Source organism: Rhodamnia argentea, chromosome 4 (genome assembly GCF_020921035.1).
Source record: "Rhodamnia argentea isolate NSW1041297 chromosome 4, ASM2092103v1, whole genome shotgun sequence".
Classification (NCBI taxonomy): domain Eukaryota; kingdom Viridiplantae; phylum Streptophyta; class Magnoliopsida; order Myrtales; family Myrtaceae; genus Rhodamnia; species Rhodamnia argentea.
In genome coordinates this window covers 28,046,326-28,190,504 of record NC_063153.1, presented here as the reverse complement: position 1 = coordinate 28,190,504, position 144,179 = coordinate 28,046,326, and the positions used below count along the sequence as shown (strand labels likewise).

Genomic DNA, 144,179 nt, shown 5'->3' with positions numbered 1-144,179 from the left:
TCAAATTGGACCCATTGTCCGTGATAATTGCTCGAGGAGACCCGTAGCGAGAGATTATATCTCTCTTAATAAATCTTGCTACGCTCTTTGCGGTGACGTTAGCGTAAGAATTGGCTTCGATCCATTTGGTGAAATAATCAATCGCCACGAGAATAAAGCGATGACCATTTGAAGCAGCGGGGTTTATTGGCCCAATCATATCTATCCCCCACATAGAGAAAGGCCAAGCTTCGGACATTTGATGAAGTTCATTTGGAGGAGCATTAATCTTATCTCCATACATCTGGCATTGATGACATGATCGTACATGTTGACCGCAATCTGACTCCATGGTCATCCAATAATAACCGAGTCGCATGATCTTTCTTGCAAGGAGATGACCATTCATGTGAGGCCCACATACTCCTTCGTGAATCTCTTTCATGAGTATGTTTGCTTCCTTGGCATCTACACACCCGAGCAATACCGAATCAAATGACCTTTTATATAGAGTTTGCCCGCTCACAAAGAATTTGGTAGCCATCTTGGCTATATATTTTTTATCTCCAACCTGACTCCCTTCAGGAAATTCTCCTTTCAGAAGATAATTTTTGATATCGTGATACCATGGTTCACCATCAAATTCTTCTTCTATCAGCATGCAGAAAGTCGGCCGGGCGATCACATCAATTCTCAAAGGCTTTATATCCAACCGTTCGTCACCTGCGACATAGAGGCTAATGTTGCCAAGGCGTCCGCAAACCGATTTTGCGTTACGGGCAAGTATTCGAAAGATATTTCTTGGAATTCAAAAGCAAGCTCTTCCAGAAACTCATGGTACGGGATGAGCTTGGAATCCTTCGTTCTCCATTCTCCTTGAGTTTGAAGAATAATCGGCATAGAATCGCCATACACCTGTAATTTCTGCACCTTCATGGAAATGGCTAACCGTAAGCCCAGGATGCATGCTTCATACTCGGACACATTATTGGTACATGGAAATACCAATTTTGCCGTAACAGGATAATGTTGACCCTCCGGGGATATCAAGATTGCCCGGTACCCGCTCCCGATAGGTTAACCGCACCATCGAAATACATAGTCCATTTGTCTTCTATTAACGCCAGGACTTGATCATTAACTTCTGCTTTATCCCGAATTGGCTCTGACCGAGAGCTTTACGCCAGCAAATCTACTATAACGCGTCCCTTAACAGATTTCTGAGGTGAACTTCTTATGTCAAACTCTGACAACATCACCTGCCACTTGGCCGGTTCCCAACCAATGTTGGTTTTTCCAATGAGATACTTAATCGGGTCATTCTCTGTCACCAATTGGATGTGATAATGCGAGTGTACTGTCTCAATCTGCGAAGTACCCAAACCGTTGCAACACAGGTTCTTTCAACAGGAGAATAATTCATTTCTGAGGTGGTGAACTTTTTGCTCGGGTAGTAAATGGCTCTCTCTTTTCCATCTTTAGGATTGGTTTGTGCCAACAATGCCCCTAGCGACTCTTGATGGATCGTCAAATATAAGGTCAGCGGGTACTCTGGAATAGGTGGTACCAGCATCGGTGGGGAAATCAAATACTGTTTGATCTTTTCCAATGCCCGATGACATTCGGCATCCCGGACCACTTTGGCGCCTTTCTTCAGAAGTTGGCATATAAACCTGGCGATGTAGTTCAATTTTCCCAAAAGGCTTCTCACTTGCTTAACTGTCGAGGGAGCGGCTATGTCGAGGATTGCTTTTATTTTGGACGGGTCCACCTCAATGCCCCTGTTACTGACCATGAAACCGAGGAATTTTCCAGATCTTGCCCCAAATATGCATTTGTTGGGGTTTAACCTCGCCTTATACTTTCTCGGGCGATCAAACAATTTTCTCAATATTTGAACGTGATCTTCTCCGGGTCTGGATTTGGCGATCATGTCGTCAACATATACCTCGATCTCTTTATGTATCATATCATGAAACAAGGTCACCATAGCCTTCTGATATGTCGCCCCGGCATTTCTTAGTCCAAAAGGCATAACCTTGTAACAAAAGTTTCCCCAAGGGGTGGTGAATGAGGTCTTAACCTTGTCTTCCTTCTTCATCGCATATCGATTGTATCCAGAGAACCCGTCCATAAACGAAAACAATTCAAACCCCGCCGTACTATCAACCGTTACGTCGATGAGTGGTAGAGGAAAGTCATCTTTCGGGCTCGCTTTATTCAAACCCCGATAATCTACACACACTCGAATTCTCCCATCCTTCTTCATGACAGGGACAATGTTAGCAATCCAGTCTGCGTAAGGAATGGCTTCAATAAAGCCAACTTTAAGAAGTTTCATCACTTCCTCTTTAATCTTGTCTGAGAGCTCGGGTTTCATCGTTCTGCATGATTGCTTCACTGGTTTGCATCCTGGATTAATGAGTAATGCATGTTCCACAATGTTCGGATCCAATCCTAGCATATCTGCATATGACCATGCAAAGATATCTTGATATTCTTTGAGCAATTCGATAATCCTGGACGCGTCCGCCCGCGATAAATGTCCTCCGATTTTCACTTCCTTGACATTTTCAGATTCTCCAATGTTAACAACAATTGGCTCTTCTTCGGTGGGAGGCTTAGATTCTTCAAAATTAACCCAATCCCTCCGGATAGCTATCCGACCCTCGTCTTCTTCTTCTATATCGAAAGAATAATCCCCCCGATGATCGGAGTTGCATAACAACCTAGCATGCATGTTTGGGATGATATGCCTGAAATGTCATGAAAATGGTCGGTATATGCAAATCATAATGGATGATTTTATGGAAAAATCCTTTTTTGTTTGTGAAAGACATTTTAAAATTAGAAAATCTAGAAAATGGAACTAGTCCTCATATCCTCGGACATCCTTGTTCCAAAAGGATTATTTTGGAAATCGGGAAGCATATGGCAAATCAGGCTTCAAGCTTCGATTCACGAAGACGAGCGTCATCATTAGACCGATTTGTTATTCCACATGTCCTTAATGAAACATGAAAAGCTTTATTGGATGTAAAAATGACCGCATTACAAAGTGTGCTATTTGGACCAACGGTCGGAGGTCCAATGGCATTTTCCTTTTACATTCAAAGTAAAAAGCACTAAATCAAAATGCGGAAAAGGAATACAAAGAGAAATGCAATAAAGTAAACACAAATGCTAGTAATAAAGGAAAAACTGCAGAGAAGATCTCTTTACTCAAGAACATCTTCATTTGCCTCGAGCCATTCGACTATCACATTCACAAGTGTTGTCTTCGAGGAATGGATTGGTCGTCTGTCTCACGTCGCGAGGGACGCCATCTCGTCCGCCGCCCATTTGGAATCCTTAGAGAAAAATTGGTTCAACCGATTGTCGAACATTTTAGCTTTGCCTTTCCGGGTGGGAGAGCCGATAAAAGAATCATCTCGGCCTCCTCGGCGTCCTCGGCTTCCATGGCTTTTGCCTTTGCCTCGGCCTCGGCCTCCATGGTAATTTTTCGAGTGGCAGGGCTGCCGCTATCGACTCAAAACCCAATCCAGCTTACGTGCTCATTGGACTCGAGTTGTAAAGGAGTGCGGATCCCTTGGCCAAATTTCCCTAGGCCATCTCCCTAAGATATCCATAAGCCAACAGCATTTTTTGCGGGTAAAGCAGCGAATTCGAAAAGATTAGGAACTCTTAGCTTGGTCTCGCCTGGTGTATGGACCACGGCTACTAGTTCCAAAGAATGATAACTTGCCTCTTCTTTGGCCTCGGGCTCTATGTAGGGTATGGCACTGTTCTGATAAGACCGGAGATCCACCTCACCGTGGATGGTAACAATCTTCCCATCTACTATGAATCGCACCTTTTGATGTAAGCTCGAAGGAACAGCCCCAGCTACATGAATCCATGGCCTTCCCAATAAAAACCCAAAAGCACTCGGAAGGTCCATCACCTGGAAATCAATAGAAAACTTGGTCGGGCCTATGACGACGTCCAACTCGATTTCCCCAACCACTGTTTTCCTCATTCCATCAAAAGCCTCGACAGTTGCTTTGGAAGTGCGAATCATCTCCTCTTTTATGCCCAAATTCCTTAACGTGGCCGGAGGGCAAATATTAAAAGCGGATCCATTGTCTATCAAAACATGAGCTACTAGCTTCCTATGACACTTGTGCGCAATGTACAATGCCTTGTTATGCACTCGCCCTTCCATGGGAAAGTCTTCATCCGAGAAGCTTATTTGATCCTTCAACAAGATCGCCCCAACAAAATTCTCCAATTGAGTCTCATCAATCGTCTCGGGAACGTGCACCTCATTCAACACCTTCATGAGTGCTTGTTTATGTTTCTCTGAATTAATGAACAGATCAAGCAAAGAGATCCGGGCCGGCATTTTCCTCAACTGCTCTATCACTTCAAACTCGCTCGTCTTGACGATGGACAAGAGCTTCTCAGCGTCATCCTTAGTCATCTCTTTCTTTTCAGGTTCAGCTTCACGTGGGGCATAAAATCTACCCGATCTCATCACAGCATCTATTTCTCCGGTTCCATAATTCCAATGGACCGCTTTGGGATTATACGACTCTACAGGTGGAACTTTAATCACCACCGGCGTCGCTTTTCCCAGTTTGACCTCCGGTTCATCATCAGCCTCGTCGTCAGAAAAGCAAATCACTACCGGCTTGACCAGGCGCTCGTCTTTACCGTCGCAGCCATCAACTTTATCCAAGATAATCACAATGGAAGCTACAGTCCCAATCATCCCAATCAGATCATCTAGATCTTCTGAATTATATCCGCATTCGAGCTCTTGGTAGAATACATCATGCTTCCGAACTATCGACGAGACTTCTTGACTTAAGGCAACCTCACTGTCTCTTTTGCTTGAGGATTCAGCTTCTGCATCTTGAAATTTTTCAGTCAATAAGCTCCTTTCAACCTCTTGGCCCACTTGCACCGGATGAGCAAAAGAGCGGAAAGTTGATGGAGGACTTTGCTCGAAAACTTCACGAGAGAGGGGTCCCGGAAAATATCCCCCCAATTCCTCTTCAACCATGGGAGTATAAACTCGCGAAGTTCGCATCCACTCTCTACATGCATCAAATCCCAGTTCTTCATCATCCTCATGGGTCAAATCAGCCTTAGTAAAAATTACTTCGAGACGAGCGAGTTTCCGTGAAGCAAATGATTCGGTTGCTTGATCGGCCACGGGGGTGATTCCAACTGAAGCCAAAGAGCTCAGAAGTTCTTTTGTTTCCGTCAACAATGCACTCAGATCCCCGAATTGGCAAATCAATTTCATCACCTTCAGACTTTGTTCATAGCTCCGAGTCCGGGGTTCTACAGCATCTATCTCATACGTCGTTCACGACCGATCCAACACCGCCAGTTGTTGAGCAAAATTTTTTAATTCATGAGAGAAATCAGCCCCGTATTCCATCATGTGAGACAACAACTCCATAACCTCGGTATTGTTCATCGCCCCTGAATCTTTCGGATGAGGTACGACTTTGACAAGATCATCGATTACGTCCTGCTCAATAATTTCATCCATACCTCCCCATCCATCTGGTACGATATCCTCAACCTTTATGAAAAAGCTAGGAGGAGCAGAGTATTTAACTTTGAAATTGTACTTCCCCGAATCTTCGCCCAAATTGTCCACAATTTCGCCCTTTTCTTGCGCCTTCAATACGAATCTTTGATTGTCCACACGAGTCTTTTCGGCTTCCAACTCATCTTCATCAATCTTAGACTCAGGATTCGTAATCAATTCAATATCACCCATCAAGCTTTCATGAGGAACCCTCCAAGAATTGCCTTGCTCGGTTTCCATCACGAACCGATCTCGATCCAAACTCACGAGAGCCAGCACTCCTTCAAATGTCTCGTCGGTGACATCCGCAACTATCCCGAGGTTCATCAATTTGGCGATACATAACATTTTCCGTTCGATCGACATTTCCCCTTCATTTGGATAAGACGAAGCAATTGCCAAAATGCCGCACAATTTGCTCATGGTCACCTTGAGCTCTAGGTGATTCTCTTCTTCTCCGTCAAAAATCATCCCTACCACCCGATGATCGTGGAGCGGATTCTGCTGTACATTAGGCGCCGTCTTGTCGAATTCCACCAGGTGGTTGTCAATAAGGGCTTGTACCTTGAGCTTTAGGATGTAGCAGTTGTCGACATTGTGTCCTCTCTCCCCCATATGATAGACACACGATCGGCTTTCATCATATCCGGGATATTTCATCGGATTTGGCCTTGGCGGTTCCTTCGCAACTAAACGCTCCTCCAACAGCATCGGAAGCAACTTGGATAATGGCCTAGGAAGGGGCGTGAACTGCTTAGGAGGTGGCTTCTTCCTCGGTTCTTGCACCTTTTGCGTCGACCATGACGACCCTCCCCGTGTCGGGTTAGAATTCGAGAACTGTTTGGGCTTCGGTGGATTCGCTACAAAGGCAATGTCAACTCCCGCCCCTCCTTCTTTTCTCAACGCATACTGGCGTCTTGCCGGCGCTTCCGGAGCTTTTCTTTCTCTCATGGCCCATTCCGGTCTTTTCGCAACTTTTATCAGATGAACAAATGTCTGACATCCCGACGTGTTCAACCCGTCAAAGTATTCGTATGGGAGTGCCTTTAGAAACAGGTCCACCAATTCATCTTCCAGGGATAGACGGTTTAACTTGCGTCGCCAAGGCTCGCCACCTCTAGGCATACGTGCGAATCTGCTCATTCTTTCCCTTCACGCTTCTAAGCAAGTCTTCTCGGGTAGGGGCGGTAGCGGTGTTAAATTTGTATTGATGCAAAAAATCTTCAGCTAAATCCTCCCAACCATCATAATCTTCCAAGTCTAACTCGATAAACCAGGCCAAAGCAGCGCCTGCCAAGCTTTCTTGAAATGTGTTCATTAAGAGAGGGACATAATCCGAATAATGCGCCATCTTGCGCAGATAATATTTCAAATGAGCACGGGGACAGCCCGTCCCGTTGTACTTTCCGACGAACTCCGGTTCCTTGTAATCCGGCGGCACCTCAATTTTCGCAAAAGGGGAGATCTTATCAAATCTCGCTAACTCATAGCCTTGACCGCTTAGGCACTCTTCGATCTTGGCCAACCTCTTAGCCCCTTCTTCCGTTTTAACGGCAGATTTTCCTCTCTCCTCTTTCTCCAGGTTAATAACTACAAGCGACGCTTTGGGTTGTGGATTAACCCGAGGAGCTTGAGTGACTTGAGAAACGGGATGGGCGCCTTCATGTTCCCCCTTGTCAACAGCGTTAGATGGTGATGGATGAGCGGGATTGTTCGGATCCGGTATCGCCGGCTGTCTTGCATGAGAAGCTTCCAAAGAAAGCTTTCATCTCCGTTATCATAGAAACCAGCGAGTTCACTTGTGTCTCGAGCACACCAACCCTCGGGCTCGTTCTTCTTGCTCCATTCCCGGTTCTCAAACGAGTTCTAATACGGTCTCTTGGTTGTTCCGTGATTAAAAATCACATGTTTTGAAGAACGACAATACAGTAAGAATACCGAAAGGAAGCAATAACAAAGTACCGAATCCTTTTAATTGCATGTTTTCTTTCGATTAATGAGAGAAAGGGCTACCCCATGAGCCCTATTCTCATATAAGTAGCTCTTTTCCTCATTCTCCGAGGGAAATCATGTAATTAAAAGAAACGTAATCCATGGCAATAGTTTTGATGCATCATAAAAAGAAACATCTCAACATGTATATATAAGAAAATCAACCGAGTTCATTACAATCGAAACCTCAAATAGTGTTTGAAAGTTAAAATGACATAATGTTTCGATATCCTAAACTTGATGGAGTGATTCTATCCAAGTCCGGGACGTTTGGGATCTAGGGTGTCCCGAATATCCCAAGAGAGGTCAAGTTCCCCCATCCGAAACTCTCCATCTTCATGATAAATCGGCGATCTCATATCTTCGGGTACATAGGGCTCCACTCCGGGTATATGAGGAACGATGTACTCCGGGACGTATGGCTCGACAAAGCTACGTCTGACTGTCTTGAAATGGCAAATGTACTCGGGTGACGCCCGGTGAAGGTTCATCTCGTCGGTCATATCTTCCGGCCACTCTATATCCCCAGTCTGGGATTTCTTCAGGGAATCCTTAATGTACTCAACTTTGGCCTCGAACGGCTCTTTATCTTTGCTTTTGAGAACCTCCTTCGGCATGTCAAAAGAGAAGACTCTCGGTGCGGGCGGTGTCGGCATCTTCTGTAAAGCTCCAAACTGTCCGATGACCCTCATCGGATAATACGCAGTAGCTCCGGTAAAGCCCAAGAAAGGAACTAGATCTCCATCACCACAAGTGAGTCGAGCCTTATGTATCCTTGGCCATTTAAGCCGCCATCGGAGTTGTTCCGGTTTTAAGGTTCTAAGGAATTCTCTCCAATCCTTAAAGTTAAGGTTAGGGACTCGTGTATGAGTTTGGACAAAGGTTCTAAAGGGGTTGGTGTGAGGACTAATCTCAATGAAACCCATACGGAGGTTGAATTGTTTGATGTGAGAAGTGAACCACATATATAGAAATCCACTAGAAGCCCTAAAGATTTTCTTATTCCTAGCTCGGAAACGGTTTAGGGACATGAAGGTTTCTGCTAAAATCAAGTTGGAGTAATCCCACCCACAACAGACCTGTCTAACTACCACGACCATAATTGGATCAAAAGTGGTGGTGGAAATAGGAAATAATACGAAGCTAAAGAATGCTAAGATAAAGACCCTACCCGACTTAGTCCCTTTATCTGCGGGAAGGTTTGAGAACCTATTTATGAGAAAAGCAAGGGAAACACGCCCACAATTACTCTTGGCATTCGGGGTTATCTCGTAAAGGTTAGTATCTAGGAATTCAGCTAAGGAACTAAGGGATTCATATCCTATCGGGGGTTGGACAAGGCGAGGTGTAAATTCTACTCCGATGGCGACACTATACTCCTCCAGAGTAGGAGTGAGCTCGAGTCCTTCCATATTGAATGTGGCGGTGATCGGATCCCAAAATTGCGCCATAGCTTGGATGAAAGCGGGAGGGCATTCGATCTTCATCAAGTCCAGCAGATATCCCAGCAGTGTCTTGACGTACGTCCGATTGGCTTCACCCATACTATCCCACCAAGCTAGGAGCTCATCTCGAGGGATCTTGAATACTTGGATATCATTCTTCCCCATCAAGTCTAGAATATTCAAATGATGTTGAAAAATCAATTGCCTTGATTACTTTAAAATGCATGGATGCCAATGTCATGAAACATGCATGATGCGATCTAATTACATATTTCGATTAGTGAAATAGAAATTAGATCATCTCATCTAGGTTAAAGACCCAATATGAGATCTAATTTAAATTTCAAATAAGCAAATTATGCAATTGATCATGATCGTCTCGGTGATTAAGAGAAATAACAAAGTCACATTCCATTGATCAAAACAACAAATCGAACAAAATAGGGAAAATATACTAAAGTAGATTCCTAATACATGGATATCTAGCGGAGAAAAAGTAGTAGAGATAAGAGGAAATCCCATGAAAAGGGAATCCTATACATGTAGACTAAAACATGAAAATGGTAAAAGATCAATGGAATGTGAAACCTAAGCTTCGAACTCCTCGAGATCACCATGTTCTACTTGTCCTCATCCGATTTCTCATCGGGGTAATCTTCGTTGTCTTGGGCAGATTCTTCAGTTGAGACCTCCTCGGATGAGTAGTCCATCGGAGGTTCTTCCTCGAGCAATCCCTCACTAAACCGCTCTTCCGGATAGGGTTCTTTTATCGGTACCTCTTCTTTAATTGGTTCTTCCTTGAGATTCTTTTCCCCTAGGGGTTCTTCCTCCGAGTCTTCTCTTGAAAAGGCGTCGATGATGGTCTTTCCTCCCTCGGTGAATTCTTCATGGTGGCGTAGTTCCTCCGGCCATTCTTTCGTCCATGTCATTGTCGCTTCAGGGGACTCCTCGGCCATTTTGAGTTTAGGCTTCTTGAGCACGATATGGTTTGGCTTGGTTTTGATAGCGGGACGCTTCCCCTTCTCCCACGGAGCCAGCATGGGTCGGTTCACTTTGGTCTGACGTTCGGCCTTTCGACGAGCATACGCTTCTCTAGCCAATTGGTTGCGACGCTGTCTTCGTAACTCCATAAATTCCTCATGACGACTATCCATTTCGCGCTTGAATTGCAAGTCCCTCACATAGTACTCGGTATGGCAATCTTCGGCATATCCTAACTTCTTCCCCGTCGGTTCACGTCCATGCACGAACCTGGTGAAGTGCGGGCCTGTATTCGGTCCGGGCCACACGACCTTCCTCCGATGGATGAATGGCTCCAGCTCAGTAGAACTTCGGAGAAACAGCGGCATCCTAATCTACCATTGTTATTTTTCTTAATCACCCGGACGATTTATAAGCATATGTCGTGCTCATGAATGCGAATGATATGCAATATATGAACAAATTATGATGAAACAGCATAAAGAAATACATCATAAAATAAAGTGCCTTACCAACCGATACGAAAGGGAATGCATGATTTTCCCTGCACATTTTCGGTTTTAGGTATACCAACCATCCACAGACATGCGCATGAGACAAGTGAGGGGTATACTCTAAAAATCAGCAAATCGGGTATGGAACCTATGGCTAAAGGCTCCCACGATCCAAATATGACAAATTCGCCCTCGAGTGTACCTACCCGAGAGGGTTGGAACTTGCCAATCAAGATCATGAGCGGGAACGAATACGAAAGTCTCAAGTGCCATCGAACACAAGATCCTTTCGCACCCCTTCCCTATCTAAGGTAACCTATGGGTGGTTGCAATCGGGGTTTAACCGCCAGTGTGTGCAATGTGTCGTGATCGCCAAAATGCAATTTCATGCACAACAGTTTATATCAAAACACCGCTTCTATAAACACATCCACAAACATACATTCCTTACACCAACCCGCAAGAAACAATGTCAACAATCACTCCACCCCTTATTTCTCCCATCTGCAAAAACATCTAACACATGTGTTAGCGTACGTACCTCACCTTCAAGCGCATCTGCATAAAACAGGTTAGAAAATCAATCAACTTTTTAATCGGCTCAAGTCCTCTTAACGGTTTCGTAACAAATCCCCGGTGGAGTCGCCGGTCTGTCGCGAACTTCCTCGAATCGGGATGTGAGGAAGAGGGCTAATGGGTTGCCCTTCCGGCCCGGTTGCGTGTGGACCTTCGGACGCGGGCCCCTCCCAAGGCCCATTACCCAAATCGCGACGGAAGATGAAATCGGGATCGACCTTTCGGTGCGGTCTAGTGGCATGTGCTACGTGTGCATGCCTTGGAGTCGCCACCAATCGTTTCGTGGAAGGTACGATTGGAAACCCTATCGAATAGTTGGGAGTTTCTATTCGATTCTGCGAGAACCAGAGAAGTGGGTTCGGGGACTTAGTTACGCCGACTATCAGAATCGAAGTCCTTTCGGTACCTAAGTTGATTGAATTTTCTAATCTCGAATTTCATGCAGATGAGTGGGGTACGAATCCTAAATCTAGGAGTTCATGCGGATGGGAGTGACTATCCTAGCAATCACAATCAATCGAAGTAAATGCGCAAATCAAGGAATCCATAACGTGCGGATAAATCGCATCAAATCGGCGTGGCATTCCTAGTATAGCCCTATTGGCTTAGAGAAGGGACATTCAAAGCATAGGAGAGGATCGGGAGTGATTTGGAAGCGATTCGCCCATGAGGGGCAAAATCGTAATTTCGAGAAAATTTGGAGACGATTTGCCAAAAAAGGGCAAAATCGTCATTTCGGAGGAGATTCGGAGTGAGAAATGTTGAAAATAGGATTGGCTACCTAAACTGACCCATTTCCTAATTTCCGACATTTTTTTGAAATTTTCTGGAATTTTCTAGAGACAAATTACCCCTAAAGGGTAAAATTGTCAATTTTGAAAAGATCGGGAGAAGAAATCTCAAAAATAGGATTGGCCAGTTGATTGTGGCCATTCCTCAATTTTTGAGAATTTTTGGAATTTTTGGGAATTTTCTACAATTTTTCCTAATTTTTTTGGATTTTTTAATGATTTTTTGATTTTTGATTTTGAAAATTTTTTTTTTTTTCGGACTGGGTCAACCCGGTCAACGGACCGAGTCAACCCGGTCCACGGACGGATCAGCCCGGTCCGAACCCAGGCCCGGACCGGCTTCCCCAAAAACGGCGCCGTTCGAATAGTTGGCGCCCAAAATTTCGAAAATTCCCGCTTGAAAGAAAATCGACGCTCATGATTTCGCCACGTGGCGCGACGTCGACAAATGGATCACGCGACCGGAATCAACGGCTCAGATTAAAGAGAGACTCGATCTCCACCGTACATTCTAAACACCAAGATCAACGGCCCGGATCGAATGGTAAGATTAAATCTCAACCGTTCGATCTAATCATTTTTTATTTTCTGAAAATGATTTTTTTTTTTTATAATTCGAAAATTCGAAAATTTGATCCAACGATCGGAGTGGTGACGCGTGGCCAAACCCGGGCCACGCGATCACAAAATATTTTTTATTTTTTCGAAAAATGGAATATACTTGAAAAACGATTTTTATTTTTCAAAAATCCGAGATCTAGACACGTGGCGTATGGAGAGCCGTCGGATCATTTCATTTCCGTTATAACAAAAATGCCGACGTGGCTGCCACATGGCTGCCACGTCGTTGACACGTAGACGTTGACTCGGTCAACTTTCGTTGACCAACCAACGTCGTCACCGGAGAAGACGACCGGCGCCGGCGGATCTCACCGGCGCCTCGTCGGAAATCAATTCCGACGTGCAAATCCTCCCCGAACTTCGCGATTTCAACGTCAAACGATTTCTCAGCCGTTCCCGATTAACATATTCCGGTTTCGAAACCAAACGCCTAACTTACCGAACACCCGCAACTACTAGTTTCCGGCCAAAAAAATGCAGATTCCGGCGAGCTTGAAAAAAGTGTAGAACGTCCGTCAACTTGGCTATTTTCAATGTGAACTGATTCCTTATCCCTACTACATCAATATAGCTCCTATTTTTCGCACCAAAGGCGTACTCTAACAAACTTAGTTCCGCATATCCAGTGCATCCAGAATCGTTTCCCGACGAAACCTTACCCTAGCCTTTTCTAACTCATTTCGGATCATCTACTTGACTACGCCTTATCAACAATGGACGAAGAAACTTACCCGGTTACCAGAAACGAGTTGGAAACTTCTTCCACGGATCTCGCGAACTAAGAATGGGTTCGGGAACGCAGGGATGCGGACTCGGTTTTCATGTGAGGAAAATGCAAAGAGAGCAATAGCACATGATTAGAATGAGTTCCACAGTCATCTAGGCTTAAGATCGCGTAGAAAACGGGATCCATTGGAGCTATATCGTGAAGGACAAGTTTACGGATGTGCGACGGAGCTCACCTGTCTCAACGATCGCCGAAGAAGTTCGCCGGAATCGGTACGCTCCCGAGGTCCAGATGAAACTCCCGAAGGCGATGGTGTAGTTTGGCGTCGTTCAAATCGCCTCCTCAAATTGGAACCGCGAGCTCCTTGGTTATCCAAAAAAACAGTAGCTTTCCTCCCCCCCTCTTTCTTCCGTAATGGCGTCCTCCCCTTTTTTCCTTTTTCTCTCGAATGCCCCCTCTCCTCCTTTTTTGCGAGCACGAGTTTTTGTTTTTGTTCACTCGTCTCTAACCGTCGGACATTCTAGAGGCTTCTCGAAGCTTCGTCGCTGGATAACAAACTCAAAAACCGGATCCCCTCTCTCCCGTGCGCCTGTGACCTCTTGGAGAAGACGATGAATAGTGCCGGGTCACCGGGTCGGATCCGCCCGACCCTAAGCAGACCCGGTTCGTGCAAAAGGCAAAATTGAGGTAGTAATTAGCACTTTTTCGTAAAATTGATGCCAAAATTCATTTTCCCAACATGGATTCCCTTTGGAAATGTGGTTTCTATGAAAACTACTCTACGAATTGAGTGAAAACCCCAAATGTTGGTTAGGATCCGAAAATGATTTTTTCAAAATTGGAACCCTTAATGAAAGAATTAGCATCAATTGAGCCTACCATTAGATTCAAGAGGTCAAAAACTATAGGATAGGCGTCTTGGGGTTCCATGGGTGCCTCTTAGTGAGATTTAATTTTGAATTTGGCCTTCTAGGGACTAAAATGAAAGAATTTTATGTGCAATTAAGTCCCCTAATGCCAAAATTGAGCAAATTAAGGCGCAATTGGACCAGAAAGTGAAATGGAATACTAGAGAATCATGTCACAACCTTAATAATGAAGAAAGAAAAATAAAATGACCCCAAATGGTATTTTTATGTCTAATTTGTGAGGTGCATTTGTGAAGGAACACACAAATCCGAAATGGAATTTTCAAACTTCAAGAGGTCAAAATAAAAAGGAAATTAAAAGAAAAATACTGACTATTTTTCTGTATTTTTGTGACCTCGAATGGTATTTTTCTGGATTTTTTTGGGTATTTTCCTATTTTCTGAAAAACATCAAAAATTGCGAAAAATATGAAAAATTATTTTTTGTTCAAAAATGGTTCCTTGAGCTTGGCCAAGGCTACCAAAGTTGATTTTACAATTTTCTAATTTTTTGTGAATTTTTTTAAGAATTTTCAAAAGTAAATCGAAAAAAAAGATGATTAAAAATCGGGTGTCAACAATGCTGCACCTACTACCGATATCGATTTAACCCGGGAAGAACTTCAAGCATTTCGACATCTACCGAAAGCTTTTACTGCTGCTGCCTCCTCCACAGTTGCCAATTTGTCTTCTCCTTTTGCTTCAAACCTAGCCACTTCGGGTATCTTATTTGGGGGGTTTAATACATTTATTGTTTCCAGCCCATGGATGATTGATACAGGGGCTACATATCACATGACAGGTTCTTCTAGTCTCTTTCATCAATATACCCCTACTTCTGGTAGAGACAAAGTTCGCGTAGCTTATGGAACCCTCTCTTCCATTGCCCCGAAAAAGGGGTTATCAATTGTTCCTCCAATCTTTCCTTGTCTTCTGTTTTACATATTCCACCATTCTCTACTAATCTCATTTCTATCAGTAGTCTTACTCAAGACTTAAACCGTAAAGTTACATTTTTTCCTTCTTATTGTGTTTTCTAGAATCCGGTAACGAAGAAGGAGATTGGAAAAAGTAGATTGGATGGTGGTCTTTATTTGCTCGAGGGTAGTGGGTTTCTACTTCAACTTTGTCTTCTACGCCTCATCAAGTTAATTCGGCATTGATAGATCTTCATCGGTAGCATTGCAGATTAGGTCACCCCTTTTAGGAACTTTAGAAAAAGTTTTTTCTAATCTCGTTTTAACTTGTAATAAAGATCAGTTTTTTTGTAAAGCCTGTGTTCTGGCTAAACAAACTCGTTCAACATATTCATCTTCAAATAATAGATATCGTTTCCCTTTTCATGTGATTCATACCGACGTATGGGGTCTTTCCCCGCATATTTCTATTTTCAGTCATCGATGGTTTGTCACTTTTATTGATTGTTATTCTCGTACAACTTGGATTTATTTGTTGAAATATAAGAGTGATGTTTTTCACTGTTTTCAAAATTTTCACAAAATGGTCTAGACTCAGTTCAATGCCACTTTGAAAATTCTTCGCAATAATAATGGCACTAAATACACTTAGGGTCGGTTTCAACGGTATCTCTCCGATCATGGCATTATTCAATAGACTAGTTGTGTTGATACCCCCGCACAAAATGGTGTTGCCGAAAAAAAGAACCAACATTTGCTAGAGATTGCTAGGTCTCTTATGTTTCCCCGTCATGTCCCAACTCAGTATTAGAGTGATGCTATCTTAACCACCGCCTATTTAATAAATCAGATGCCCACAAGAATTCTTGATTTTCGTACACCTATTGATGTTTTGTAGGGATCATCAACTTTTATTCTTACTCCAAAAATTTTTGGTTGTGTTTGTCATGTTCTTAACACCTCCTCTAAGAGTAAGTTGGAACCTCGTGGTCTCCGCTACATTTTCTTGGGTATTCAGCTACTCAAAAGGGTTATAAGTGTTATCATCCTCCTAGGCGCACCATCATATCTATGGATGTGGTTTTTCACAAGTCTAATTCCTATTATTCAGCTCCACCTCTTTAGGGAGAGTGTCTTAGTATAGAGGTGTTCCCTACTCTGGATGTTCCTATCGATATTACTTACCATTCTTCTCCGATAGTCTTTGATGGTTCTCCTCCTTCCCAAGAGTGTTCTCCTTCCGAAGAGAACAATGCAACACGAGGATAATACAAGAACACGCGGAGATAGCAAAGCAACCACTTCAGGGGGGTCTACTCCTACTCTTTTTAGGCAAACTATATATAATAGCAAGACATTGAAAACATATTGTCGTAGGGAGCCCACTACCAACAAGCAAGTTAAGACCACTAACACATTGCCGGTTCAATCATCATCTCCGGATCCGGAATCTACTACTCCCGGTATGGTTTCTTCTTCCGATCTTCCTATTGCACTTCGAAAGGGTCCTAGAACTTGTACTCAATACCCTATATCCCAATTTGTCTCATATGACTCTTTGTCTAGTTCTTATCGTACTTTTGTGTCTTCTATATCTTCTATTTCTATTCCACGAAATTGGCAAGAAGCTTTTGCAGATAAGAAGTGGAAGGCAGCAATGGGGGGGATATATGCTTTAAAGAAAAATGACACATGGGATCTTGTTGTTCTTCCTCCCGGGAAACAACCGGTAGGATGTAAATGGGTGTTTGTAGTCAAACAAAAGATGGATCGTGCTGTGGATAGATATAAAGTACGGTTAGTGGCAAAGGGATTTATTCAGACTTTTGGGATTGACTATCAAGAAACCTTTGCTCCAATTGCCAAGTTGAATACTGTTCGAGTACTTCTTTTGTGTGCTATTAACCGGGGACAAGATCTTCAGCAGTTAGATGTGAAGAATGTCTTTCTTCATGGAGAGTTAGAAGAGGAGGTGTATATGGAGATTCCTGCAGGTTTTTCTTATGACAAAACTCAAGGTAAAGTGTGCAAGCTGAAACATACACTTTATGGTTTAAAGCAGTCACCTCGAGCCTAGTTTGGCGGGTTCCAGAGAGCTATGGTCTCTGTTGGGTATAAACAGAGCAATGCCGATCACACTTTGTTTGTGAATTTAAGTGCTAAAATTACTATTCTCTTTGTCTATGTAGATGACACTGTTGTCACAGGGAATGATAGTGATGAGATTAGTCGGTTGAAGAAGTTTCTCGAATAAGAGTTCGAGATAAAAGATCTTGGAAAGCTGCAATACTTTCTTGGGATGGAAGTTGTTCGACTTCAAAGGGTATATTTCTATCCCAAAGAAAGTATGCCCTTGATCTTTGACGAGAGGTTGGGTTATTGGGATGTCACCCCTCCGATACGCCTATTGAGGCCAATACTTGTCTTCAAGAAAAAGATGGTGATCAAGTGGATAAGGGTCATTATCAACGGTTAGTGGGCAAGTTGATTTATTTGTCCCACACCCGACCCGATATTGCTTTTGTTGTGAGCCCGATGAGTCGGTTTATGCATGATCCACACTCTACTCATATGAATGTTGTTCTCCGGATCCTTCGGTATTTGAAATCTGCTCCTAGGAAAGGGATTCTTTTATCTTCTCATGATAGCTTGAAGGTTGAAGCTTATACAGATGTTGATTGAGCTGGATCTCTAGACCAGAAGTCTATTTTTGGGTATTGTACTTTCTTAGGGGGAAATCTTGTGACTTGGCGTAGCAAAAAGCGTAATGTGATTACTCGGTCTAGTGCTGAAATAGAGTTTTGTGCGATGGCACAAGGTGTTTGTGAGTTGTTATGGCTTAAAGGATTACTTGAAGATCTTGGTGTATCCATACATCTTCCCATGATGCTATATTGTGGTAACAAGGCCGCCATTAGTATTGCTCACAATCCCGTACAACATGACTGTACAAAACATATGGAGATTAATAGACATTTTATCAAGAAGTTGAAAAGTGGATTAATTTGTATGCCATTTGTGCAGTCCGGTGATCAACTTGCTGATGTGTTCACTAAAGGACTATGGAGTAAATCGTTTCATCCTGTTTTAGTCAACTTGGGCATGTGTAATATTTATGCTCCAACTTGAGGGGGAGTGTTGAGAATATTTGGCCCATGAGGGCATATTTGTCTATTTTCTTTATTATTTTCTGAATAGTAACAATAAGGGCAATATTGTAATTCTTGATCTTTTACCTTTATTATAAATAGATAGCTTGGGGTTACATTGACCTAACAAAGCATTCGGTTCAATTTTTTCTCTCAACACATTGAGACAGGTATGTTGGGATCAAAGCCTCTTAATTCACCCATGGAATAAGGGGTGAAACTAGTTGCTAAGGGAGGAGAGCTTTTTGATAATCCGTAGATATAGAAGATTGGCAGGCAAACCGAATTATATCACAATTACTCGACCGGACATTGCCTTTTCAATTAGTGTGGTAAGCCGGATTCTGTCTTCACCTCGTACATCTCACTAGGATGTAGAAATTCGAATTTTAAGGTACTTGAAGAAGACTCCAAGGAAAGGAATTGTCTACCAAAACCATGATCATAGTAGAGTTGAAGGATTTTCTAATGCCGATTGAGCAGGTTCTCCGGATGATAGGAGATCAACCACTGGCTATTGTACATTGGTTGGAGGGAATATGGTGTCATGGAAGAGTAAGAAATGTTGTCGTTGCTCATTCCAAAGACCGAGTCGAATATAGAGCTATAGCACAAGTGACATGTGAGTTAGTGTGGATTTAGCAGTTATTGATTGAGTTAGGCTTGAAAGCTTCGGTTTCTATGCCCATGTGGTGTGATAATAAGGCTGCAGTGCATAAAGTTTCCAACCCCATGTTTCATGAAAGAACAAAACATATTAAGAGCAAAGTTGAATAATTCTTCCCAGTCACGATAGAACTAGTGAACGACTTGCAAACTTTTTTACTAACCTTTGTGTTATGGGAGGATAGAATATATTTGTAACAAGCTGGGCGTGATTAATATCTATACTCCAGCTTGAGGGGGAGTGTTAGAAATATAGAGAGTAAAGTGGTCTTTGTCACTCTTAGGGTTTATTGGGTTTTCCATGTATTAGTACCACTTTACTGAATAATATCATATTAACGTTTCCCTTCCGTAAGGTGTAAGGAGACTCCATGAACATAAAACACAATCAACCCTAATAGTCAAGCGATATGAGAAAATACCATTGTGAGATTTTGTGGAACCACTGTCTACAGTTCTAAAAGCTTAAGCTTTTACATGAAAGCACGGTTTTATATTTATATATTCTAGCACTCCACCTCACGCTTGGCAGTCCTTTTAGAACAATTGGTAGTGGTCCCACAAAATTTACGACCATAACAAAAACAAATTGGTTTCTACCTATTTAACAATGGAATGAGTTTATTACCTTCATCCAGGGAGAACCAATGTTCATTAGGTAAATGTCTGTCTTCCTAGACACAGAGAAAAGACAAAATCCATCAGTTTGGAGCCAGAGAAATCTTCTGAGGAAACTTCTAATAAACTAATTTTAAGGAACAGCAGATAGAGCCGGTACATTGCTTTCAAGCACAGTTACTGAAAGATGCAAATACTGTCTTTCTTTGTTACTAAGACGCAACTGCCTGGGATGTGTTCTCCCATCTCTAACAGCATTTATACATAAAGAACTCCATCTGCAAATAATAGAAGACCAATAGTACATGACTTATTTCAAACATAAAGCAGCTTGGGATGGCAGAATCAAGAAAAGAAGAACTTCCTAGAGCCTAGACAGAGAACGCACGGGGACTTTTAAAGTTAGCAAATATTCTAGCTTCAATTCCCTAAGTAGAATGCCATATCGATAATCTACTAATGACAAAGTCCAAAAAGCATTCAGGTTTAGCAACTTGTCATGCCACAAACACGATTTTTCTCTGAGAAAATCAAAATGTCAATTTGGAAGTTCCCAGTCTTCAGAAATGCCATCGGCATCATGACCTGACAGGCAGCAGTCCTGGAGAAAAGACATCAGTCCACGCACATGGCACCCTACTTATGTCTGTAATCAGAAAGATAAATATGGACAGCCACTGGACTGGGTGATCACATGGGGACAGAACAAAGGACATGGGTAAAGTTCACATGTCTGCATCTAATAAGAACAATGTCTCTTGCTTTCTCTTTCTTCACAGGCTGATTAAAGCATCTCTTTCTTGCATAGGGTAACAAAGATGCAGTCTCCATGGTGCTAAAGTGGTGATTATGAGGCCCCAATTGTTGACTGGAGGGACTAAAATGCTGCTGTGGAACATAGAGAGAGTTACATGGCCTAGGTCAAATTAAGGAATCTTATCGATGCATAACATATTTGAAGTGTGAATCCTAAGGGCAACACATTGTAGCCCAAATATAAGGCGAATCAGACAAAATATCTGAAGTTTGTGGAGGCACTCCAGACCAGATGAACCTAAATAGGTCCAGATAAAATCTAGAATATAGCTTTTATTAATATAGGCAAAGATAAGCTCCATACGAAGGGGGTGCAAACCAACTACAAAAGGAGCTCAAGAACCAAAAGATGCTCAATTATAGACCTACATAACATTTAAATCCATAAGTAAGTTTCCACTGCACCAAAAGCATAACAGTTTTGAACCAATTTTGAACATTAGCAAAAGGCAGGACGCCTCTCCTTCAAACGCCTTCTCGTTCCGATCTTTACACATCAACCAAAAAACAGAAAGAGGAACTGAAGAAATGGAGGCCCTGCCAACCCCATAATATTGATGGCTGGTAAACATTTTAGAATAGGGATGGGCAGTCCTTCAGATTTTTTATTATTTTTAAGTTTACCCTTACTTTTTTCTCTTGTACATATTTCTAAGGACATAGTTAACATTCCTTATTAGATCTGTTGGTTCCCAAATTATTTCTCCATCACAATCAATCAGAGGAATTTCATGCCCACTCAACTTTGGTTCATTCCCCTTCCATTTCATTTCTTCCTCCATTCCGTTTCTACACTATTCCACTCCACTTACAAAAACATCCTATTGTGCTAATTAGACATTTCACAAAACTTTGCATAAGTCGCAATAGAGTGAAGGAGCAAACCCGTAAGTCTTGTCGAATAAGAAGCCCTTGTAGCAGACTTCAACTCTTATCTTATCACGCAACTCCCATGTGACAGGTATCCTGATTTCTTCGTCCCAACTAGGAGATTGTGTCTTCTGTGTGCTGCTCCTGAATAAACAATTACCCAGTCTAACTTTTACATACCAGTCAACTGACAGTGCAAAAAATACAAGAATCAACTTCAAGTACTAAAAGGTCAAAAAGGAAAAGTGGAGTCATGACATGAACAAACCAAGAAACCATGGTGGTTTTAACCCAGAGGTTGTAATTGCTCCAACTTTAACACAAGCATCAGGCTCCTCTGCATTCAAGGAGAAGCAACTTTCTGTGTTTTCAAGCAAAGGAAACAATCAGTACTTTAGCCCCAGTTGAATGCACAAAGCTGTAGAAACATAGTTAGCATCTCAGTACTTGCAATGCGACTACAAATAGACAAAAGAATCAAGATTCCCCTACATTCAGACACTCTCATTGCCTTGCTGTAGAAGTATGAGATAACTATCAACAACTCACCTCATATAGCAAGTAGTCAGGGGAAAAAAAAAACTTAATTACCCACAAATGAGGGAAGAAATCAAATGTCAGAACTGTAAAAACAAGTTGGTGGTCCTACTTGCACAAAGTTAATGGGAAAAATACTTTCACACCATTACCACTTACCATCCTCTACTATCGATAAATAACACTTTGCATCTTGAGTTTCGCCATTAGACATCACTTTGCACTTCACATGCCTTATTTACGGAAATGTCATCTGCCCCCACCAAATCCTAAACTCCCTGTACCCACTCAAAACCAACTAATATCATAACCACCAAAACTCTAAGCTCAGCTGCCCCACCAGCCACCACCAAAACCGTCACGCTGTCGCCAAGCTCACCTCACCCGCCTCATAACTCAGTGCCACCACCCTTGCTCGTCACGAGTATCTATGTCTCTCAAACAGCCTCGATCGAGGTCACATCACAGCAGTCCCAACCTTGATCTGAAGCCACCGGCCTCCTTCAGCTCATGAAAGCCTCAGAGCTAGGTCACTGGCCTTGTTGCAGCCATTAACAACCTCGATCGACGTCAATCTGTGGCTGCTCACGACATCTGGCCAAGGTTGCCCATTGGTGGCTCATGACCTCAGAGTGAGCCCCCAAGCCGTTCCAGTCTGGACGCATGAGACAGATGGATGGACATTGCAGAGGAGAGAGAGATTTTTCTTTTTTCTTTTTCTTTTTTTGGTTTGGATTTTGTTTTTTTTTTTTTTTTTTTTTTTTTTTGGGGGGAGAGGGGAGAAGGGGAGGGGAATTGGTGGCATGAACTGGGGCGAACAGCAGCAACGGTGGCGGGTCGACTGCAGTGGCAAATGGTAATTGCCGGTGGAGAGGCGATTGTTTTCTGGGTGACTAACCATATTTGAGTTTACATGCTTTCACTGCACATTACCTGGGCATGTTGAAGCATATTTCTCCATATCGAACATTAGAGCGCTGGGCTGCAACAATTTTAAGAAAACCAGATTTCAACAATTCAAGACGGACATCTTTCACAAGCACATGAAATGCTGATTGCCAGTCACTTAAGAAACAGTGAAACGCCAGATTCCAATACATAGATAAACCATGCAAATTAATGCAATGCAAGTGGCTAAGAACCTCACCCATACAAGCATCTTCTTCAATGCAATGGACAGAAGCTTATCCTGAGAAAGTAACAATTGAATAAGATCCTGATAAAAACAGAGAGTGACCGACTACATAAGCAAGGGAATAATAAAGCTTTTACCAGCCACACAACAATGACAGGAGGTTCCATAACATCAAGCCCAAAAGTAAAGAGAGGTTTTACAGCCATGCTGAAATGCGGTGGCTCGACAAAGCATACTTGAACGCGGCGTACAAAAGGCCAGTGATTGAGAAAATTCACCATGATTAAGACCTACCAAATAAAAGAATATCCTTATTCTAACTGCAAATCAAAGCAAAATATCTTGTGAGTAATAATATTAAAACTTTGAACGGTACCACTCTGCCAAGTTACTATCTGCATTTATAGACCCACACCATTTTCTTCCAGGACATGAATTATCTTCCATACAAAACGAACAATGACAGGATACATAGAAGCAATAAGAAGCAAACTGATCGAGGAATTACTGCCTGAAATTTACAATGAGATCATCTATAATTTATGTACCTTCCCATCAACGTACAAATTTTTCATATCCAGCTTCACCCACATTCCTCGTCCCAATCTATCCCGCAGTTTGATAGCAAGTATGGAGCGCATATGATCAACTGCACAAAAATTTATCCCCACCTCTATAACCTGCATGTTACATTCAAGAACCTGTCAGCACTTGGCAAAAGCATGAAAAACCCAGAAAATGCATGACATCCCAGCAATTAAGATGCATACCCAGCCCTCATTCTCATGTGAATTACGGAAAACATGGACTTCAGTAAACGTAGGTGGATTACTTCCCAGGCACAGGCACTGAACCAGGGCTTTCTTCTGCTTTTACCAAACACAAAAACAGTAACTCATGACAAAAAATTGGTGGCCTCAGGACCACTCACGTACTTTCCCTAAATACTCAAGTAAGTATGTGAATACTTATTTTGTGCACATTTTGGAACTCAATCATATTATTCAACCCCATTAACTTCAACCAGCTTAATCACCATATTATAGAACTTGCCCTTGACCTTAAGTCGCATCCCTCAATCCCACAATAAACTATACACTCTTCTCCACTTCACCATCCTGCATGTACCTTATGAATACTTCAAACATAGTCGAAAAATGCTCCTATATACTTAGTTTCTATTTATTACGCTTCCTGCGTCCACACTTGTTCCTTTGCTTAAATTGCCCTCCATTTATTTCTTTTTCCAAGGGTAAAATGGAAACCCTCACATCACAAAGTTTCCCTCTAAAATTTCAGCCCAGATAGCTGTTTGAGCCATGCCCAGATGTCATTTACAAGTATTTAATTACTGGGAAAAAATCAAAAGCAAGTTAATGAATACTCTCAGTGGGCTCCCATTGTGAATGGAGAGAAAAAGACTTGAACCTTAATGTAACCCTAATGCTAGTGGAAATTCATATCTTGTGTCTCCATGCCAGGTTATGCTTCGGGTTTAGCTCAGTGTCACTACGCTCATTTCATGGAGATTTGACTAGATAAAAGCATCAACAATACTTATCCCTATATTGGTCCTGCTACGGAAAACATTAACGCTAAAGTTTCCTTGGACAGGCATTACAGAGCAAAAAAACATGACTTTAGACCAGCTGCAATTTTTTGATATTCAGCTGAGACGTATTGCATGGAAAAGTATGAGGACACTGAAATTTTGTTTCCTCAATGCCAGAGTGAGGTCACGTTGGATATTTGTCCAAAGGGATGAATAAAAACTTCAGGATACAAAAGCAAGATTCTCCCATTACAGACAACTAATCACATCAAACACATGTTAGTACAAATATGTATGCACGTTGATCAAATGGAAATTTGTGAGGAAACAACCAGCATCAGACAAAAATTTCAAAGAGGGACAGAATGATTGTTCGATGACAGTTAACTTATGGAGAGGAAAGTGCAAGACAACCCTGAGGATAAAGTTCAGATATGGCTAGTGTTAGGATAAAGGTAGAATAGTCATTTGATGTTGAGAGGCTTTTATATATCGTTGTAGTCCTTTGTTAATGAAATCATTATCGTCCTTCTCTGAAACTAAACAGCTAGAATCAATCATACCAAAGTTGATTCTTTATGTTTCTCCAGGATCCAATCAACGGTTGGTTGGAAAATCTTCTTTGATGCATATTCTTCCATGCATACAGGCCACAGCTTTTCTATCACATAGTTTAACAACCGCAGAATTTCTGAATCTGCAAGAACCTATATGATAAAAACATAGGCAATACATTCAGTTCATGTTGAATATAGAGTTACTAAGATTTTCGTATTAACAAACTAGTGTTGTAATCCTGCAAAGAAAATCTGCACTTTCACGATAACCAAGACCCTAGTAACTCTATCCATAGAAATACTACAGCTGCTCAGCCAGGGTGATAGAAAATGCCACAACTAGATTAAGTGTACCCACGCTGGCAAAATGGTGATTTATCTCCTTAAAATTACTTTGTTGGCAAAAGCATTAAAAATTCAGAATCTTTGGGGGTAAACATAATGAATAGACGCCAATGGGGCGCTGAACGAGTTGGTTGAGCTTCATAGGCCTTAGATAGTTAAACTGATGAGGTCCCAAGTTCGACTTCCAACGACCACGCCTTGGGCACTTACCCGGTGGCATTGGCATACCCCCACCACCCCGAGGAATAGTCCATTACACGTGAAAAACCTCAGTTATCAATAAAAAAAAAATGAACAGACTGAACTAAGTCAGCATCTCCCCTATCTTACTGAGGTTGTGGGAAATAAGTGATGCAACCGAGTGAGCAATACCCCTATGTTCTATAGATGACTAAGTTGTAGTACTCTTTTATTACCCACCGGACTGACCAAAATCTCCATCAACTTAACTGAGATATGGCTGCAAAAGAAATGCCAGTCATTGTTAATTTCTAAGTTGATCGAAACCAAAGAGAGGAGAAACATACCCGATAAAGATGCAAAAAGAAGATGAAGTAGACATCCGAACGGCAAAAGTTTAATGCAGAGAGAAACCAGAGCAAGAACAGCGGGACAAACACACGATGTTCTCTTTGTTTCCCAATCTCCTGAAAATGATAATGACTCAAACTTTCACTAGTCTCTAGCAGAAACCGTACATGTTCAGGCTATGCGTCATCAGGCGGGACTTGGTACTTAACTAAATACACAAAAACAAAGATGCTTTGGGATGAACTTCAAGGAAGTAAATGATTAAAATAACCTGCCCTGTACGCGCAACTGAGCAACTCTCAGTTGATTCAATCATTATTTTTCAAGGGCAATGCAGGTGCAGAATCATCAGTTCAGAAATCTTATCCTGGAGGCATAATTATGAATGGAGAAGCAAAATTGTAGAAACTTATACCCTTTCTTCTGACTGTTTCTGATTTGCCAACTCCATTTTCTTCTGAAAGGCCTTCACATAATCACGATGGATTTTTTTCATCCGAAAATACAAAGGGAACCAACCAACTAGGTAAGAGGCAACAGTATTTTTCCCCAAAAGAACCAAATAAACCAAACACAACCAAAGAAAGAGTAAAGCAAGCAAATACCCAGGTGAGGTAAAGGAGAGACATGAAGTAGGGAATTGGGTCTCTACTGTTGAATGCAGAGTAGAGACGAAGCAGAAGCAACACAATGCCCACATGGGGCATTATCGAAACCTCTGTGATGTTCATCTGCTTGCTCTACCACTCCTTCGGGCGGACGATCGTAACAGCACTTGGAACTTCAAAGTGGAAAGCCTTGCAACGAGAACCTGCGATGCCCCCTCACACAAACGTCGAACATTCAAGGATCACTGGGCTATCACCTTGAGAAGTTTCCGACGCACTCTCGATCATCACTCGTCAGCAGTGTTTCCTACACTCGCTCGGTCGCAGACATCATTCCACATTAAGGTTGACGCAAGCAGACGGTGGCCTTTATGCCAGGCCATGTATCTCGGTTCCCTGTGCTCTTTTCCTTCTTGAATTTTTTATATAAAATTCAGTCCTTGAACCTTCAAAAGTTCACTTAAAAAAAAAATAAAAAAAAGATGTCGTCTTCTCATTTAGATCATAACACCGTTAGCTAAAGGGACCAAAATTACTGCTAAGTTGACGTTAAATTTGTCATGTTGGTGTTCCCGTGATTTAAATGTGGTTTTCACAAAGGGACCGAAATTACTGCTAAGAGAAAGGAAACAAAATTTACTTAATTGGAAAACCATTATTTTGGGGGAAATTCCCAAAAAAAAAAAAGTCCCGAAATGTTCTCGTTTTCTCAAATAAGGATATGAAATAGAACTTGCTTCAAACAAGAGTTTGAAGTGCTCAAATTATTCCAATGAAGGGCCTGATCGAAGGGCATTTTTGTCCTTTAATTTTTGAATTTTTTCTTTTTATATATTTTTTTACCATTTCTTTGTTTTCTTTTTTCTTTTAAACTTTTCTTTGCTTTTCTTTTTTTCTTTTTTTCTCTCCTCCCGGGTCATCACCGGTTTGAGGTCGCCCTTGGCTAGGCCGACATTGGGCTACCCTTAACCCATTCGACATCAAGCGAGGGCGACCATTACCATGTTGGCCGAGGGAAGCCCTTATTTAGATTGGGCACTCGCTGGCATAGACAGAGGGAAGCCCTCATTGGCACAAGGACTTCCCTTGTCGGCATTGGGCAAGGGTAGCTCGCCGAATCTGGCGAGCACGGGCGCTGCCCTCGCCTGACTCCGGCAAGGGCAACCCTCGCCCGACTCCGGCAAGGGCAACCCTCGCCCTCGCTTGGGCTAGCACCGTTGCCCTTGCCTAGCTCCAACTCAAGTGAGGCCAGTGATGGCATAGGAAGGGAAGGGAAGGGAAGGGAAGGGAAGGGAGAAAAAAGACAAACAGAAAAAGAAAAGCCAAAAAAAGAAGAAAAGAAATAAATAAGAAACGGAAAAGGAAAAATTCAAAAAATAAAGGATAAAAATGCCTTTTGACTAAGCCTTTCTTTGAAACTATTTGAGTACTTCATATCCTTATTTGAAATAAGATCCATTTCAGACTTTTTTTTTAAATTTCCCCTTATTTTGGCCTAGTAAATAGTGATGTAGCAGTCCACTTTGACGTTGCAATACTCCCAATGGAAAGACTACGGCGAGTGCATTTTTGAAAGTTAAGGGCTAGGTTGAAAAATAAAAAATTTAAGGACCACATTGAGCATTGACCAAAAAAACAAAAAACTCAAGGACCACCTATGTCATTACCCCAATTTATAACATAACAAACCGTGAGCGATTTTTTAATGGCTTGTCTCGTGTGCTCACTTCTTGGTTGTTAACATCTCGGTGGAGCATTGGGATAGGCTCGCCAATCTCGGACATTTGGATGCGAGTGGTTTAGGGCAATTATGACTTAAACTAAATTTTCTGCAACAAGCGTGGGAACGTTTGGAGAGGATCGCTAGCATTGATCGCCTCTCCCCATCCATTTTAATTGGAAAAAAATACCAACCCAAAGACGGGGAAATTGACAATCGAATCAGCAGGACAATTCTTATCCGCTTCCGAGTTGTTGTAACCCAATTTGCAGTTGTTTTTTTCTTTTTATATTAAGTTGATCTTCTATGCAATCAAATTATGTAATTAACAAGAGGTTTTGAAAAATGAACTCAACCGTAGGGACCATAGAACTACACAAACCCAAAAGCCCAGATGGAATGCAATCCATATGGACAAATAAATGCAAGTTATTAGGGGACGCATGGCAACACTTCTGCTCTAGAAATCAACTTTTAGTCATAAGTTAATTTTTCTATTTCTGCTTTCAAGCAGAAGTTGATCAATTTGGAGAGTAGTTAATTTTTTTTACTTTTTTAAGTTTATTTTTGGATTAAAAAAAGTTGCTCCAAAAGTATAAGCAAAAAAAAAAAAAGGTTCCAAAAATGAAATCTCGTGATCAAATAATTTCAGCTCTAGAAGCACTTCTAGAGTTTTTGGAGCAGATATTTTACCCCATAAGTATTATCATGCACTTCCTAAATTATTATGTGGTTTTATATATAAATTAAAAGTAGGAAACACTTAACAAAAATAAGTACAAAATTGTAAGGAAGGAAGACCTATTCATTCATTTACTATCTTTATTTTGCAATCAATTAGTTAGTAGATCACCTATTTTTTTACCTCATCGAAACTAGGAGCTTGTAATGTGCAATCTTTTCGTTTGTTATTTGAGCTTCCGAAAAATTCTTCGGTATAAGCACCAATAAAGTGGCCCAAGCTATTAACTTATGAAAATATTCTCAAGTTACAAAAGTGCCCGTAATAGGGGAAGATTTTACTGACCATAAACACCTTCACATATAAATAAGAAAAATTCAATCTTCAATATGTAAAGTATGGTAATATTTGAGGTTATCGTGTTAACTTGCTCTACTAGTTCTTAAATTGTCGGGAATCGATTACAGAATGCGATGTACGAATGAAGTATAGGTAAGCAAATATTGAATGGAATTTGTCGAAATGCGATGTGAGGGAACATTACAATAAATGTAATAATGTCCGTAAGTGTACAAGTATTGGACCCTTTATAATCCTCCATTTAGTAAAGCAACGATTATCATGCCCTTACACTACACATCAAAATGGAGTTGTTGAGAGGAAGCATAGGCATAATAAAGAGTTGGAACTTTCACTAATGTTTCAAAATGAAGTGCCAAAGCACTTGTGGAATGAAGCTTTAGTAAGATCATGATCTTCCCCTATTAACTTATGAAAATATTCTCAAGTTACAAAAGTGCCCGTAATAGGGGAAGATTTTACTGACCATAAACACCTTCACATATAAATAAGAAAAATTCAATCTTCAATATGTAAAGTATGGTAATATTTGAGGTTATCGTGTTAACTTGCTCTACTAGTTCTTAAATTGTCGGGAATCGATTATCGAATGCGATGTACGAATGAAGTATAGGTAAGCAAATATTGAATGGAATTTGTCGAAATGCGATGTGAGGGAACATTACAATAAATGTAATAATGTCCGTAAGTGTACAAGTATTGGACCCTTTATAATCCTCCATTTAGTAAAGCAACGATTATCATGCCCTTACACTACACATCAAAATGGAGTTGTTGAGAGGAAGCATAGGCATAATAAAGAGTTGGAACTTTCACTAATGTTTCAAAATGAAGTGCCAAAGCACTTGTGGAATGAAGCTTTAGTAAGATCATGATCTTCCCCATAAATAAACATACTCATCTTTTCTCTAAAGTAAATGTGCAAATAATTTACTTAAATTTTTCTAAATTGCCGTTTTTAAATTTAATTGCGTCATCTGTTATAAAATATGGTCGATCTAGCTCTTCATCTTATGTGCCGAGTGAACAATTTTTTTTATGTTAACGAACTTCATTACAAATTTTACTGACGCGCCACTAAGAAAGTGCGACAAGCCCTTGCAACTCGGGGACACACAACTTGTCAAGAATCAATATTATGCTTTGGAGTAAGTTATCTCGTGATTGCATCGACTCCTGATGAGAACAACTTTAATTTGTTAACGATGTTAGTCGGTTAATCCTGTCTTTGTCACGACCTGCAGGATTCGCAATTGAATCCCAGCATTCGGAAAATGGAGAAATTATCTCACAGCATAGTCGATCCAACCAACATCTTGTTCTCCATCATTATGTATGAACCAGATAATTAAGAGGGAAAAAGTGTCCAAAATGTCCTAGACCTTTTGTATTGACGTCAATTCAGTCTAAAACCTTTCAATTATACTAATTTAGTCCCAAACATTTTACAATTGTGTCAATTTAAACTATTTGATCAATTTTGGCCGAATGTGCACACCAGTCATCCTATATGGTCCTCATGCGGCACCGACTTGGACATTTTTTTTCATATATATTTTTTTGTTTTTTCTTAATTTTTCTTTTGTTTTTGGATTGAGGGCCGATGACCCACGCTAATACTAGGCAAGGGCTGAGAGCCGGCCAAAGCCCTCGCCGGCCAAAGCGTGGGCTAGGCAAGGGCATCATGTCTAGGTGAGGCCCTCGTCGGCTTGGCAAGGGCATCATAGCCATCAGTCCAAAAAATAAAAAAAAATAACTTAAAAAACAAAAAATAAATACAAAACTCAGGGAATTTCTGATACTATTATTCAATAGTTTGGAAAATATTAAAAAATATCCACATCAATGCCGACCATGCCAGTAGGACGACCGGCATCTACGTGAGTACTTTCCAACCAAAATTGCCCAAATAGACATAATTAGTACAAATGCAAAAGGTTTGTAGCTAAAATGGTACAATTGAAAAGTTTACGACTAAATATGCACTAATGCAAAAAGTTTAAAACTTTTTGGACACTTTCCAGTAATTAAGAGTCAATCTTCGGTTCTCTTAATTCCTACAAGTTCCAAAACCTTTCTTGTTTCAAGTCCAATTAGGAGTAGGAGTGACTATTTCAAATTCTTTACGGGGTTCCACTTGGAACGTGAAACTTACATGTTAGAACAAATTTCTTATTTTTTGGAACTTAGAACTTGCCTTGCATACATTGAAATGTCGAACCTACCCTGTCAGAAGTTAGTTTTTGTCCATAAGTTGTCCTCACTACTCTAAGAATTTCAAAGGCAGAAGAACACCTAGAATGCCGATATTTATGTACGACGCTCACTTTAGTGCCAATAATTTTTTTTGGATCACTTAAGTGTCGATTTTTTTAAAAAAGAGTTATTTCAGTGCCAAGTCTGGCGTGGCTTGTTGAAAATCTTGCATGGCGCACACGTGGCTTGTTGGAGATCCTAATAAGAAATAATAAAAAGCCAAAAAATAATAAGAAATTCTACCTAATTAGCTAAAAACAGAAAAAATAGAAACAGTTAAAAAAAAAAAAAAAAGAAAAAAAGATGGAGCCCTCTCTTGCAGAGGCCCACCATCGCCTGGCAATGGCATCGTACTGAAACCTCAACCAGCAAATGAACAAGTTGAAATGGAGAATCCCTTGCCCTCCCGAGTTATCACCGAGCAATCTGCCCCTCCTAAGGCCAAGTCTCAATTAGATGGTGATGAATTACTCGATCAATTGGCTAAGGATTATAAAACTCAAAGTCAACAACGTCCAAAGCCTATTGAATCAATGGCTGCTAAACCCAGACGTCTGCTCATTCGTGAGACGAGGAAGGGTGGTATGGATGATAGCTTAGTAGTTGCCCATAACCCTGCTCCAGCAGCGGGACGTGCAATGGATATGATAGTAGAGAAAGAAGGGGTTGGAACACACATCAGAAGTTTGGGTAATAAGGTTCATAAGCAACCTAAACTCCCTGATCCCACAATGATTAATAGCAGCAGGGACATGAGTAATGGTTCTGAGGATTTTGCAGTCTCATTGGTGCCTGATACCTTTGATGTGATCATGGATTAACCTTGTGCTCTCTGTGTTATCTGCCTCTATATATATTCTTATTATGATGAACATTTTAGTGTGGAACTGTCAAGAAGCTGGTAGTAAGGAGTTTATTATAGCCTTGAGGGATTTTATTTAACTTCATGTGCCTGATATTCCTGTTGTGCGCTGGAACCTAGAATCAGTGGTGATAAGGTTTCTTTAGTTATTGCAAAACTGGGGTTTAGCCATTCAATTAAGGAAGATGCACAAGGTTTCTCCGGAGGAATATGGACTTTATGGAAGGAGGGCTCACTGGGGGTAGACTTACTCTGTTCTAATTCTCAATTTATCCATCTCAAACTGACAGCGAATCGACGTTCATGGTGCTTCACTGGTATCTATGCTAACCCAACAGAAAGCAAGAAACAAGAGTTGTAGACTGATATTGCTAATCTGGCTATGTCGATGACCATGCCTTCGCTCGGGGCAGGTGACTTTAATGAAATTGCTTTTAGTCATGAGAAAACTGGTGGAGCTCCAGTATCCTTGGTCAAGTGTGACAAATTTCGAAGTTGGATTGAGTCCTACCAACTTCTTGATCTTGGTTTCACAGGCTATAAATACACCTGGAGAGGTCCTAAGTGGTTGGGACTTGCTAGAGTGTTCAAGAGGCTGGATAGAGGGTTGTGTAACATAGATTGGAGATTGATGTTTCCAAATGTCTTTGTCAAGGTTCTACTGAGTAAAATCTGATCACAACCCACTCCTTATCAACCTCAATGGTGTCAATTCGCATAAGCACATTAATTGACCGTTCTGTTTTGAAGCTGCCTGGCTAACACACCCTCAGTTCTCCGACTTTGTTAAAAAAAAAAAAAAATGGGAGCATTGACAATACACTTCAGCCTCAGTTGGAACAGTTCAAGGGACGCGTACAAAAATGGAACAAGAGTATTTTTGGCAATATTCAGCCGTAAACGACATTTCGTTGCTAGAATTGGAGGTATTCAAAGAAAGTTAGAACATGGGCACAATCCTTTTCTTGCGGAACTTGAGCAGAAGTTTAAGCATGAATATATGGAAACTTCACCGCAAGAAGAAATCTTGTGGTTCCAGAAGGCTAGGCATAAGTTTATCACATTTGGGGATAGGAATACTAGATTCTTCCACACAACAACAATTGTTTGGCGAAGAAAGAATGGTATTTTATCTCTCAAGAGCGTGGATGGAAATTGGATTGATGATGCAGAACTTCTGAAGAATTCGGCTGTCACCTATTTTCAAACATTATACATGGAAGAACTTCCACGAACTTCCATGTTGAACTGGTTTGATCGATTCAGCCGCTTATCACTGGATGAGTTTCAAAGGCTTTCAAGACACCTCAGTAGGGAAGAGATCCAGAATGCATTGTTCAGAATGGGACCGTTAAAAGCGCCAGGACCAGATGGTTTTCAGGCAATGTTTTACCAGAATCAGTGGGCAACATTGAGCAATTCAGTTTGTCTTGAAATTGAGAAACTATGGCTTGGTGATGGAGACATGGAAGGCACTAACCAAACTCTTATAACCTTGACTCCTAAAGTTGAAGTTCCTGAAAGATTGGAGCATTTTCGTCCTATCAGTCTCTGCAATGTTTCCTACAAAATAATCACCAAGATTATTGTTAATAAACTGCAGGAAGTTATGCCTAGTCTGACTTCACCAAACCAAGTGAGCTTTGTTCCAGGCCGTTATATTCAAGACAACATCATCATTGCTCAGGAAATCATTCACTCAATGCGTAAGATGAGGGGAAAGAAGGGCTACATGCTAGTTAAGGTTGAATTGGAAAAGGCGTATGATCGGCTAAGTTGGCATTTCATTCGTGAAACTCTTCAATTAGCTGGCATCCCAGAATCACTAGTGGATCTTATCCTGCGATGTGTTACAACTAGCAGTGTGCAACTACTTTGGAATGGGGAAATGACTGAAGCGTTTAAGCCTACAAGAGGCATAAGGCAAGGGGATCCACTCTCGAGTTTCCTATTTGTCCTCTGTATGGAACGACTTTCTCATTTAATCATGGAATCGGTTGATAAGGGCAGATGGAAACCGTTTCGTACGCGTAGAGAAAGTCTGGTAATCTCTCATTTGACGTTTGCAAACGATCTCCTTCTATTTGCTAAAGCTTCTTCTGAGCAAATTCAGGTTATTAAGCAGTGTTTAGAAACTTTCTGCGATGCCTCGGGTCAAAAGGTTAGTGTTGAAATATATAAATATTAAACCACGCATTTTTCTAATAGCTTAAGGCTTTTAGAGCAATTGGCAGTGGTCCCACAAAATCTCACATGGTATCGGAGCGGGAAATCCCGAGTTTAAATCTTTCCAAGCCCCTATTTGCCTCCCCAATGAGTATATCCACGATTAGTACTAGGCCAGGCCTAGTACTCACCGTGAGGGCAATGATCCCACAAAATCTCACTGTTAGTACTTACTAAAATGAAGGTTTTTTGCTCTAAGAATGTCCCTCGACAAAAAGTGACTCTGGTTCCACAAAATCTCACGATTAGTACTACTAAAACAAGCTTTTTTGCTCTAAGAATGTCCCTCGACAAAAAGTGACTCTTATCAGCACCGTGGGAGGCTACCCTATTACTACTGATATTGGCAAATATTTAGGAGTGCCTTTGCTTCATGAAAGAGTTACACGCAGAACTTACCGACCTGTTGCTGATAAAATGCGTAGCAAGTTAAGTGGGTGGAAAGCCAAAAATTTATCGCTTGCTGGCAGAATCACCTTGGTTCAATCTGTTGCTACGGCCATGCCATCTTTTGCAATGCAAGTGGCGAAGTTGCCTGTAGTCACATGTGAAGCTATAGAGAGAGAGTGTGTGTACCGAAACTTTGTTTGGGGAGATGTTGAAGGTAAAAAAAAGATGCACCTGCTTCGATGGGAGAAGCTTTGCCAACCCAAGGAATGCGGAGGATTGGGACTTCGTATGTTACGAGAAAATAATAAAGCTTTCCTTATGAAATTGGCTTGGTATTTAGTTTCAAAACCAACATCATTGTGGGTATCCTTTATTCGAGATAAGCACAAATGTTTTGAACCGGTACCATCTACTCTACCCATCCGTGCCGCACATTCTTTATTTTGGAAAGCTCTTAGCAAAGTTTGGAGTGATGTTTTAGGAGGTATCAGATGGGTAGTGGCTAATGGACAAATAGTTAAATTCTGGAGAGATAACTGGGTTGATGATATTGGTCCACTGACCCATTGGATTCTTCCATTTGCAACACCTCAAGACCCCAACTGCAGTGTTCGGGATTTCATTTGCAATAACCAATGGAACCTTGCCAACCTTATAGGTGTTCTACCTCAATCAATTTTAATGAGGATCCGATCAATGCTTCCACCCTCTGATACCGATGGTGAGGATTTGCTAACATTAGGCAGCAATAGCAGTGGTTCCTTCACAGTTAAAGAAGCGTATGAATCAATTGCACCATCACAATAAATGGTGTCGAATTGACTCTGGAGTTCAGTATGGAAATGGGATGGGCCACAAAGAATCAAGAGCTTCTTGTGGTTGGTCTCTAATCTGTCTCTGCTCACTAATGATGAAAGATTTCGACGTAAACTCACTGCAGATTCTTGTTGCGCAGTATGTCCACACTCTCCTGAGACTATTATGCATGTACATAGAGATTGTAAGTACGCAAAGGAAATTTTGGAAAAGTTTCTACCTGCGAGATTTCAGAGTGATTTCTTTACTCAAATTTTCACACATGGTTAACATCAAACCTGTCTAGTTCTTCAATTAGCATCCAAGAGGACTGATCACTTATTTTTGCAGTTGCATGCTGGCATTTCTGGAACTGGAGGAATAAATGATTATTTGAGAAGGATTTTTGTCTTACCAAAGAACCATTGTGCCTGATTCTAAATCATGTCAAAGACATTTTATCGGCTCGGGTGGCAGAATGTAGATTATCTCCCCAAAGGGAGAAAAGAGATAAGCTTGCAAGTTGGATTGCCCCTCCAACTGGATGGGTCAAGCTCAATTCTGATGGGGCCTCTAAAGTCAACCCGGGTCCTACTTTAGTAGGTGGGCTTCTGCATAATGAATTTGGTAACTCGCTTTCAGGATTTGCTTAGATCGTGGGGGTATGCTCTTTGCTCAAAACAAAACTATGGGGCATTTTATTGGGTTTTAAATCAGCTATTTCTTTGAGCATCCCTAAACTTATTGTGGAGGCGGATCCGCAAACTGCTATTTTACTGATCCGGAAATCTACACCCTTTTCTCAACTTTGGTGACATTCTCATTTCTGGGATTAAGAAGCTTTTATTGAATTTTCAATTTTACCAAGTTTTGCATAATTTTAGGGAAGGAAATTCTTGTGCTGTTTGATTAGCAAATTGGGTCATTCAGTCTTGTGATGTGAATGACACCTTAGTTTTAAATAGGCCACCGAGAGATTTTATTCTTTTATGTTAGGAGATCAAGTTGGATCAAGTTTCGTCAAGCGTGTTTTAGTGTAACTTTTGGGCTTCGCCCCTTTTATTATAAAAGAAGAAGAAGAAGATAGCAGTAGTTTACTTTGTTAAGAATACATGTGTTTAGTTTATTCCACTTTTCCTTTTCTGTTTGTTAAGCAGCTTTCTTTATTTTAATTTACTGAATTTTTCATTTAATTTACTTTATTCTTTCCTTGGTTTCTAAATGGAAAATTAATATTTGATAAAGCTGCACACAAATAAATTTGCAATAAGCATGCAACTCTGCTAATAAAAGAATTTGGAGGATGGGGACGCTAGAACCATAGGTGCGAGGTTCGACTCCCATTCTCTGTAGAGAGAGAGCAAAGCAGAAGAGAGTAACTAAAAGACAATTAGAGGGCCTTGACGGCTCAATCTCAATTCAAATCGTGCTATGTGTGGCTCTCCAGATGAGCACAAATTGAGGGCCTTAGTGGCTTGATCTCGAATCAGGTAAATCATATAGCACGATGTTCGATTCCTTTCTGTGGGTCAGATTTAAGAACTTCAGCGACTCGTTTCAAGGAAAGATGGTTGAGATCTCAATAACCCGAATATTTGGTAAGGTGTTGAAACCTGATAGAGGTCTTGACGGCCCAAATCCGATAGGATTTTGAATTTTCTAAGTATTATTGATAACAATTCCACGAAACGTCTGTCCATCCCAAAATGAGTAAAGAGGCCTCATATTTACAAAAAGAATGGGAGGAACTTACAACAGCTTGCCAAATAATGGGTAAGAAAAAGAGAAGGGATATTACTGGCATAAAATCTACGTTTTAGGGAGTAAACACTTTTTTTATTATAAATAATTTGCTTGCCCTGAAATGACCTGATCCAATGAGGAAATCACAATGAATTGGGCCTTTCGGCCTTCTCTTGTAGGTGACAGTGATGTTGAGTTGGCAGTTGGGGGTCCAAGAGTTTTATAAAACGTTCTTGGTGAAAAAAAATGATCGAGCAGTGGTTCTATCCCTCGTGAGTTCATTTTGGAACAACATGTTATGTTCAGGCAGTTATATTCTATCTTTTCATAAGTATTACCTTGTACATAGTCTACGTCTAGGAAGCATACTTGATGGGAGACAGACACATGCGCTAGAAAGGTCCCCACCTCTATTCTTGTCCCGTTAGCATCTCCGATCCTAGAGTTGAGATCGCTCTGTTAGGTCTTTTAGGTCCGGAGCAGCCGACAATGGACCTACCCATCTTCTCCCTTTACCCTTTTTTGATAGAAGAACTACCACTCTTTCCTTAGATAGTGGTCAATCGGTTCACATCTATGGTCAATCAAAATGTCCGTGGATCTATTCTACTAGACGAATTCTTGCTAATAAGTGCGGCTATGTGAGTTGACAACAATACACTGTGGTATGTGTGAGTCATTACAGCTTTTAGTGATCCGAAGGAGTAATTGGGGTTCTTTAAAACTCATGATTGGTCCTACTGGGTCAAATTAAGATTGTGCATCAAGAATCGGAATTTTGGTTAATGTTTACTTTGGTTTAAGTAGATGTCAAATTCATTTCGAATTCGATATGAATAAATGTGATCGATCAATATCTTCCTTAAAGTTTTATTCTTCTACCGTGAATAGAACCTAATTTGGTTGGGCAATTACACTTGCAAATAAGAATTGCTGGACCCTGAAATGTTTATGCCATGGCTCCAAATTTTCACCAATTATAAGAAACTACATTGAAAATAAGACATTAATGAAGAGTATAATTTAATATACTTTCTCCAGTTTTATCTTTTTGAGCTTGAATTTAATAAGAGAAAATATTAATGTACTCTCTCTTTATTCATTTTCTTACATTTGAACTCAGTCTACATAAAATATAAAAATTGGAATATGATAGAATATAATTGAAAGTGATTTTTCTAATTTAACCCTTTTCTCTTCATATAATTTCTCTTTATTTATCTTTGAAATTGAACTACAATAAGAAACTGAAGCTAATAAATGACAAATCATTAAACTAATAGCTTATTTGACGAATGCAAGCCATGTGGCAAAATCGTGACACATGTTAGGTCACATGACAATTACAAAGACAAAGTGAAGTGCCACGTGGCGAGTGCCGAAAAAAACATTCTCTTTATCTCCAACTTTAGCTGGATGTAATAAGACACATCTCATGAAATCACATGAACAAGTGAGCAGATCCTCCTTTTCCAATACTCCAAGCTCACCAAAAGCCCTAACCGGCAGCAAGCCTCCTCCATCCAGTACAGACTATAGTCGTATGATGTCCCCGCTCCTATCGCTGCCCTTGTCTCCGACAAAGCCATCCCCGTGCTCCCGGCGCCGAGCTTGCGTCGCCACACTCTCTCATCTTCGGTTTGCTCTGTGACCCTCGTCACTTTTCTTTTTTAACATAGTTCCTCACCCCTTCTCTTCCGACCCTCACCTCACAATTTTTTTTTTTTTTTTTGGATAGTTCGAGCTCATCTATATTGCCATCTCTCTCTCTCTCTCTCCGTGCACACGCATACACACACGAAATCGCATTGATTTTACGACTCCATTAAACAACATGAAGAATAACTAAAGATTTGACTTGATAAAGATCATCATAGAAATCAAAACTATTTATTCAGTTTTGGAAGATTTCATGATTCAAATCTGGAATTATAGCAACAATGCTCTCACCACATAAAATTGGTCCAAGTTTCCTCGCTATCACTATAGTTATCGCTGTTGCCGACGTCACCATCACCATATATCATTCATTTGCTTTTCAAGGGGACATCACATCCAACCGATAAGGCCATGTCCTATGAAATGTCTCATGTTCTTGAATTATTTAACAATTGATTTCTGCTCTAAATTATATTTGTTCTAATAACATCAACCAAGTCAAATCATTTAATATGGCAACTATATGTTAATTTTGTGTTTATTGCGTGTGGAATGTCCTTTGGAATTTTATTTTAAAGTCTAAATTTACACATGAAGACAGAGAAAAATATTCCATAAATATATGAGAGATTAAACTACTTAAAAGTTATAAAAACTACTTTTTTGGTGGAAAAAAAGTTATAAAAACTTTGATAATACTTTCATAAGTCGAAACGATTATTGCAACTTCTCCAATTGAGGAGACCTTAATAAGCTCTTAACATCGGCAGTTGGGTTGCTTCATGCGATCGAGATTAGACATAATTTAGCAAGCAATACATGTACGCTAATGATGTATACGAGCTTTAATTTCACATATAGATTAAAGCGGAGATTATCCTAATCGCGGAATCATATAATAACAAACCGATGGGACGTCCCAATGCAGAAAAGGTGGTGTCCACGTCCATAGAAAAGGCGATGTTAATGCCTTCGTGAGACAGAAAATGAAACGCGAAGGAGGACACATCGTTTTCATCCTCAACCGAGAAATAAACAGGAACAAAAGCAAAAACAAAAAGGAAAACAAAGGGTCGGAAAAAGAGAAAACAATAGAACAGAGCAGAAGCAACGACATCACACTCGCGTTACAGACATGGACAAAAGCTCGGATCTTTGTTTCCCAACATTCCCCTAATGAAGTCCTTAATCTTTCCCATGCCGTATCTCAGTTCCTCGCTCTCTCTCTCTCTCTCTCGCTCTTTCACTTTCCATGGATTGAAAGCTAAGTCTCTCTCTCGCTGACGCTCGAAGGCGGAAGTGTGGATGCGAAGCCAGAGATTTGTACCCAGAAGTTTTTTAACCTTCAAGACCCAGCAACAATCCATGCCACATGCCCCCTCCATCTGTTGGCGGTCCCTGCCTCCTAGGCCATCATTGTCGGGTCTCAACGTTCTCGTCCCGTCTCTGTCTCTGTGACGTCGTTCCCGTGATCCGACTACATATGGACGACATGGGTTTTCGTTTCTTGTGCTATGTGGGTGTCTGAATGTGTTCTTTTCTTGGTTCGTAGCCCGCGATAGACGATGGGGTTGTTCAGGAAGTTCTTTTACAAGAAGCCACCCGATGGGCTCTTGGAGATTTCCGAAAGAGTCTACGGTGAGCTTTTTCTTGGTTGATGATTCAGGGTGCATTGTTGGTAGGTTTCACTTTTAGGAGCTTCTGTTCAGTTCATTTTAGACTGCTGGTTATCGATGGATTGAAGTGGTGTTAATGGCGATAGCTTGGGAGGAAATTGTTAGGTGCTTATATTCGCGCTATCACCATCTTAAAAGGAATTCGGAGAAGTTATTTTGTTTTGTGCACGTACACCCGGGCATTGGCAGAGTCGGCTTGGTCTGATGAGACATATTTATTGTGGAATGATAGGAAATTACCTTAAATTTGAGTCCATAGGACATCCCAATTGGTTAGCACTGCCTGTGGAAAGAGTTTTCTCTGATGGTGTTTGTTACTGAAATGAATAAGGCTGTTTCTTCCTTCATTTTGCCTTTGAAGTGCTAGGAAAGTGAGGAAGTCTTGTCTTATGGACTACGGAAGTGGAGTTATTCCTCTATCGGTAGGTTCTTTGTTTGTCGGGCAGGCTTTCAATGCGCAATAAAGGACTGTTGCAGGCACTCGCTCATGTTGTTTTTTCTGTTCCTTTTGAAGTAAATTCTAAGGATTGCCAACATAGCTTACAGTTCTTTGTCCTCCATTTTTCTGTGATGTGTGTGTTACCAGTGGATTCACCATTGGTCCTCAAGGGAGTTGATTCATTTATGTCCTGTCATCATTTTAGATATATCTTGTATTTTATCATCTTCTCTAGGAAAATATTCACCAGTCTTGTTCATTTATGGTGGAATTGTAACTGCAGTGTTTGATTACTGCTTTACCACCGATGTCTTGGAGGAGGATGAATATAAAGTATACATTGGAGGCGTAGTGCGTCAGCTCCGTGACCATTTCCCTGATGCCTCTTTCATGGTGTTCAATTTCCGGGAAGGAGAGAACCAAAGCCATATTGCCAATTTATTGTCTGAATATGATATGACTGTCATGGATTACCCTCGAAATTATGAAGGTTGCCCCATACTTACCATGGAGATGATCCATCACTTCTTAAGATCCTCAGAGAGCTGGTTGTTACTTGGGCAACAAAATGTGCTACTGATGCACTGTGAAAGAGGTGGGTGGCCAGTTTTGGCGTTCATGTTGGCGGCACTTCTAATTTATAGGAAGCAATATACAGGAGAGCAGAAAACATTGGATATGGTTTACAAGCAAGCGCCTCGTGAACTCTTGCAGCTGATGTCACCTCTCAATCCATTGCCTTCACAGTTGAGATATCTGCAGTATGTATCAAGAAGAAATGTCGGCTCAGAGTGGCCCCCACTGGATAGAGCTCTCACGTTAGACTGCATTATACTAAGATTAATTCCTACTTTGGATGCTGAAGGGGGTTGCCGTCCCATCTTCAGGATATTTGGACAGGACCCATTTATGGTCGCTGATAAAACTCCCAAAGTCCTGTTCTCGACACCAAAAAGGAGCAAACTTGTTAGGCATTACAAGCAGGTAGCTTTGCTTTTATTTTGCTTCATGGAGTAACCTTATATCATCATATCTCAGAATTTCATCGTCTACTGTCATCGCTATGTCTTACTTTCCTTCCTTGTGCTTTGTTTGGATTCTCAAATTATGCTTTAGCCCCTAAAGATTGGATAGCAACCTCGCTTGTGGGAGAGGAGCTGATGCTCATGCATTATTAGTGATCCTTCTTCAACCTTTAAATGGCCTTCATACTTCTCTTCTCTGCATAAAATTTTCTTTGAATTTTCTTGATGAGCAGCTAGTTCAAATAGAAAGGATTTGTGTTTACCAAAATGGACAATTCATGCTGAATACATGCCAATCTATGGTTAAACTCAGTTTCTTGTCTTTGATTTGCTATGGTCAAAATTATACATCATCTAGAGCCTATACACAGTCTGGGGAATAGCCTGGAGGCCACTCCATTGTAACTTGGAGGCCATACCTGGAAACTGCCTCTCTGCAGAAGCAGGGGAAAGGCATACACCCAACCTCCCCAGACTCAATGTGCAAGCCTCATTCACTAGAACGCCTTGCATCTAGAGAGGAGATGGAGTCAAAGAAAGTCTGAGTCATGGCATGATGGGAGCTTGAACTTGGAATTTCAAGAAACCCTGCTGTATCTCTAACTACATGAATGTATACAATCATGTTGGGGTGGTCTCAGTACAGAGAGTTGTTTCATTCGTATACATTTCTCACATGATGGTAGAGCCAATTTTAATTGCTTCAAGGCATTTTGTAAAGGCCACTAGCAAGTCTTTCTCAATAATAATTTGTTATCCACATCAACTACATATGCGCTGGCCCATGCATGCATTTCATGATAAAGTCAGCACAATGAGAATGTAACTTGCATATATATCTTAATGCAGGCAGAATGTGAGCTAGTTAAAATCGATATCCATTGCCACATTCAAGGTGATGTTGTCCTTGAGTGTATTAGCCTGGATGATAGTCTTGAACATGAAGAAATGATGTTCAGAGTGATGTTTAACACAGCTTTCATAAGGGCAAATATCTTGATGCTTAACCGTGATGAAGTCGATGTGTTATGGAATTCCAAAGATCAGTATCCCAAGGATTTCAGAGCAGAGGTATGGTGTGTACCTTAAATTAATTATAAACTGATGCAAACTTATTTTGCTTAACAACAATTTGTTTTTTTAATTTGATTTTGTTAGATTCTTTTCTCGGACATGGATGCTGCTTCTTCTCTTATTCCAGTTGAGTTGCCCAGTCATGAGGAAAAAGAAGGCCTGCCAGTGGAAGCATTTGCTAAAGTACGAGAAATCTTCAGCAGTGTGGACTGGACTGATCCAAAAGCAGATTTAGCACTTAATGTGCTTCACCAAATCCAGGCAACAAGTGTCATTTCTGAAAAACTGAAAAGTGCTGGTGCTCAGTATGATGTAACAAATTTGTTGTTGGACTCAAGCCCCGTGAAGGAAACTAAAAAGCAGAAAGAACCTGAAGATAGAAGCAGAGATGAGGCTCATGTGAAACACTCAATGTCACCTTTAAAACCATTTCAAGATGACAGTACAACTATCAAGAAAATGGAAGCACAAGAAGGACAGGCCCTCAATCAGAAACCCATCTCTTCCTTAGAACCAACTGAAGATGCTGGCTTAAGTGTTCAAAAGGTTGAAGTTAAAGAACCACGGGTGTCTGCCCAGCGACCAGATCCAGCAAAGCTTATTTCACAAAGATTACCTCGCACTTCCCTGTCTGCTCCCATTTTGAATGCTAATTCATTGCAAGGATCGTCTGTTCCAGTGTCAAGGTATCATAGTGCACCTTCAGCTCTTGGCATTACAGCTTTGTTGCAAGACCATGCTGCATCCAAGAGTGACGAAGTCATCGATCCATTGACAAAATCATCTATCCCAGCTATTTCGTCTCCCATGTTAAACATTTCTAGGCCAATGCAGTCCTCTAAAGTGTCAAATCCACCTTTGCCACAACCATTACCGGTACTGCCACAAAGGCCAGCTCTGTCTAGTAATTCAGTTGGGCCACACACAGCTGTAGATAAGCTTTCTCAAGATGCTCATTTTGCCATGGAATCAGAAGACTCCTTGCTAAGCAAATCCTTTGGGCCAACACTATCTCCATTAGATGACATTGCAGTTGAGTACGGTGGTCGGTCATCAATTTCGACCCATCTTTCACCTCAATCTTCTTTGTCAGGGCCATTTGATGTTCCTGGTACCAAGACCTCATCTCTGCATCCTCCTCCTCCAGCTCCTGCTTCTCCATCCCTAGTGGAGTCCTTATCCAACGTTGGAGAAAGCTTCTCTTCACATGCCTCTTCTCCAACCCATGTCATTTCAACTGTTGCATCATCCATTGGCAATAACTCATCTCCATCTCCTCCCCTTCCAGCATCTGATGTTTCTGCATCACCTGCTTCCCTCATTTCCAGGGTGCCCTCCACAAAGAACTTGGCAGTTGTTTCCAAGCCCCCACCCCTTCCTCCATCCCCACCTCCACCTCCAAGTCCTCATACTGCCTTGGGTTCTGGGACTGCAGCTCCAGTGCCTCCACCTCCACCTCCACCTCCGCCTCCACCTCCTCTGTGTACTGAACCTGCCTCGGGTTTTGTGACTGCACCTCCACCTCCACCTCCACCTCCACTCTCCACCTCCACCTCCACCTCGTTCTGACCTTGTTTCAGGTTTCATGACTACACCTCCAGCACCTCCACCTCCTTTTCCTCGTTCTGACCCTGTTTCAAGTTTTGTGAGTACACCTCCAGCACCTCCACCTAGCCCTCCACTTTCTTCTTATTCTGGCAGAGCCTTAGGTTCTATGACTGCTCCCCCTGTGCCTCCGCCTCCGCCTCCTCGATCTGCCCCTCTTCCAGGTTCTGTGGTTACGCCTCCAGCACCTCCCCCTCCTCGATCTGCCCGTCTTCCAGGTTCTATGGTTACGCCTCCAGCACCTCCTCCTCCACCACCTCAATCTGGCCTTCTGCCAGGTTCTACTGTCACTGCTCCAGCAGCTCCACCTCCCCCTCCTCCTGGCTCTGGACCTGTGTCAGGCTCTATCTTATCATCTTCAGCACCACCACCTCCACCTCCTCCTGGTTTGACACAGAGAACATCCATTTCTAAGAATTCTGCAACCATTCCTCCACCCCCCCCCCCAGCTCCTCTAGGTAAAGAGCTTTCAAAACCTAATGGTGCCTCTCCACATCCTGGTGGGAATAATGGGCCTGTCCCTCCAACTCCTAATCCTCCAACTGCACCATTGAACCCAAAGGGGCGGCTTTTATCACGTTCAGGTCCAAGAAACCAGGTTCAACAAAAAAAATCAAACCTGAAGCCTTATCATTGGTTAAAACTAACGAGGGCTATGCAGGGAAGCTTATGGGCAGAGGCGCAAAAGTCTGATGATTCTTTAAAGTAAGAACTGTTCAATTTTCCATTTTCTCTTTGCCCATTAGCAAATTGAGAGCGTTCCATGCAGCCTCTATTATTTTTTCCCAATATTCTAATATCTATTTGTAATCTTATATAGGGCTCCAGAGTTTGACATGTCAGAGCTTGAAAGCCTTTTTTCAGTAGCTTCGACTTCAGAGAGCACTCGTGGAAAATCACCTCGTGCTTCTGGACGTAAATCTGATAAAGTTCAGCTGGTACTTCTGTTTGTGCTGTCTTATTCTGTAATTTGGTACTTGTTCCATCTTTTGTATGTCTTATTCCCATTATATCTGTAAGATTTACATCTGCTAGCCATAAACTAATGGGTTGACTTGCTATTTGCTATTTGGTTTGAGTAATCATAGCCAACCTTGTAAGCAGATCTCATTGACCTGCTGTCTGCTGAATTTTGCTGAATTAATTTTTTCAAGTTTTGCATGATGAATATTCTGATGAAAAATTCCCCTGTTGTATCTCTTGGGAGTATTGGTAACCCTGTAATGGAAATGTGGATACAGTAAGCTAAGATCATCTGCCGCTGCCAAATTGGCTGTGTGATGGTTTGAGTAAGAAGTAGATTCTTGGCGATTGTTAACATAAGTATCTTGGTAGCTCCAAAGCCATCTTGCTTTTATTGCCCAAAAAGAGATTATTCTTGTGTTCCTATAGGATGGACCCATATTGTTTTATGGTCTTCTGCATATTTATTACTTTCTTGCTATCTTGTCACCGGTTTTTTGCTGGTAAGATTTCTGATAAAGTTAGAAGACTGTTTCTCACAGATTGATCTTCGGAGGGCATATAACTGTGAGATTATGCTTACAAAGGTCAAAGTTCCGTTGCCCGATTTGATGGTAAGCTAATTCTGACATAATTAAGCAATTATTTGGAAGTCAAGAGTCTGGATGAGAAAAGGTGTTTCTGTGGGTCTATGAGTTCCATTAGACATTTCCCTTCCATATGATGGGGTGTTGCCATTATTACAAGCTAATCATTGCATGATCTGACATATGTCAAGAAGTTGAAAAGTTGGGCTGGAAATGTGTTTCTGTGAAATCTAAAAATGGTCACGATGTAAGATAAATATCTTTCATATGATGAGGTGAAGCTGTTATCAAATTATCAAGGAAACTGATGGTTTTATCATTTTTCTGAGAAATGATGTGTTTCTAATCCCTTCTCCAGTTGTTAACTGATGGGCTGCTTCTACTTGTATTCTTATATGGCATCATCACAGATTAAGATAAATTATTATGATAAAGAATCCATAGATTTTAAGTATTATTCAGTAATGGGCTGCCATGGTTTTATACAGGGAGATGACAAGAAGATAACTGTTGCTCAATTGAATGGTGTAAATTTTCCTACAAAACACATTCTGTTTGGCATGTAGCATAATGTAGAGGGATACCAATCATGTTTACTCTTGGGAAGAAAAATGGGCTGGCAAAGTCTGACAAGGCAAGATAACATGAATCGAGTTGGAAACTTCCCTGAACATACTGAGAGAGAGAAAATTGGAATGGAATGCAAGATGATATTCTAACTTAAATTACTTGAATATCAACACAAACTGACACGTAGATAACAAGTTAAGAGTAAATTTTTTACATTCACTGTTAAGAAAAATTGACGCTAATAAGAAAGAACCTGTAGCACACTAACATGAATAATTGCCTATCCTTGCAGTAAACTTGATTGATGCATCGCATTGTGCGTTCCCAGATAGGAGGTTCTCACAGATCTTATGAAGGCAGTTCGAAGAAACAATAACTGCAACTTTCGCTTAGTTACAGCTCTGAATTGTGAAATTTTTTTTTTTTTCAGTAAAGATAGATGAACCATGAACATAGTTGAGTTTTTTAGCAATGCTGTGTTGACCCTGCCTGTGGTGTGATGTGTATGGGGTCGTATATAAACATTCACAACCATTTAGAACCATGCCTAGAAGAAATTACTTTGCTTATCGAAAACTAGTGACTATGCAATAGTTCGATTTACATTGGCATTGCTTTTGCCAACTAATTTGTGTAAACCAATTACGAATTGATGGAATTTACTTCGACCTTCGCTGAAAGTTGTGTCAAGTCTCATTTCGATTGACATGGCTGCTTCTGTTTCTAGATAGTTCTTGTCGAAACTTTGCAAAATATGGTTACTGGAGGAAATTGTCACATGTCCTTTTCTCATTTAATCCACATGCATCCAAATGTCATGCAGAGTTTTATCCTTGCCCTAGATGATTCAGCATTAGATGTGGACCAGGTTGATAACCTTATAAAGTTCTGCCCAACAAAAGAAGAGATTGACTTACTCAAGGTACTTTATGATATATGGCCTCTGTCAACATGATTCTCTCTTTTTCATCCTTGAAAATTGTTGCATATTGATTATTTTGGTCTCTTCTCTTGTGGCTTGTTGTTTTCCTATTCTAGAATTACAATGGAGACAAGGAAAACCTGGGCAAATGCGAGCAGGTCAGCTATTTTCATTGTCATCTGGCTAATTACGATATGAGTAAACACAAGATCACATATTCATGTCCATTATTTATGTTATTCAAACTTTCTTCTTGCAAATCTTTATATTGACTCTACGACAACATTAAGAACAAGGCTATAGCAAATCATTTTATTAAATACAAAACAACCTTTAGGGAAACTGAAAACCAATGTTGAATGTGGATCTCCATAGTTGCAAATCTGTCAAAAGTCAAGTTCCTTGGCAATACCATTTTGCGCCATTTGAATGTTGATGCCATTTCCCAAATGGAGTATAAAAAAGAATTTTGGAGAAAGGACAGTTTAGATAGCAAAGCGGTCTACAAGATCTAGAAGAAAAGGAAAGTGCTGTTCTGTTTCTAAGAACTGAATCTATTCCTTTTTTTTTTCTTTTTGGAAACTGAATCTATTCTTTCATTCATTTTTAATGGTCTTTCTCCACATAGAATCCATTTGATAGAAACAAGCGCTATAAAAGATAGTTCTTCCAAAACTGCCTTCCTTAAGATATTGTGACATTGAATGGTCCAGGATAGATCCTACCATACAGATCTGCATGATCCAAACGAAACAGTACTACTGGCATGGGCTGTAATTTTGTTGTCAATATTCAATATGGTGAATATTGATTGCTAATTGCAAACACTTGAAAATTGGAATCCTTGTGGAGCAACATGATAGGTTGTTGATCTATTATCTCCGTACTTTTTAAAGATACTTTGGTATGTTAATGATATGTTGATTACTGACCTTACACCTTTTTTCCTTTTTTAGTGGTTCTGGTTTTGTAGATGTTCGTGATCGTGCAACAAACCTCTCGCATAACTTTATGTTATATTAGATACTTTGGTTTCAACTGTGTTGTTTATTATTTTGACAGTTCTTCCTAGAATTGATGAAAGTTCCGCGGGTAGAGTCCAAGCTTAGGGTTTTCTCATTTAAGATACAATTTCAATCCCAGGTTAGATTCTTCTTTGCGACTGAGCTTTGCCACTTGTTTGCAAACTTTACTTCTGCACTCCATCTAGCAATTTATTTGATTTACTTCATCTTTCCAGATTTCAGATCTCAGTAGTAGTTTGCATGTTGTGAACGCTGCATCCGAAGAGGCAAGCCTTTTCTCCTTCCATCTTCTTTCTCTTCCAGCAAAAGCTTTGATTGTTTGCATAAATATAACTCTTCTCCAATTTGATCAGATCAGGAACTCAGTCAAACTGAAGAGAATTATGCAGACAATTCTTTCCTTGGGAAATGCGTTGAATCAAGGAACTGCACGGGGTAAGCAAAATGTATAAGTTGATTCTTATTGTTAATCCTGCACTACATTGGAAACACTGCCAACCACCTTGATGAAAAGCAAAGAAGCATTACCACTTATGCTTCAGTAGAACAAAAAAAAAAAAAAGAGCCTGAATTTAAACATCGAAGTAATGATAAAAGAGCTTTGTGGAAACTATTGAAGCTATTTTGCTCCAATACTAAGACTTCATGTTGTTAATTTTGCTGTTGCTTTGCCAAGAATTATTGAATACATGGGTATGTGTTTGAACTCGTTGAAGGAAAAACAAGGCAATTTCAATAAACTTTGTAAAGTATTAAAGGTATCCAATTACCGTAAGTATCAATAATGCAAAGTAAATTAACAACCCCACAACTAGAACAATATGAAAAATATAGTCTAGACCGATGCAACTGCATGAGCATCTTGCTAGTGAAAATATATAATTGGGGAGGCAAATGGGGGTCTAGCAAAATTGTCACCTAGAACTTTTTCTAATACAATGTATAGATCTTCACTCAGAACCTTTTGTTTTGATACCATGTAAAATTCTATAAAATGAAAACCAACTTACTGAAAGCTTAAGAGTATGAAGGTATGGTGGTATGGTTTAATATTTTAATGTTGTAGCAATAGCCTTTGCTCGTCTTTGTAGTGACAGCCTTTGCTCTTGTCTCTTCTAGTTTAAGTAAATTATTCTATTTCCCTCATTTTAGTTCTCTTGGGTTTCTATAAGTTATTCTATTTCCCTCTTTTTAGTTCTCTTGGGTTTCTATAAGTTATTCTATTTCCCTCTTTTTAGTTCTCTTGGGTTTCTCTGTGCAATAACAGCTCATGTGCTGTTCATGATTCATTACTCTGCTCAAGCAGTATTTCTCACATCAAAGTGCATGGCATGTGAATCACTTCTTTGTTCTGACCAAAAAAAAAAAAAAAAATCACTTCTTTGTGTATGTGCTGAGCATGCGTCAATTGAGATTGATAGGGGAAGTGATCTTAACTTCTTGATTAATTTGACTCAACTTTTTGGCATTATAGCTTTGTTTTGTGCTATTTTGCTGAAACTCAGCTGCTAACTGCCAATGTTTTCTTTGATATAATTTTAACTCATGTAGGTTCTGCAATTGGATTCCGATTGGATAGTCTCCTTAAACTCACTGATACGCGAGCCAAGAACAACAAGATAACTCTCATGCATTATCTCTGTAAGGTAGAACCTCTAGTTTTCTCCTCATTTAACTGATATTTTTTTACCTTTCTTAGTTTCGAGTTCATTGACTTGAATATCATTGCTTGGTAGTGCTTGGGTTGGAGAAGCTAAAGTTAACTCTTGGAGTGAGAAGAAGTTGATTATTGTTTTCTTAGCTCTTTGCTTGAACTTTCCTGATATGGGCTGTCACAAAGTAGATAAATAAGAGGTGATGTACAAGGTAAACATACATCTTGAATTATGCATTGTGGTTAAAGAGAGACTGCTTCCGAAACACTAAAAAAGTTGTTGCAATAATGGAAGTTCGTAATCAGGAAAAAGGATAACGAAAGGATATTATCAGTATAGTGCCTCTCCATGTTTGCCTGTCCCAAGAAGGTTTACTGAGATAGACTTGCACCAGCAGTCTTATTTTTTATGCTTGATGAAGTCAAATATCCACAATCAACTGGTCTGGGGAACACCATCCAAGTACGCCTTACAAGGGAGGAACTCATCTGTGATGAAATTGCAAGATTTGTTTTCATTCTTATCTGCACTTTTGGTGGGAATTGAAGCATCAGTATGATAATGAGAGATTTCTTCATATGTGAAAAAACTATGGAGGGAGTACTAAGAACTGCTATGACAGAGGTTATAAATTTATGGAAGAGCAATACACTAAGAAATTTCCCTAGAAACTTTTCTACTAAGTGTTGGTGCAATTTCTTATTGGCTGTTTAAAGAAGCCAATCATTCACTTCATTGGTCCAGCTTGTCTCAATATCCATTTAACACTTCGCAAATTACTTATTGTGATAAAAGTCTTTGTACACTTAGCATGATCCTTAACAAAAATGACAGGTCACTAAATATTTTAAAGAATTTCTGGTAGAGGCTTACATCTGCTTTTTCAAATGGGTTAGTGAGGAGAAATCTCATCTACCTATTGCATTTTCCTTTAATTAGTACTTCTTTTTGGAAGATATCAAATTACCCTTGTTACGTGCAATATTTAAAGAAAGAGAGAGACATAGTTCTATGAAGTTCAATTTTATTCAATTATATGAGATGGTCCTGCAAAAATCCCGATTATTGAAAATTGAAAGCAGCTGATTCAGTTTTTTTCTTGCTTCATTATATATTGATATGTTCGAGCTCTGGTTGTCCAGTTAACAAGAATTTATTTTCTCCTTTCAAACAGTCAATTTTATTTGTACGCCTCTGTTGGCTTCAATAAGGGTCACCTTAAGCTCAACTTCTGATAAACATAGTTTGAACTTTGCCCCCTTCCCTAATAGTTTATCTTGGTGCGTTGTATATGCCCCACGGGCCTCATTTTAATCAATCTGTTGGACAAACTTTAGGTGCTTGCAGAGAAGCTTCCGGAAGTTATAGACTTTCCCAAAGACCTTATGCATTTAGAGGCTTCAACAAAGGTGCTTGTTTGTTCCTCCTTTCTAATGAAACAAAGTTTTATTGTGTATTTGCATTCATGGCAATAACTTGGAATATGCAGATACAATTGAAGTTCTTGGCTGAAGAAATGCAAGCCGTTAGTAAGGGGCTTGAAAAAGTTGTACAGGAATTGGCTGCCTCTGAAAATGATGGTCCGGTATCAGAAAACTTTTGTGAGGTTATTTTCTGCATCTGCTTATTCTGTCCCACTTGATTTTATGTGTGGGGTCCTCAAGTGGAGTACCGCATAGCATGATTCATGTAGGTGGCATGATGCATCTTGGCCGTACATGCAATTTGCACCGAGTTTTGTAGTGAATCTCTGGGATCTATTTGCCTCAACACGGTAAGGCTAACGGGGGCATTCTGAAGGGCACCCTTGTTGGTGTGACTTATGAATTCATCACATGCACATTGCTAGAGACCTAACTGGTTGTGATGTCATTCGTTGAGTCAAGGTGCAACTTTTTTTCCTGACCTGACATAGCTCATGTAATTTGACTATCGAGCCAGTGATATGTTTTGCGAACTAGCCAACAGTACCACACTACATGTCCATCACAATGAATGCCGATAGAATAATTAAACATTAAACCACGCCTTCATCTAATAGCTTAAGTTTTTAGAATAGTTAGCAGTGGTTCCACAAAATCTCACATGGTATCAGAGCGTGAGGTCCTGAGTTCAAATCTTTCAGGTTCCATTTGCCCCCCAATTGAATATGTCGACACATGGTGCTAGGTAAAAAGGCCAATCTAAGTGTGAGGGGAAGTGATAGAACAATTAAACATTAAACCACACGTTCATCTAACAGCTTAAGCTTTTAGAACAGTTGGCAATGGTCTCACAAAATCTCATAAGTGCAAATGTAATGACCAAAGTCAAGTAATGCACAATAGCCACTCAATGCTCCAGAAAGTGAGTTTGACACCAGTGTACTTCTTACTAGCTCAGTGAAAATCTGAGTTCCAGGAAAGGTGCATAGGTAAATGAAGAGTATAAGATATGGTTGACTACCTCAAGTTGGGTTTTAGGCTTCCGGATTGTTTAGAGCAATAGCAATAGATTATTGAACAAAATCCAGTTGTATTGTCAAGGGAAGGAATTATAAATATTGGTTATGTAGACCATCCATGGAAATCTAACTATTGGTTTTGTGCTTGAGTTATTTCTTTGTTTGATTTGAAAATAGAAAGAGAATCAAATGAATCATTCGCCCTTTTAGGCATGTCTTGGTTTCTCGTCTTTGCTTTCACTTCCTTGGTACAAGACCTCACCTTTTAACATTGGAACCTTCAGAATTTGAAGGAGTTTCTAGGAATTGCTGAGGCGGAGGTGAGGTCGTCGGCTTCGCTTTATTCCAATGTGGTATGTACCTATATTGTTTGTTTAAAATGCGGAGGTGGAGGTAATGATGTTGTATAGTTCATATTAATAACATTCATTGACAACAGTGCGCTTGCATTTCTCAATATTTCCAGGGTAGAAGTGCAGATGCATTGGCCCTCTATTTCGGGGAAGATCCAGCTCGTTGCCCATTTGAGCAAGGTTAATTTAATTTTATGGTTTTACTGAGTGCAAATTTGCATCTCTAGTGCAAGCAATTTACTTGTTTTGAGCTCATATGTCAAGAGGTTTCGGTTGGTCCACTGCAAACTTTGCAATAGAGGACATGTTTGGATAAGAAGTGCACTTTTTATGTTACATGGCTTTGCAAGTTTCTGGTTTTTGCATAGAGCTATGGATGGATGGTAAAATGCTTTAAAGCTTCAGTAATCAGTGAGGCTTCAGCATTTCTCCTGGAATTTATCTGAGGAGAATGTGAGAGACTAGCATTTCACCAGTAGTTGGATAATGCTCCGCTTTGTGTGATTCGCATCTGCACAACAAAATTTCAGGCTAAAAAGGTGGCAAGATTAACTTTCTTAGGATGCTTATAAGGTAGATTCGCGACAAAAGGGCGTTTCGTTTTCCCTATCTGCATCTTGTTTCAGGCAGATCTCGCAGAAAAATGGTGTGCCGATTAAAAGAAATAATCTCCACACCAATATGATGCTTAGATTGGAAAGATATCTTGAGGATCCTTCAATAAATACTCTTTATTCTTCCCCCCGAACAGCCTGAAGTTTGATTTCTTGCATGCACTTCTTTATCGTTCTTGCTGATTATACAGTTTCTTCATTTAGACACATGGCTGCCAAGTTTTGTGTCATCTAATATTGCTCTTGAGCTTTCATTCATTTTCAATTGTCTTGAACTCTTGGCAGTTGTATCGACTCTGCTCAATTTCGTCAGAATGTTTATACGGGCACATGATGAAAACTGCAAGCAGTTAGAACTCGAAAAGAAGAAAATGCAGAAAGAGGCTGAAACACCTCAGGTGAATCTGGGTGCTCTTCAGGCAGCTTGAAGGATTGGTAGATCATTGGAGGAATCGCAAAATGCAAAGTGAGAATAGGCGACCCCGGCAACTGTGCAGTCTGGACTTGGTGTACCAAAAATAAGTGGCATCTGTCAAATTGTGGCAATGTGAAAGTTCATGCTTGTCTTGAGGATTAGAAGATGCTTTTGCACTTGAGAGAGGTTCTCATTTCGTGTCCAAGGTGAATGGCTGGCAAGGATATATAGTCAAATGTGCGATCTGAACTGACATTCATGGCAGGTAGAGAGGAATAGATCTGACAGTGAGAACAAGCCATAGAGAAGACACGAGTAGTCTCTCAGATTGCCAGAACACATGATGGCTTCTTGAGTGACAAGCTCTTGGACGCAACCATCATCCTATCCTACTACCCTTTGGGGCATAGAGATCTGCCCTGTAAATAATAGTTAATCTGCTACTAGATCGGCACAACCGCCGTATATCTGATTTTGTTGTAAAAATGTTAGCATCAGCAATGATCTTGTTCTTTATCCAATTCATTGTTAGGTAATTTGTTTAGTATTCATTCTGTGTATCAAGCAAAATTTGCTGCGAGAATTTCGTCAATGGTGAATGGCCAAGCGATTATGCAGTTTCTATCTTTGAACATTAGTTTCAAATGACTTAGTAAGTTTCAGAGTCATCTAAATATCAAGTTGTTTTTAGACGATTGTTCGCTCTAATGATCAGCCATTGCTTGGAAATCCAAGAGAGTTAGTACAAAGCTTATTTGGAGCTCCACATTAATATTTGAGAGACAATGAAGCCGAGCTGAAGTCAACTATATGTCGTCGATTGTCTTGAAAGCTTAAGTTGATGGATACAAAATAATGGGGTATACGATTTGAAATTATTGTCTGTTTCTCCTTTTGGTTCAGACAATATTTTCCGGTTGATTCAACAAAGTCATCCATTTTATTTTCACACTGAAGCGTCGGAAGGATTGATCGTTTTGGGAAAAGGAGCCAATTGCGTAAGAAATACACAAATTCAGAGAAAATAGATATTGACTGCAGGAGCGAGCTAATCTCTGCCCATGTACAAAACGCTCAATTAGCGACCTCGAAAGCTCGGATTGATAAAGAACGATGGAGTGCCTTATCCTTCATTCAATTTTCAAGCAATTTCCGACGTCTCATTCAACCAATTATGACGGTTTGGACAAGAACCTTGTTTTGCTCTCGTTGGTCAGGCTTTCCCTCGGAGGGCTACCCTTATTTTCTTCGTTCCGTGTTCTCACAGGCAAGAACTGCAAAAAGTCAGAGAAGCCAAAGGAACGACCCCCACCTCTCTCTTTCTAGAACGACAAGAACAAGAAACAAGACAACGACCAGACCAAGAAGTGGGGCAGATGTTACCGTCGATGGGGTCAACATATGTGGCTGTGCGTGTTTCTTTTCCTACAAAGGTCAACGGTGAAACATCTTGAATTCCCTTTTCTTTTTTTTTTGTTGGGTGTTGACTTCTTGTTCTAGGTGGAGCCAAACAAGGAGAGATTCGATCTCTGATCGTGCTGTTCTTGGCCAGGACCGATCGGGTGCGCGGATTCCAATTGGCGCGACGTCTCTTTCTCCAAGTTTTTTGGGATGCTTCCTGAGAGAAAAATGGCAATTGGAGCAATCCTTCCACATGAATACGACCTCTAGGAATGGCCACCAAACGCCAGGGCCCCTTGCCATGACACCGTGTTTCTAGATCTACGAGAGGACCGAGGATCCTGACGTTTCAGGAAATTCCTAAGGTGGGTCGACATGACATGCACTTTCAACAGTTGAGATTTGTCGACGAGTTTTCTTTTTCTCTTTCGGCCTCATCCAACGGCTGACATTAATTGTTGCTAAGCTCGTTGATGGTAGAGAATCCCTTTTCATTTTTTTTTTCATTTTTGTATGAGCAGGGTTGACTTTGTGATACATGTGAAGGAAATTCCTGGAAAAGAACGTAGGCAGGTATGTGGCTCGAACCTTTCCTTGGACTTTTATAAAGCGGTCAAGGTAGAATCCTCCGTCCTAGGTAGATGATAAAAGAAGATCCAAAATTTTGTCGGGGAAGTTAGGTAATATCCCCTAATAATTATGCAAATGATGTCTTTCAAATGGGTAATGAATTAACTACAAATTTATTTTATTGTACAATTTTTCTTTTTTGTAAGTCTAGCCAAAGAGAGAACGTAGCTTCTCTAATGAACTCCTTCGCCTTTTTTTTTTTTTTTCCTGTCCCTTATCGTTTCTATGTTTCTTAGCCTTTATCAACCTAAATCATTAGTCACCAACTATATCAACCTCCACCTTTGTCGGTAAGCAAACGCCATCCATTTAAATTCTTCCATGTCGGACGTCGGTTGTACCCCGTAGAATGACCAGCGATAACTATACTGCTACATCAGTATTTTCAAGTAAAAATTGACCGGGAAGAGTACATTGGAACATTACGAAAAAGGCTTAGATTTATATTGTTAAATTGAAAGTCTAAGACTGAATTAATATCTAAATAATAGGTTAAAGATTGACAATGGTAATTTGTCCATTACATTAGTTTTGGTCATGTATTGTATGGGTGCTATTGTTATTGAAGTGGATGAGGACGACGAATGTGAGAAGTAGAAGTCGCCTGAAATAGATATAGTATAAACAGGGTTTCACTCCATCGTCATTCACCAGACAAGTTTAATATGCAAGCTACTCAAATTCGACTAAACCGCTAAACAATCTAGTCGAGTACAAGTAGCTTATATGCCAAACTCAATATAAGCTCGTGAGCAGATCGACTCGCTCCTTCGGCCAATACACAAAACGATGAGATTTTCGTGTCTCAATTCAAAAATCCAACTGTCTTCATGACCCGACCATCCCATTCAGTCCTCGAACTATATGTAAATCATGTTAAATACACAACTCCAACTAATCAATGCCCTGTCCATTCACCACTTCTCGATCCGGGCTTGGTCGAGTATTCTTCCTGATATTGCAGCCGCGAGTGCTCCCGTGAAGTTGGGATCTCTTTTCAAGGAAGAGACCATCTGCTGCACCAGAAACTGTTGAGATGTGGTCACCGCTTCTGTTTCTTCGCCTGTTTTTGCAGATGGAGTGTCGAAACCCGGGTGCATCAAATCAGGAGTACTCCTAGGACTAGAAGATCTTGGCTTCAAGGGCGACGGAATTGGAGGGCTGCCCAGATTCAGTCCCTGTTTGTCTGAACATAGTGCAATCTGAGACGGGCTCAGGTGGTTGTGTTCTCCTTCATATGTGGCCGCTAGGACAGATGGGTCATCAGCCCTTCTTTGTACCTGAAGATGCAAATAAAGCATGAGATTGAGATTGAATTCGTTCGGCTACTTTTCATCGAACACGCGCGATTTCTTGATTTATTTTTTGCCTGTGATTGAGTTTGGTCTCCAGAAAATAATTTCTCCAAGTTACCTTCTTTTTAACAGGGCAAGATGGGGCAAAGGAACATCTATAGTAAGCTCTAGGAGATGGGTTGTCTCTTGTGACCTTTTGACCATATTTCCTCCATTGATAACCATCTCTCAACGCCTACAGCAAATCCGTAGAGCAAAAATAAATGGAAAAATAATCAATATGTTGGGAATCCCTTCATACTTAGAGAAGATGAATTTCTTTATGCCCCTTATAAGCTAGGGAAACACAGAAAAAATAAATGTTTCAAGCTGAAACTAAGATCTTACAAGGCTGATGTCGGACACATCAGTTTTGCAGTGTATTTTAGAGATCTTGGGCTTGAAGCTGTCCTTTGGCTCCTTGAAGATTTGATCTTCCTCGTAACTGCAACATTCTGCAGCGACACTCGCTTCGTGCTTCCTCTTTCTTGACACGCCGAGTTCACTACTGGAGGTTTTATTCCCCAAGACAATCAACTGGTTATGCAGCGCATTATAGCTCTCGTGCATAAGGGCCAGCATTTCAGTCAACTTCCTGTTCTCGTGGCTAATCCGGTGATACTCGTCGACCAGGGCACCAGCCTATACACAATGAAAAAGATCACCTACGAAGTTTGATCTTTATATTCGATTAATTCCAGTTTTCAGAATCGGTCACAGCCCCAGGGCTTCTTTAACTTCATTCTTTTGGAAACCGTCTACTTCTCTATTTTAAATGAGGCCGGTCAGCTTCCCTTTTCTTGGACTGTAGGGGTAATTTGACTTTGCCTCTTGCCATTTCATTTTCTCTATTGCTGCACTCTTGACTTCAACCGTAGTTGTCTAGAAGTAATTGAAAATTTAGGCTGGTGAACAGCAACACATAGCTGGAACGCTCATGTCCATTTTAGAGGGCAAATATGTTGGTTCACAGACACATTCCCGGCTAATGTAATAGCTGTCCTAGATTCCAATTTCAGTGACATTCTAATTTTAAAAAAAAGAAAAGAAAAAGAAATCGACTTATCGGACCGACCTGATGTTTAGAGTGGAATTTGCTATTACTCTTAGCTCTCATTCCGGATGTTAACTGCGCCTGATTAGCCACAAGAACTTTGTATTGTAATATCGTAAACCGGCCTTTTATATCTCTTGCATTATTCCTATTTCTTGACGCAATTTCTTTCACAAATGAACTCACCTCATGCTTAACAACTGGCTCTTCTTGTCGTCCTCCTTGAGAGTTATCATTTCTTGGACCAATTTCCTTCTTCGGATTCAATTAGAGCCATGAAGAAGAAGAAGAAGAAGAAGAAGAAGAAGAAGAGAGATTGTGAGCTAAACATCCAAAGATCTTTCTTTTCTTTTCACCAAACACAGATATTACAACAGAAACACAAGATTAATCACTGCATATCTTTGCAAAACATAGGCCATCTCACCGGATACGATGTGTTAAGCTCTAGGGAAGTGTCCACTATCCAATTCGATTCCATCGGATTTGCACTCGACGACATAAAGAACCGGAGAAAGAAAACCTGAAGTGATGAAATAACTCAGAAATCTTCCAAAACCATAGATGAAGGGGCGGACACAAGAATGGTGTTCCAATTTATAGTGATCTTTATAGGATGAGTGAAAAAGACAGAAAAAGAAAAAAAGAAATAAAAGAAGGTGTACACGTTAAGAGAGTTGCCGCGAAGTATCGTTCATAAAAGAATTCTAGAACAAGGAACATTTTATGTTGGCATATTCGTTGACCTCTTCGACAAGAAGAAAAAAAAAACATATATTCGTTGACCTCAAGGAAACCGAAAATATTGTAACGAGGAAGAAGAAAGCTAAGAGAAGAGTCAAGCTCTGGTCTGGACCGAAAAAAGAAATCTAGATGATTCCAAACCCCAAGTGGGGCCCACTAAAGGAGTTGCTTTTTTCCCAGCTTGGATTTATTCATTTGACTTGACTTTCAATGGGCTTTATTAAACTTTGAGGAAAAATCCGTACATTGCCGTATGGGTAAGGGTGGTTCCCAATCACGCGCATAAGAAGCTGAGAGGTTTCGCACTAGGAATGTTCGTCCGATTCTAGATTTTATGGCGATCGTCTCATGATCTCGCCTTTATTTATCAGTTCCTTCTCTTTACAATAAAGCAGGAAAAATTATCAAATTAGTCCTTAACATATTGGCTAGTTGTTAAGGCAATCATCACAATTTTTTTCAAATTTAATCATGAACCTTTGCGCGAAATTTCAATATATTCCTTCTGATCAATATTTTTTTTTTTTTCAGAAACTAGTATAGAGGTGTACCACAGAAGACGTACATGATGACTTGATTATCACGTTAGCGATTGTGTGATGATTTCGAACTATCATGGGTTTTCTAGTCCGTTTGAACCGGAGGGCTTGTTTGGGCCCTCACATGTCGTCATGAATGACCTATTACTTATGGTGTGAAAGGTAAAAACCAGATATTTCCTTACAAGAATCACCAGCACACTTGAAGGCTTTCACAAGATGTGGTGTGACACCTACTTATATCATTCGTTACCCAATGCCATGTTTATCTATTTTTCTCCCAATTCACACTAGGTGGTTGACCAAAGGGTTGGACTCATCCTTTGGTCGACACACAAAGTCGCTGCCCGTTGAAATTTAGCTTAGGATAAATTTGCTTTTCTCATTGCCTAATTTGGTTTGTAATTTTACTCTAATCACTTAACCTGCAATATTCACCATCTTGCCAAAAATAATTCACCATAATATTCAATTTAAGTCGATAAGCTACTCAAGATTTATTAGTGAAGCCGATAACGAATCGGCTCTTGCCATTCGAGATTATTAGTGAATTCCTTCATTTATGTCGCCATATCCATCTTGTGAATTGGCTCTAGGACTATGGAAGATCGTTTCAAGTGCCGCTTAAGGAGTAGCTTGCTATCACAAATTAAAGCCTAGTGACCAAAGTGGTAGTATAAGAGTAATAGCTAAGAGACTGACACATAAAGTTCAGTTGATTGTTTAGCTTATGAATCCCTGCGCAAGAACTTTGTAAATAACAAACTGACCAAATATGTTCATTTCTCTCTCATAAACATAGAGCTCACATTACTGATAAAGAGGATGAGTTAGATCTTTTAAAAGTGCCAAAATAAGGATTCACATATTTTTCATGTACTAACAATCCACCTAAATTAGTCGATAGGACCACTGAAGCATTATACATGCTCGGTACACATAGGCTAAAGAACAACATGAACCACTGCCCTATAAAAAAGGGGAAACCATATATGGAAACCAAAATGCAGGAACCGAACGTCGATATCTCTTGACTCTGAGCCAAGTGAGCTATTGTTGTTCTAATACTATAAATATTTAAAGTTAGGAAAATGAATTCTCTAACTTAAAAATGAGAAAATATTTTCTTGAAAAGTAATTTGCTGAAAGTATTTTTCTTTCTAATAATTTTTTTCTTGAAAAGAACACTTTTTTTTTAAATTTTATATCTTATATTTATAAATGAAAAAATAAAAAAAGAATTCTCTCCAAGCCAAGTAATACGAATGGTGTGCAATGATATACCATAAGTGAATCTAGAAACTGATGACGATGCAACTCGAATCTTCGCAGAAAAAGACGAACATAACGCAACACGGTTTGCATTGAAAAAGGTCAACTGAACCGAGGCATCTTGATTTCTGAAAATTTCCATGTCTTGTTCGGAAGACATGCGAGGCAGTGATGTTGACAGCTTCGTTCTCGTTTCAAAGTGGCTTCTGTATAAGTTATTTCTAATTTAGATTAAACTAATTATTGTTGTAATTATTAATTAATCTAATAAAGAAAAGATATAAAGTTTCTTATTTTGTCTAATATGGGACTAGTTAGTATAGGCCAACTTAAACCTTATTTGTAATGAGATGGTTAGATTACAAACTCTATAAATAGAGTTTAAATCCTTCCTCTAAATCCTAATGCTCACGAAACCGCACATAAAGAGTCACTACAGAACGCAATATATGAGGGGTAGTCTACGTGGCGATCTCAATGAAAATAGTGATTCGGGGGTTGTAGAGGAGAAGCTCTTATCGGTTCATCGTTATTCCACATAAAAAATGATGGATCCTAACCAAAGTGCTCTACTTTGATATTGTGATTCGCGTATGTAATTATAGTGATCTTAGGGCCCCGCTTAAGATAAATAATTGCAACTTACATGTGATGTCAGAGCCTTCATAATTTAGATCGCGAAATCACGATTTTGGTTAATTTTCAAAAATTTTCAATCAAATTGTGCATCGGATGGCCTGTAATGAGAACTGTCTTCGACATCCTTTTTTTTTTAGTTAATACCATGAAAAACTCTAAATTGGTACACTTATGTCAATATATCCAAAACTATTTTTTTATCATGAAAAAATCCTAAATTAGTACACCAGTGATAAATTTACTCCAAAATATTTTTTTGACCACCAAAGCTCCTAAACTGGTATATTCGTGATAAATTTACCTTAAACTAGTTTTTTGGACGATAGAAACACCAAACTGGTATATCTATGACAAATCTACCCTCTGTTAAATTGCTTGGTAGTGCTTGGGTTGGAGAAGCTAAAGTTTACTCTTGGAGTGAGGAAAAGTTCATTATTGTTTTCTTAGCTCTTTGCTTGAACTTTCCTGATCTAGGCTGTGACAGAGTAGATAAATAAGAGACTGCTTCCGAAACACTTAAAAAGTTGTCGCAAGAATAGAAGTTTGTAATCAGGAAAAAGGATAATGAAAGGATATTATCAACATTGTGCCTCTCCATGTTTGCCTGTCCCAAGAAGGTTTACTGGCATAGAATTGCACCAGCAGTCTTATTCTTTATGCTTAATGTAGTCGAATATCCGCGATCAACTTGTCTGGGGGAACACCATCCAAGTAAGTCTTACGAGGGAGGAACTGATCCATGATGAAATTGCAAGATTTTGTTTTCATTCTTATCTGCACTTTTGGTGGGAATTGAAGTATCACTATGATAATGAGAGATTTCTTTATACGTGAGAAAACTATGGAGGGAGTACGACGTACTGCTATGACAAAGGTTATAAATTTATGAAAGAGCAATGCACTAAGAAATTTCACTAGAAACTTTTTTACAAAGTGTTGGTGCAATTTCTTGTTGGCTGTTTAAAGAAGCCAATCATTCACGTCATTGGTCCAGATTGTCTCAATATCCAGGAAAGGTTTGTAGGTAAATGAAGAGTATAAGATATGGTTGACTATCTCAAGTTGGGTTTTAGGCTTCCGGATAGTTTAGAGCAATAGCAATGGATTATTGAACAACATCCAGTTGTATTGTCAAGGGAAGGAATTATAAATTTTGGTTATGTAGACCAACAATGGAAATCTAACTATTGGTTTTGTGCTTGAGTTATTTCTTTGGACACAAAGTGCGGAAGAAACGAATTGAAGAAGGATAATTTCTTTGTATTCTCACTTAGTGATATGATTACATTCTTTACATGTATTTGTAGTACAATGTATGAGCAATAAAAAGAAATAATCAAAGACACACTATCGATTGTAATCACAAATTGATTCGATCAATCAATCCTAATCCTAGATTGTAATCATAAATTGATTCAATCAATCAACCCAAATCCTAGATTGATTTAATTGTATCTTCGATATCCAGGCATATCTCCAACACTCCTCCTCAAGCTCGTGGCTTGTATATGTCCAAGATGCCTAGCTTGTATAGGAGATATGTGTGTTGTCTCCGACATTAGAGTTTGGTGAAAATATCCGCAGGTTGTTTCGAGGTTTCGATTCCTTTGTTGTAATTATCCCTTCTTGGATCTTGTCTCGAGTGAAGTGACAGTCAACTTCTGTATGCTTTGTCCTTTCATGAACTACATGATTTGCTACAAGTTTTAGTGCTGCATCATTATCGCAAAACAATGCATCTGGTCCTTTAACTAGCACACCTAAGTCTAGAAGTAGTCCTCGCATCCAAATTATTTCACAAACAGTCTTGGCTATAGCTCGGTATTCAGCTTTAGCTAATGATAATGATATAGTTCATTGCTTCTTCATCTTCCATGAGAGTAACGACTTTCCAAACTTGATACGGAATCCCATAATGGATCTTTTAGTCATAGGGCAAGTAGCATAGTCTGTGTCACAGTAGGCTGTCATCTCCATGTTGCATTCTTGAGAGAGAAGTATATCATATCCTGGACATTTCTTCAAATATTTCACAACTTTCGGTGCTGCATTCATATGAGATTGCATTCAGACCTCTTGAGTGACTTAGTGTTTGCACTGTATAACATATGCTAGGTCTTGTCATAGTAAGGTAGATAAGCTTCCCTACAAACCTTTGATAGCTCGATGGATCTTTGAGCGATGGGTCATCACTCTGAGATTCTTGGTCGCAGATTCATCACTTCCCATAATGAGTATGTTATCAACATACATTATTAAATAGATAAATGAAGCATCTTTTGTCCATGTGAAGAGTGCATAATCATGTCTGGATTGTTTAAAACCAATAGCTGTGAGTGCGGGAGTAAACTTTGCATACCACTATCGAGAAGCTTGTTTAAGACCATAAAGGGATTTGCGGAGATGACATAATTTAGACTCCCCATGTCTTCATAAACCCCGTAGAAGATCCATGTAGACTTCTTCTTCCAGATCACCATGGAGAAAGCCTAAGTTCTATTCTTCTCGAGTAAATCTAACTCATCCCGCATTGCTAACTCCCACTTAACAGAACCTTTAACCCGGGCTACTTCAAAAAAAAATTCTGGTTCGCCAGCGTCGGTAAAAAGAAAATAATTCAATGATGGAGAATACCTCTGTACATGTTTAGATGTTCTACTTGATCTTCTTAAAGTAGGCATCGGAGTATATGGTTATTGTTCTGAATTTTCATTAGAGTCTATATCAACAGTTTCAGGATTTCTAACCATAACACTCTTAGAAACCCCTACCAATTCAATCTCTCTAGTCTCCACCGTTTGCTTCTTCACACTAAATTCTACCACAGTTTTGTCCTTGTACAATAAGTTTTCATTGAATGTAACATCAGTGGTTCTTATTATTTTTCTACTTTGCTCATCCCAAACACGACAGCTAAAACAATCAGAACCATATCCAATGAAAAACCATTTTTTAGCTTTTGCACCAAGCTTATCTCTATTTTCAAAATCTATGTGGACATATGAAACACAACCAAAAACTTTCATATGCGAGAGATTCACCTTTTTCCCACTCCATTCTTCTTCTGGTAGCTTGAAATCAAGTGGAACCGAAGGTCCTCTATTGATTAGATATGTTGCTGTGTTAATTGCATCTGCCCAAAACATCCTCATACTTCTTACATGCTCATTTAAAGTTCTATTCATTCTTTCAGCAACCTCGTTTTGCTGCTGTCTATTGGGAACTGTTTTTGTCACTTTGATTCCGTTCTCTGCACAAAATTGCTTGAACTCCTTGCTATCATACGCACCACCATTATCGGACCTTAAACATTTAATCTTCAGGCCGGTCTCGTTCTCTACTTCAGCTTTCCATCTTTTAAATTAGCAAACACGTCAGATTTATTTTTCAAAAAATAAACCCATACCTTTCCGGTGGAGTCGTCAAAAAACGTGGCATAATAGTGCGAGCCTCCAAGGGAATGTACAAGGGCTAGCCCTACACATTTGTATGCACCAATTATAATTTTCCTTTCTTTGGTTCTCTCACATTCTTCGAAAAATTGACACATTTTTGCTTACCCAGAACGTAATCCTCACATAGACCAATATCTATGGACTTCAAATCAAGCAGTTTTCCCTTAGATGCTAACAACTTCATCCCCTTTCACTCATGTTTTCAAGCCTACGGTGCCACAATTTAGAATCAGCTTTCGACTCAGCAATAGCTGCGGTTTTTCTACTGCTTTCGGTCATGTACAATGTTCCCAACTTTGTTCCCCATGCTGCAATCAAAGCACCTTTAACTATTTTCCAAGGGCTATCCCAAAAAAATAGTTACGTATCCTGTGTTATCTAATTGACTTATAGATATCATATTTCTCTTTAGTCTTGGAACATATCTGACATCATGCAACTTCCATTGATATCCATTAGTAGTTTTAATATAGCATCACCCTTTTCCATAATATTCAAAGGGTTCATCATCAGCAAGATAAACCTTTTCAAATTTTCCAACAAAAAAATTATGTATTAATTCTTTGCACAAAGTAGAGTGAAACGACGGACCTGAGTCTAGAATCCAAGACTCGGTTGGACTGTCAATGCTCAAAATTAAAGCACCATTATCAACCGTCTCCGCAAGAGTTGCACTCACTAATTTCTCTTCTTCTTGATTTCGGTCGCGATACTGAAATTTCTTCTTTGGGGCTCTACAATCTCGTCTCGGATGACCCTTCTTTTTGCAATTCTAATAAGTTATTTCACCATGAGGTCTCGATTTGCTTCTCCCTTTAGACTTCGATCTACCACGATTCTGGTTCCACCATCGTTGATTGCTTCTCCGTCTGCCTTTGGTATTTAAGGTAGCACCTGAAAATTCACCCAGCTCTCTTCTGCGAATATCCTCACTAAGAATCAAATCTCGGATTGCTTGAAGCTCTAACTTTTTATTACCAGGCAAACCGCTATCGCGGTCACGAGTTGCACTCCAACTTTCGGGTAGAGAAGATAATAAAATTAAAGCTTTTACCTCATCATTGAATTTGATTTCCACCAAACTCAACCGAGTGGTGATCACATTGAATTTGTTGATGTGATCTATCACAGAAGCACCTTCGTCCATGTTCGGATTGAAAAGACGACTCATCAAATATACCTTATTGGATACATAAGGCTTCTCGTACATGTTGGACAAGGTTGCCATCAAATCCACCGTTGTCTTCTCATTAGCTATGTTGAAAGCAACATTCCACGCCAATGAGAGAGGAATCATAGCCAAAACTTGTTTATCTAACAATTCCCATTTTTCTTACTTTATCGATTCTAGTTTGTCTCCCGACAAATGTTGATGCAAGTTCTTCCGATATAGCAGATCATTGATCTACATCTTTCATAAACCAAAGTCCTTGCCATCGAATTGATCGATCTTTACCTTCCTTTTGTCCATATTCATCGCTCCCACTATTTCGCCAAACCAGGCTTTGATGCCGGTGTTAGGAACATGAATCTTTGAAGAGAAGAAAGAACAGAGAAGAAGAAGAAGACAAATGAATTTTTTATGTAGAAAAATCCTTCTAAATCAGAAAGGGAAAAAACCACGTTGTTGCACTAGGCAATCTCTCCACTATCGGTTTTTCAGCATTACGGATCCAAAAGATATTGCCCTAATATATAGCGGGAGTATAGGGCATACATTGTTGAGAAGTAAATTACAAGTATGCCATGTAAAAGCTCCGCGCTTAATAATTACAACTATGCCATGTAAAAGATCTGCGCTTAATGTTGGTTTTTTTGCTTCTTTTTTTTCATCGGACTCCATAAAATCCATCATTGGTTTCTCGTCTTTACAATCACTTCCTTTTACATTGGAACCTTCAAAATTTGAAGGAGTTTCTAGGAGTTGCCGAGGTAGAGGTGACCCCGGCAAGCGCTCGGTCTGAACTTGGTGTATTGAAAATAAGTAGCATCCGTCAAATTGTGACAATGTGAAATGTGCGATTTGAACCGACATTCATGGCGGTTAGAGAGGAATAGATCTGACGGTGAGAGCAAGCCGTAGAGAAGACACAAGTAGTCTCTCAGATTGATAGAATACATGATGGCTTCTTGAGTAACAAGCTCTTGGACGCAACCATCATCCTATGCTACCATTTGGGGCATAGAGATCTGCCTGGTAAATAGTAGTTAATCTGCTGCTTGATTGGCACAACCGCCATATATCTGATTTTGTTGTAAAAATGTTAGCATCATCAATGATCTTGTTCTTTATCCAAATCATTGTTAGGTAATTCGTCTAGTGTTCATTCTGTGTATCAAGCAAAATTTGCTGCAAGAATTTCATAAGTGGTGAGTGGCCCAACGGTTATGCGGTTTTGATCTTCGAACATTAGTTTCAAATGACTTGGTAAGTTTTAGGGTCATCTAAATATCAAGTAGTTTTTAGATGATTGTTCGCTCTAACAATGAACCCTTGCTTGGAAATCCAAGATAGCTAGTATATAAGCTTATTTGGAGCTCCACATTAATATGGGAGAGACGACGAAGCCGAGCTGAAGTCAACCGTAGGTCATCGATATTTTCCGGTCGATTCAACGATGTCATCCATTTTATTTGCTGGCACCTAAATTTTGATTTCTTCTAATTCATTTATTTAAGCATAAAATGTGGATTGGTCTTTGTTCTCACCAAAAATTAATTTATCATGCATTGCATATTTATTTCATGTCAATCATTCATATCATTGCATTCGGGCCAGAATAAGAATACGAGCTTAATTTGACGTGCAATTGGACCGGGACTGCTCTTAAATTTTCGGCAATGAGAGATGAGGCAGTACTGAATTTGTATAAGCTAATTGGACCCATTCTTCAGCTCAAATTAACTCACTCAAGCTTAATAAGGCTTTCAAGTTAATGTTCATTATTTAGAAAGGTCTAAGTTTGAGCCCGAAAATTTAAAGCAAGCTCATAATTTTGAATAAAAATTCGCCCAAGGCTTGCAATGGGGGTGCCAAATTCTTTATATGGGTTTGGACCAAAATCAAATTCAATTCAGCCCATTTTGATTATTTAAATTAAGTAGGGCCTTTAATCAATTATCCATTTAATTAAAGCCTGATTAAGCCCGGGATGGCGTGAGATGGCCTACATAAGCCCTTGAATTTTCGGCAAGCCCTCTTACTTCTCTATTACCGAAAATTGCTAGGTGTTTTAGTAGATCACGGCTCTTTAAAGATCAAAATACATAATTTATTAAAAGAGTCTTATCGTAACTAGAGATTAGAGTTTTAAGAAACTAAAACTCTATCCCTATCTAGCTAAGAATCACAGAGTTTTACAGGATCTAGACTCCTCCGAGACCAGAAAATTGTATCTAACAGTTATCATTGAATCTTACTCTAACTAGGAGTTATGATCCGACAATCTACTGAAACTCCTACTCCAACTAGGGTTGCTTAATTGAAGCTCTATATATATGAGACATTGGCTCAACACAAGGGAGATTCGATTGTCACACAATTCTCGACACACACACAAGAGTAGAAAATTCAAAGGAGTTTGATTGTCTCCCCCATCGGTTGAGATAGTCCACTTCAATCCAAGCTCAACCAAGGCATTCCTCTCGGCCGAGATCCCTCCGTGCGGGCCACCCTCCATCGTGCATCTAGTCCAACGCATCACAGCCGACACCCTATTTAGTGTTATCCCACCACTCTCTAGCCATGATCCAGCTTGTTCGTGGTCTACCTTAGCCTGATCGTGCCCCAAATAGTCCACGCAACATCATTGGCACCCCGTCGAGCTTGATTAGCCTATCCAGCTCTTGGCATTGCTGTTAGCCTTGATTCATGGGTAGTCAGCCCCTGTTTTCATGTTATTTTAAGATCTAACATTGTGGTTATGTGCTTAGATCGATCGGCGACAAATCAAGTTAAAAAAGAGTGGTTTTGGTCGAGATATACAGCTAGTGAGCACGCTGGAACTTTTGCTTGAAAAAGGTAAAAATTCTCAACTTTTTGTTGCAATTCAATGCTTGTTAGTTCGGTAACTTGCATATGTGTCAACTATCACATGTTGATTTACAATTGAAAGTGGAAAATTTGATCTTTTCTATCAAGATTGTGCTAGAACCGAAAATTGATCTTTTTGTGGCACGAAGTTCTAATTTTTTCGACCAAACCTAATTTGATTATGAATTGATGGAATTTTACGATGCTTTTCGAGAATTGACAAAATAAACTTGGAACCATGTCTTTTCTCAAAGTAAAAATTGATGAACTATTTCTAAGCTCAAATTGGATTGATTGATAAAATCAGCGTTTGTGTTGAATTGGAATTTTCGGCACACGTGCATCACCTTGGCCAAATTTGTTATGTGTGATGGTGGATAATCTTTGCTCCAATTTTATCTTGGATTGGTTGAATTGAACTTATCTGTTGGTTGTTCAATCTTATCTCATGTAAATTGGATAATGATCATGTGAATGAACTATATCTAATCTTTGGAAATCCTTTAATTGAATAAAGGTTTGATTGGTTGTGGATAGACTCTTGGTTTTTGAATATCTATCTCTAACACAATGAGTTAGTTGGATGCCTTGTCTTTTGATGTTTTGAGTGGATATCCTACCTTATGGATAAGGTTGGATTTGAATTGGATATTATCCAAACTTTGATAATTTTCCGGAACAACTTTCAAATTCTAAAAGATAATTTTTCAAAGTTCGAACTTAAATTTCAAATGAGGAAAGGTGGATCCCCACTCTTCACAATTTCGGCCACCCCTCACATTATTTTCAAAAATTTAAATTAATTGTTCACTTTTGCTTTTATTTTGCCATGTCTGTTTAATTGCTTGATTGTTACAAAGTTTGCACATTCATGAACAAGCATGCTCATAATATATGCTCCTATGTGCCTTGTCCTATCGGAAAATAATTTTATGCCTTGGCCATGATCTTATGGAATGAGATTATAATTTAGTATAAAATTTTTGTGTTCTACCCTTTGGAAAAATGGATGATATTATTCTATACATTTATCTGCATATTGGCTCCAATCTTCGAGGATGTAGCAGATAAAATTTTGCTCTAGCCCACATATTTGGGAATGAGTGAATTTATCAGAAAATTCAAAATTAAGAGGTATATTATGGGCATTTTTGTTTATTTTTGTTCAAGCTATTGATTTTTTTTAATTATTGCAGAAAATACAAAAAAAATCATTCCCATTTTTTTGCAAATCATATGGTTCCATGTCACATTTTCTCAATTAATAATTCAATTCACATCAATTAATCGAAAGGGATTTTTTTCATTGAATTGATATCGAAAGGGCATTAATTTTCCAAATTAATATAAGCAAGTCCCCGAACTCATTTTCTTTGGCTCGTAGAAATAAGATATTTCTCCCAATATCTTATTAAAGTTTCTAATTAATCTTTCGTAAAATGATTAGTGGCGGCTCCAATCGAATAATTTTTTTTTTCATGAAATAAGACCTCGATTGCGATTTGATGTGGGCTTGGGAGAATCCGAGTTATGTTAATTAAATAATTAACCTGATAATCTATTAATTCAAGGTTCCCCACTTTAGGTCGCGACATTATTCTTACACTAAAGCATCCAGTGCATTGATACGTTCGGGAAAAGGAGCCAATCGAGTAAGAAAGACGCAAATTTGGATAAAATAGATATTGACCGCGGTACGTGGGAGCGAGTAAATCTCTGCCTGCGCACGAAACGCTCAATCAGTGATCTCAAATGCTCGGATTGATAAAGAACGGCAGAGTGATCATCTTCATTCAATTTTCTAGTAATTTCCGACGTTCAACAAATTATGAAGGTTTAGACAAGAACCTTGTTTTGTTCTCGTTGGTCAGTCTTTCCCTCGGAAGGCTAACTTTGTCTGCGTTCCGTTTCCGTGTTCTCACGGGCAAAAACTGCAAAAAGTCCGAGAAGCCAAAAAGTCTCTCTAGAGTCCATCCACAGGAACGACCTCTCTCTCTCTCTCTCTCTCTCTAGAACGACAAGAACAAGAAACAAGGCAATGACCAGACCAAGAAGTGGGCAGACGTTACCGTTGGTGGAGTCAACCTATGCGGCTATGCGTGTTTCTTTCCCTCCAAAGGTCAATGGGGAAACATCTTGGATTCCCTTTTCTATTTTTGGTGGTTGTTGACTTCTTGTTCTTGGCGGGACCAAACAAGAAAGAGAGGATCAATCTGTGTCGTGTTGTTCTCGGCTGTGATCGATCCGGTGCACGGTTCCAATTGTCGCAATGTTTCTTGCTCCAAGTTTGTAGGGATGCTTCCTAAGAGGAAAAAGGGACCCAATCGCGACAATCCTTCCACAGAAATACGACCTCTAGGAATCGCCACCAAACGATATGACCTTTCGCCAACTCAAACACCATGTTTCTAGAACTACGCGAGAATCCTGACGTTCGAGGAAATTCCTCAGGTGGGTCGATGCAATAGGCACTTTCTACTTGAACACCATGTATCTAGAACTACACGAGAATCCTGACGATCGAGGAAATTTGTAAGGTGGGTCGATGCGGCATGCACTTTCCACGGTTGAGATTTGTTGACAAGCTGGCTTTTTTGTCTTTTGGCGTCATTCAACGGCTGGCATTTGTTAATGCTAGAGTTATCACTGAATATGTGATTTTAAAAGATTTTAGAAATCAATGCGGAAATTCAAACAAATAAGCTCAGAGCTCAAAACCTTTCCTTTATTTTTTTATATATATAAAAATGGGGTTGCTCCCTCAGCAAAACTAGGATACTGAAACCTCACAAAAAGACACTTGTAGCTTAAAGATGATTGCTAAACAAGATTTGAGGTGTCCTCGGATGCGATGACGTGCACAATTCTACTATCAAAGAATAATAGAGTGTTTAAGGGATAAAGAATTTGTACAAAGAGTTTATAGTGGTTCAGCTTTATTCAAGTTTACGTCCACTTCTTCACGCTAGCAGCCAATTGGCTGGATTCCACTAATGAATAGCTCAAAAGTTACAACTCAGTGATAGCTCTTGAGTCAAAAGACTTCCCACCTAACACTCACACACTTAAATGCACTCCTCTAAGTATTTCAGTGTTTGGATAAAAGGTATGTAAAGAATGTGAAGCTCTCTTGATCTAGGAATTTAGAACTTTGCTCTCTTGTCCTTTTTGTTATTCAGCTTTGAGATCTTCTTTTATACTCCTTCGCCTCGAACTAGCCGTTGCAAGGCCTCTAAAAGATCACTCTCCAAACTTTCCCATTTGGACGAGATTTAATACAATGGATCTCGTAGCTGTTAAGGTTGACAAAGGAAAGAATCTCCCGTTGGATAAAATCTCCGATACAATCATGATCCTGGGTTTCCATAAATAGAGTTCTTCATTAGATGAGCCATTATCGTCTCCTTTAATCCACGTCCTTGATTGATCTTCAAGATTGAGAATCACCAAGAACAATCGAGCTTGATTTGCTAGCCGTTGTGATGATTTAATAGACCAATTAAATCATCTCAAAGATATCTCTTAATATTTTGGTCGTTGCACATGAAATACTCTCTCAGAGTTTGAGTTTCATTCCAACGTCTCTCCCAACTTAACGTCAGAGCTCCATACCATGTCTGAGCCACTCGGATATCGTCCGAGCCTTTTCTGTTAGATTCAATATTATGTAACTTACAGGTTTAGATAATCTGCTAAACAAGCATTTTATTACATGAACTCAGATAAAAAAAAAAATGGATTGTTTTGTCAACTTCAAAATCAATTAGGAATTTTTCTCAACAGCATTTGGTGATTGTTACTGAGTCCGTTGATGGTAGAGAATCCCTGTTCATGTCTTTTACATTTTTGCATGAGCTCGTTCGATTTTATAGTACATGTGAATAATCGGTCGCCATTGTCATCTTATTGGCTTGTCTCAAAAACAAAAACCATTTCCTCGTTGTCGACAGAACATGAAGGAAATTCCTAGAAAAGAATGTAGGCAGGGATGTTGCTTGAACCTTTCCTTGGACTTTTATAAAAAGTTCAAGGTAGAATCTTCTATCCTAAGTAGATGATAAAAGAAGATTCAAAATTTTGTCGGGGAAGCTAGGTCATGTTCCCTAATAATTGTGCAAATGATGTCTTCCAAATGGGTTAATGAAATTAAATACAAATTTATTTGTTTTGTCTGTAAGTCCATCCAAAGAGAGAACATAGTTTCTCTAATGGACCCCTCCACTATTTTTTTTTTAAATAAATTTCGGTGCCTTATCGTTTTTAAGACTCTTGGCCTTTATCAACCTACATCACTAGTCACCAACTTTATGAATGATTTTTACTTCCACTTGTAAATAAAGAACTTCAGACATTGATTGAGCCACGTAGAACGGCCGGCGAACATCTATACAATAGATTTAGGATTATACTGTAAAATTGAAAAATTTAAGAATGATTTTTCTTTTTTTGTCATATAAGACTGAATTAATATCTATGCAATAGGTTAAAAATTGATATGGCAATTTTTCCATTAGATTGGTTTTGGTCATGTATGCTTGTATGCGTGCCATTGTCATTGAAGTGAATAACGATGAATGTAAGGAGTAAAATTCTGCCTGAAATAGATATAGTATGAGAAGGGGAACACTGCATCGTCAATTCACTAGACAAGTTTAACATGTAAGCTACTCAAATTCGACTAAACCTCTAAACAATCTAGTCGAGAACGAGTAGCTTATATGCCAAACTCAAATAATCTGGTGAGCAGATCGACTTGCACCTTCGGCCAATACATAAACCGATGAGATGTTTGCGTCTCTAGTCAAAAACCCAACTGTCGTCATGACCCGACCGTCATATTCAATCCTCGAACTATATGTAAATCATGCTAAATACACAGCTCCGGTGAATCAATGCCCTGTCCATTCACCACTTCTCAATCCGGGCTTGGTCGAATATGCTTCCTGATATTGCAGCCGCAAGTGCTGCTGTGAAATTGGGATCTCTTTTCAAGGAAGAGGCCATCTGCTGCACCAGATACTGTTGAAATGCCGCCGCCGCTTCTGTTTCTTGGCCCATTTTTGCAGATGGAGTGTCGGAACCCGGACGCATCAAATCAGGAGCGCTAGGACTCCTAGGACTAGAAGATCTCGACTTCGAGGACGATGGAATTGGAGGGGCGCCCAGATCCAGTTTCTGTTTGTCGGAACCCAGAGGAATCGTGGGCCGAGACGGGCTCGGGTGGTTGTGTTCTCCTTCATATGTGGCCACTAGGACAGATGGGTCATCAACACTTCTTTGTACCTGAAGATGCAAAGAAAGCATGAGAGTGAGATTGAATTCGTTCGGCTACTTTTCATCGAACACGCCATTTCATGATTTATTTTCGGACTGTGATTGAGTGTGGTCTCCAGAAAATATTTTCTAAGCGGCCTAACTAAGCTGAGTTACCTTCTTTTTAACAGGGCAAGTTGGGGCAAAGGAACATCTGTAGTAAGCTCTAGGAGATGGGTTGTCTCTTGTGACCTTTTGACCATATTTCCTCCATTGATAACCATCCTTCGCTACCTATAACAAGTGCAAATTAATAAAGGGAAAAAAAAAGAATTAACTCAGTGGAATTATCTTGGCAATTAGAGAAGACGAATTTCTCTATGCCAACTGTAAGCTAGAGAAGCACAAAAAATGGTTCTGAGTTCAAATTAAGATCTTACAAGGCTCAAGTCAGACGCATCAGTTCGGAAGTGGATTCTGGAAATCTTGGGCTTGAAGCTATCTTTTGGCTTCTTAAAGATTTGATCTTCGTTGTGACCACAACTTTCGGCGGCGACATTAGCTTCATGCTGCCTCTTTCTTGACGCGCCAAGTTCACTTTCGGAGGTCTTATTCCCCAAGACAATGAATTGGTTATGAAGCGCATTATAGCTCTCGTGCATAAGGGCCAACATTTCGGTCAACTTCCTGTTCTCGTGGCTAATTCGGTGATACTCCTCAACCAGTGTACCGGCCTGTACACAACAAAACAGATCATCTCTCAGGTTTGAACATGTACAAGTTTTCAGAATCGGTCGCTGGGCTTCTTCAGCTTCATTCCTTTAGAAACCGACTACTTCTCTATTTTAAATGAGGCCGGTCAGCTGCCTTTTTCTTGGAGTGTAAGATCAATTTTGACTTTGCCTCTTACCATATCATTTTCCCTATTGTGCACTCTTGACTTCAACCGGAGTTGTCTAGAAGTATTTGGAAATTTAGGCTGGTGAACAGCAATACATAGCTGGAAATTGATGTCCATTTTAGAGGGGGAATATGTCGGTTCGCAGACACATTCTCAGCTACTGTAATAGTTGCCCTGGATTCCAATTTCAGGGATTCTAATTTGAAAAATGCAATCGAGTCATGCGACCGACCTCCTGTCACTCATAGCTCTCATTCCGGACGTTAACTGCGTTCGATTAGCCATAGTAACATCGCAGCGTAATTTGGTGAACTGACCTTTTATATCTCTAGCAATATTCCTATTTCTTGACTCAACTTCTTTTATAGATGGACTCACCTCATGCTTAACAACGGGCTCTTCTTGTCGTCCTCCTTGAGAGTTATCAGTTCTTGGAACAATTTCCTTTTTCTGAGTCAATAAGAACCATGGAAGAAGGAGGAGGGAGGAGAAGAAGAAGAGAGACTGTGAGCTAAACATCCAAAGATCTTTCTTTTCTTTTTACCAAGCACAGATATGACAACAGAAAGACAAGATTAATCACTGCATATCTTTGCATACATAGGTACATCTCACCAGATACGATGTGTTAAGCTCAAGGGAAGTGTCCACTATCCAATTCGATTCCATCGGACTTGCACTCGACGCCGTCAAGAACCAGAGAAAGATACCTGAAGTGATGAAGTTTAACTCAGAAATCTTCCGCAACAGTAGATGAAGGGACGGACACAAGAATGGTGTCGCAATTTATAGTGGACAACGGAAAATAAAGAAATGAAAGGTGTACACGTTAAGAGAGTTGCCGCGAAGTATCGTTCGTAATAGAATTCTGGATCAAGGCACATTTTATGCTGGCATTCGTCGACCTCAAGGAAAACGAAAATATTATAATGAGGAAGAAAACTGAGAAAGAGTCAATCCCTGGTCTGGACCCAAAAAAGAAATCCAGTTGATTCCAAACCCAAGTGGGGCCCAACAAAGAAATTGCTTTTTCCAGCTTGGATTTATGCATTGACTTTGGCTTTCGATGGTACTATTAAACTTTTGAGCATAAATTTGTACACCCTTTCAGACAAATTTCGGCAATTTAACCAACTTGATTATGCAAATTATATGTTTGACCTATCTCGGATTTGCCCCGACGGTGATGGTGTTTCCCAATCATGCGAATAAAAACTGAAGTGGTTTCGTGCTGAGAGTGTTCATCCTATCCTAATTTACTGCGATTGTGCAATGATTCCGAATTCATTAATCAGTTCTTCTTCTATAAGATTAAAAAAAAAAAAGAGAGAGAGAGAATGTTATCACATCCTTTCTAGTCCGTTTGAACAGGAGGCCTTGTTTGCGCCTGACATGGTGACGGATGGTCCATTACTTATGGTGTGAAAGTTACAAAGCTAGACATTTCCTTGCAAGATTCATCAGCACACTTGCGGGCGTACACAAGATGTGGTGTGACAGCTACTTACATCATTCGTTACGCAATGCCGTGTTTATCTATTTTTCTGTCAATTCACGTTAGGTGGCTGACCAAGGGTTGAACTCACCCTTTTGCCGACATTCACAAATTGCTACGGTTTAAATTTAGTTTAGGATAAATTTGCTTCTCTCATTGCCCAATTTGGTTTGTTAATCTTACTCTAATCACTGAACCCACAGTATTCATTATCCCGCTAAAAATAATTCATTATACTATTCAAGTAAAGTCGATAACAAATTGTCAACATGGTTATTACCAGGCAATTTGAGATTTATTAGTGAATCCGATAACGAATCTTGCTCTTCAAGATTCATTTGCGAATTCTTTCATTTATGTCCCCATCTCATAATATAGAGCTCACATGACTAATAAAGAGGATGATTTAGATCTTTTAAAGTAACAAAATGAGAATTCACGCGTTTCTCATGTACTAACATTTCACCTAAATTAGTCCGCAGGACTACTGAAGCATTATAGAGGCTCGATAAACATAGGTGAAAGACCAACATGGACGGTTGCCCTATAAAAAAACCCTATATAGGAACTGAAATGCAAGAACTGGGCCTCAAAATCTCTTGACTCTGAGTTGAGTGGGTTGGAGTTGTTCTAAAACTTTAAACTGTAAAAGAATGTCAACATTTAAAGTATATTTGTTTGAATTGAAAAAAAAAATTGTGAGTTACTTTTGTAAACTTTTACATGTTTGGTTTGCTGAAAATGGTCGGCGAACAAAACTATCTATGGCCATTGATAAAATGCATGCTTGAAAGTAGAAAAATGAATTCCCGAATCTAAAAAAGGGAGAAATATTTTCTTAAAAAGAGATTCTAGAAAAGCATTTTATTTTGAAATAATTTTTTTCTCGAAACAAAAACTTCTTTTATATCTTGCATTTACAAATGAAAAATAAAAGTTCTAGAAACTGATGATGATGCAACTGGAATCTTCGCGGAAAAAGATGAATACGGCAACACGGTTTTGCCCTCAAAATTGTCAACCGAACCAAGACTTCTTCGTTTCTCAAAGTTTTCGTGTCTCGTTCGAAAGACATGCGAGGCAGTGATGTCGACAGCTTCGTTCTCTTTTCAAAGTGGTTTCGGGTTACGGACCGGAGACTTTTTTGCCAAAAGGCCAAGTAAAGTTCATGAGACTCGTCAAGCTGGGCCCCGTGACTGTAAGAATGTTGTCATGGTAACGTTGCGAGGGTTAAAAAGTCTAATCCACAAAGATAAGTTAAAAGGTATAGAAAGACCACGTGAATATAAAGGAAATTAGGCTCGGGAGTGTAAAAATATTGTCATGATCATGTTGTGAGTATTAGAAAGTCTAACCTAAAAGGGTAAGTTAATAGGTGAAAATAGACCACATGATTATAAAAGAGCACATATAATTTATTATCGAGCGATGTGGGACAACACATTCGCGAAGGGACAACACCGATTCTGATATCATATTAAGAAATTTAATGAAAAAGCTTAAGCTAATAGGTAGAGAGAGACCACATGAATATAAAGAGCATACAAGACCAATTGTTAAGCAATGTGGGACAACAACTTCATCGGTGAATATGTAGAATAAATCCTCCTCCACATATAATTGGAGTTCATTATTTAAGTGGCGTCAATTTACCTCATAAATTTAGAGAATTTCTATTTTTTGTGACAATATCCACAAGATCCTTCATTTCTAGGGGCAAGATGGGCTTCATTGTGTTTATGAAATGTAGTAGAGGAAGAACATGTTTTATTTGTGTTTGTTGAAGTATATGAGGATCCTTTTCATCTTTTGCACCGATGCCGCTCTAAATTTTTTACCTTAAAACCTCCAACTTACATTCCAAGACAAAATATAACTTGGTAAAGTTTGTAAAAGGTTTGCATCATACTATTTCTTTTGGACGTTTGGATATTCATCACAATGCTAGTATATAAATAAGCTCACCTATTAATTAAAAGAAGTTGGTAATTTACTAACCACACTGGTAAAATTTGAGGAAGGTCTGGAGATTTACAAATTTATTAGATGTTGTTAGATTCATTATGATGACAAGCAGATCTCATTTTAACAATGAACACAGTAACAATGAAAATGACTCCTTGAAAGAAATTGGTAACTTACTAATTTATCAGGATGTTAGTAAGCTCCTCATAAAGTTGGTGTTTTACTTACAACACTTGGCAAATTTGAAAGAAATTGGTAATTTACTAATTTATTGAAATGCCGATAAATTTTTCATAGTTTAGAGTTTTAAAAAGATGGTTACTTAAAAATTTATGGAGATATCTGTGAGTTCCTTATATGATAAGATATTTTACTAACAATAATTGCAAAGTTTCAAAGAAGTTGGTAGGTTATTTATAAAACAACCGATATTAAACCTGTCAAAATGGATCATAGACACATGTTATAACCCATATTTGTTGGGTTGAATTCTTATGCCAGTTAGTTATATTCAATAAATGGGTTATAAATAGGTTTAAAATGGTAAAACTCAAATTAATATAGGAGTTAAATGGTTCACAATTTACTTAGACACAATCCACCTCTATGATGCTCTCAACACTCTTTTTCGTCTTCACTCGATCTCGCTTTCACTCTCGCTCACTCCACGGTCTCATCTCGGTTTGAATATAAGTTCTCTTAGAATATGTTCAATGTGGATCGACCGGATATGTGTTGAATATGGGTCAGGTCGTGTTTATGTAATAAGATTCATTACATGAAAATTGATCAAAATTAGTTAAATTTTGGCTGGTCATTCTCAATTCAACTCACCTGTTTGACAGGTCTAGCTGGTATTGATAATTTATTAACTACACTTCTAGAATTTGGAATTCATTGGTTCCACTTGGAAGATGGTAAATTCATGATAGTGTTGAGGAATACTTGAGAAGCAAAACCATCAAGCCTCTCTATATCAGTCAGTCCAGATTGGCAAGAAACCAATATATGTGGTGGCCATGTTTTCAAACTTAGAGCTCTAACCAGCTATGATTGCGAACTCGAGCTCTGCAGCCATATCGTTAATCTAGAGCTTAAGCGGCCATGGCTACAAGCCCAGCCCTTGAGGCCATGATATTACAAAAGAGGATCTGGTGTGGGTGTAGGTGAGAGAAGCATGAGGGGACTTTTGGATAGGGGAATGACAAATTTACAAGTACTTGGAAAATTTTGCTGAAGTGAGGGTGTATATATGTGTTGTAAAACTAGAGATATATAAATGGGTATTTAGGTAAAACCTAAAGTAAGATTTTCGCATTTCCTTCCTACTCTTTAAGTTCCTTTCTTCTTTTGTTTCTTCCTTGGTGGCTGACCTTATGCATGACATCACATTACCGCTTGCCTGAAACTGCCACGGGACCTCACCGACGCTTCTCTAGCCCTCGCTAGCTCTTCCACCACCCCTCTCTCTAGAGAGAATAAGCTCAAATCGGAAGCTGCGATCTCAAGTTAGAGGTTGCCCTTCTCATGTGACCACGGCTATCTATGGTCTTTTGAAATTAGGGTTTTCGTTATTGGGGAGTATTAGAAACTTAAAATTTTGACTCAATGCCAAAACATAAATGAACATCGTGTGCAATTTGATTGTTGGTGATAAAACTCGGTTTAGAACTGTTGTTTCATATAGACAAGGGAATTCAACTTCAGTAAAGGGACAATAGGAAATCTTTTCGAATGGGTTGGAGCCGACCAGGGAAAAGAGGGAGAAATTCGTGGATCGAACAAATTATCAGCTGAATGAGTTGAAGATTGAAATCGTAATCGAACCTTATTTCAATGGGCGGCAATGTGTTGAATTGTGGGTATAAACTTTGAAGTTTGACCAGTGTGAAAACCTCTGGCCGTTATCCAAGAGATATAATTAAGAAAAGAAGGCATGAAAATTCGGCAGGTCTAACTTCATGCGTCCGCTCTTCCTTTCAAAAACACATTTTCTCGAACGGAGTAATACAATTCTTAGCTGGTAAGTAGGCCTTCTTATCGAAATTATCTAGTTTTATTTTTCAAGTTGGCCTGAAGTCCTAGACTGGCAATTGAATTTTTTTTTCTTTTTTTTTAATATATGGACGCGGATGCAGAGACTTGACTGCAGATAGCTCGTAAAATATCAAGCAAGTTCCACGAACTGGTTAGATATAATCGCAGTACTTTCATAATCCATCTATGGTGTCACTTTGGCAAACTTTGGCCTCACGCTCCAATTTATCACAAAAATGAAAGTAAATAAACTAAAAAGAAATAGAAGTAATACGAAGTAATGATCCTTTCGATAAGTGATTGGCCTAGAGTGTCATCTCGACGTGGTGGAAGTCATCGGTTCGAGCCTGATTATCCCTCACTTTAAATAATCTTAATTTGAAAATGGTACTAAAAAAATTTAGAAGTTTAACACGAAGGCGATGGAAGAAGTTGTAGGTATTATTGTGCATCAAACCACATAACTATATTTTGAGAACAATTGATATTCTTACCGACAATATCTTGCGCTAAAAAATCATTCCAATATTTTTCTATTGGAGCTTCTCTCATCCCACCTCGAGCTCAAGGTTTTAATTTTTTCATAGTAGAACCCTCATTGACTTCGGCTTTACTAGGTAATCCAGTATTCTTATGCATGAAATGGAACTCACAACGAATCTGACTTATTCCAATTTAATGAGTATTCTCAATATTAGATTGTAAAGATCAAACTCAATTGTTTTAGGGCTAGTTATCTTATCTTACCTATTTGATCCGTTCGAAGGTGTATATAGGTAAAAATGATATTTTTCTCTTACCAAGCAATGCAAATATTCACCTTTTTGTGGGGAAAAGTGTACATAAAGTCCAAAACTTTTTGTATTTGTGTTAATTCAATCATAAGCCTTTCAATTGTACTAATTTAGTCCTAAACATTTTACATTTGTGCCAATTGAGTCCATCCGATCAATTTTGGTTGGAAATCGTTGACGTGGACGCCATCCAACCTACGTGACGTAACCGGCCCTAACATGGACATTTTTAATTTTTTTTTAAAGAAATAAAATTTTAATACATTTTAATCGCTTGAGGGCTAGTTATCTTATCTTAGCTGGGCGATAAGTTTCAAGGTGTAAATGGGTAAAAAAGTGTATTTTCTTCTTATCAAGCGAGACTTAAATTACAGGTTTGAGACCCAACGCACGCCAAAAAGAAGTCAGACGAGCCAGATAAGCAGCACGATTTGTGCATACTTTTGACCAGTCCAAAAGACAAGACGAATGCACAGGTCGTGACGCACGAATGATCGATTTTGACGGACGCTCCCCAACCAACCCGTCCATGTCTTCATCTGCTGCTAATCGCGTTTAAAAGTAATCAAAATTTCAATTGCATTTGCAGAACAGATCTCCCGACCATTCCACGCACCCTTGCATTTGATGACGTCATTTTCTGATGCCTTCGGCATGAACCATGATGCATGCCTATGAGGTCATTATCGTTGCCTCTTATACTAGTATTGCACGTAAAGCTCAATCAATTGCTTCACAATTTCGTCATGGACTATGTACGTGCAGCTGCAAAGGTGTTTCTTGCGGCAACTGATTCGAAAAATCAAGAATTACATGCATCATAAGATCGCTAATCTCTTCGAATATTGACCTTCAGAAAGCTGATTGAGCGATCGAGTGCTTGATTCAGACTTTAAGATTATTCTTACGGTTTGGGAAGGCTAACAATGAATATCAAAGACAACTAAGCGTCCTCACTAGTCTTCTTCTTGTTCTATTAATTTTCTATTTCAGATCGCGCTTGTCATTAATATGTATTTTTCCTTGATGCATCCAACGATCTTAAAAAACCCTAAATAGGAGACTTTGAACATGTTAATTAAGTCAAGAAAATGCCATCAATATACGTGATGATGGTGTTAGTAGATATGCTACTTTGCTACGTCATGTATTGGCGTGATTTGAGGTGTCCACGTTCTCTAATTATTGCGTGCAATGTTCGCTACATCATGTTATGCAAAAGTTGCTTTTGACGAGAAACAAAGTCTTGGTCTAGTCAATAAAAATTTTGGTCTTCGCATGAATTGTCAGAGTGGGAAGACATTGTACTGCAAAGATGCCACCTTTTCAATTTCCGACGAAGAATAAGAATGCTCCTTACCAACTTTTTTATATCAACGTGATAGCTACACATTGGACTTTGCGCATTTTTAATACATTCCACTGATTTTTTTTTTTTTTTGGTTATAATAATGTAACGCATTCAATTTCCAGTTATGCAAGGAAGTTTCCTTCAGAAGAGTGGAGATAACATAACTCTTAAATTTTTGGGGTCTTTTTCTTAGAAATTGATGCATTTTAATCAAAATGCGATAATTTTTCCTTATGAAGTGATATTAGCATAATCATGTGACATCAAACTCAGCCCCAATTGAAATCAATCAAATAATAAATCAATTTGGAAACAAAATTTAAGAAAGTTAAGTAAAATAGGGTAGATCGAATCTTTGCTAGTATAACATTCAAGATATGTTGACTCAGCTTGATCTCAGCCACTTTACTGTTGCACGTAGATGGGTTATCCATAAGTTTTCCAAACTCTATCATATATAATGGAGTCATTTGAAGATTGACTTTTTCAAACTCAGGAGAAAAAAAAAGATATATACGAAGAATATACATAGCAAGATGACTGGCGAGAATAATTGGATAGAGGAAATGTTGATCAATTGGAAATCCTAGAGGATCGATATCAATTATGACTTATTATTTCGATGAATCGTTTATTCATAGAGAAAAGAATTATGTAAATGCCTACTGAAAATATTATCGGATTCACAAGTGGAAGACTAAATTGTTTTCGAAGAATTTGCCACTGAAAAGGAAACCATTGCATAACATCATAGAAAACCACTAAAAAACCATTTTCATCGCTAATCAGGATCACCTTAAACAAGTATCTTTAAGTAGCCAATATAGATGTTTCTACCCTATTGAAGGGTACATGACATATATGTTTCTAATAAATTCATTTGCGAGAGAGTCGAAGAAGCAGTATCTCGTTGAAATGATTTAGGACTGATTGCATAATATTCACTGAAATTTATGTATTAAAGTAGCATTTAATATCATGCAAAGCGCGGGTCTGGCTCTTGCAGCCATTATGTCCAGACTTCAGAAGATAATTTCCATGAATTCGACCTTTCCAAATTTGGAAAAACAAGAAAAGGGAACCCATGATAATTCTGCAGAAGTTCAAGTTCCGATGAGGCAGCAACATATAAGAAAATGAGACGACAACAGCATGGACATATTGCAGATGGAAATGAAAGTGGTTTGACTGTCGCTTAACCTACCCTCACCTTCATGCCAATTACGATCAGCAGCTAATTTTGCTGTCATTAGTATTCTTGACAGACCCACCTACCTCTTTTGTCGAGTAAATGGATCAACAATATCTGTATGAAAGCCAACAATGATAGGTGAGAGTAGTAATGTCGAGGGAGTTTCGAGGATGACTTTTTCATCCCGACTCTCTCAACCTGTATTCCTGCTTCCTGTCGATGAAACCCCAATGAATAGACAATAAGAAGCAGAAACAACATAGCGATGATTAAACATTAGGGTATGAGCTCTCTTCGTTAGACCGTCGGGATGTGCAGCGATCTTGAGACCTTATGCTCTGTTGGATATTTCAGCAGTTTTGAAACATCTTTAAAATGATTTTGATAGAAATTATGACTCCTATGATTAGCCATCATTACTTCTAACGGTCAGTTTTTTAACGGTGTCATAACGGCTGTATAATGGTTTTGTAATGTTTGATTTTGTCTTCAAAAAAACCTCCAACAGTCATTTTCATTAGTAATTACCAATTGATTTATGACACTTTCTTAACCGCTCCATCTTTTGTTTTGCATATAAATTAGACTCCAAACCACAATTATCCATTTTGGATTGGGAAAGAGAATTTTCATTTTCTCCACATATCTTTCATTTTATTACTGGGTTATACACATAACATTGTACATATTCCTTCTAATATTCAGTGCAGAGTATAAAAGAAGGTTTATTGTATCTTGGGATAACAGTCTTTGGAAGCCTTATGCATCGAGTTTCGTATTCCAAGGGACGAAATTATCCTTAAGGACAATGCTTGCACGCCTCAAACAATTGATCTTATTTTTCTTGTCTTTTCCAACGTATTTCCTATAATTGTTTTTTTTTTTTTAATGACCGAGGTTCCGCGTAGCCGGCGAGTTTCGCTCAACACGGTGGTGGAGCACAACTAGTCCTCGGGAGGGGCTAGAGCAGGAGCCCACCACCACGATCCCCCACTTAAGACACCGGCGCCGAGGAGTTTTGAACCCATGACCTCTCGTGAAAGGAACTAAACTAAAACCAACTCGGCCACCGATCGGTGGGTTATTTCCTATAATTGTTATTTTTCATATTACCTAATATTTATTCAACATGGCCATGATGAATACGCCTTCGCCACGTTCGCCTAAGGAGAAGACCATCGCGTGCTGGTCGCTTGAGGCCATTGCGAGTGCTCATAACTTCTAGATAACACCGTGTCATGATCATTGTCAATTGGGAACTACAAGTACGTTGAGAAATTCTTGATCTCGGCTATGTCCAAATATGTCCCATCTGAGCAATTTACCTAAGACCTGATAGTATGATATTTATTCTATTGGAAGTTACATTTAGTCCCCTTAACTCAAGATGTTAGGGTCAGGCCAATCACGAATGTAGGATGCGTTTGTTTCACTGAAAAGTTCTTGATGAAGAAGATTATTTTCCTTGAAAATCATTTTTAGGGAAAATGAATAGTTTTCACTTCTTTGGTGGTTTAGAGAAAATGAAGTCCATATTTCCAAAATGGGAAGTTCTTTGCCAGATCTAAACTTCTTATTTTCGGTCAATGAAAAACATTTTTCATAGATCCACTAGTTTTGTGTCTTCCAAAGAGCGGAAAATCAAAAAATAATTTCTTAAAAACAGGTCTCCTTCAAACAAAGGCACCCCTGGTTAGACTATCAAAACCACATCCGTCTTGATTATGAGAGTCCAAATCCCTATACTGTGTTTGGTTCTCAAAATTAGATTGAGATAGGATTAAAATGGCGAGAGATTTGTTATATCCTATATCTTGTTCGCTAGATGATCGGTTATAATCTAAATTGAAAAATAATAAATAAATAAATAAATACATAGAAAAAGAAAATAAAAGAAAAGATCTGACCTACTTTGCATACAAATTGACAACCACCGGTGATGGTCGCAGTTTTTTACGGTGACCACCACGAGAGTGTTGCTAACCATCAATGGCGATAGGATCTAGCTCATGAGAGGACCTATGAGAACATGTAGAGACAGCAATCACCACGAGGTGCAACTGCTGTTAGTGGTTGCCGAAGCAAGGCGACCACGGTGCGGTGGCCACCACGCTTGTGACAGACAGTAGAACTTTCATGCAACCCCCATCGACAACCACTGAGTCGCGGTCGAAAGCAGCACCATGGTGCCCCCGCTAGTTTTCAAGGCATATACCCAGATGTATTCAGCTGGGACACGTGTCACGTGGGAGGTGAGGACCACGCATGGTGAACACGCGTCACCAGCGCGTGACATGTGTCACCTTGTGGCTTAGCCATCCTAAGATGACTCCCCTCAAGCTGACTCACTCTAAGCTAACTGGTCTTTAGTTGCTTCTTTTATATAAATCTCTGAAGTCAGTTTTAGAACACGGCCATTCTACTCCCATATATCTTCTGAGCCGCCTAATCGCTTCCAACCGCTGTCCGAACACCGCTCGCCCTTGTCTCGTCACCAGCCGCCTTTGGTCGACCACTGTTCATTTGCCAGTGTTGAATTCGCCGTCTACTCGTACGTCCACCCATCCCCTTGCCATGCATTCATTCGTCCGTCCATTATCGTTTCTGAATCGTTTTCTCGATTAATCAAGATAAGTGGATTTATAGTCCTTATTACTTGCTTGCCTATGTTTCGTTATTGTGAGTGTTAAGTGTCGATCGATCTTGATTGCAATGATTTTTCTGTGATGATCGTGGTTATGATGATTTGATCTTGATGACTCCCATAGGGATGATTTCTAGGCCTTTACACCTGTGTGTGTTTGGAATTGATGTTGGTGATCTTTTCCTCCAATTTTACAATTCTATAGGTGGATTGACGTATTAATCTTCTTGTTGGGTTTATACTCAGTCTATTGATTCAAACACTTTTCAGTTTACTAAGATGTTTGTGAATCCGACTCCCGTACAACAACGTATGCATGGATATCCTATAAAGATTAGTCATACCTCTAAAGAGTTTACTGATGCTCCCCCTGAAATACCATATTATCCATACTATAAGTTGGTTCATTCCAGAGTTTATGTAGATGAATGACCCCCTAATGGAATAGTCAAGCTTGAATTCAAGGCAATATACTATTGTGGCTTAGGACATTGAATTGGTCCTATCCCTCCACATTTACTGGACCCTTTTGCTTCTCGCCTCTTTACTATGGACGATCCGCCCGAGAGTTCAAATGAGAACCTGGGTGATTGCACCGATTCTGAAAAATCGATGGGTAGTTGTAGCATTCTAGAGTAGATTAACCCTTGTTATATTCGTCCCATGTAAATATTGTACATAAGTGAAGCAGTTGTATATATATGCAATAGAGAATGGTTGACATGGTTGAATAAACGAGATATGAATAAAAGTGTGTAAGCTAGTGTGTTGAATGATCTTATTGATTGCTAAATGTGTATCTAGCTAGTGAACCCATATAAGGCCATATCCTTTGTAGGCTTGCCTGCCGTTTGGTATTTTGTATTCCATGCACTTGTGCCTGTATGGCTGCCCTGCTTGATTTTCTATTTAAAGCTTCCGCATGCGCCAATTACTCCGAAAGATCAATTAAAGAAGAACGCGAGTTTGGTAAGCCTTAACATCAGGTGTAGCGGTATGGGACGTCACAATTGGCTTGGTAGTTAAACTCTTGATTCGGTTGTGGAAGATCCCAATTTTGAATTACAAAATATCCCGCTGAGAATAACAAGTAGGCTACACCTGTTATCTTGTAGATGGATCATGTACCTGTTATCTTGCAAATGGAGCTTGTACCTAATATAAAAGGACAAATCGGCTGATATACCATCTGTAGTGGAAATTACATTAATAGGAATATAAACTAAAACATCTCCCAATTGGGTCCACGCAATTAGTAAGGCAATCATACTTCCTTCACCTAAAAGATAACTCAATTGAGTGGCTCTTTTCAAAACGCATGAATGCAAATTAAAAACATTTTTTGGATAAGCTTTGCGATCAAGTGGTCTTTATAAAAGAAGAGATATTTGGCTATAAGCCTGTGCTTGTTTGGAGAGATCATCATAAATAATTGAAGTGTGTCATTCAGAGCTATTTTCTTGTAATAGTAGAGATCAATTAAGCCAAAAAATTTAGACATAACATGCATGCCAAAAAAAAAAAAAATCCTAAATGAAGGTTCCTAAGTCAATTAAACATCCCTATCACTGGTGGTGGTCAATCTCTTGATGAGATTTGGCTATAGGCTTGTGTTTTTTTGGAGAGATCATCGTAAAATGATTGAAGTGTGTCATTCAGAGCTATTTTCATGTATTAATAGAGATTAATTAAGCCGAAAAATTGAGATATACCATGCGTGCCAAAAACAAATACTAAATCAAGGTTCCAAAGTCAATTAAACGTCCCTATCACCGGTGGTGGTCAATCTCTTGGTGATGTGGTCGACACTGACATCACCATCCTCACATCATTTAAATAACTTTCGTCTCCCTGATTTATTTGTTGCTGATTATTGGGTTACAAAGAATCCTCCACAAAAGTCTTGGTCGTGTCAAGAGAATACTGAATACATTTCCACCAAATTGATAAGAATGGATTGGTTAGCTTCCTAGACTTCTCCCTTTGTAAAGTAGAAAAGTAAAGGAGAAAGGGAACAACAATAACATAATGATGTTCTTGAAGAACTAAAAAGTCTTCATATTGGGTCAGAGAAACGTCATGTTCAAGACTTACAGAGAGATTGCGTGATGCGCAAGGGGAAGTTCCACAGAAGAATTTTTGGAAATTGCTTTTCCCCTTGTTCATCCCACCTCTTAGATCATTTTTTTCTTTATTCGGGACATATCGAAGGTCATCAAACATCGAATAAAATAAAAGTTTTTGGAGGTGGGAATCAAATTGAATTTAAGCATACCATTTAATTATCTAGCGTTGTTGAATCATTGGGGACCTCAAAGCAACAATTGTAAATTGTTGTGCATTAGGCAGACAGTTTGCAACCCGAAAAGGGACATGAACTTCATTTTAGATCTTCAAAAAGAATGAGCGACACTCTCGATTTCTCGAGATTTGATTATAAGAGAGTTCAAGTGGACAACGTGATCCCATCTAGTTTACTCCTAATAATACACACACACACACACACATATATATATAAATATATATATCAAAGTAATTTAAACCCGAAAGTGCTTTTATCCGAGTTTAATATAATATCCATTTATACCCGTACAAAATGTTCGGAATTCAAACCAAAAACTAAAGGTCTTCTAGAACCTGGAGCCATTTAATTATAGCGGCCTTATAACAATCAATCCAACTCTCTGGCCCGTGTGGGTCGATGCTTAAAATTGAGGCCCAATCAAAATCCACTTTCGGAAATCTCCACGAGTAATCTCTTGTCAAATGTCTAGGCATACCTACATTCGTTTGCAAAATTGCAAGACGTACCTCGTAAATGAGATGGGCCTACATTGAACAACTTCACAATTTTGATAAAAATAGCAGAAAGTACGGGAAGATGTCGACGGCACTTATGCTGTTAAATTTGGAGAAACGAAGGAGAGTGAGTGCAACTCTAACTTTGCCTCCAAGAAACTTACCCAAAAAGAGTTTCATCATTTTTTTTAAAGAAAATCAATAAATATATTCGTCATGCATGGATAGATGTTCTTCTATATTCTTCCATTTGAAATTCTGGATCATGTAGTTGAAAGAATAAGTTAACATACTGGTATGGAGATAACGTATGAGAATATAGATGACAGAAACCTCACTTTAAAAATGTGTAAAGTGACAAATGAAGAGTGAAAAGAATAATAATGCTCCACAAATAACCTGAAAAGGGATTAGTTGAGAACAGGAGATGAGAAATGAAAAGAGAGAGAGAGAGAGAGAGAGATTAAAAGATGAACAAAATAAACTCTCACACCCATACTCCTTTTTTTTTTTCAAGGTTTAGTGGTCAGGTGGTCTCCGTGCCGACTTTTGCACACCTTGACTGGTCTATTTCCCTGGGAGATCTTAAACTTGCAATTCCCCATATAGGCTCGGGGCATCCAAGATTTTTATTTCTAGAATGCTTCAAACAAGACTTGAATTTTAAGACAAGGAGGAAAACGACAAACTCCTTTGCCATCTAACCAACCAAACTTGATGCCCATGGTATTAGATAGTAAGGCGACAATAACAGTTTTATGTTATTAAGGAATCAATAAAATTACAAAGGATGAAAAAGGTTCATGAACCTGAAAGGGAAGAAAAACTTGAGCAAGACATGCAAAACAAGTTGAGGAACACCACTTAAATGAGGCTAAGAGATAGAAGATAAGCCAAAGCGCGTTTGATTCTTGTTAGTGGTGGATTGAATTTTTGACGGGATTCCTGAGACACTTTGGTCACTAGTGGTGGATTGAATTTTTTATGGGCTTCCTGAGCAAGTCTATGACCTATGTCCCATGGAAGCCTGAGGCTTATGTCCCTCGAATGCTCTGTAGTAAGGGAAAACCCCATGACCAGTGTCACATGGACAATAAGCTTATGAGATGTTTATCCCTCAAAATTGATGCTTGTGTTCCTAAAGTAACCATGGCCTATGTCCCATGGAAGAATGGTTATGAGCTGGAATCTAGAAACTAAACATCGAGTCATATGCATTCTCATGAGTGTGAGGTTCATGTTCAAGTACAGGTCATGGTGCATGAGGTGTGGAGTCATTGTCAAGTCTCATCCTTGTTTGTCATTAGTGTCGAGTCTTGCTTGATTAGGTGATGGATGGACGGACGGTTTAGTACATTGAGTTTGTTGTTTCATTCACTGAGCTATTAACTCACTATTGTTTATTAAACTGTTTTCAGAATAGTTAGATATGTTAATTCCTCCCGCTATCCCGGTCCTACGCTACGATGCTCCTGTCAACTTCGCTCACTCATGGGAGGATTATCACGACTCCGCCTTTCCATCGGTGCAATTCAAGTTGCTAGTTTTTGGGTAGATGTAAGGTTGCCTATGGAGATGGTCCTTGTCTGCTTTGTGTCACTCTTCATGAGAGATTTGTCTGGTCAGCTGACGGGTGCACTGCCGTACTTACCCCTTGGTGATAACAGTGATGGTATTAGCGGTGGCAAGTAGTGGAGTGGTGGTAGTGGCGGAAAGCTAGTGTGTATAGGCAGTTTTTTGTTAATGGCGTTGTGGCAGTCACTTTTTAGTTGGGGCCATAGTATAGCTATGACTATGGACGGCTGTAGTGGCAAGGATACCTCTTAGGTGCACGCGTGGTTTATGTGTATTGTTGTTGTTTCCGCACATGTCTATACCATATGTAATATCATATTAAGGAAGAGTACACTAGTATGTGGCGCCCTAGGACGTCATACTAGCATTAGAGAGTCTCGTCTATGGTTGTGCAGCCTAAGGTTTCATGACCCTAGGTAAGGGTCATGTGACCCTCATTTGAGATCACGTGACCTCAAGCCGCTAATGCTAGATTTGGCTTGCTAGTAACTTGAAATCTTTAGCGTTGTTCGACAAAGGGTTTGAAAATTTTTTAATGGAAGAATTACCAAAAAAAAGTGTTAAACCTATTATAATTGTGTCAGTTTAGTCCTAAATCATTTTTTCATCCAATCGAGTCATAAACCTTTTACAATTGTGCTAATTTTTCCATCAAGCCAATTTTATCTAAAAAATCGTTGACATGGATGTCAACCATCCTACGTGGTGTAGCCGGTGCAAACATAGATGATGTTTAATAATATTAATATATATTTTAAATTATTTATTTATTTTTTCCTTTTTCTTTTTTCTTTTCTTTCTCTCTTTTTTTCCTTCCTTCTTGCTCTAGCCGGCTGCCGGACTCGATGACCGGCCAGAGGTGAGGGCCGGCATGTTTAGACAAGTATTAAAATAAAATTTGTCAAGGTTGTGCTTGATCCTATGTAAGGGACTTGATTCACAAAAGAAATGTCGAAACCTCATAGGAAGAACTAGGAGATGGATCACTGATATAGAGGAACGAAGAGAGACGAAACTGAGAGATGAAGGCCGCTCGCAAAAAACCAATATACATTTTGAAGTAGATGGAGGCAATGGACATCGAGAGTTTTTACGAGTACGACGTGTACTTGTGCTTCAGAGGGTCGGATACTCGCTCTCCCTTTGTTAGTCTTCTCTGCCAAAGCTTTGGCCATATGGGGATCTACATGTTCATGGACGATGAGGAACTCGTCCCTGGAGAGGATATTGAGTAGTTGCTTTATTCGCGCGATCAGGCGTTCCAAGCTTATCATTCCAATCTTATCACAGAACTATGCGTCAAGCACATGGTGCCTCTGAAAGATGGCTCAGATGGTGGAGTGCCACAAGACGATGGGCCAGATCATCATGCCCGTCTTCTTCAACTTCATGTCATGAAATCAGATTAACACATCAATTACAAGTAACAAGAGCCTGTTGTAACCTAACCAATATGTAAGTTTTGCAAACCCATTTTCAATCCAATTTCTTTAACTCGCTCTCAAGAATGAATCCAAGTTCTTCACGACCCTCATCGATGCATACAAAGCCTCCCCTTCTCAGGCCACTTCAATCCCGGTTATGTTTATAAGGTAAATAACATCGTCTTGGACGATGATTTTTACTCCAGCATATTTATCTCCTGTAAATGACAAGCATTTGTGTACGTAAACATTCATATGATCACAATTTTATTACAGTGGCGAGATATTATTGAGTTGCTCATATCATGCTCAAAAACCATGAAGTTAGAGTGAATTTTAGCTCTTTTTAAGTTCCTTTTGCATATCTTATTGCAATCGGTACGCGTCTTCCATCCAAAATCATTTAAAACGTATTTATATGATATTAATATGCACTGATTTTTGAAGCCGTCTATAATTTTCTCTTAATTCTGTACTTAATAAAATAATTCAATGTCTGTTTGGTATAAGAACTGTTTCCCATTTGAAAATAAGAACGACTCTAAAGACACATTATGTGCATATGATAACAGTATCTTCAAGTAAAACTAGTGAAAACCGAGTTCACATGCATAATTGAAAAATACATACATAGAGCGCTAATCCAATTTCAAAGTCATGTACCAGGATAGCAAAAATATATAATTTCGTCTTCTTGATTGTGAAGATGTGGATGTATAAATGTCAGCAGTGCAATAAGACGCCACAAACTAAACAATTTCATACAGAGTTTTTACAACCACAAATGATTAAATACCAAATATAAAGATCATCATGCCCACACGAAAAACAAAGAAAAGTATGTATAGTCTAAAAGTCACTCATGTACACAATTCTAGTGAATATAACATTTTACAAATGCGAGAAGTATCATCATTTTCCAGAATTAAAGGCATAGGTACTTAATTCTAGTTTTTTTTATGATAATTCCATGATGCTTCTTCTCAATTCTCGTCTTTTCATGTTTGAAAATGATTGAAATAGATAATCGACAGTTGAACAATAAACTTAATTATTAACAACTGAACCATCCTTTTTGTTGTGCGGAACAAGCGATCGAACAATAAAATAGACAGAACAAGAAAATAAATCGGACACCGGATGTACGTGGTTTGGTCGTAGAGACCTACGTCCACGGGAAGAGCAGCAACGAATTCCACTATAGAACGAACGATACACGGAGATTACAAACCCACACTCGAGTCACTCAAACACTCTCGGTGTTTCTCAAGCCCCAATTACATTCAAGAACGCATACAGTGTTTAGCCCCCAATTCCTAACGAAATAAATCCCACGAGCAAGTACTCGATAACCGGTGCTTCAAGAACTCTGCATCAACTTCGGCACACCAAGCACTCACACGAAATCGGTGCTTCAAGACCTCGTGCAATCTCTCCGGACATGAACGACGCGAAGACCCAAGCTGCGATAACCTTTGTCCGACAAGCGGAACAAATATATACGAATCTCGGTAAAAGTCGGATGTCAAATTTCCTAATTTGAGTCGTTATCTTTTCGCCCAAGAGTCCAACGCCAAATCCGCATGGGTATATCGGTGGACATGGACTTTCCTTTCTTTCTTTCTTTTTTTTTTTATTTTCTTTCCTTAGTTGATAACTCTTTCCCCAAAATTTGACATAAAAACAAAATAGGGATTATCCAATCCGTAATATTCAAATCTCCACAAATAACAATTAATCTTGCGTCGGGTCTCATTTAACGAGCACAAACTCAAGACATAATTTCAACAATCTCCACCTTGGCTCGACGTTTGAGCCAAATCACAATCGCTTCACTATAATCCGAACTCCACCGCTACTACTCTCCCACAGCCCCAATGGGCTCAACCACCACGGACGTCATCCAAGTCCAAGCCGCGCTTGAACTTCGCCATAACCGTGGACCTCATCAGAATACCAACCGAACATGCACCTTTAATCGCTCCACAAGGACAGGTCGACACAAGCTCCTTAATTGCGGATAAAGCAAAACCACCGTTGCATCCATATACGTTAGGAAATCGAACACATACCTTATCAATATCAGCAGTTACAGCAACTATTGGCTCTACAGGCTCCACCTCACTACAAGCACCATCTGTGTCGATTATTGCGCTAAAATCCGCTACCTCGGGAGTTTCTGGTTGCAACTCCACCTCAAGGCGAACACCGTCCGGATCCGTATTAGCACCGCCACAAACACTCCTACCCCGAAGTACTGGAGACTCGTCAAAGGTAATTTTTCTGCTGCGAACAGGTGAATTTATATTTGAGCACCACAACCGATAGCCCCTCTCACCTCGTGCATAGCCATGGAATATGCACCTTGCCCTCACATCGAGCTTACCATCACTTACTCGATAATAACACGGGCAACCAAACATTCTAAAAGTAGAATAATCAGCAACGTTACCTGACCACCCTTCTTCGGGAGTCCGATATCCAATCGTAGTCGATGGAGATCTATTCATCAGGTAGCTCGTCATACCAAGCGCATCCACTAGAATTCTTCTAGCCATACCAGCACTAGAGATTATTTTACGGACTGTCTCTAGTAATGTTCTGCTAATCAATTCTGCAAACTGTTGTGGTCTACCGGCACTAGTGCGGTGTTTCACTATACCCTTTATCATGCAGAATTTATTTACCAGCTTCGAGCGTAACTCCATGCTACTGTCGGTTTGCACATGCTTGATCGACTTAGCGGTCTCCACTTCGATCAAAGGTCTCGACCACGTGTTCCCGACAACAACATCAAACTTGTGCTTCGGCACGGTCACCCAAGTCTTCCTCGAGCAATCGTTAGACCCTCGAACGGATACCGACGTCTCCGGAGCGAAACCCGTCAATGTCTCACCTTGAAGTTCATACAAGCTTCCATGCTTGATTCCTTTCATTATTACCAAGGCACCTCGAGCAACCTTCAAAACTCCACCTTGTGAAGAATACTTGCATCCAACTGAATCTAGAGCACCCAAGGAAATTAAGTTCTTTTTCAATTCGGGAACGTATCTTACTCCGGTCAATGTCCTCACAATACCATCATGCATCCTGATTTTAACATCACCAACACCCACAACATCGCATTCGGTGTTGTTCCCCAACTGCACTTTACTACTATCCGTGCACCGATAAGTAGCAAACCAGTTCCTGTTTGGTGTAGCATGAAAAGAACAACCAGAATCCATAATCCATCCGTCAAATGACGAATGCTCAGTGATAGACAAGACCCTATCGACACAATCAGAATCATCGGCTATAGCTGCAACATCATCTGTAGATTCAACTCTAATTCCCTTACCCGTTTCGTTTTTCAACTTAAAACAATTCCTTCTAAGATGCCCTCTCTTGCCACAGTTCCAACAGACAGCACCACCGGTCCTAGATCGATCGCGTCTATTCGAGTTCATACTACTTCTACTACCACGAGTATCGGTTCTTCCTCTATTTTCACCTACTAAAGCAGTAGATACATATTCGCCAGATTCTCTTCTACGGATATCCTCACTTAAAATCAAATCTCGAATACCATCAAACGTCAAACTTGTTGACCTAGAGGAATTACTAACGGCAAGAATAATAGAATTCCAACTATCGGGCAATGAGGATAATAGAATCAAAGTACATACCTCATCTTCAAAGTCAATATCAACTAAACTCAATTGACTAACGATCACATTGAATTCATTGATATGATTAGCAATAGACGCACCTTCGCTCATCTTCAAATTAAACATACATCGCATCAAATAGACCTTGTTGACCGCAGAGGGCTTCTCGTACATATCCGACGGGGCTTTCATCAAACCCGCAGTGGTCTTCTCTTTGACGATATTAAACGCGACGTTACGAGCCAACGTCAGCCGAATAACACCCAGCGCTCGTCTATCCAGCAATTCCCAATCGGCTTGCTTCATCGTCTCTGGTTTCTCCTCAGACAAGGGCAAGTGCGGCTTCATCCGATATAGATAGTCTTTAATCTACATCTTCCGAAAACCAAAGTCCTTCCCCTCAAATTTGTCGATTTTCACTTTTACTTCTTCCGTCGCCATCGATTCGCTTCAACTCGATAAACCTAGCTCTGATACCAATTGTTGTGCGGAACAAGCGATCGAACATTAAAATAGACAGAACAAGAAAATAAATCGGACACCGGATGTACGTGGTTTGGTCGTAGAGACCTACGTCCACGGGAAGAGCAAGAACTAATTCCACTATAGAACGAGCGATACACGGAGATTACAAACCCACACTCGAGTCACTCAAACACTCTCGGTGTTTCTCAAGCCCCAATTACATTCAAGAACGCACACAGTGTTTAGCCCCCAATTCTTAATTAAATAAATCCCACGAGCAAGCACTCGATAACCGGTGCTTCAAGAACTCTGCATCAACTTCGGCACACCAAGCACTCACACGAAATCGGTGCTTCAAGACCTCGTGCAATCTCTCCGGACATGAACGACGCGAAGACCCAAGCTGCGATAACCTTTGTCCGACAAGCAGAACAAATATATACGAATCTCGGTAAAAGTCAGATGTCAAATTTCCTAATTTGAGTCGTTATCTTTTCGCCCAAGAGTCCAACGCCAAATCCGCATGGGTATATCGGTGGACATGGACTTTCCTTCCTTTCTTTTTTTTTTTTTATTTTCTTTCCTTAGTTGATAACTCTTTCCCCAAAATTTGACATAAAAACAAAATAGGGATTATCCAATCCGTAATATTCAAATCTCCACAAATAACAATTAATCTTGCGTCAGGTCTCATTTAACGAGCACAAACTCGAGACATAATTTCAACACTTTTCTAGGGACCCTACGTTTAAAGCCGTGAGAGCAGTGACATAAGAGAATTCCCAATCGACAATTTCCTAAGTCAGAGTTTCATGGAAAATATATATCAATGGAAAGAGGCATGGCTTCACTTTCACAAAAACAACAGTGTCTTTCCCTGGTTCTGATACACAAGTCTCGCCTTGCCAGTTAGACAATCACAGATTATAAAAACATTAAGCATAACAAGAGCATATTTCATTGATTCCATTAGACGAGTAAGAAAAAGAACACATTAATATTCCAGTTAGTATATGGGCAAATACATTGCTTTTCTGAGCAGCTCTTAGTAGATATCCCTCCACTAATATCTACAAAATAGTAACACTTAAATCACACGTAAGATAGTCAAGATGAAGTCACCAAACCGAGTGCAAATCCCACATGACATGTGCAATTGAAGTTATGGTGCTGCACTTCAGCCAGCCCACAAAATTAAACAAACTATAGATTCAATACTCTCGCCAAAATAAATCAGCTCACTTTAAGAGAAACAAGAAAACTCAATGGCTTCTTGGAAATATTCTCAGAAGCTTGCTCTCAACACTTCTGCCTAATTTCAATAGCTCTTAAAATTCAAAATACAGTCGGCAAATTGTGATTCAAGATAGTTGTGTTCCAGTTATCTCATGTTAAGGATTCAAGAAATGTAAGTCCAATGTAGCCAATTTTTAACGCTTACTTGCAACATAGATTAGGTCCGACGACTGCAGTGTATTTTTGTTAAGATGAATTTTACAAACCTAAATCAGTATTGACACCTAAATTTTGACGACTTATTTAGTTTTTCATTGCATAGAGAATTAGGGATCGACCTCGACCTTTAAATAAAAAACATTAGTGAACTTGCGTATAGATATTAGGAGTATTTGCATTAACAAAGATATAATTGCATCGGACTACCGGTGGGTGATTTAATTGAATGTTCTGAACTTAATTTAATTATCTGGACTGAGCCGAGCATTAATTTTTTGCCAAGCCCATGAAATACAAGAGGGGCCGAATTTTGTGAAACTTAAATGTCAAGGTGGGAAATTGATTTATTTTAGAAAGGCAAACTCGGGGAGTAATTAAAACTTGATATTATTTCGATTCAAGTCACGGTAAATGATCAAGATCTGCGTAAGTTGAATAAGGAAGCCAAAAAAAACCCTAGACTTTACCTATAAATCCATTCATTGAGGGTTCACAAAAGGGGGTCGGCGAACACAATTTTGGAAGGCACACATACACCGCCAAAGATAAGAAGAGAGGAAGAGAGTCACGTTCTGCAGATCCGGAAGGACGGGGGGGCGCGGGGTCTCTCTCTCTGGTCTTCGTCCACGCTCCAGGAAGAATTTCCACCATATTGGTGAAGGCTTGCTCTCTAGGTTCTTGTTCTGACCCCTCCAGCGATTTCGTTCGCGTACAGTTTTTTTTCGGTGTTTTCCTAAGCACGAACTTATAGCTGGTTCTCAACAGCAACATCAGCCGTTCCACAGGCACCCAGATGATTCTAGCCACCTCCTCGGCACCCCGACGTCACTCCTGTACTGAACCATTGCAGCATTGTTACTGTCTGTCCTTCAGGCGGTTCTGCACATCCTTACCGAGCAACCTGTCTCGGTGACTGTTTAGCTTTGTCCCCGTATTCCGGCTCTGCGTCTTCACCGATGAACCTAGGCGAAGTGTCCCGCACCAACAACAAAGAGCCGAGCCATGACCTTATTGTGATCCACGTGCAGCCCAACAACAACGTATTCGTGCGATCAACAACACCGATAGAAAACAGTAAATTGTTCCTTTTTGCGGGTTTCCCAAGAGCCTCATCATGAGCCCTCACCGTCGGCCACCGCAAGACACAACGCAGGTAGCCAGCCAAGCTGCCGTCATCCGCAATTTAGGTAAAAATCTTATCCATGTACATATAACTTGAGTATTGCCTAATTTAAATTACTGTAATTTATCGTGCATTATCTCTTGGGATTTTAGGGGCCACACGAATTAGGAGATTTCCCTTGTTTAACAACATCAATTACGTGGAAAATTGGCCAATCCTATCCGCAAGCATTGGCCGGTTTCAAATATTATGTTGTTAATCAGATGTAATTTCACTGATGCGGATAATATCTCATGTTGATTTGATTGCTATCAATGGCTATCTATAGTTGTAGATAACAATTTAGTTTGATTCTTTCCTAATTCGAAAATACCAAAAACATTTAAATTGTTAGCTTTAGGATAGAATCTAGATTTTAACTTTCCTAATAAGATAGGCTAGTATTGGATAGGACATAATTTGAACGTTCCTGATAGGATATGTTCGTCTATTTGGATAAAATCTTCATGTTAGGATATTGTCTATAATTAAGATTAAATTTCAATTTAAATTGAGGTTTAAGAGAGGTTAACTCCTAGTTTAAATTAGATAATATCTTACTTTAGATAATTAATTTGCATTTTTTTTAATTTCTCATTTAAACATAAAAAATACCACTTGCATGTCATTTACTTAATTATATGTCTTACGTTAACTTAAGTAGGTCACATGTCATGATAGAAGAGGTCATGTAGACTATAGTTTACAATTAGGTTTACATTGCATGCACTACATATAGCCTAGCTCTAATTTAAATCGAGAAAACAAGAATAAAAGACTTGCTTAGAAAGCATGGTTAGGTTAGGCATTTTTTCTATTTCTTGAGTTTTACTTGAGTCTTTTAATTATTGCTTCGATGCAATTTATTTGAATGCTTTCGGTCTATTGAGTGTTTCATTCAATGGTTGCGCACCTGAATGAACACTTCAAAAGTTAGGAGATAGGTCTTAAAACTAATCCAACTGCGTGCCACAAATGTTTTCGACAATTAAAAAAGAGTATCGAAAAGTCGTTAGTTTAATCTAGCGTAACCAAGTCCACGAACCCATGTAATATTTGGTTCGTATAAGTAAGGTTAAACTCTCGTTCTTTACTTAGTGTCTAATCAACTTATCAAATTGATTAATGGCGACTCCTAAATGAAATGAATTTGATATGATAATCAGACTCCAAGTTGCGATGGGTAGAGCTTGGGAGAGCTCGAGTTGAGTCTTCGAACTTAGTAGTCCCTCAACTTTCCAATTTTCTAGAAGGTTACGACAATAAGCTGGGTTTCTTCCTTCAAATGGGTTTGTCCTGAATCTTGAGTCTAAGGACAAAGCAATACGAGGATCCATCCAACTGTCAGAGCTTATCGTGAGCCGAAAACCACCTTCCCTGAAACCAAGTGCAAACATGGCCATAGTGAGAACAAAAATCGACTGCATGCAATATTCCTATGAACGTATGCATAATTTGGATTAACTTAAGAAAATCAGCAGAAAGTTTGAGTTGGTGGGTTGTGCCCAAGCCCAAACTTCAAGCCGGCCAGTCTCATGCTGAGATAACATCAGAATGAGCTGCTTCCACTTCTCTCTTCCAACAACGTAATTCTCCATGGCACCCCAGACAGGATGCTATTTGTCATTCTGCATACTCCATAATTATCAGATCAGCACCCAACTCGCTCCGGATAAAGAGGAGGGAAGTAATGATGAACAAAAGAAAACCAGAAAAAATAGGCTCAGTGCAGGCGTTTATGATTAGAAGAATAGAAAAATGGGCTTGGTGCAATAGTCTAGTAGATCTGGGCTTGGTTCAAGTAAAGATGAACCAGGCTTGGCTTAATTCATGAATGTTTGGGCTGGTCTTGAACTTTGGTGAAATGGGTTTTCGAGAGTTTATTAGCTAAAAGGAGCCTCATCGTGTCCTTGGCCCAGACTTAATTTAGTCCACATTTGAGCAGGACCCCGCCCGATCCCTTTTCTTCACTGTAAAAATAATATTAAAATATCAAATTTATTTTTTAAAAAATTAAAACAAGTTGTTAGGTCTTAGCTTGATATTTAGCTTAATTTTATTTAGTTAGCACGCATTTAATCTAAGAGTTTTAGTGAGCACTTTTTTTTTTTTTTTTGAGTTTAGGAGGTTAATCTTTTGGAAAAGAAATTGGACTCGTTTGAATTTAGCTCAAGGGGGTTACTGTCTCGAGGCTTAGAACAAAGCTATGTGTATTATTTACCCAACTAGTATCGGTTTTTATTTCTCGTACCTTGCTTTAGGCGTTGTCAATTACTTGGTTGTTTACTTATCGCATCGCTTTTCAATAACTGTGTGTTAATTTCCTTTCTAGATTAGGTTAAGACTAGTTTAGATTTTAAACAAAAACAAACTCACAAAAACATTTGCTTGATCATTTAGTATTGATGATATGCTTACTAGGTAAACAACTAACTTGTTATGATATGATTACTTAAGTAAACAACCAACTAGTTAGAGATATCGAAAGAGCGCGAATTAGATAATTAGCATAATCAAGTATCCGCTCATAAAATTTCTGGTTACATAAAAATTCAAATGACACTCTCGCATCTCAATTGGTTTCTAGTCGATCTTAAATAGCTAGTGGCGACGCCTAGAACTATTAGGTTGTTAAAGAACTAAAAAAATGAAAATCCAACATCGCATGTTGTATGGGCTCAGGAGAGTCCTCGCCCTTTTGGGTAGTGCCCTAGACCTATTGCCTTTTTCTTCTTCCAGACGGAAAAGGGACGAGCATTTATTGCCGCAACATTCTTTTGCAGCATTTTTAACAATGTCTATCATGATTCATGGAGAGTATAGTGCCTAAATAAATGATAACAGCTATTCCTTCTGCCCATTATTTTCGTAACGTCTTCATGTGATTCATGGATATTGCGGTGCCTAGCCAAACCATATAAAATAGCTATTCCATTTAAACAAGACAATGGACATCAACATTATTGAAGTAAACTAAAACAGAATAAATATCATGCTAAAATAAATAAGCTTCGGGGAAAGATGAAAACATTAAGTAGAAGATAAACAACAAATAGATCCATCCAAATAGAAATAGATCACAATATTTCTATCCTCTCTAACCTTCCAAGTAGTGAACAAATGGATATATGGCACTAGTCAGTATTAGAATTAATTTCATCCATAGAGAAGAACATCATCTAAGATTAAATTAAACCATACATATAGTTTTTAAGTTCTAATGTCAATTATCAATGCTAGTTAAGCACGGAAAATAAATTTGAAAGCATGACAAAAAGTAACATCCACCAATGCATGACGACTTAGCTAGTATAAAAAAACATAGCATATTAACTGCATTAAGGTGAAGCTTCGCTGTCTACACTCGTCGATGTCTCTATTGCTTCAATGTTACTTTGTAGCTCTATCTCCCTTGCCCTACATTCCCACATGGTGTGTGTATCTAAAAATTTCCATAGCTCTTCTAGCGTTAGCCCCTTCATCTCCGGCATTATTATGTAGACATACACGCACGTTGAGCACGTGATCCTATGAAAGGGTAATGGCCCTATATAGTGGTAAGAACAGTGATGACAACACTACACTCAGCAATTGGTTCATGGTGATGCCAATTGCATGCCTTTTGTGCACGCAACCTCAATGGGAAGATCTCTAAGCCATACATCGACATGATCGGCCTTCTACCGATGGAGTAGGATGCCATGTAGAGCAACAACGCGGATGCACATGGCCATCACTAACGTGGGCTTTTTGTCATTATAGTCGATGGCAATGAGGCACGTTCTGAGGGAGAGGAGTTGCATGATCGACTCGCCGATGCTGCTTAGCAGCAATTGTTGCCGCCCGACCATATCAAGGCTGAGGGTAGCAATTGTCTTTACAATGTGAACTGTGATGGTGAAGAGGAGCTTTCCATTGTAGGAGATTAATTCGACCATCTTGGAAAAATGGGAGCTGTGGAGGAGGATGGTATCATTGTCGGAGAGTTGTTAGATTAAATTTATCCTAATGGTGCGGATGAGCTTGTGGTAAATCCATGGAGTCGGGCGACGTAGATCCCGCCACACGTCCTCCATGGTGATTTGCATGTTGATTAGAACAATATCATCGTTAGACTCCTTTGGAATGCTGATAGCCTCCTTGGGGAGCCAACATGCGGCATCCTCCTCAGAGTCGGATGTCCTAGCTAGGACGTTCTTTGTGTAGCCTAGACGGCCTTGCATGATAAGCCATCGGGGGATTCCAGCATGGCGAGGACCCCGATGGCAAGTAGGACCGGCGAGATTGGCGGTAGCATAATTGCATATGTAGCCGAGGACGGTGCCAAAGTTGATGGACACTTGCACAATCAAAACAACGTAAGCTCGTTAAACATGAAAAAAGAATAAAACACATGTTGAGAAATTAGTAAATGAAAAAGATGCTACAAAATTAGGAAAACATATGAGTGACTACCTTAGGGAAGGAGTTGAGCATGTCGCAAGATAAGGTAGGGGAGATCTCAGCGATGTAGACATGGACAATTATTAGGGCCAAGTTGACGCCGACCTGGGTGACAGCGTGCCCCACTAGGAATAAGGCATTATTGGGGGCAAAACCCATGAGGAGGGTCCCGATGAAGAAGAAACCCCCCGTCAACATGATTGTACAGAGGCGGGCAATCCAATCAAAGGTCCATCCCGCCATCGCCGACCCTAGAAGAGAGAACACGTTCACGATCCCCACTTGGATAACTTGCGTGTTGATTATCCTCTCGTCCTTCTTTATGAATATTGTCGCATCATTCATCACTCATATATCTGCCAAAATAAGAAGGAATAGAAAACAAGAAAATCTTATTTATAATCGCAATTTTCCATGTAGAGAGAGAGAGAGAGAGAGAGAGAGAGAGAGAGCCGACCAAAACCAAGCAACATGGAGGTGATGGAGGCCCTAATGGCACATTTCAAGGTGTAGTTCTTCACGCATGAGTTCACTAGAGGATCAGAGTCCCGAATTGACTACGGTTGGACATTGTCATTTGACATTGGAATAAGTAGGCATAGAATGATGAGCGATGCGACGGTATACATAAAGAAGGACAAGAAGATAATCAACGTGCAAGTTGACATCCTGGTAGGGATCGTGAACGTATTCTCACTCCTCGAGTCGACGATGGCAAGATAGACCTCCGAATAGATTGGTCGCTGATGCACTATCATGTTGATGGGGATTTCTTCTTCATCGAGACCCTCCTCATGTGCTTTGCCCTAAGCAATGCCTTACTCCTAATGGGGTGCATTGTCGCTCAGGTCGGCATTAGCTTGGCCCTCATGATCACCCCCATCTACATTATATAGGATTCTCCTGCCTTATCTCATGGCTTGCTCAACTCCTTATCCGGGTACTCACTCATATATTTTTCTAATTTTGCACCATTTTTCATTTACTTTATTTCTCATCATTTTTCCTTCTTTTTCATAATTAATAGGCTTACGGATTTTCAATTGTTTAGGTGTCCATCAACTTTGGCACTATCCTCGTATACATTTGCAATCGCTAGCCATTAAGGTCCTCAGCATGCCGGAATCCTTATGGTGGCTCATCATACAGGGTCACCTATGTGACAAAGCGCGCCCTAGCCGAGACCTCCATGATGCTCAACGGCTCATCGACATCGAGGAAGCTATCAGCATCCCTAAGGAGTTTAACAATAATGTTGTCCAAGTTAACATGCAGACCACCATGGGGGACATGTGGTGATATCTCCACCAACGATTTCGTGCACTTGCCATACGCTCATCTGTGCTATTGGGATCAACTTAATCCAATAACTCTCCATGTTGACACCATTTTCCTCCATAGTTCTCACTTTTTGAGAAGACCGACGTCACCGCCTCTTAACCATTACTATCAGCATTGTAAAGACAATTGCTATCCTCATCCCCATCTGCTACCTTGAAGTGGTTGGGCGGCGATGGTTGTCGCTTAGCAGCATCGGTTGGACGATCATGTTGCTTATCTCCCTTGGAACGTGCCTCACTACTATCAACCACGGTGACACCAATCCGACATTGGTGATGACCATGTGCAACCCCTCATCATTCAACATGGCATCCAACTCCATTGGCATAAGGCCGATCGCGTCGGTGTTGAGACTGCGTGTGCGGGGGCATGCAATTGGTGTTGTCATGAGCCAACTGTTGAGTGTAGTATTGTCATTAGTGTTCTTACCACCATACAAGATGATTACAATTTCATGGGATCACGTGCTCAACGTGCGTGTTCTTCTACAAAATAATGCCAGAGACAAAGGGGCTAACGCTAGAGGAGTTGTGACAGTGTTTCGGTACATACACTGCGTGGGGGTATGCGGTGAGGGAGATAGAGGTGCAAAGGAACATCAAAACGACATAGGCAACGGCGAAGGTAGATAACAAGGCTTTACCTTAATGCATGTACAGTTAATACTGCTATGTTTTTCTAAACTAACTAAGTCATCATGCATTGGTGAATTTTAGTTTTTGCCATGCTTTCGAATTTATTTTCTCATGCATAATTAGCATTGGTAATTGGCATTAGAACTTAAAGACTGTTTGCATGGCCTTCATTTAATCTAGTTGATGTTCTTCTCTGTGAATGAAACTAATCCTGATATTGACCGGTGCCATGCATGCACTTGTTCACCGCTTGGAAGGTTTGAGAGAATAGCAATATTGTGATCTATTTCTATCCATGTAGATTTATTTGTTGTTTATCTTCTATTAAGTGTCTTGATATTTTCCTAAAACTTGTTTATTTAAGCATGACATCTATTTTGTTTTAGTTTACGGGCGGGAGAATATCATTATACCTTTCAAAAGAAATTAACAAAAAGTAGCCAAAGCAAGCTACATTGGCATGTCAAGACACTATCAAGCATTGACTCTCTTTGCTGGAAGTTAGATCAACTAGCAAGATATGGCATGGAAGTACAGTGATGTAAACCTATTGGAAAGTTGAGACCGATGAAAAGGGCACACTTGGACATCACCAAGGAAAGCCGCCTCAGAACAAGATCGAACTAGCTAGAATGGCGAGGTCACTAGAACTACCCCTTGTCGGGATAGCTCATCAAGATCGCAGGAGGACTTAGCTTTCTCTCAATGAAGGCTACACCGGTGGAAGTAGCAGTGGCGATGGTCGTGGTCATTGGGGCTCAGCCGCAATGGAGCTTGGCCAAACTATCTCTCTTTCTCTCAATTCTCTTTTGTGTAGTGTGGTCACAAAGGGATAAAGAGAGAGCCAAAGCCCTTTGTGCAATCCATGATGAAAGAAGAACAAGTTCCTTTCACCCTTTTTTCCTTTGTGTGCCATGCTATCTTTTTCTGAACTGTTCTCTCTCTCTCTCTCTCTCTCTCTCTCTCTCTCTCTCTCTCTCTCTAAGCGTGTCTCTAATTGAGGCTATCGTGTGATGTGAATTGGGAAGCCCCCTAACTTGTGAGTAGTAATGATTTATTAATAACAAAGTAATTAGGTTTAATTAGGCTGCGTTTAGTCGTCCGGATATTTTTTATTGATAGAATAGTGTCAAATTGGATAAAAATATGATAAAATTTTAAATATCATATCCAATGTTTGTTGACGTCGGGATATAGCATGGATTCAAATAAATATTATCCGTAAAAAAGATTCGTCGTTCATAATCCCCATCTACACCCCTCTTTCCCACAACTTCGTGGATGCTGATGAGGACGCCTACTTCTTCTCCGACATCCCTTTTGCTGCCCTCAACCAACCCGACGAATTCAGCCATGCTCTATTTCTTACTTCGCCTCTTTGAGATGCCCCGAGTTTGAGTTCTCCGCGGATCCCGCCATATCTGTCATCAAAGCCTTCCTCTTCTAAGATCGAATCCATTCCCTTTGACAAGTGTGAATACCACATCGAAGCCTCTCAATTAAATTCAATTAAATTCAGCATCACCGTTGAGAATCAATAGAGGCCAAAACCAAAATTCATTGACAGAACCTCATTCTCTATTATTACAACGTCCAAAACCCAATTAAGCAACGAGAATTCAGAGGAACATGGAAATTTTTTTCCATAATACAGCATGAGATCTTCGCTACTACTTGGAAGTTCCGTCGCCATGGCTATCTCCTCCATCGAGTCTGATCGGGATCACGAAGTTCCCTACGGGATGGAGTTAAGTGACAAAAAGAAGAGTTAGTGCCAATGAGCTCCGGTGCCGCTTTTCTCGGGGGTCGAAGGCGGGAAGTAGGTCATCGTCGGTGAGGGGAGTTGTGGCTATTCGAGTCAGGCCATTGTGGCCGCTATTTTAGTTAGAGAAATCGAAACTCGAGAGAGGGAGAGATGATGGCGGCGTTGGGAAAGAGAGATGAAGAGCAATCAATGAGGGCAACGTGATTTTTTTATGAGTTTTCTAAATTTTACATATCCTATCCGTGTCTATCCCACCCTTTATATGCGATTTTTATATTCGGGCTACATCCGATCTTATCCGAATCTCATATTGCTCCAAATATTGGATAGTATAAAAGTTATCCTATACGAGGCCTACCAAATGTAGCCTTAGATTGAAAGGCTTAATGCTAAACCTTATTAAGGGCTAATGGGCTCTATTAACTTGAAGTTCAAGGCCTTTGATTAATTCAAGTTCACATGGGAGAAATCTTAATTAATCAAATCCAATGAGGCTCTTTCTCATTGGGATTTTCGGTTCTTACTTCCCTATGGTGCGCCGAATTTTACAATAAGTTTTGGCCTGGTTTCCTTGTCCATTTTCGCCGCGAGTCTGATTAAATGCAATTGTGATACATGCAGAAATTAAACTATCCTACATGCAAATTATATGAAATTGATTTAGATATTTTTGTTAGGGACTAAGGTTATTCCCTAACTTGTCAAGAAATTAATTTTAAATATTTAGCCAAATTTAGGTATCAACAAGCACTTCTGATGTACTTCTCCCGATTATTGGAGACTCTAAGAGTACTTGTACTCTTAGGAGCCAGCTGATAGGTTATTAAGAGCTAGATGCTTTCGCCAAGCTTATGAGCACGTATTTATATTGTTCATGCTGAATAAGCTCTCTACTATATCTTTGCATTGTCTCTTGTCACTTTAGTTCCTTACATCTCTTGTCACTCCATTACTAACTTTTAGTGTTTGGTGACCAAAAAAACTAATCGATTTACGGAAAACATTTTTTATGACTAGTTTTGCCAAAATGTGCCTAAATCAACGAATATATTACACCGAAATTGGTTCTTCCATTGTTAATTAAAGGAGAACATGTTATGTGGCTACTCTAGATAAGAAATATCCGGGCAAATAGGAAATTAACAACATGAATTTCAATAGTATTGTACAAATACAAATCATGCCAAAATTTAGTCGACGATAAGAATTAGAAAGTACAATTGTTGCCAATGAACCAAACATAGATAGGCTCTGTGGGAATTTAATTGACGGCAATACTTGACCATGTAATGATACTATGCTAAAATTTAATCGACGACGCAACAACCATAATAGAGATACATGCCAGAATTTAATCAACAATGCGAATATAAAAGCTACAGCTAAGGAAAATAAAGTGCAATATAGGAAAGTAAAAATAAAGATAGTAATTTGATTGACTTGTATGAGGGTCTCCGAAGAGTACGATATGCCTATTTAAAGCTTATAATCGACAGTTATCGACGTAAATTACAAAAGGTGGTTACCAATAGAGTTTATAAAGGGAAATTACCAACAGAGGTTACAAATGGTTATAAATGGTTTCTTCCACCCCACTACCTTGATGGTTTCCTTGACTCCATTATTTTGACGGTTGCTTTGTTCCATTACTTTAACAGTTATTTTTTTTACGGTTGCATTTGAGATTGTCTACTTTAATTTTTGTTGATTCATTTAAGTTGTCGATTCATCATGTTGTCAACAATACTATTCATAAATAACTAAATTTTGCTCTCATCGACGAAGTCTATCACATGTCGATAATAATCGAAAAACAATCATTTTTTGGTGCAAACAAATGCCCCCTTCCAAAAATTGAATGATTCATTGATCATTCTATTCTTTTAAATTCGACAATCCATCCTTAAGTAATTGCTCATATTTAGACACTCTTGCTGCAAATTGGCATAATTTTGGTGTTTGAATTTTTCTCTAAGATTGAATTTCCATCCACTAAAAGCCAAATTAGAGAAAATTCTTCCTCAGGGAGTGAAGGCACATATGCCTAGCCCTCTTGAATCTAGTCACAATTGATCAATTGACTCGTTATTGTATTGATAGATTTTGGCCAAATGGGCAACCGATACTTCGTGTGTCATTTTATAAGACTGAGAATGGAATTTTCTTTTTATCTCAACCCAAGAATGGATTGAATTAGGAGGTAAAATCATATACCAAGTAAAAACAACTTTTGAATGAGACAAAGGTAACAACATGAGTCTCGGGACATATTGATCATTTCAAAGCCTACAACCCAATATGTTCGACGATCAATTGATCATCTTCGCTAGTAAAATTAGCAAAGTTGGGAATTTCAAATTCTATTGGGTAAGGTATAGTGTCAACCCAATCAGGATGTGGCCTATAATATATTGGCCTGACTATTCCAGTGTCGGCATCTAATTGTTGTAATATGAGTTCAGCCACTTTATTAGGATACCTTTCCTACCCCCTAAGTTTAGGTTAGATAGGATTTTCAGGCCTTTGTAAATTCCTCACCGATGGTGGGATCACTTGGCCTAAATTGTTTCCTCCATTCAATTGATTAAGAGTTAGAAGCCATAGTATTAGGCAAATTACTTTCACCAATAGGTATGATTCTATAGGTCTAAGTTGTACCAACAGTTACAACCCTTTGCAAATTGCTTCCACCGACAAGTGTGCCATAGGTCCGGATCGTAACAGTTTCTACCTTTGCAAAATCCAAAAGGTACAAGATTAGTAGGATTCGCCTTCGGTTGAATTGAATGGCTCGATGTTCTTGGCTCATGTATGACCTCATATAAGGTGTTGATGATTATGGGCTTGACAATATCGATGAGGTATTTTGTCATGTGTTAGTGGTTTCCCTCCGATGTTTGTCGAGAATCTTCTTCATGGTAGCCACTAGACTTGGCTCTAATTGCCTTATATGATCATCAATGAGTTGTCTTGTGATGTCGACATGTCCACCATGGGCTTGATTCACCCATCGGCTATGCAATCGATGACTCAAAATGTCCTAGTCTCTTATTGGTAGGCAATGGTGGCGAATTGTTAGCGCCAGCATTGTCAAGATCAAGTTAATTCATAGTACGTGCCATCATATCTCCTCAAGTTAGCCACACTTGTGCAACTGGGTGTGCCAAAAAAATGTTTCGCCTAAAAGTGCTCCAATCGACGAAATATCTTTTATTGAAATTGGTTCTTCGATTTTTAGTTGAAGGAGAATAGGTCCTGTGGCGGCTTTGGAAATGAAGTATCAAGGCTAACATGAGAATCAACAACTTAAGTTTCAATAGTATTGTGCAAACACAAACCGTGTTAGAATCTAATCGACCACAAGGATTGGAAAGTACAATTGTTGCATATGAACCAAATGTAGGCAAACCCTAGTGGAATTTAATCAATGAAAAAGGTTGAACCATGTAATGATACTATGTTGGAATTTAATCGACGACGCAGCATACAAGATAGAGATACACGCTGAAATTTAATCAATGATGTGAATCTGAAAACTACAAGTCATGGAAAATAAAGTGCAGTAGAGGAAAGTCAAGATAAAGATTGTAAATTTGATTGATTTGTGCATAGGGGGGTCTACGAAGAGTGCGATGTGGCTATTTAAAGTCTACAATTTACAGTTATCGATGAAAGTTAATACAAAGAGAGGTTATATATAGATGTTACAAATGAAGGTTACAAACAGAGCCAACAAATGGAAGTTACAAAAATAAAAAGGTTATTGAGGGAAGTCACTAGCAAGTGTTACAAACACCTATCGATCTTCCACTCCATTATCTTGACAGTTTCCTTAACTCTACTACGTTGATGGTTGTGTTATTCCACTACTTTGATGATTGCATCCGAGATTGTCGACTCCACCTTTTGTCGATTTCTTCAAGTTGTCAATTCATTGTCATTTCATAACGTTATCGATAATTCCATCAACAAATGACTGAAATCTTTTTACATCGACTAGTCTATCACATGTTGATATAACCAAAACTTAGTCTTTTTTTTTGGTTATGTAAACAAAACTGAAAACAACAAACGTTAATTGGGAAAAACGATTTTTCGTTCTAACAAGAATAGGAAACGACTTCTCGTGCTATCATTTTATTATTATTATTATTAATCATGAAGTGATTGTCTGCGTTCTGTGTTCTCACGGGCAGAACGGCAAAAAGTCCGAGAAGCCACAAAGTCTCTCCAGAGTCCAGCCATAGGAACGACCTCTCTTCTCTCTTTTTTTCTCTCTCTCTCGAACAGCAAGAACAAGAAACAAGAAAACGACCAGACCTAGAATTCGGGCATACGTTACCGTTGGTGGAGTCAACATATGCGGCTATGCGTGTTTCTTTTTCTACAAAGATCGATGGAGAGGAGAGCATCTTGAATTCCTTCTCTTTGTTGGTTGTTGACCCGGTGTTTTGGGCGGCGCAAATCTAGAAAGTGAATCGATCGGTGTGTCGTGTCGTTCTTGGCCGTGACTGATCCGATGCCATTCCAATTGGCTCAACGTCTCGTGCTCCAAGTTTGTGGGATGTTTCCAAAGAGAAAAAGGGACCCAATTGCGACAATCCTTCCACATGAATGCGACCTCCAGGAATGGCCACCAAACGCCACGACCGCTTGCCATGGACATCGTTGTCGCACTACTCGTGTGTCACGTTTATAGAACTACTCGAGAACCCAGACCCTCGAGGAACTCTTAAGTCCGATTGATGTGACATGCACTTTCCAGACTTGAGATTTGTTAACTAGTTAGCTTGGTGTCAACCATTGGAGGACTAATATTTTACATTGAGCCAAAGTTTATGGACTATTTATGCATTAATCCCTTTCTCTTTTTTTTTGGGTACAAGCACGGTTGATTTCATGATTTGTAAGAATGTTCGGTCGCTACTATTATCTTATAATAAACACATATCGTGAGACTTTCCATTAGGTTGTCATATGTGCTTGTATGAGTGCTATTGTTCTTGACGTGAATAATGACGAATCTAAGAACTAAAAGTCGCTTGACGAGGTTAATACGCAAGTTACTCAAATTCGACTAAACCTCTTAATAATCGAAGTCGAGTACAAGTAGCTTATATGCCGAACTCAAAATAAGCTCTTGAGCAGTTCGACCTGCTTCTTCGGCCAATACATAGAAGATGAGATCTTCGCATCTCCAGTCAAAAACCCAACTGTCGTCATCTCCCGACCGTCAAAATCTATCTTCAAACTATATGTAAATCATGGTAAATACATAATTCGGACGGATCAATGTCCTGTCCATTCACCACTTCTCGCTCCGGGCTTGGTCAAATATCCTTCCAGATATCGCTGCCGAGAGGGCTGCCGTGAATTTGGGATCTCTTTCCAAGGAAGAGGCCATCTGCTGCCCCAGAAACTGTTGAAAGGCCGCCGCCACTTCTTTTTCTTGGATCGTTTTTGCAGATGCAGTGTTGAAACCCGGGTGCATCAAATCAGGAGTACGCCTAGGACTAGGAGATCTCGACTTCGTGGGCGACGGAATTGGAGGAGTGCCCAGATTCAGTCCCTGTTTGTCGGAACCCAGTGGAATCGAGGGCCGTGAGGGGCTCAGGTGGTTGTGTTCTCCTTCATATGTGGCCACTAGGACAGATGGGTCATCAGCACTTCTTTGTACCTGAAGATGCAAAGAAAGCATGGGAGTAAGATTGAATTCGTTCGGCTACTTCTCATCGAACATGTGATTTCGTGATTTATTTTCGGACTGTGATTCAGTGTGGTCTCCAGAAAATCATTTCTCTAAGTTACCTTCTTTTTAACAGCGCAAGTTGGGGCAAAGGAACATCTATAGTAAGCTCTTGGAGATGGGTTGTCTCTCGTGACCTTTTGACCATATTTCCTCCATTGATAACCATCCCTCACTACCTGTATAGCAATTGCAAATTCATAAAGCAAAGATAAATGGAAAAAGAATCAATATGTTGGGAATTACTTCGTATTTAGAGAATATGAATTTCTTAATGCCAACTATGGGCTAGAGAAACACAAAAAAAAATGTTCTGAGTTGAAACTAAGATCTTACAAGGCTCATGTCGGACGGATCAGTTTGGAAGTGGATTTTAGAGATCTTGTGTTTGAAGCTGTCCTTCGGCTTCTTGAAGATTTGATTTTCGTCGTGACCGCAGCTTTCTCCGGCGACATTAGCTTCATGCTTCCTCTTTCTTGACATGCCGAGTTCACTTTCGGAGGTCTTATTCCCCAAGACAATCAAATGGTTATGCAGCGCATTATACTTCTCGTGCATATGGTTCAGCATTTCAGTCAACTTCCTATTCTCGTGGCTAATTCGGTGATACTCCTCGACCAGCACCCCGGCCTATACACAACAAAACAGATCATCTCTCAGGTTTGAATCTTCGTATTCAAGTATTCCAGTTTTCAGAATTGGTCACAGCCACGGGGCTTCTTCCACTTCATTCTTTAGAAAGTGTCTACTTCTCTATTTTAAATGAGGCCGGTGAGCTACCCTTTTCTTGGAGTGTAGGTCTAATTTGACTTTGCCTCTTACCATTTTCATTTTCCCTGTTACGCATTCTTGACTTCAACCGGAGTTGTCTAGAATTATTTGGAAATTTAGGCTGGTGAACAGCAATACATACTCCTGTCCATTTTAGAGGGCGAATATGTTGGTTCGCAGACGCATTCTCGGCTACTGTAATAGCTGCCCGGATTCCAATTGCAGTGACACTAATTAAAAAAATGCAATCGAGTCATTGGACCAAACTGAGATTTGGAGTGGAATTTGCTGTAACTTTTAGATCTCATTCCGGACATTAACTGCGTCCGATTAGCCATAAAAACTTCGTATCGTAATTAGGTAAACCGACCTGAATTTATATCTCTAGCATTATCCCTATTTCTCGACGCAATTTCTGTTAAAAATGAACTCACCTCCTGCTTAACAATGGGCTCTTCTTGTCGTCCTCCTTGAGAGTTATCATTTCTTGGAACAATTTCCTTCTTCTGATTCAATGAGACCCACGAGTAGAAAGAAGAAGAAGAAGAAGAAGAAGAAGAGAGACTGTGAGCTAAACATCCAAAGATCTTTCTTTGCTTTTCACCAAACACAGGTATAACAACAGAAACACAAGATTAATCACTGCATATCTTTGCAAACATAGGTGCATCTCACCGGATACGATGTGTTAAGCTCAAGGGAAGTGTTCACTATCCAATTCGATTCCATCGGACCTGCACTCGACGCCATCAAGAACCAGGAAATGAAAACCTGAAGTGATGAAATAACTCAGATATCTTACAAAACAGTAGATGAAGGGACGGACACAAGAATGGTGTTGCAATTTATAGGGGACTTCTAGGGTCTCTGAAAAAGATAGAAAAAATGAAAAAGAAAGGCCTACACGTTAAGAGAGTTGCCAGGAAGTATCGTTTGTAATAGAATTCTAGAACGGCACATTTTATGTTGGCATTCGTCGACCTCAAGGAAACGGAAAATACAATAATCAGCAAGGACAAAACTAAGAGAAGAGTCATGCTCTGGTCTGGACCGAAAAAAGTAATCTAGTTGATTCCAAACCCAGGCGGGACCCCATAAAGAAGTTGGTTTTTCCTGCTTGGATTTATTCATTGACTTGACTTTCAATGGTTTAATTAAACTATGAGGAAAAATTCGTACATTCTACAGTATGACGATTGTGTCATGATCTCGCATTCATTTATCAGTTCTTTCTCCTTACAATAAAAAGAGGAAAATTTGTCATAGACATATTATACAAATGTTAATTCAATCATAAACTTTTTAATTTTACAAATTTACTATTAAACATTTGCACAGAATTTTGATATAGTCTTTCAGTTAATTTTCTCCAGAAATTAACGTGGCAGTGTGCCACGTAGGACGACTAGCAATGATTTGACCACCATATTAGCCATTGTGTGATGATTTTGAGTTCATTAACCTGTTCATTTTGCATACGATATATAAGAGAGAGAGCGTTGTCACGAGTTCTCTAGTCCCTTTGACCGGGGGGCTTGTTGGGGCCCTGACATGGTCATGTATGATCTATTACTCATGGTGTGAAAGGTATAAAACTAGATATTTCCTTACAAGATTCCTCCTCACACTTGAGGGCTTATCCTCGATGTGCTGAGACACCTACTTATCATCCGTTACGCAATGTCGTGTTTGTCTGTGTCTCTGCCAATTCACATTAGGTGGTTGACCAAGGGTTGGACTCACCATTTGGTCGACATGCATAAAGTTGCTGCGGTTGAAATTTAGCTTAGGGTAACTTTGCTCCTCTCATTGCCCAATTTGATTTGTAATTTCAATCTAATCACTAAAGCCACAATATTCACCATCTTGCCTAAAATAATTCCTCATACCATTCAAGTAAAGTCAAAAACAAATTGTCGGCAAGGTTATTACGATATATTAGTGAATTCGATAATGAATTGGCTTTTGCTATTCAAGATTCATTAGTGAATTCTTTCGATTATGTCGCCACAACCATCTTGTGGATATAAAGTTCAGTCGATCGTTTGGCTTATGAATCCCGCTGCGCAAGAACTTAGTAAATAACAAACCGACGAAATATGTTCAATTCCCTCTCTTAAACATAGAGCTCACATTACTAATAAAGAGGATGAGTAAGATCTTTTAAAGTGCCAAAATAAGGATTCACATATTTCTCATGTATTGACATTCCACCTAAATTAGTCCATAGGACCACCGAAACATTATAAAGGCGCGAAGCACGTAGGTGAAAGAACAATATGGACAGTTGCCTTAAAGTTGTTCTAAAACTTTAAACTGTAAATAATGGCAACATTTAAAGTACAATTGTTTGAATGAAATTTTTTACCTTGAGTTACTTTTCTAGACTTTTATGCGTTTGATTTGCTGAAAATGATTAGTGAATGGAAAACTATTTACGTCCAATGAAAATATGTATGCTTTAAGTTAGGAAAATGAATTCCCTAACCTAAAAAGCGGAAAATATTTTCTTGAAGAACGATTTTAAAAATAATTATTTTTTAGATTATGATTTCCTCGAAACAAATAATTATTTATTTCCTATATTATATTTATAAGTGAAAAATAAAAAAATCTCTCCAGATCAAGCATCTCGAATTGCGAGCAATGATCTACCATCAGTAATTCTAGAAACTGATGATGATGCAACTCGAATCTTCGCAGAAGGAGATGAATATGGCGACATGGACGCGCATTGTCTGCCGACTTCGAATGGCGCAACACGGTTTTGACCGAGAAGTTGTCAACTGGACCAAGACTTCTTCGTTTCTGAAAGTTCCCTGTCTGGTTCGGAAGACGTGCGAGGCAGTGATGTTGACAACTTCGTTGTCGTTTCAAAGTGCTTCCGGGTCAAAAGGCCAAGGAAAGTCCATAAGACTTACCGAGCTGAGCGTAAGAATGAAGTCATAATCATGTTGTGAGTATGTAGAATAAATCCTCGACATATAATTGGAGTTAATTATTTAAATGGCCTTAATTTACCTCATACATTTAAAAAACTTCATATTTATAATAATATCCACAAGATCCTTTATATCTAGGGCAAGAGGGACTTCATTGTGTCCATGAAATGTAATAGACGAAGACATGCTTTATTTGGATTTGTGGAAAATATATGAGGATCCTTTTCATCTTTTGCGCCAATGCCACTCTAAATTTCTTACCTCAAATCCTCCCACTCACATTTGAAGACAAAAAATAACTCGGTAAAGTTTGTAAAAGGTTTGTATCATACCATTTCTTTTGGAGGTTGGTGTATTCATTACAATGTTGGTATATAACTAAGATCACTGATAATAATTAAAAGAAGTTGGTAATTTACTAACTACACTGGTAAAATTTTAGGAAGGTCTAGAGATTTACAAATTTATTAGATGTTGGTAAATTCATTAAGGGGACGAGCAGATCTCATTTTTAACGATGGGCGCAATAACAATGAAAATGGCTCCTTAAAAGAAATTGGTAACTTACTAGTAGGGAAAATTACCTAAAAATTCATAAATATATTGCAATTGTGTCAATTCAATTATAAATATTTTTTATGTCAACTCAGTCATAAACTTTTTACTTTTGTTCCAATTTAGGCCATTTGATTGGCCGGCACTAACGTAGCAAAATTATAATTGTACTTTTATATTTTATATTTCTTTTTTTTCCTTTTATTTCTCACTTTTCTCCCCTTTACCCCGTGGCCGGTGAGCTGTGGTCGGCTGAGTCATCGGAGCTCGCCAGCCACTAAGCGAGGAGAGCCTCGCCACCATCTCGCCGGCCATGGTGAAGGCAACCCCGCTGCGGGTAGGCGAAGGCAACCCGCCTACGCCATAGCCCTAGTGAGGCTAGGTTTGCCGAGATTTGGGCGAAGTCGGCTCGTTAGCGGGCAGCGAGTGCTCCACAGCCCTCGTGCGGTGGTCGGCGACCTTCGGAGACCAACCATTGCTCGTCGACCACAAGAGGGAAGGGAAGAAAAATGAGAAAGGAAAGGGAAAAAGGAAAAAAAGTAATATAAATATTAAAATACCATTAAAATTTTACCATGTCAGCGCTAGCAGGCCAAATGAATTACATTGGCACAAATGTAAAAGATTTAGGACGGAATTTATACAATTACAATGGGTTTAGGAATTTTTTGGTAATTTTCCCCTTACTAGTTTATTAGAATGTTAGTAAGCTCCTTATAAAGTTGGCATTCTACTTACAACACTTGTAAAATTTGAAAGAAATTGTTAATTTACTCTTTATTCAAATGTTGATGAATTTCTCATATTGCTCGTAGTTTGCAAATCATCTTTTTAAAATTTAAAAGATGGCTACTTACAAATTTATTGAGATGTTGGTAAGTTCCTTAAATGGTAAGCTATTTTATTAATAATACTTGCAAAGTTTCAAAGAAGTTGGTAAGTTATTAATATATTCAATGGTACTGAACCTATCAAAATGGGTTATAGACACATTTCATAACACATATTTGATGGGTTGAATTGTTATATGAGTTTGTTATATACAATGAATGGGTAATAAATAGGTATAAAATGGTAAAATCCAATTTAATATGGATGTTAAATGGGTTTATAATTTACTGATACTCAACTCACCTCTATGACTCTTTTATTTTCAACCTCTCTCGTGATCACTCACTCCATAATCTCACATTAGTTTGAGTATGAGTTTTCTTAGATTGTGTTAAATATGAAATGCTATAAATATGAGCTAGGTCGAGTATGTATTTAGTATGGTTCAGGTTAGGTATATATAAATTCATTTATATTACATGAAAATGGGTCAAAACTTGTTAAAGTGGTCAACTTGGACTGGTAATTTTTTATCCGACCCACCCATTTGACGGGTCTAACCGATATTGATAATTTTTTAACTATACTTGTAAAATCTGAAATACATTGATTTCATTCCGAAGATGGTAAATTCATGATAGTATTAATTGTTGGGGAATACTTGACAAGCAAAATTATCAGTTGTTTCCACCATTGAATTTTTACTTACCGACGGTGTTCATCCCTTTCCACATTAGTCGGTCCAGATGGCCACAAGCCACTCTATGTGGTGGCCATGTTTTCAAACTCAAGGCTCTAAGCACCCATAATTGTGAACTCTCACTCCAATAGCCATGTCGTTAACCTAGAGCTCAAGCAACCATGGCCACAAGCCTAGAGCTTGAGACCATGATATTACAAGAGAGGATCTAGTGTGGGTGTAGGTGAGAGAAGCATGAGTGGACTTTGCTAGGAATCGCACACTGATTCTAAGAAAAATAACCCAAGCAAACAATCCATGCTAGTAGAATACAACAATAAAAGAACAAAATCGACGAACCTACCAGAGAATTTGTAATCGAAGTTTGCCCAAACTTGAGTTACATCGCCATGCGGAGGCCCTTTGCAAATCTACTAGACTTCGAAAAAAGAAAGAATACAATGACAATGTTCTCTCAAGATCAACGCACAAAGAAATTGAAAACATTCATAAAGCCATCACGACCTTTCTTTTTCTTTTTGTTTTTCTCTCTATCCGCTACTTTGCGCTTTGCTAGTATGCGTTTCGCTACTCTACACTTCTTTTTTCTGCTATTGACAACTACTACCTCTACATCCCTAATATTTGATGTATAGCTTTTAACCTAAAAGCAAAAATAAGAGAAATAACAAAAAAAAAACCTTACTAATAATTTAGCTTCACCCGCCAACAATCTCCCACTTGAAGACAAATATACGCGATGCACTAAGCAACTTTGCATCCATATACTTCAAAAACTAGTAACCACAAATTGTGCCTTTGTCATACTCCTTATCAATTGACATGGTGTGATACCAATAGTAGTAGTACAAAAAGTTAGTTTCTTTCTGCCTTGCACCTTGACAAGCATGTTAGCAAGATTCTTCGAGACATCAATGTTTTGTAGTTTTAACTCATTATCTTTCAATGCTGACTTGATGAATGATAATGCTTCATGATATGTCTATTCCTTGAGTAATAAGCTGCATGTTTTGCCAAATGCAATGCACTTTGACTATCACTCCACAATATGCTCACTGGCTGCTTTCAATATAACTCTGCCATGTTATCTTGTAACCACATGATTTCCTTAGAGGTTTTTGTAATTGCTACATACTTTCTTCTATCGTCAATAGAGCCACTTCTTTCTATAGTTGAGATGCCCAACTTACGATTATACTTGCAACTAGAAAGACATATCCAGTGGTACTCTTACTACTGTCTTGATCACCCAAGTACTCTAGAGATGTACCTCTATAATAAAAAGAGTAATTTGTTGTATCTGCTAAATATCTCAATGTTTGTTTTACTGCATTCCACCGCTCTCTGCACTGGTTTTGCCAATATCAACTCGCAACTCCCACTACATGTGCAATGTCTAATTTCATGCTCGCCATGGCATACATCAAACTCCCCACTACCGACATGTATGGAACTATTGCCATCTCATCTTTCAAAGCGTAAGTGCTCACACTCAGATCCTTCGATAATTTGAAGTGACTCACTAGAGGAGTGACAACCGATTTTGCCTTATTCATATTGAATATCTTTAACACCTTGTTCACATAGTCTTCCCGCAATAATTATAATTTCTTATTTTTCCTATCCCCGATGATTTTCATGCCTCAAATTTTCTTGGCCTCTCCCAAGTCTTTCATAGCAAATTGTGATGCCATCATTATGATGTCCTAGAATTTCACAGTTTGTAAAGTACCCGAATTCAATAAAATGGTGTATATTGAATCTTAGTTCGTATAAAATTTTGGATCGTAAGAACGCAAGTGACGATTGTTGGACCTTTTTTTGAGACGTCGGTCAGAATAAAGTAGGTTTCAGAAATCTTAGTCGTCGCGTTTAAGGATCGGAATCCACGCGCCCGAACCTAACTCTGACCGAACTCGATTTTCGAAAAGACCAAAATATCCTTCGTCGCTTGAGCCAAAATTTCGTTCAGTCCAAAAATGCCAAATGACTGTTTTGCCCTTGGGAAATTGTGTGCAAAATGTCAAAGTTATCAAGCTTGTGGGCCCCACCCCATCATGTCACCTTTTTCTTTTCCCCATGCACCCCTCCCATCAGCCATCACTCCCATCATCTCTCTCTCTCTCTCTCTTCCCCATGGTTCCCGCGCGCAACCAGCCCCATCTCCCTTCTATTCATCTTCTTCTTCTTCTTGCTTCTTCATTTCTTCCGGTTCGGTAGCTCCTCCTCCGCCTACGCCTCGCTGTCGCTGCACCATCCTCCGCCGGCCAGCCGCCTCGTTCGACCTTGGTCCTCCTTCGCCCGAGGCCGGTCGCGAGCTACGAGCAAGTCACCCGCTGGTTGTCGACCCTCACCCTTCATCTGTGCCGACGCGAGCCCGAGCGGCTAGCCTCGCGAACCAGTGGGATCCGTGACCTTACCCTCTTGGGTCGTCGTCTCCGGCCGTCTCGCACCCCCACCCGACACTCGCTACCTCCGGTCTTCACCGCCGTCGTGCCTCGCCACCCCAAAGCCCCGACACCCCTTAGCTTCCGCCCGGTCACCTCGCCGAACTCGCGGCCACCTTCAACCGAGCCTCGTCGGTCGCCTTTCCGCTATCCAGCCACCTCGGTCTATCCCAAAGAACCGAGCCACCAAGAAGCCTAGTTGCCGTCGTTGCCACAAACTTGTCGTCAATTTCGACCATGAATAGTGCCTCGCCGACCGTGAACGTAACCGGCGTGAACAGTGCCGCCGGCCGCCCGTGAACAGTAATTCTAGCAGTGAACGGTGTTTTTTGATACCAGCCTCGAAGTTCGTGCCCGACCCGACATTGACCGCCGTTGTAGTGAGTCAACCTCTAAACCCCAGTTATGGCGCTAATTGCGTTTATGGTTAGTTAATTAGTTAATTAGGGTGTTTAGGTAGATTTAATTTCGGTCGGTTTAGTTAAAAACATGGATTAAGCTAAAGGACAGTAATTAGTTAAGTTAGTCGGATTAGCTAAGTTATATGTGGTTAATTGGGAATTAGAATTGATTGATCGCGAGGGAGCGACAAGTTAGGAACAAGGACGCAATTGACTGTCAATTGAAAATTGGAGATTATGGAAAGATTGAATGACTTCAATTGTTTGATCGTCTCATTAATTGATTGAATTGAGTGCTTGAATCGATTGTTGAATGTTGTGGATGTTTGATTCGGAGACTGCTCGCCTCGTTTTGCGTGAAATATCGGTCAATGAAGTTGTGCATTCATGTAACCACGTATGAGATCAAATTGCATATTTTAGCATGAAAACGGCCTTGGGCCAAGTCTTTGAGTATGCGTGTATGAGCATTCAACTAAATTTAATAAATGAACTAGTAAAATGTCGAATTGCTTGGGTGGTCACATGAGAATTATCGTCAACCCGGGGATACCAGGGGACGATTCGTGAGTTGTATAATATATTCGTCTGGGGGCTTGGGGGTACCAGGGAGATTATTATCGTCGGCCGGGGCTACCAGGGGGACTATTCATGAGTTGCCTAATATATCCGTCCCGGGGTACCAGGGGGGATTAATATCGTCGGTTTGGGGGTATCATGGGACGATACTTAATATTCTAGATATGTCTATCTCGAGGATGCCATGGGAACTATCGGTCGTCCTTATTAAAGGAATATAACGATATCCGGTCCTGCCGGAAGAGCACCAACCGACTAGTGTGCTGAACCTATGGGTCAAATGTGATAATAAATGGACTGCGTGTGGTGTCATGTACATGCAAGTTGTGTGATACTTTGCCAATTAATTGATTGGTTGATTGTTATGTCAAGTTTGCATCGCATTATGTGTGGCTTCGGTGGGTAAACTTGCATGTGATTGGATTATCTACTCTATGATGTTATATCCGTTTGATAAGACGCCTCGGGCGAATCAACGTCATAGCCGGGCTTAGGCGTTGACTTCGCTGAAATTTATTTCTCACCACGTCGTAGGCTAACATTTTCGGGTCCCGAGTGATGGAACCCCACGGATGTCAAGATTTGGCTGCTGGATTAGTCTTTTGAAGTAGATGAAGGTTTAACCTTAGTACCTTTGTTTTGAGATCCTCGAGAGCCGCCCCGAAGTGTGGGGTTGTATGTGACTACTGTAGCTCAGTAGGGATAAAGTTCATCTACTTTTGGTTAATGAATGAAGTGGTCTTTTAAATGAACGATCGTTGAGCTGTCCTATTGTACTATCCCTGTTGCTTGTAATTATTTGGGAGTGTAGCACATTCCGCATGAGTTTTAAGTACGTAGGTCGATAGCCCGCCTAGGACACTATCATCTATGACCCGTGGCGAATTGGTAGGGATGTCGCGAGCTCGAGAGTCGGGGCGTGACAATCATCATCTTCACTTATGTGATTCTCTGCATATTGAAGCTAGTGACTAGCATGTCATCACATATAAAGAGATATACATAATATCTCCATTGCCATACATGCGAAAACAAACACAATGATTAGCCTCGTAGTGTGCAAATCCTTTTTCTTCCATGAAACCATTAAACTTTAAATACCATTATCACAAAGCTTGCTTTAAGCCATACAAGCTTTTATTCAAGTGACACACCATGTGCTCTTTACATTCGACTTTAAAACCTTTTGGTTGCACCATGCATACCTTCTTTATTTAGGTCACCATGTAAAAATGCCATTTTTACATCCAACTACTCAAGATGAAGATCTTCCATTGCAACTATACTTAGCAAAACTCTTATTGATGTCATTTTCACTACTAGTGAAAATATCTCAAAGTAGTTAATCCCTTATTTTTAAGAAAAACCCTTGATCACAAGTCTTGCCTTGTATCCGATAATGTCGTCTACTTCATTTTTAATCTTGTATGCCCACTTATTTAACAAAGTCCTTTTACAAATGGGCAACCGGGTCAACTCTCAAGTTTTGTTCTAAATAACGAACTTAGCTCGTCTTTGATGGCACGCTCCCATTGCATGATGTGTCTTCCTTTGCCTCAATATAAGTCTTTGGCTCTCCCGAATCTGTATATATGATATGGCTCAAAATAGTATTAACCGATGGGTAAAATATTACCTGTGATTTTCTCACACATGTAGATCTTCTCAAAACATGTACTTTGGAGTCGTTAGTTTGTTTTGGATCACAGAATTCCTCTTAAACTATTTGATCATTGATAATAGGTTCATCTCGAACCTCCCCTTCAAGTGCACTCTAATCTGCAGGAATATCTTCACAAGAATTGTGTCCAACTCAATATATTCTAGTTCTACTGTTGTCTCATGCTCTGTGTGACGATCGTTGTACAAATTTTCTTCATGGAATACCACATTTTGATTGCGAATGACTTTGTTATTGCCATAATCTCAAAGCCTATGTATGTACTCGTTGCCACCATATCCAATAAAAACGCTCTTTTGGGACTTAGCATAAAGTTTCTTTCTATCATCTTTATCAATCAAAGTATATTCAATACAACAACAAAAAAAACTTTTAGAAATGAATAATTAACATTTTTACCTGACCATTGCTCTTAAGGTATTCCTCCATCTAGCGTACTAGATGGATTCCTATTGATTAGATAAATAGCTGCATCAACTGTAGCGGTGCATAAGTGTAGCTAGAGACTCGTGTATAGCCTTATGCATCTTACACGTTCCAAAGTAACTCTATTCATCCTCTCAGCTGCATCGTTCTCTTGAGAAGTTCTAGGAACAATTTTCAACTCATATATGCCTTCTCGGCTCAAGTATTTTGCAAATTCCTTACTCATATATTCGCCACCGTTATCGGACTTCAAGTTTTGATATGATAATTTGTCTCTTTTTTTACCATGGTCTTCCATATTTTGAATATCCTGAACACTTTTTATTTTTATCCGAGACCATAGACACAAGTCTTTTTTATCGCATTATCAATGAAAGTAACAAAATATCTTTTACCACCATAATAGCATTCCCGAGCTGGTTCCCACACATTAGTATGAACCAACTCTAGCTTTTTCCATTTATTCTGTCGCACATCCAATTGAAAACTAACCGCTTTTTATTTTTCATAAATGCAATTTTCACAGAAATCTAACTCAACTTTTTGCAAATCTAGAAGTCATTTTCTTGAGTATAATTGCTTTACACCATTTTCACCAAAATGTCCCAAACAATATTACCAAAGAGTAGACAAATTACTTGTAGCCGGTGTAGTTGCAACCATATTAATGATATTGTAAGTGCACCCCCACGCTTTCCATTTGCTACTATTCTTGCCTTTGAGATTATCTTCCACTCTTCGCATCCAAAAGTTGTTACCAAACTTTCTCAATCAAGTTTACTAGTTGAAATAAGATTTTTCTTCAACTCGGGATTATGTTTTGTTTCGTGCAAAACTAAACGTCCTCCATTTGAGATGTTCACAATCATTGTTCGTTTTTCAACAAGCAGACACATATGGCCGTTTCCCACAACCACTTACCCAAAATATCCACTAGCATAATAACAAATATGTCATTTTACGAGGTGCCATGAAAAAAAGTACCACAGTCAACAAACCACTTGTCCGTTATCAATTTAAACTCTACAAACAAACACAAATTCTCTAGTAAAGGTTAATCACAAACCACATCAGCTCCTTGATTCTCATCTCACTGCTTCTTTTTATAGGCTTCACTCCGAAATCTCCGATGTCCTGTCTAATGATAAAACCTACACTCATCTTTTGCAACCTCTCTCTTCCCCTTGATTGTGACCCGCCACGCCCTTTGAATTTTCTACTATTTTGACTTCTCCTATGATTATGCACTACTAGTGCCGTTGAAGATGTAGATGCCAAAAAATTATCTCCACCTGATACTTTCCTTCACATCTCTTCATCCATCATCCGGAGTCGAATCATCCTTTGTGGTGCTAGAAATTTCCTACATTGCGGTGTTAAAGCTTTTTGGAAGAGAACATAGAACAAGAAAGGTTTGGAGCTTCATATCCATATTTATGCCCGCGGATTCCAACTAACCTAGGGAAAAATCCAAAAAAAGGCCCGAAGTCCTCATATTTTCTCAAATAAGGGCCCCAAGTAAATACTGTTTCAAAAAAGGGTCCGAAGTCCTCATATTTTTTCAAATAAGGGCCCCAAGTGAATACTTGTTTCAAAAAGGGCCCGAAGTCCTCATATTTTTTCAAATAAGGGCCCCAAGTGAATACTGTTTCAAAAAAGGGCTTGAAATGATCATAAAATTTCAAAAAAGGGCCTGATTTAAGGGTATTTTAGTCTTTTTACTTATTTAATTTTTTATTATTCTTTTTGTTTTCTGTTTTCTCACCACCAAAAAAAAAAGGAAAATTGGACATTCACAGGCGGGAGGGCTACCCCTCCCGCCCGTGGTGCCGGCCCACCGCCGTGGGGGGGTCGGCGGGCGGGCGAAGGCCGGCGGGGTCGCCCTTCTGTGCATGAGTTTTTTTTTTTTTAATCAGGAAAAAGAATAAAAAAATGAATAAAAAAATTAAAATGTGAAATAACGCAAACGCCCTTCGAAGCCGGGCCCTTTTTGAAACATTGTGAACACTTCGGACCCTTAATTGAAATATACTATATCACTTTGGGCCCTTATTTGAAACATAGTTCACTTTGGGCCATTAATTGAAAAAACAAGAGGACTTCGGGCCTTTTTTTGGATTTTTCCCACTAACCTATGACCTACATGAAATTATTAATGCTCTTGTTAGATAACTTCATATTAACCAGCTTCTTTAGCAAAAATATATGACTTGATTTGAATGGCTTCTCATAAATATTCGTGAGAATATCTATGGCTTCTTTGGTAGTCTTTGCTTTCGCGATGTGGTACCCTATCTTTTTCATTAGCCCTAGACGAATTTGATAAAGATAGTCGTTGATTTGGAATTTACACCATCCAAAATCCTATCTGTCAAACTTATTGATTTTAATTTTATTTCTTCCATACCGTTTGCTTTTAATCAAATGTCACAGAAAAAACTTCGATATCAATTGGTAGGAATTGCACATTGTTTCCAAAAAAAAATAATAATAATAATAATAAACCAAGCAAATAGTCCATACTAGCATAATATAATAATGAAAGAACATAATGAAAGAACACACCGGAGAATTTGTTACCCAAGTTCACCCAAACTTGGGCTACGTCTTTGAGTGGAGGCACTCTGCAAATCAATTAAACTTTGAAAAAAGTAGGAATACAATGACAATCTTCTCTCAAGATCATAGCACAAAGAGATTGAGAACACTAATAAAGACGTCATGATGTTTCTTTTTCTTTTTCTCTCTATTCATTACTTTGCACTTCACTACTCTGTGCTTCTTTTTTCTACTGTTGACAGCTTCTACCTTTACACCGCTAATATATGAGGTATAGGTTTTAATATAAAAGCAAAAATAAGAGAAAAGACCAAAAAAAATTAATAATAATTTGGCTTCACCTGCGAATAGACTTTTGGATAGGGAAATGAAAAATTTGTAAGTATTTGGCCAATTTTGCTGAAGTGAGGGTGCAAATGGGCATTGTAAAAGTAGAGATGTATAAATGTGTATTTAGGTAAAACCTAAAGTATGATTTTTGTATTTCCCCTTTTCTTTAAGTTCCTTTCTTCTTTTGTTTCTTCCTCGGTGGTAGATCTAATGCATGACATCACATTATTGCTCGCTTGAAACCGCCACGAGACCTAACCGACGTGTCTCTAGCCATCATCACCTCTTCCACCACCCCTCTCTCTAGAGAGCATAAGTTAAATCGGGAAGTTGTGATCTCAAATTCGGGGTTGCCCTCCTCGTGACCACAGCTATCTATGGTTTTTCGAAAGGGTTTTCTTTATTTGAAAGTATTAGAAACCAGAAATTATGACTTAATGCTAAAACATAACTGAAAATGGCGACCCACCACGGGCATGGCGTGTTTGGTGAGAATCAAACCCTTTGGCGTGGGTGTAAGCCACAGTCGGGGGTTCGAAACTCTCCCAACGCGTTTCTCGGATTTAAGTGGGGGGCCCTTGCTGGTGGGCTGAGGGACCAGCCTCCCTCTAGGTATAGTCGTTGTCGGAAAGGGCGAAGCCCGATTATGACCGGTGGATCATGGATCATCAAAAAAGAAATAAATAAATGAAAATGGCGTGCAATTTGATTCTTCGTGACCAAACTCGGTGTGAAATGGTCGTTTCACATAGACATGACAATTCAACTTTATTAAATTATTCCGTTGGACAGTAGGAAATCTTCAAATGGGTTGGAGCCGACCAGAGAAAAGAGGGATAAATTCGTGGATCGAACAAATTATCAGTTGAACGAGTTGAAGATTGAAATCGTAATCGAACTTTATTTAATGGGGGGCAATGGTTGAATTATGGATATAAACTTTGAAGTTTGACCAGTGTGAAAAATCTGGCCGCTATCCGAGAGATATTATCAAAAAGGAGGCATGAAAAGTCGGCAGGTCTCGCTTCATGTGTCCGCTCTTCCTTTCAAAAACACATTCTCTCGAAGGGAGTCATACAATTCTTAGCTGGTAAGTAGGCCTTCTAATCAATATTATCTAGTTTTATTTATCATGTTGGCTTGAAGTCCAAGACTGGCAATTAAATTTCTTATTTTTTTCCTAATATAGGAATACAAACGCAGAGATCCGGCTTCCTATAAGCTCATAACATAACATGCAACTCCACGAATCAATTAGATGTAATCACAATGTGGTATTGTTAGGCCAGACTTTGGCCTCACACTCCAATTTATTGACATACAGATTTCGATTTATCATCCTTAAACCAGATATTCCTTCAGTAAAAAAAAATCAAAATCAAAATAACGCGATCATCTTCTTTGTAAATTTACATTGTTTTTGTATGGTTAGATTTTACATTCTAATCTTAATTTAGAAAAAAAATCTCCCTAATGAGTAAGTTAGGATATTATGCGAACTCGGTTAAAAATTTTAAGTATGGTATTACTTTTTGACTACCATGCATAAGAGAATTGTAAAGATTAAACGCAATTGGTTGAGGGCTAGTTATCTTACCTTAGCTGGGCTATGAGTTTCAAATGTGTGAATGGGTAAAAACGTTAATTTCCTCTTATCAAGCGATACAAGTATTCACATTTTTGTAGTATCGTGCATCTGAGCACAACAAAATTCGTTCAATCCATCTATCACACAGGATGTACACTGATGACATGATGTTATTTCCCCGTTCTTTGGTCAGATAAGAGCTTGCATCATCCAAATTCGTCTGTTTTCTTCTTTAAAAAAAAAAAAACACTTCCATAAGCATGAAAAAGTTCTGCATGGATGAACTCCACATGAAGAAGACAGATCCTGATGCATTGTACCTTGGCAACCCTCTCTTCAAACCCGGAAATGGCAGGGCTAGCTACCAATTTCTTGAACAGAAGGTTGATAACAAACTTAGTCCTTGGAAAAGAAAGACCTTGTCTTGGGCGGTTAGAGCTTTGTACATTCGATCGGTTGTTCAGAGTAGTTCCATATATGCTACGCAATCTTAATAAAACAGGTTGGACATAACTGTTGGAACATTTTGTTTATAAAGTAAAAAAGTAGTGTTCGACCAAAAAAAATAAAAAATAAAAAGTTAAAAAAAGGAGTGGACTAGGTTTTAGACAAACTAGGTATTTCAACTATGCTTTGATCCTCAAACTGGATTAGGGACTGATACAAGATAGAGACAAATTATGGGCTCCAGCCCTTGAGAGAAAATATCCCCAGCGATCCAATTTTTGGAATCATGACGTTAGTTAAGGCATCAGCATCTCAGTTATGGAAGGCCACATGGACACACTCTTTATTAAGTGGGGGAATGGTAAGTCAATTGAGGTCGGTAATCACCCTTGGATTCCACATGTACCAAATCATTTTCCTTCTTTTGTTGATAAAGATCCTATTCTAAAGCAAATGAACTTGGACCGTAAACAGTCAACACAAGCCACTCTTCAGATTCAGGTTCCAACCTCCATTTGGAGGGATAAGCCGATCAGGCAGCCGGCTATTGATGAAATTCCACGGTTAAATCCGCTCATCAAGTTGCCAATGGAATGACCCTAACTCCGAAATTTGGAACAAAATCTGGAAAGCTAGAGTTTATGATAGGCATAAGATGGTGTTTTCCCGTAGAGCTCACCTGCGTAGGTTATTTCACATTCAAGATCCTTCCTGCTTATTATGTGGAAATTCAGGAGAAGCTTCAATCCATCTATTCAAAGTATGCCCTTTGGCCCAGATTTTATTGAGACAGAGTCCATGAGGTATCGCCTCATCTGATTGGAACTTCACATCACTAGAGAGCTCGACGGTCTTCCCTTTTGAAGAAATTAGACATATAAGCAGCATGATTTGTGCATACTAAGACATGGGACAATGCTCCTGTCCCATAAGGGCCCATGAAAATCCTTTTCACACTATAGAAAACGTGAAACGTACTTCTGACCAATCTGAAAGACAAGACAAATGCATGGTTCGCGAAGCACGAATGATCGATTTTGATGGACGCTTCCCAACTAATCCTTCCATGTCTTCATCTGCTGCAAATCGTGTTTAAAAGTAATCAAAACTCAATTACAGATCAAATCTCACAACCATTCCACGCGCTCTTGCCAATATAAATATATGACGGATTCCTATGGAGCACTATAATTAAGACCTTTGCATTGGATGACGTCAGATTTCTGAGGTCCCTAGCATGAACCGTGTGATGCATGCATACAAAGTCATTACCGTTGCCTCTTATACTACTATTGCACGTAAAGTTCAATGGCTTTATAATTTCATCATGGACTCTGCACGTGACAAGCGTGTTTCTTGAGGCAATTTATTCATAAAATCAAAAATCACACATGTCGGAAGATCGCTAACCTTTTTTAATATCAATCTTCAAGAAATCCATCTAATGGTTGAGTGAAGGCCAACAATGAGTATCAAAGACGACTAGCGTCCTCATTAGTCTTCGTCTTTAATTGATTTTCCTATTTCAGACCATACGTGTCTTTAACATGTGCTGTCCCTTAACCATAATAATGCATAGAAGGACCTTAAAAAAACCCTAGATAGGAGACTTTTGAACGTGTTAATAAGTCAAGAAAATGCCATTAGTTTGCGTGATGATGCTATGCTGTTAGTCGATATGCTACTTCACCCCGTCATCAGGTTAGTTAAGGCATCAGCATCTCAGTTATGGAAGGCCACATGGACACACTCTTTATCAAGTGGGGGAATGGTAAGTCAATTGAGGTCGATAATCACCCTTGGATTCCACATGTACCAAATCATTTTCCTTGTTTTGTTGATAAAGATCCTATTCTAAAGCAAATGAACTTGGACAGTAAACAGTCAATACAAGCCATTCTTCAGATTCAGGTTCCAACCTCCATTTGGAGGGATAAGCCGATCTGGTAGCCAGCTATTGATGAAATTCCACTGTTAAATCTGCTCATCAAGTTGCCAATGGAATGACCCTAACTCCGAAATTTGGAACAAAATCTGGAAAGCTAGAGTTTATGAGAGGCACATGATGGTGTTTTAGAGGACAAAGACTAATGTCTTGCCCTATAGAGCTCACCTGCGTAGGTTATTTCACATTCAAGATCCTTCCTGCTCATTATGCAGAAATTCAGGAAAAACTTCAATCCATCTATTCAAAGTATGCCCTTTGGCCCAGATTTTATTAAGATAGAATCCATGAGGTATCGCCTCGTCTGCTTGAAACGTCACATCACTAGAGATCTAGACGGTCTTCCCATTCGAAGAAATTAGACATATAAGCAGCATGATTTGTGCATAGTAAGACATGGGACAATGCTCCTGTCCCATAAGGCCCCATGAAAATCCTTTTCACACGGTATAAAACGTGAAACATACTTCTGACCAGTCCAAAAGACAAGACAAATGCATGGTCCTCGACGTACGAATTATCAATTTTGACGGACGCTTCCCAACTAACCCGTCCATGTCTCCATCTGCTGCTAATCACGTTTAAAAGTAATCAAAACTCAATTACAGATCAAATCTCACGACCATTCCACGTACTCTCGCCAATATAAATATATGACCGATTCCTATAGTGCACAAATTAAGAAATTTGCATTTGATGAAGTCAATTTTCTGAGGTCTCTGGCATGAACCATGATGCATGCATATGACGTCATTATCGTTGCCTCTTATACTACTATTGCACGTAAAGTTCAATTGCTTTACAATTTCATCATGGACTCTATCTGTGCCAAGCGTGTTTCTTTAGGTAATTGATTTAGAAAATCAAAAATCATGCGCATCGGAAGATCGCCAATCTCTTCGAATATAAACCTTCAAGAAGTCCATCGACCAGTTGAGTGAAGGCCAACAATGAGTATCAAAGACAACTAGCGTCCTCATTAGTCTTCTTCTACTACTGATTTTCCTGTTTCAGACCATACATGTCTTTAATAAGTATTGTCCCTTAAATATAAAAATGCATAGAAGGACCTTAAAAAAAAAACCTAGATAGGAGACTTTTGAACATGTTAGTAAGTCAAGAAAATGCCTTTAGTTTACGTTATGATGGTGTCAGTTGATATGCTACTTTATCCCGTCATGTATTGGCGTTATTTGAGGTGTCCACGTTCTCTACGTGCAAAATTGATCACCAACAAAAGTTGCTTTATTGCTTCTTCTGGAGGGTTAATTGACACCAAAGAAAGTCTTGGTCTAGTCAAGAAAATTAGGGACTTTGCACGGACTGTACAATCAGGGTCAAGACATGAAAACAGTGCTCAATTTAGAAATAATTTTTCTTAGTGATGTGACGAGAAAGTCACAAATCCTACCACCATGAATTGTCAGATTGGGAAGATATTGTAATGCCAAGATGCCATCTTCTATTCCGACAAAGAAAAAGAATACTCCTTACCAAATTTTTTTATATCGACATAGGGTCTGTTTGGTTCAGCATTGCAAATAAGCATTGGGGCTCCAAATCCCTTGGCCAAATGCAAATGGTGTTTGGCATTTTTGACTCACTTTGGGAAGATCAATTCCATCTCAAATCTTCTCCTTAGCAAAGTACCTACATAAATACACTTTACCAAACACTACTTGCATTTTGAAAAAGGCCTTTAGCCCAAAGGTATTTGCATTTTCTCAAAGTCCCTTGGCCAAATTCTGAACAAAAAGCAATAATACCTACACATTGAACTTCACGCATTTTACAAACACTTCATTGAGTTTCGATTATAATATGATAATATATTCAATTTCGAGCTATGTCGAGGAAGTTTCGTTTGATCAAGAACGGGGCAACATAACCCTTAAATTTTTCAAAGTCTTTCCATAGAAATTGATGCAGTCGAATCAAAATGCGATTATTTTTTCTAATGAAGTGATATGTAAAGTGATTACCACAATCTGTAACATCCAACTCAGCCCCCCCAACAAAAAATTTTAGATAATAGATCAATTTGAAAACAAAAATTTAAGAAAATAAACCTACAACGGGCATGGTATGTTTGATGATAATTGAACCCTTTGTCGATAGTCGGGGGTTCGAAACTCTCCCAACACGTTTCTTAGACTTAAGTGGGGGGTCATTGCTGGTGAGTAGCGGGGCTAGTCTCCCTCCGGGTATAGTCGCCGTCGGAAAGGGCGTTCACCCCGCCCAAAGGGTGGTTAGTGAGTTGGCCCGATTACGACCGGCGGATCCTAGATTACAAAAAAAAAATTAAGAAAATAAGTAAAATAGGGTAGATTGACTCCCTGCTAATGATAACGCTCGAAATATGTCGACTCGGCTCGACCTCAGCCCCTTTACTATTGCTTGTACATGTGTTATCGTTAAGTTTTCTCAACTCCATCACATATGATGAAATTGTTCGAAGATTGACATTTTCTAGCTCAAAAAGAAAATATGTGTGCGAGGAATAGATTTAGAACCAAGATTAAGGAGAATGCTTGAATAGAGGGAATGTTGAACATATGGAGATTTTAGAGGGATCGATATCAATGGTGACTTATTATTTCAATGAAACATTTATACAAGAGAATATGTATTATATGATTACCTACTGAAAATCTTATCGGATTCTATTGTAGAAGATGGAATTGTTTTTGAAGAATTTGCCACCAAAAAAGAAACCCTTGCATAACATCGAGAAAAATGACCATAATTTTTTTTTTCAGTAGATCAGCTTAAACAAGTGTCTTAAACTAGCCAATATAGATGTTTCTACCCTATCGAAGTGTACATGACATATATGTTTGTAATAAACTCCTTTCCGAGAGAGTTGAATAAGCGGTATCCCGTTGAAATGATTTGGGACTGATTGTTTAATATTGGCTATAATTTACGTATTAGAGCAGTATTTATTATTTAATATCATGCAAAGCATTGGTCTGGCTCGTGAAGCACGTTGGTCCAGACTCCAGAAGATAATTTCCAAGATTCGACCTCTTCAAATTTGGGAATGTTCAGTCAAAACTTCTCGATAAAGGAAATTATTTTCTATGAAAATGATTTTCCAGGAAAATGAATAGTTTTCACTTGTTTTGTGGTTTAGAGAAAGTGATTTCCGTTTTTCCAAAATGGAAAGTTGTTTTCCCCATTCTAAAGTTCTTGTTTTCAGTCAATGAAAAACGTTTTTCTTAGATCGATTAAATTTTTGTTTTCCAAATACCGGAAAGTTAAAAAACAATTTCTTAAAAATAGTTCTCCTTCAAACAAACGCACTCTTAGTTGAACTTTCAAACCCACATCCCGTGTAGATCAAGAAAGTCTAAATCCCCATATTGTGTTTGGTTGTTAGGATTAGATTAAGATAGGCTTAAAATGGCAAGAGACTTGTTATATCCTATGTCTTGTTTGCTAGATGTTCGGATATATTCTAACTTATGACTAAACAAATAATAACAACAAATAAATATTATTAGAACAAAAAAAACCTGACGTACTTTGTATATCAATTGACGACCACGTGTGGTGGTCGCGGTTTCTGAAGGCGACCACCATGACAGGGTTGCTAACCATGAGGGGGATAAGATTTAGCTCGTGAGAGGACATCTGAGATGCAACAGCATGTAGTGGTTACTGTCTCCGTGAGGTGTAACTGCTGCTAGTGGTTGTCGAAGGAAGGCAACAGCGCTGGCGTCGTGGCCAAAACTACGGAAACCTGGCCATTGCATTGACGACAGACAGTAAATCTTTCATGCGACCACCATGGACAACAGCTAAGTTGTGGTTGAAAGCAGCAGCATGGTGGCCCCACTGGTTTTCCAAGCATATACGCAAGATATTTTCGTATATGCTCTCTTGGTTTTTTTCTCCTCTTTTAAAATTTTTAAATCAAATCGAGGTGGGATAACTCCTAGAGGCAGGGTAGATTATCGCGACTGTTTATTTAACACATCCGTGTTTATTCCATCCAAAATGTGTCACCAAACGCCGGGTAAAACAGTTTTTATTCTATTGGGTCCTTATCCGAGTCACCAAACGCGCTCCAAGTGTGTTTTTTTTTTTTTTTTTGTCCAACTAGGGGATTAACTTGGTGGTTTAACTCTTGATTTGGGCGTGAAAGATCCTGAGTTCGAATTACAAAATCTCCCGCTTAGAGTAACAATTAGGAGACACCTGTCATATTGTAGATGAAACCTTTACCTAATATACAAGGACAAATGGACTGATATACCATATGTAATGGAAATTACATTAGCAGGACTATAAATCAAAATATCTTCCGATTAGATCTCTATTATTAGTAAGGCAGTTCCTTCACCTAAAAGCGAAGTTAATTTAGCAGCTCTTTCCAAAATGTGTGAATGCAAATGGAAAATATTTCCTAGATAAACTTCACAATTGGGTGATCTTTGTTAAAGAAGAGACATTTGTCGATAAGCCTGTGCGTGTTTGAAGAGATCATTGTAAATGATTGTAGTGTATTATTTGGAGCAATTTTCATGCATTAGTAGAGATTAATTAAGCCGAAAAATTTATATATACCATGCGTGACCAAAAAAAAAAATCCTAAACAAAGGTTCCTAAGTCAATAAACATCCCTGTCACTGGTGGCGGTCAATCTCTTGATGATGTAGTCGACACGGACATCGCCATCCTCACATCATTTAAATAACTTTATCTCCCTGATTTATTTGTTGTTGATTCTTAGGTTACAAAGAATCCCCCACAAAAGTCTTGGTCGTGTCAAGAGAACACTAAATACATTTCCACCAAATTGTTTAGAATGGATTGGTTAGCTTCCTGGACTTCTCTCATTGTAAAGTAGAAAAGTAAAGGAGCAAGGGAACAACAATAACATAATGATGTTCTTGAAGAACTGAAAAGTCTTCAAATTGAGTCAGAGAAACGTCAAGTTCAAGACTGACAGAGAGAGTGCGCAATGGGAATGGGGAAGTTTCAAAGCAGAATTTTTGGGAATTGCTTTTCCCCCCGGTTCATCCCACCTCTTAGATCATTTTTTAACTATTCGGGACATATCAAGCATCATCAAATATCGAATAAAATAAAAGTTTTAGGAGTTGGAAATCAAATTAATTTTAAGCATACCATTTGATTGCCTAGCATTTTGAATCATTGGAGAAATTAAAGCAACAATTTTAATTTGTTGTGCATTAAGTTGATTATAAGAGAGTTTTTTTTTTTTTTTTTGGTTGGAATTATAAGAGAGTTCAACTGGGCAATTTGATCACATCTAGATTACTCCAAACATATATATATGTATCAAGTAATTTAAATGCGAAAGTAATTTTATCCCAATATAATATAGTATCCATTTGTACTCGTATGTAATATTTGGAAAACATACCAAAAGCTAAAGGTTTTCTTAGAACGTGGAGTCATCCAGTTATAGAGGCCTTATAACACTCAATCCAACACTCCGGCCCATATGAATTGATGCTTAGAACTAAGGCCCAATCAAAAATCACTTTTGGAAATCTTCATGAGTAATCTTTTGTCAAATGTCTTGACATTCCTACATTCGTTTGCAAAATTGCAAACAATGTAGCTCGCATAATGGGATGGGCCTACATTGAACAACTTCACAACTTTGATAAAAATAGCATAAATTTTGGGATGATGTCGAGGGTACCTATACAGTTAAATTTGGAGAAACGAAGGAGGGTAAGGGCAACACTAATTAAGTAAAGAAAGGCCTGCTAGAAACTTACCCAAAAAGAGTTTCATCATTTTTCAGAAGATCACTAAAAATATTCACCATGCATGAATATATGTTCTTCTATAAGCTTCCATTTGATATTCTGTTTCATGTAGTTGAAAGAATAAGTTGGCATATTGGTGTGGGGATAATGTATGAGAACATAAATGACAGAAATCTTTATTTAAAAATGTCTAAAGTGACAATTGAAGAGTGAAAAGAATAATAATGTTGCACAAATAACCTGAAAAGGAATTAGTTGAGAACAGGAGATGAGAAATGAACAAAATAGACATTCACAACCCCACTCTTTTTCTTTGAAGGTTTAGCGGTTAGGTCGTCTCCGTGCCAACTTTCGTGCATCTTGATTGATTGGTCTATTTTCCCGGGCAATCTTAAAGTTGCAATTCACCATTTATGCTTGGGGTATCCAAAGTTTTATTTCTATAATGCTTTCAACAAGACTTGAATCCGAAACTACAAGGAAAACAACAAACTCTTTTGCCATCTAAACCAACCAAACTTGATGCGCATGGTATTAGTCTATTAGATATTTAGGCGATGACAATAGTTTTATGTTATTAAGGAATCAATAAAATTGCAAATGCTGAAAATGGTTCATGAAGCTCAAAGGGAAGAAAAAGAACTTGAGTAAGACACAAAAAAAGTCGAGGAATACCACTTAAACGAGGTTAAGAGATAAGAAGATATATAAGCCAAAGCTCATTTGATTCTTGTTTGTGGTGGATTAAATTTTTGACGGGCTTCCTAAGAACGTTGGTAACTCGTTTCAAAATGGGCCACCAAATTATAAATGGACTAATATTTGATATGTGAATATAGGAAAGATACAATAATTGCATCCCAACTTTGTCATTGACAAACATTAACCGGAGGATATGACGGATATTACACTTGTTCTACGATTGATTCGACTTTGCAAATGGGTTTTGGGGCTCTAAAGGCCCATGGATAGATGCAAATGGTGTTTGATAAAATTTTTTAAACCTTTGTGGAGATGTGATTGCATTTCCAATGCCATTGGCCCAATGAAAATCCAACCTAGTTATGAGCTTCGAAGCATTTTCAGAATGCTAATTTGTTTTGTTTTTTTCCAACTTTTCTCTTGATAAACTTCTGCAATCTCTCGTCGACAATCAAACAAGGCTCATCTTGCTGCTTCCCTAGAGACGTCTACTGAACCGGAGACTTTCCAATCCCTTAACTCCATAGGGCACCTCTCGCATGATCCTGTACAAGACAAATTCTGTCTTTACCCTCACCATTTTCACCTCGCCCAACATTCCAAGTGAGCCCAACTTTGATGGCTGGTGGTGGCGTAAGCATTGGCGAGTTTCGTCTAAGGTCGTGCGACCTAAGGTTTCATGACCCTACACATGACCTCAGACGAGTGCCGCTAGTATCAGATTTGACTCGCTAGTAACTTGAGCTCTTTATCTTTATTTGACCAAAGGTTTGAGGATTTTTTTAATGGGATAATTACCCAAAAAAAATTTCTAAACCTATTGCAATTGTGTCAGTTCACTCCTCTACCTTTTTTTTTTTTTTTTTTGCCAATTGAGTTCTAAACCTTTTATATTTGTGCCAATTCAGCTCATCGAGCCAATTTATCTGGAAATTGTTGACATGAACACCAATTGTCCTATGTAGTGCGATCGGTGCAAACTTGGACAGCTGTTAATAATATTTTAATATATTTTTGAATTTGTTACTATTTTTTATATTTTTATTTTTCCTTGTATTTTCTCTCTTTTTTTCCCTTCCTTCTTCCTTAGCCGACCACCAGATTCACTGACCAGCCAGAGGGGAGGGCCAGCATGTTCAAACAAATATTAAAATAGAAATTGTCAAGGTTGTGCTTGATCCTGTGTAAGGGATTTGATCTACGAAAGAAATGTCGAAACCCCATAGGAAGAACTGGGAGATGGATCACTGACATAGAGGAACGAAGAGAGACGAAACTGAGAGACAAAGGCCACACACACAAAACCATACACATTTTTTAAGTAGATGGAGGCAATGGACATCAAGAGTTCTTACAAATACGAAATGTACTTAAGCTTCAGAGGGTCAGATCCTGGTTCCGCCTTTGTTAGTCATCTCTACTAAAGCTTCCGCCATATGGGGATCTGCATGTTCATGGACGATGAGGAACTCGTCCCTGGAGAGGATATTGAGTAGCCGCTTTACCCACGCAATCAAGCGTTCCAAGGTTGTCATTCCCTATCACAGAAATATGCATCGAGCGCATGGTGCCTCTGAGAGCTGGCTCGGATGGGGGAGGGCCACAAGACGATAGGCCAGATCATCATGGTCGTCTTCTTCAACTTCACGTCATGAAATTAGATTAACACATTAGTTACAAGTAACAATAGCCTGTTCTAACCTAACCAATACATATGTTTTGCAAACTCATTTGCAATCCATTTTCTTTAACCCGCTCTCAAGAACGAATCCAAATCCTTCATGGCCCTCCTCGATGCATACGAAGCCTCCCCTTCTCAGGTCACTTCAATCCCGCTTATGTTTATATGGTAAATACCATCGTCTTCAACGATCATTTTTATTCCAGCACATTTATCTCCTGTAAATGACAAGAATTTATGTACATAAATATTCATATGATCACATATCACACTCGCGAGATATTATTGAGGTGCTCATATCATGCTAAAATACCAGGAAGTTAGAGTGAATTGTAGCTCTTTTTGAGTTGCTTTTGCATAACTTATTGCAGTCGTTATGCGTCTTCTATTCAGAATCAATTAAACGTATTTATATTATATCAATATGCATTGATATTTGAAGCCGTCTATAATTTTCTCATTATTCTGTAGTTAGTAAAATAATTCAGCATTTGTTTGGCATAAGAACTGTTTTCTATTTGAATAGATGATTCTAAATAAATTTGACAATTAATTGCAGAATTAAATGAAACAAGTCAAATAGACCACCAATTCAGAATCTGAATAAAGTCCAACAAGTAATTCAGCACAAAAATGTGCAATATTCTAAACATGACAAAAGGAGTTTAGAGTTTGAGAGAATTGCACACAAGATTTATATTGGTTTGACTAAAATCAAGCCTAAGTCCACTCTCCTACCCCGATAGCCAATAAGTTGGATTTCACTAGATGAATCATTGGAAGGTTACAAATGATTTCACTCTCACATTCTTATAAAACCTCTCAAAGAAAGATGTTTTAGCTCACGAAAACAAGTATGAATCTGAATCACTCTAGCACTTTGGAATCCTTAGTACCGATTGCACACCGCAAGCAACACCATGGATCTCATTTTATACTCCTTCAACCTTGAACTAGCCGTTGTAAAGGTCCTCTGAAGGATCACCCTTCAATAGCTGATTAGACATTATCAATCTTGATTAGAAGAGACTGTATCTAAAGAGATTTGATAGCTATTGTGCATAATCCGAACCCTTCAAATTCGGTCGCTCGTACAACCGAATCTTCGGTTCCCGTAAGTAGAGTTCTTCAGATATGGAAGTTTTCCTATCCCATGGAAAGTAATTTCCAATCAAAGATATTCTACTAATTTGACGTAGAATAATTTTGTCATTCAAAGATTACAAACTTCCATAAATATCGAAGCCATAATGGACACTTGCCAACGTGGGTTTCAAAATCTGGAAAAAGTATATTGTAGAATCCGAACATAATTCAGAAACAGTCTTCAAAGTAGAAGAGTCTCTTGAATTTGAATAGACTAGAACAGTGAATATGAGCTTGATAAAGTCCTTGTTGATATTTCACGCATGTCTTCTTCAAAGATGATAGTTGAATCTTCACTCAATCTGAATAATATGATTTAACTTATTTAGAAGCAAATATATGACGACTACATCTAAGTCTAAACACTAGGTTTGGAACAAGGTAAGCTTTTTCATTCCCGTGTTATACCGACAACAAAGTATTTTAGAGCATTAACTAGTTTTTTTTTTTTAAATAGGATAGTTTTGTCATAATCAAAATATTCAAAAGGAGGTTCTCTCAATAGTTACGGTTTCGCCCTTCAGCCAGCCTAGACGAAAACACAAACTACATGTTTTAATACTTGTGCCAAAATAAATCTGTCCATTTTAAGAGAAACAAGAAAACTACGTGGCTGCTTGGAAATAATCTTATAAGTTTGCTCTCAACACTTCCGACTAATTTCAATAGCTTTTAAATTCATAACACAATCCGCAGATTGTGATTTGAGAATTGTTTTTAAGTTATCCCATTCTTAGGATTCAAGAAATCTAAGTCCAATGTAGACAATGTTCAACACTTACTTCAACATATATTCGGTTTGACTGCAGTGTGTTTTAAATAAGATAAACTTCACAAACCCGAATTAGTGTTGACACCTAAACTTTGATGGCTTATTTAGTGATTCACTGCATAGAAAATTAGGGATCAACCTCGACCTCTTAATAAGAAATATTAGTTAGATTGCATATAGATATTGGGAGCTTTCGCATTAGTATAATACACACATATAATTGCATTGAACCGGCGATGGGTGATTTGACTGAATGTTTTTGAACTTAATTTAATTAACTGGACTGAACCCATAAGAGCATTTATTTTTTGCCAAGCCCATGGGATACTAGACGGGGTCGAATATTGTGAAACTTAAATGCCAATGAGAGAAATCGATTTATTTTAGAAAGGCAAACATTTTTTTTTTTTTTGGTCAGATAGAAAAGGCAAACTTGGGGAGTAATTAAAGCTGGATATTTCGCTTTTTTTTTTATTTTTTATATTTTGGTCTAAGCTGGATATTTAGATTTTTCATTTATTTTTTGTTTTTTTTTTTTTTTTTTCGAAGCTGGATATTTCGTTTGAAATGATCAAAATCTGCCAGAGGAAGATAAAAACCCTAGACTTTACCTATAAATCCATTCATTGAGGGTCCACAAGAGGGGCAACGAAGAAAGGAAGAGAGTCGCGTCCTGCAGAATCAGAGGGTTCTCTCTCTCGAAAGGAAAAGACAGCGAGAGGGGGAAGAGAGAAGACAGACGTACGTCCACATCCAGGAGGAGCACATTCCATACATCCTTTACGCACGAAGGTTCAAAATTTTTCCAAAAGACAGCGAGAGGGTTTGCCCCTCTTGGTTCTCATTCTGACGCCTCCCTTTCAGTTCCATCGATTTCGTGGCGTCCGGATTTTTTCGGTGTTTTCCTGAGCGCGATCTTATAGACTGGTCTCATCAGCAACATCAGCGGTTCCGCAGCCACCCAGATGATTTCTAGCGACAACCACGGCATCCCAACGTCGCTCCTGCACTGAACCATTGCAGTGCCGCCACTCCGGTAGCCCCCTAACGCTTGTCCTCTGCCCGGATTCGATGTTGTTACTTTTCGTCCTTCCGGCAGTTCTGCATATCCTTTCCGTGCTACCTTGGTGGGCCACAGTTTAGCTTAGTCCCTGTATCCCGGCTCTGCCTCTTCACCTACAAACCTAGGCAAAGCGTCCCGCACCAGCAAGAAAGAGCCGAGCCACGATCTTACTGTGATCCGCGAGGAGTCAGGCCGACGTAGCCCTCCGATCAACAACACTGATGGAAAACAGTAAATTGTTTCCGGGAGTGTTGTCGCGAGCACTCAACGGCGGCCACTGCGAGACACACCACAGGTGACCAGCCGAGCTGCTTGATGCGTTCCAATTTAGGTAAAAATCTTATACATTTGATTTGATTATTGTCTAATTTAAATTACTGTTATTTACCGTGCATTATCTCTTGGGATTTTAGGGGCCACACGAATTAGGAGATTTTCCTAATTTAACAATGTGCTCAAATGGACAGTTCAATCTACTACTAGAGAGAGACTCAGACTTAGCGATTGCACGGAAAATCACGGTTCGTCGATTTTACCCCTTTCCAAATTTGGATTGGCTGGGTGCTTTTAAATTTCTGCTGTTAATTTGACGTAATTTGATTTATGCGGGTAATATCTGATGTTGATTTGGTTGCATTCAATGGTCATCTATTGTTGTAGATAGCAATTTAGTTTGATTCTTTCCTAATTTGAAAATACCAAAAACATTTAAATTGTTAGCTTTAAGATAGAATTTAAATTTAATCTTTCCTAACAAGATGAGGATAGTTTTGGATAGGACGCAATTTACACTTTCCTGATAGGATATGTTAGTTTATTTGGATAGAATCTTCATGTTATGATATTATTTATAGTTAAGATAATATTTCGATTTAAATCGGGATTTAAGCTAGGTTAATTCCAATTTTCAATTTAGATAATACCCAACTTTATAATTCACATTAATTCTTAATTTCGAATTTAACCAAAAATATCCCTTGCATATCATTTAGTCAATTATATGTCTTAAGTTAACTTAATAAGGTTGCATGCCATGATAGAGTAGGTCATGTAGACTATAATTTAGAATTAGTTTCACATTGCATGCATTGCATATATCCTAGCTCTAATTTAAATTGGGACTCAGAAATCATGGTTAGGTTACTCATTTTTTTATTTCTTGATTTTTACCTGAGTGTGAATTATTGCCTTGATGCAATTTAGTTTAAT

General features: G+C 39.3%; 4 protein-coding genes and 1 long non-coding RNA gene across 10 annotated transcripts in view; 1 reads left to right on the top strand and 4 right to left on the bottom strand.

Moving 5' to 3' along the window:
- Nucleotides 1–19,584: 19,584 nt before the first annotated feature.
- Nucleotides 19,585–26,501, bottom strand: LOC115743489 (C2 domain-containing protein At1g53590-like). The gene is made up of 10 exons (XM_048278115.1): nucleotides 26,400–26,501; nucleotides 24,925–25,068; nucleotides 23,580–23,675; nucleotides 23,358–23,489; nucleotides 22,947–23,099; nucleotides 22,822–22,863; nucleotides 22,608–22,656; nucleotides 21,406–21,498; nucleotides 21,153–21,324; nucleotides 19,585–19,729 (listed from the first exon to the last, which is right to left on the bottom strand). The coding sequence occupies exons 1-10, from the start codon at nucleotides 26,499–26,501 to the stop codon at nucleotides 19,585–19,587; spliced, it is 1,128 nt and encodes a 375-aa protein (XP_048134072.1).
- A 13,720-nt stretch (nucleotides 26,502–40,221) lies between these two features.
- LOC115743490 (formin-like protein 6) lies at nucleotides 40,222–55,078 on the top strand. Its single transcript, XM_030678281.2, is given in 18 exon segments — nucleotides 40,222–40,733; nucleotides 41,494–42,194; nucleotides 43,085–43,306; nucleotides 43,394–44,848; nucleotides 44,850–45,619; nucleotides 45,735–45,852; nucleotides 46,420–46,491; nucleotides 47,858–47,956; nucleotides 48,073–48,114; nucleotides 49,019–49,099; nucleotides 49,197–49,247; nucleotides 49,335–49,416; nucleotides 50,533–50,627; nucleotides 51,974–52,045; nucleotides 52,126–52,242; nucleotides 53,364–53,432; nucleotides 53,546–53,612; nucleotides 54,332–55,078. Coding segments are annotated over 18 exon segments (4,329 nt in total). The 5' UTR covers nucleotides 40,222–40,660; the 3' UTR covers nucleotides 54,475–55,078.
- A 2,011-nt stretch (nucleotides 55,079–57,089) lies between these two features.
- On the bottom strand, nucleotides 57,090–115,351 carry LOC115743491 (probable WRKY transcription factor 40). 6 transcript variants are annotated; one of them, XM_030678289.2, is made up of 7 exons: nucleotides 115,101–115,344; nucleotides 114,860–114,931; nucleotides 113,991–114,284; nucleotides 113,717–113,833; nucleotides 113,449–113,585; nucleotides 83,399–83,404; nucleotides 57,090–57,605 (listed from the first exon to the last, which is right to left on the bottom strand). In XM_030678289.2, exons 1-7 carry the CDS (start codon nucleotides 115,173–115,175, stop codon nucleotides 57,407–57,409), a joined length of 900 nt encoding a protein of 299 aa, XP_030534149.1. In that variant the 5' UTR covers nucleotides 115,176–115,344; the 3' UTR covers nucleotides 57,090–57,406. The 6 variants fall into 6 exon arrangements, with proteins under 6 accessions (XP_030534149.1, XP_048133148.1, XP_048133147.1 ...); XM_048277191.1 differs by lacking the exons at nucleotides 83,399–83,404; nucleotides 113,449–113,585; nucleotides 113,717–113,833; ... (1 more) ...; nucleotides 114,860–114,931; nucleotides 115,101–115,344 and adding exons at nucleotides 57,906–58,019; nucleotides 58,172–58,468; nucleotides 59,067–59,143; nucleotides 59,313–59,428 and having other exon boundaries at nucleotides 57,090–57,772; XM_048277190.1 differs by lacking the exons at nucleotides 83,399–83,404; nucleotides 113,449–113,585; nucleotides 113,717–113,833; ... (1 more) ...; nucleotides 114,860–114,931; nucleotides 115,101–115,344 and adding exons at nucleotides 57,906–58,022; nucleotides 58,175–58,468; nucleotides 59,067–59,143; nucleotides 59,313–59,428 and having other exon boundaries at nucleotides 57,090–57,772.
- Nucleotides 74,364–76,528, bottom strand: LOC125312449 (probable WRKY transcription factor 40). The gene is made up of 5 exons (XM_030678286.2): nucleotides 76,332–76,528; nucleotides 76,095–76,166; nucleotides 75,256–75,549; nucleotides 74,993–75,109; nucleotides 74,364–74,845 (listed from the first exon to the last, which is right to left on the bottom strand). The coding sequence occupies exons 1-5, from the start codon at nucleotides 76,383–76,385 to the stop codon at nucleotides 74,468–74,470; spliced, it is 915 nt and encodes a 304-aa protein (XP_030534146.1). The 5' UTR covers nucleotides 76,386–76,528; the 3' UTR covers nucleotides 74,364–74,467.
- Nucleotides 115,352–133,519: 18,168 nt separating the features above from the next.
- The window catches only part of LOC125314749, an 11,441-nt gene continuing 781 nt past the window's right edge, over nucleotides 133,520–144,179 (bottom strand). Inside the window, exons 2-3 of the long non-coding RNA XR_007198178.1 lie at nucleotides 138,093–138,098; nucleotides 133,520–133,531 (exon numbers count right to left, since the gene is read on the bottom strand). This is a non-coding gene — a long non-coding RNA (uncharacterized LOC125314749). The remainder of the gene's footprint in view (nucleotides 133,532–138,092; nucleotides 138,099–144,179) is intronic.

Excerpts from the sequence above, each read along its gene's own strand:
- LOC115743489 (XM_048278115.1), bottom strand. The coding sequence starts at position 26,501 with ATGCCCCATGTGGGCATTGTGTTGCTTCTGCTTCGTCTCTACTCTGCA. Across the intron at positions 22,657-22,821 it reads TGAAGAAGATGCTTGTATGG|CCCAGCGCTCTAATGTTCGA; the intron begins GTGAGGTTCTTA and ends AAATTGTTGCAG. Across the intron at positions 21,499-22,607 it reads ATATGCTTCAACATGCCCAG|AAAGTTGCTTCTCCTTGAAT; the intron begins GTAATGTGCAGT and ends TTGAAAACACAG.
- LOC125312449 (XM_030678286.2), bottom strand. The coding sequence starts at position 76,385 with ATGGAATCGAATTGGATAGTGGACACTTCCCTTGAGCTTAACACATCG. Across the intron at positions 75,110-75,255 it reads ATGCGTCTGACTTGAGCCTT|GTAGCGAAGGATGGTTATCA; the intron begins GTAAGATCTTAA and ends CACTTGTTATAG. Across the intron at positions 74,846-74,992 it reads CTTGCCCTGTTAAAAAGAAG|GTACAAAGAAGTGTTGATGA; the intron begins GTAACTCAGCTT and ends TTGCATCTTCAG.
- LOC115743491 (XM_048277189.1), bottom strand. The coding sequence starts at position 115,175 with ATGGCGTCGAGTGCAGGTCCGATGGAATCGAATTGGATAGTGAACACT. Across the intron at positions 114,932-115,100 it reads AGCTTAACACATCGTATCCG|AAGAAGGAAATTGTTCCAAG; the intron begins GTGAGATGCACC and ends TCATTGAATCAG. Across the intron at positions 113,586-113,716 it reads CTTGCGCTGTTAAAAAGAAG|GTACAAAGAAGTGCTGATGA; the intron begins GTAACTTAGAGA and ends TTGCATCTTCAG.